This window comes from Platichthys flesus, chromosome 1 (assembly GCF_949316205.1).
Source record: "Platichthys flesus chromosome 1, fPlaFle2.1, whole genome shotgun sequence".
NCBI classification, from domain to species: domain Eukaryota; kingdom Metazoa; phylum Chordata; class Actinopteri; order Pleuronectiformes; family Pleuronectidae; genus Platichthys; species Platichthys flesus.
Window position 1 is genome coordinate 12,740,723 of NC_084945.1, and position 144,179 is coordinate 12,884,901.

Sequence of the window (144,179 nt, forward strand, 5' to 3'; positions counted from 1 at the left end):
TTACATTACACCCACTTCTCTTGCTAAAGAAATGTGTGAATAAATGTTAAACCATAACGGTAAGACATGATAACCTCCCTGTTCATTCGATTTTTTCTTAACACCCTCTTGCAGCTCTGTGACTTCCTGTTGTTGTTGTGGTGCGATGTGTTTTTTTATTTTTTTATTTGAACAGCAGCATTCCCTTCAAGCAGGGTGAAAGCAGCATTTTCAAACAAAAGGGTTCTAGGTGTTATATTAATGGTGATGGCAGCTTCTACAGTTACTGACAACATATTTCAGTATCGGCACGTTTATCTTATCCACTGTAAATAGATGATCCTGCAATCTTCACAACATTTCATCCCTTTGAGGATTCATGTGCACATGGAAGCTCCACCGGACCAGCTCTCCTCAGAAATGATTTTCTTGAAATTGTTTTTTTTTTAATTCTCATATGACAGCTAATTTTTATTTTGTTTGTGGAGTTACACTACTTTACCAATAGCTCCAGTTCAACACAACTTTAAACCGGTACTCAGTGGAGCGCATATGTCTGTCAAAGGTCATAGATTTAAGTCACCTAAATGTGTCTGATTAAAAAATAATCAAGATCCATGAAGTATTTCCTTGGAAAACAGTGAAATGTTGACGAAAGGGAAACAAATATCAAAATTCTTGATCCACACCAAAATATCGTTGGTTCTTCTCCGACCCAGGCTGCATCCTTCCACCGAGTTTTGTGGGAATCAGTCCAGTATGGGTGAAAACACACTGACTTTTTCACAGTTGCTAACATTACCTATTATTGTGCTAAAAACACCTAAATATAAAGGGTGCAGTTTTTGAGGAATTGAGTGTTGACAACACAGTGTGGCCTCGGTAATTAAACATGTGACTTGTGCTAATCGCTCACCTCCCTGTAACCTTTTATTTGAACTCATGTTTACTCTATCCTCTCCCATAAGACATTCATTAATTACTCACTCAATTAAACCATGAATATTCAGTGTAATGCAGATTCCAAACATAGATGAAAAAAAGGGCTTAATTTCTTTTCTCCTGGTGAAAGCATAATTATGAGAGAATCTACTGAGCTTCCAAAACATCGCTGGAAGCAAGTGAAAACACAACGTAAGCATTGTTTTGTCCTTGAGGGGAGATTTAGAGTTTAAATGAGCTCAAGGCTTTAAGCTCCAGTGGCAGCAATAAGTAAAACATTTTACAACGTAACCAACAGACCAACTGCACTGACAGGTTTGCAGCAACCTTGGCAAACCGAAGAAAAATCATTGCTCGTTCAAAACTTAGACCTTGGTGGTTTTTTTTTTTTGATTGAGGTACATTTTATTGTATTGCCCCTCCTCAGGTCTGATTTGAGATTTATGTGGCGTCAGGACAACAAATGCGACCTAATCTCAAACTGGTTCCGCACCTCCCACTCGTTCGGCTGTTGTGACTAAATCAGCCTCCTTTCGATTTGGAGCTCACTTGTCTGTTGTGCTTCATTACTTCTCTAATGACCCTCTCCAGTTTGAATGAACTATACAATATAATCACCAAGAACAGATGTTTATTTCGGATTAAAAAAATCTAATCATGTCATAAAATAATGATGAAGCCGTCCGAGGCGACATTTTTACTACTGCAGGGTGATCCCTTTCATTATCTATTGGTTAATTTGAACTTGAGTTAAACAAGAAGGTTATGATTGACGCTATCAGTGCGACACGATAATCAGCCTGAATTACTGGACGGGACAGTATTGAGAAAATGGAAATGGAAGAAAGTCACCAACCCTTCTTCCAAGACGAGAGGCTCGTATTATGTGTCATTTACTCTCTTGACCCTGAGTGGCTGCAAGCTGTAAGGTCAAATTAATCGACTGTGTGACTGTGCTGATTCCGTGTTAAGCAGAGACGGTTTCCAATCATCACAACACAAAGCTGCACCAGGTTTCAGTCTCTAACAGATAAGACATCCTGCACTCTATGTAATCCAGATATATCCAAAAACATAACAGTCTTTTAGTTTCACAAATTTAAATGTAATTATATTTTAGCGCTTCAAGGTTAAATAGGCAACATTCTTGATCGATCTCTCACCCAAAAAGATGACATGCATGTATTTCACCACAGCATCCTTGTCCCCTCAATTACATTTATTTATTTTCTCTCATGTCGCTGCTATTATGCATATTGCATTATGCTACGTGTTTTGCATAGAAGGAAGGAAGAAGAATAGAAGGAAGGAAGAAGAATAGAAGGAAGGGCCATATAGGTTGTTTTGCATTGCTGGAAATGTGAGCAGTTCCATTTTAATGGTGTGTGTGGTTGAGGTGGAGTAAATTTTCAGAGCTCAACGAACTGATCCAAAACTGTGAGAAATGAGTTTCCCAAAGTCCGGTGTGTTTGTTAAAAGGTGAATCTCACATTAAAGAAGCAGAAACTATAATTTCTCCGACATTTTGCTGAGAAAAAAGCCAATAAATTGTCTTTCGTGTGATTATTTGATTACTAATTCAGCAGCACTAACTTTATGTACTTATTTCATGTAGTTTAATCTATCACACAGCATCAAATTTGATAAGGTTTTATCCAGAGCGACTTACAATAAGTGCATTCAACCATGAGGGTACAAACCCAGAACAACAAGAATCAATCCAATCAGATCAAATCCTTGATATGAGGCTTTAAAAAGGTGAGTCTGGCCCTTTCCGATCCATTAATCCAGGTCAGGGCTGAGGTGAAGTGGAGAGAGCAGTAAGGTTTCGGCCCTTCTGGATGTTCTCGACCGAGTCTGCCCGTCCGTCTCCTTCACGATTGGAGCCATTTTTATTTGGAACTCCAAACACTTCAGCTGGTTTTATCTGTCGGAGCACTGGCCGGACGCCAAGGTCCCCTGAAATTGCAAATTCCTCATCCTGTCACTCAGAATATGACCAGCTCCCTTTCAGACGCATCTCATTTCAGGTGCTTGTATAGGTGATGGTCATAAAAAGGAGCGGTCAGTAAATCCAGAACTCTGATTTATGGTTTAGTTCTTTCTTTACAACCAAGGTCTGATAGCAGGGTGTGTGGTGCTTGAGTTGCAAAACAGTCATTCACCACGGCCATCAATCACAAAACCTTACCTTCGCCTCGTTCATGAACCGGGGTGACCCGATCAGCCGCCTTATTGGAAGTTGGAGAGTGGGGTTCAGCTGAAGTTTATTGTGCAGGACACATCTCTGCTCATTGGAGTCACTGTAGTCTCACAAGAACACAGCGCAACACAACTGTGACCATTACAATACACAAGACCGCACCTGTTTGTGAGTTTGCATATTGTTCGTTCGCTCGTGGGTGTTTGTTTCTTACCGACGGAGTCAATTTGCATTTCAAACAGTTTCAGCATCTAAAAACCTGTCACATCTCCTACTCCAGGAAAACAAGATCAGAGTTGCTCACCCCGGTGTCTCCTGCCGCTCAGGTCATTTGTTTTCATTGAGAATGGCAGCGTGTGAAGAATATTAAACAAGCGATTGTTAACAAACTGTGTCGGGCTCTCCCAAATGAATCCCTGGCCTTGTTTACAAATGGAGCAAGAGAGTCATCCAAAATTTCCAAATGGGTTTTCTGGGTACTGATCAATCCGTGCACACCCCTCCCTTTTAAAATCTCTTGTCTGCATTTTGTGTATCTCCTTCATATTGTGATTTCTTTACTTTGTGTGCAAATAAACAGGCTGTACCTGCACTGGTAAAGCTTTGTGCTGGTCAATCTAAGGAATACCTGTTACTTACCTCTGTGATACATTGATTTTGATGCTGCCATATTGTACTTAAACGCTATCACTGTACGACGAAGCTTGATATTTGATGTAATCAGCCCATTCAGGCAATTCTTACTTTTCATATTGTAATACATACATTTCGTTTTGATATAATCTTCATTGTTTATATCATATAATGACGAATGATGCTTGATCTAAGTTAACTTTAGATCACGCCTCTAATCAGATTGGTTGCATATAAATTAAGATAAGAAATTTATTGATTTTAAAATTCCTGATATTAAAATAGATTACAGTGAATAAACCTATGGAGAATTAAGTCTAAAAATATAAGTTAAAACAATAATGATACAAATAAATAGTAGTATAGGTGTACCGTAAATTAAATAAAAATCAAAATTTTACAACGAATAATGCAGAACCAATGACTAATAGTAAATATTAATAGGAATATCAATAGGAATTTGAATAATATGCATCTCTATATGACATCATTATCATCATGTCAGCGTAGCAGAATAATAATGCCAATATTGATTGTTTCAAATAAGCTTTTGGTTGTGTATATAATTCCATGAAGAACTATGCATGACTGAATTTGTAATAATTTAAAATGTTCTCATTAGAATAAAATGCAGTGTTCTGTGGTTCATAACTGATAAAAACATATAGCATGTATGTGAAGTTACAGCCAGCCGACTGCAAACAGGAGCTGATCCAGCTCTATAAGTAAAGCTTAACAAATCTGTCTGTAAGTAAATGTGCAGCCTGTGATTTACAGGGCAAAGGGTAATGTGTGAATAAGGTACAGCTGATTCCTTAATGTGGCCGTGGTAAGATGCATTTCGGAAGAAAATCTTTATTTTTGGAAAAGGGAGAGAACAGCCAGAATATCACCCACACAGCCCCCACACCTCATTCGTATCAATCCCAAGTTATTTATTATCCTACTTCTTCCTCCTTTTTCACTGCCTATTTTTATTCCCCACTTTCCCCACATTTGAGAACTTTTTAGATACTTAGACATTCTCAGTATCTTACAAGTACCTGATTCATAAAAACAAGATCCCAGTGTAGCCTGGAGGCTCACACCGAATCTCCAAAAATATGTTCTTCCCGGTTATGAATAATCTTACCGAAAATGGCAACACGAGAGCTATCTTATTTCTATCTCTTAAAATGAATGTGTAACCTCTGTTTTGTAAACCAGGAAATACATCTTTAAAAGTTTGTGTGAGACAGCTGTTCGGGGGTGTGGGGGTGGGGGGGATATCTCTTTCTGTGAGTTTCGGTGTGGAAAGCAATCTGTTTTCCAAGGCTCATCTAATTGAGTTCTGTAAGGACATTCAGGAATAGTCTACTGATGGATTTTGTCTTGCAATATACTGAGGATTAGAGCTTATTGTGTTACGTGTACGCATGATAACTTTAGAGCCAGGTGGTCATAGAAATGAGCTGCTCTCCTTCCAAAGCTCCAACTGCCGCCGCGCTTTGCTTGACAGATGCCGTTTGCCAATAAATGATTTATTTTGCATCGAGGTCAGCGTGTTTGCTCGGAGCTTCAAACGTCAAACAAACGATACTGTGGAAATAGCATGTACTGTACGTGTGACACAGATGGAATAAGCCTTTGAGGTGTGATTAAATTTTCATTGACCTGTGCAGTTCCACTCTCTACTTGTTCCTGTGTGACTTGACTAACAGGCTTTCACTGAGCCACATGTCTCCATGACTTCTGTCCTCAGACATACACAGGAAAAAATGATTTCACGTTAATGTTTTAAACAACATGTCAAGTGGATAAACAGATAATGAACAACAATATACAAAAAAAAAGCAGATGTTATATTTAGAAAACCCTTAACATAGGTACAGCTAAATCACTACGTTTACACTTTTAGAGAACCTTATGCTGCTGTACTTAAAAAATTCTGTATGTTTACTTCTGCAACAAACTGTCTCTTATACTGTTTGCACTTTATCACTTAAATCACTGCGTTTACACTTTTAGAGAACCTTATGCTACTGTACTTAAAAAATTCTGTATGTTTACTTAGTATTAGGAAATGTCTTGTGTTATCTGTTGTGCCTGTGCACTTTATATGTCTCACTGTGGGAGAGTGGGAAACGTTGTATCGATTCCTTGTATGTTCTGAACATGTAAGAAATTGACAATAAAGCTACTTTAACTTTTTTTAACTTTAACAGCTACATTATGAGTGTGAGATATTCTTATTTTAATTTTAGCATATAATGCTTAGACAGTTTAATACTAGTACTTGAAATAAAGTGGCAAATAAAGTTTTTACTCTTGAGTCTTAGATATTTTTCCGTTATCTTCAATGAGTCATATTTAAAAAAAAACAACCCTTTAATGACTATAACCAATATTTCATAACACTAGAGCATGACAATGACAATAAAAAAAGATATGGAATATGGAAGGAGTTGCCTGCTATATCATCATCACTCACATCTACAGCTCCCCTTAGCTTTAAAGGGCTTTATAACAAACCAGAACTTCAAAGTTTTGGTTCATTGTGTTGGTTTTGGCCACATTAACCAGCTGGTCGCAGTCAAAGTCTTCTGCTCAGCAACAGATAGGACAAGAGATGGTAGAGACCAAAGTCAGAGCTATCATACAATCAAATCAGATAATACTGGACTTATTTATTTATCTTTTATATATCAGTTAAAATCTCAATTAACCTGAGTTAGGGTTATCTTCATGTGGTTTTATTTAAAAGACCCCTTTTTAAGATAACCATACACCTCCAAACATGTTGTGATTATTTTGTAAAAAAACCCTGAACAAGATAATTATTTTAAAAACCCACCAGCTTTAATCAAATTACTGCAGTGATTGTGTTTTGGTGTAATATTAAGGCTCTGTGGCTCAATCTAGCAGTGATAGATTAATGAGGCCGCCATTCAGAATAACTGAATTAATTGTGCTTTAATTAAGGGAACACGTAAAGAGGAAAATCATGTCAGGAATTACAGTCTCACTCATTTCTTTACTCCAGGCTTGAGCAACACAGGTTGTTTTCATTGAGCCTGATGTATTCAAGAGACTCAGCTTTTCATCTGTGATTGTTTGATGATATTCTGTGTGTTTTTGTTACTTCCTTTGCTTCCTGTCCTCTGTTGGGTTAGTCTGCCTGAAACTATCTGTTGTGATTTTGCCTGAATCCAGGATCAGCCTGCCAGCCCTGCTACACTCAGCCAGCCACTGTCACATGTACTCACTCAGATATAAGTCAGCCTCTCAGTCTGCCTCTCTCCATTCTGGATGTGGATCTGCTGGACTGGTCAGAACAACAAACTCGCTGGAATCCGAGACACATTCCCAGTATCATACATTCTGTTCTCTTGTTGCTGATAAAAACATCTTGAACTCTCTCTCTGCTCCTGTGTTGAGCTGTGAGAAGCCGGCCCTCACCTGAGTGATTCAGTGGCAGAGGATGTTTGCTTCGAAACATGGAGAACACTAACAAAGACTTTCCACAGAGGAAGACAGATTTTACTCCAGTTAGAACGTCCTGAGAGCTAAAAGCAAATAGACTTCAGATAATACAGTCAATAGTCATTTTCACAGTTTAATCTGATTCAGAGGCTTCCTCGTGGATCCTCATCTATCACTGTCAGGAGCCAGTTAGATGGATGAAGTATCACACTATCTACATCCTCTCACTTGTTAGCACTTAGGGAATATAACAAGAGCAGTACAGTGGCATCCCAGCTGCTCAGGCAATGAGCCTTCTGAAAATCTCCTCTCAGTGTTGATGACTTCAGTGACTGGCAGAGCTGAGATATGTAACATTCAGGCTCGTTGGTGACTTAACAAAATGACTATTATGGACAGTAGGAAAAAAGGAATTTAGCATCTCTAACAAATTGAAATAAGTGAAGATTTTAAAGCTGCATTAATCAACATTTCATATGATCAATAAATTAAACCATTATGTGAAATGCTTGTGTATTTTCCACCACACTTGCTATTTTAAATGCATAAGGACATATACAATGACAAGTTTCAACATGCAGTGCAAGATACAAGTACCCAGCTGTTGCAAAGTGGTCAATAAGTTGATTGTAAAATAATAATTCATATTTCTTAAAATGATAAAATTATGAATTGTTAACTGCAATCCTTTTTCAAAATGTGGAAGTGAAGTTTGTTAACTTAGTGAAAAAGTAATTACTGATACTAATCATTATGTAAATCACATCTTGACAAGTGTAAATGTAATTTCTATGGGACCAAATAAAAGTCATTTCCACGACTGAGGATAAAATAAATCAGTGCGACTTATTAAATGTTAAAACAGCCTGAACAGATATTTCTCTCTGAAGTTGGTATGAGACGAAAACAGTGTCAGTTGTGTTTATAACTTCCTGTTTCCCAAAGAGATAATAAATGCAGCTTTAGAAGCTAAACTACAAACTAAATTTGTTATTCTTCTTATTGATGAATAAAGCTGCTTGAAGTATTCTGTAGGCAGAATAAAACTAAATGATTCCATTGTCGTCTGTAGTTTAGAATTTGTTTTCGCATTAAGATTATTATCATTTATACTATTATACATTATTTAATATACTTGAGTGGTGATTTTATTATTCACGTATATACAATATAATTTAAAAGACTACTACAGTTTATAGATACACTAATTAGAATCTGAAAGAAAGAAGAGCCGGGTTAATTTAAAGTGCTTATATTTAAACCATATAAACTGTAGAACGTTAACAATTTATGAATGTTTTAGCAATATGCAATCCATTACTAATTGATAAATATTAAATATTATCAACCTCCACTTCATTTTTCCTCTTGTCAAGAACTATATTTCTGCTGTATATCGCTCATTTGCACTTTGTCTTGACGTACGACACAGACAGATATAAAACATAACAAATAGTTTTGACACTTGCTTCATTTGCACAGCTCAAAACATTGGACTGCAGCCAAAAATGGCCAAAGATGAGAGTTAAATATAACCCTACAGGCAATTAAACCCTGTCAGGTTTTTCCAGCTGATACGCTCACCTGTGGTTTGACGCCTGAGGGAAATCTGAGAATATGCAGCGTTCGGCCTGTAGCCATGGCAACGAGGGCACAGCTGCGATTCGCTCTAACAGAAAAAAATTAACGGTGTCATTTATCCACACGTGGAACATTTGGTCCGTGCAGCCGGCACAGATTTCACGCCCACGTGCATTCTCCTGGCAAATCAGTTTTTTTTGGTGTATAAACATTTTGTTGCTGCTTTAGATTGTAAGTGAAGAGTCATTTCATCTTTGGCAGGGTCAATGTTTATTTTGATATTATAACACAACCTGTTTTGGTTTCTTTGTGTGTGTGTGTGTGTGTGTTGTCCCGTACGCCCTGCGGTAATGACAGCTTCCCCTCAGCTACCTGTGGCTCACCTGCAGGAGAGATAACAGAGACAGACGCCTCTCTGGATCCTGGGGAGCGTTCAGGCTTCCTCATTTCTGACATCCAGCTTCCTTTCACCGGGGTATCCAAAACCCAGCTGACTCCCCTGATCGCCCAAGGCTGCCAGCAACACCAAACCCTGTGTTTCATGTCTCTGCATCATGGGGCAGAAAATAATGACAAGACATGTTGCCTCTCAGAGCCTACTGCCACCAAAATATGAATCGTAGAGGTAGAGAAAAGAGGTTGATGGGGGGGGGGGGGGGGGGGGGGGAGAGAGAGAGAGAGAGAGAGAGATGGAAAGTGACTAAGATTTATTCTCAGAAATAGTTTGACATTTTAATGTTTATTTGTCCAGATTCATGGGAATATTAATGGTGTCTGACTCATAGATCCTATGTTTGCATGGAAAATACGGAGCTAGAGCTATAGTGAGCTTAGCTCAGCATAAAGACTGGAAACAGTATAAAGACAATAGGCTTATGAAACATTCCAGCCAATAACTATGTTGGAGTTTCAGCCAAAAACAGTAGGATGTGTAAACCGCTGTAAAGCCCCACATTTAAATTTGTACAGTTTGGTTTTGTACAAATAAAACTAAAGTATAATAAAATCAATAAATAATAAAACAAGTCAAAAGATTTTTAACGTTTGAACAGGATGTTAATATCTTAGATATTAACTGGATAATAAATATTAGGAAGGTCAATGGTCAATTTAAAAACACTATAATGTTCCTAATTAAACACTCATTTGTAACCTCATTATTTTCCTAATCGCTTGACTTGACTTAACTTACATTTGTCCTGATGTAGGTGAAGTAATTCACTGATAATCAAATGTCCCCAGTGATTACTCTGTATTTGACATTAAGTGAAGTGAACATTCACCTGACCTTCCGAAAGTAATTCCACTGTATAGCCTAATATTTCAAAAGCATGTTTAAGGTCTTCTCTTAGTTTAGCAAAAGGATTTAACAATGATGGGGAGCAGCACAACTGTATTCAAGGACATTTTCCAGAGAGGAATTTCTTCTCATGCACAGTAGACATCATGTTCCCAGAAATAGTGCATGGTGTCCTTTCGGTCCATGCAGTTATTGCTCATTTTGTGTTATATGAGGCCAAATCCTATTTCTAGCAATTTTCAAATGAAGAAGCGCATAAATTGAAAAGAAAAAAACGTTTGTATATCCTGTGACGATGTGCAGATGTGAACACAATTTTCACGCCAGTCCGTCCAGGAAGGAAGTGGATGTACCTGTTAAAGGTCAGAAGGGAATTTCTATAACAGGGACAATTATTAGAACTTGGCAAATGCTGGACGTGGAAGGCACAGCAGACATATTATCACAACGTCTTCATCGAAATCAGGACAGCACTTTTCTGAGATAGTGCATGTGACTCATGCTCAGACAGAAACAGCTCCACGTCTCAATCTCCATGGGATACAGTTAGATGTGTCTTTTACTCCAGATTTAGAGGGAATTGAAGTCTCGGCAGTGTACTTTGTGCCAAACCTAAAAAAACCTCCCCCCTTTTTCGAGTCATTTTATGGCACAAGAAGAAGTGCTAAATCAACAAGGGTGATAAATATATGTATGATAATAGAATATTGAGCAAATGAACACACACAGACTCTGTATCTACAGTTATTTTCAAGCTGAAAGGAAGGTTCGGGAAGTGCACCAGCAGGCAGTCAGGATGAGAGGTCGAACCAGTAGAAGCTGCTGGGATGTGCATGGGGATACTGCTTTGTTGAATTTCTTTCATTCAAAAGTTGGAGCAGGCAGAGGCGCACACATTGCATAGATCAAGCTGTGTTAGTGGCCCTTTTGATGAAAGTGGGTTTGCATGTATATTTGATGCCATGGTTTGCCGAGCGCTGATTGAATGTGGATGGTAATCAGGACTGGCATGTTGAAAACAGGCTGTGCCACTCGTCTCCTCCCCAGGTGCGCGCACAAGTCGCAGCCGTTTCTCGGCTTCAGCTGCAGTTGTGGATACAAACCGACGACATCACTTCCAGGACCCTGTGCTTTACAGATGTGTGCGCACATTAGTGAGAGTGTGTGTACATTATTCAACAACAGGTTCCACTTTGTAGACAAATCTATGGTGGCTCTGTGAGAGCAACAGACAAATAGAGAAATCACCACCAATTTGACGGAACAGTAAAAGAAAGCATGGTTTTATGTGAATTATTATGGATTATGTTACACTCTCTTAATGCCCAGTGTAAACAGAATTAATGATAAGGGTAAACAACTGGTATGTATGGTCACCCGACTATTCTTTTAAGACAGATGTAAAATTGTATATAAACCTCATCTTTAAGTTGCCCAGTTGTGCTCTAAAATAATTATTTAAGTGTGCTGAATACAAAATGTTCATCTTACAGGACAAATACATGAATTGTATGTGTTAAATGGCTGACATATGCTGTACCACATCTGTTATGAATTAGCATACACTTTTGATGAATACATGTTTTGTCCTGTTATTATGGTTTGACGCATATGAATTTATTCATAGATATGGTTTCCTTATGTTTTGTATATTTCCCAGCGTTATTATCTTTTACAGTGTATTAAACTCTCGGTGCACCTCAGTAAGTTTTGAGAGTCAATAATCAATTTCAAAGCGGCGACAGATTCCAGTCCTTTGAGATTCAATTCCAAGGTAACATCTTTTATCAATGTGTGAATAATAAATTGTGCCGTAAAAGAAAAAGAAAAGAGGCACTGGCACTAAGTAGTTTACATCAGTAATCATCAATTTACTGTTTTATATGACAAACATTTGAAATATTTACATTTAGAAAATTATTTAATGCTTTCAGATTTATTCCAACGTTTTCCCACAACTGTTCAGATGAATCTCATAATAAACCTACAAACCTGAGACACTAAAAGAAGAACATAATTACAGCAGGGACCGGTTCAGAGAACTTGCTACACAGTAGCAAATATGAACAAAGTACAAAAACATACTGAACCCATTACGTCTTTCAAGTCAACAAAAATCTGACTATACTGTTGTTACCACAAAATATACTCAATATACTACCTCGTCAAATCTGCAAAGTGTCCACCAACGAGGGCGGATCCTGTAGGCAAAATAAAATGTTTAACATTTGTGATGTGATATTGACTGCTCAAAAAGTGCTAAAAAAAAAACATGCTCAACCATGCACCAGTCACACACGCGGTCACGCACATACACATGTGCACAAATCCCCCCAAAAAACGATGTGCTATTTGGTCAGGAGTCCCTTTCAGCAGTCAATCATAATAAGCTGCTGAACAGAACGTTTGTGATGGACCACTTCTGTCCAGAGCATTTCTGCAGAGCCAGTTGGTAGCCGAACTCATTGTCGCTGCTCGCTACCAGCTCCAGGCATCTCTTCGATTTCCTGTTCTGAATGGATCCTCCCTGAAAAGACAAACAGGCTGGTTAAAATGGGGCCGAGCTCCAGTAGAACAATTAGAACAGCTATGTAAGTTGCCTCCTCTTAAACCCACTCTGTTGTGAATGGATACTGATGGGAGCTGCCGGAGCGGCTTGGGCTCTCGGCGCTTTTGGCTGATTCACACAACCGCCCTCATCGGGGCCCACCAAATATCATCAACATGGTTTCAAGGCAAACACAACAATGCGATTGCCAGTGTAGTCATTAGCCCTCTTCTGAGCAATGCCAAGACTGTGAGAGCATGCACACGATGAATAGACCAAATGAAGACAGCGAAAAAAGGGAAAAAAAATACACAATACCAAGTGATCGACAGAAAGAAAAAACATGTGGTGCTGAAGTGGTATTGGGACAGATACACATTTTTTGTTCTTCAGGCGCTGAGCTTCGGCACATTCAGTGTGACATCAAATAACAGACGCTGCATTAAAGTGCCAAGTCTCAGCTTTAATTTGAGTTGGTTTACATCAGTACAGAAAGAACTCTGTCGGCGATACAGCTCCTTTAACACACGGTGTCCACAGACGCAGGGGCTCAAAATACTTGAGGAAAAATAATTTGCAGTGAATGACCCACAGGTTTCAGTGGACACTTTGTAGATTCCCCGGTGATGCTCTCTCAGAGCTTCACTGCAGCCTCCTTCAGCTCCTGCATGTTGCAGGGTCGCTCTGTTTCATCTCCAGCAGGAGAAGCTCTGCTCAGGCAGACTGAGATCATGACACTGAGTAGAGCAGTTGAGTATATTCACTCTCCTGATCTTAAAAAGCTTCATTTTTTCTTCCATGGCTGTATGTTTAAAGCTCGGGTTGGTAATCTTGGAAAAGCAAGTGAGAGCCGGCTACACTGATACATCCCGCCTTCCTGTCAAGGCTACGGCTACATGAACTTTGACTTTCATACCAAATGTAGACGGCTACAAGGATTTCAACAAATAAGATAAAAAGTGTTTCAGAAACAAATTACCAACCCTACCTTCAAGACTCATATCCCACTGAATGATGACCTGCAATCTACTTGCTCACCTCATGTGTATCTGTTCAATTACTTTTTAACCCATAAACTTTAGCCACTTTGCATTCAAAGTACGTTAATATAGTATCTATTGTTTAATTTAAACTGAATATGCTGGGGCACGCGGCTCGAAGAACAGAACAATTTGGAACCAAGACCTAGGTCTGATATATATGGGGCCTGAAGGAAGAGGAAAAACCTTTAGAGCAAAAATAAAGTAAGGTCCAACTCTTTACAAACTTTAGTAAGACAGCTGTTGCCTGTCTGAGCTGAGGGAGCCTGATGAAATGAGCATTTTTCTATTACAGTGTCAGGGTTGAAAAAGGACGTGTGACTGAAGAGGAAGCCATCACCATTCAATACAGCGTAGAGAGAGCTCTGAGGAGGAAGCTCCTGCCAATCACTCAAGAGGAATGAAGAGGGACTGGGGAGGGAAAAACTAAAGATGGGACTGGTTGTACCGACTGTGAGCTAAATTATTTTTTTGTCACTGAGGCTCCAAGAGACATCTTTCTTTATACATAGCAGATTGGTATTAACTGCTGTAAGTAGGCATTTATGGGCCAATATGTAACGCTGCCCTGAGCCAGCTCACAAGTGCAATCAAGACATTAAACTAAAGTGTATCACTTGTAGGAAGCCAGATTCATTTAGATCCTCCGTGTATTGAATCTCTATTCTGGGAACAACAGCTTCCAGCCGAGCTGTGAACGAGCGAACTGCAAAGATGATAATATCGCCATGACAACAGAGCAACTCCATGTGATGGAAAGATTCACACACGATAAGATGCGCTGTTCAAAAACTACTGTTTGCAAAGTATAACAAAAAACAACTCACACCTCAATTATTATGATATTCAACTGAGAAATTAGAACAGGAAGAACACATATTCCCCTTTTTTGAATTGCCAATAAGGCAGATGTGGAGCCAGTAATAGGTCAGGGCAGCACCAGCCCCACACTTTACAGTGAACCAAGTTTTTTTTATCTTGCACAGAGCGATTACGTCAGTATTGTTCAATCTGCCTGCGGAGCTCTGATTGGCTCATTGTTTCTCAAACAGGAGGCAACTCATCACTAAGCCTGACACCAGATCGGTTTGAATCAAAGCTGTGGGCTGTTATTCAGATAAATGAAACCCAGAATCCATGAAAATGTGAAACGCTGATAGAAAGAGCTGCTCTGGGATTTTCTCAGCCAAGTCGTGCACACACACTATTTGGGTGTTCTTCTTATAACAGCCTGCAGGAGCTGGATAATGAATGTACTGTGTATATGATGTACAGCACAGAGCATCGTTATTTTAGTTAGGATGCTATGGGGTTTACATTAAATTCACTATGCTATATACAGATATTTGTAACAGGCATAACCCACACATATCCATGAGCCAACCAAACCGTACAGTCTTCCCACTGAACATGTGTTTGTTTTTCCTAATGAGGACTAACTCATGACTAATAAACATGCAACCATGCACATATTTAATTCCACATTCCAAATCCACAAACCGAGGCTGATCAAAACCACTTTGAGGTCTTTACAGTGGAGGCAGATTAAGAGTATCTTCAGTTAATCAGGTTCTGTGCAGAATGGAGCAACATTTGAATAAAAAATAAATAAAATAACCTTCATCCAGTAACTGACGCCTTATTTCAGAGACATGATTCGCTCTAGGCTTGCCGACTCCCTCTTACTAAATTATACAAACTAAATAATAAGTGAAGAGATGTGTTAAAGCGCATAAAACACTTTCGTGCCTACTGCCAATTATGCTACAAAACCATATGTACACACCTCTAGCAGCCGTCCATAAGAGACATGATCAAGAGAATACTATATTCATCATAACAAGCTTTTAATGTGACGCACATTTGGGATTTCATACACATTTGGCTGAAAGAGGAACATAAATCTATAATTAAAACTGCGCTGACAGCTTAGCAGACAACAATGTGAGGTCTTTTGAGCCCAAATCAAAGCGTGCTGTAAATCGAATTCACTCGCTGTCATATGGGGCATTCTGCGACGTGGCTGCTCGCTCTGTTTCAACACAGCGCAAAGTTTCATATGGCTCCTCGCGTGTGAATGAGCTGCAGGCTGGAGCCTCTTAAACCACTTGCACGAATAAGCGACCTACATCCACCCCTTGTTGCTTTGACAGATTAGAGTAACTGAGGCTGCTCAATGAATTAATTTGAACATTTGAACATTTGCACTACACTGTTACTTTTTTTACTACTGTATTATCCCGCCTATAGTATATTCATATTTATATATTTGTATATATAATATATATTTTTATCTTGCTCATAGTTCTTATATCATACAAAACCTGTTAATACTGTACTATTCCATATATTTTTCTTACTGTACATATCTTTTGTATTTACATTCCACTTTAAATACGCATTGTACTCTGCACTTTTACTGCCTTTTTTTGCACTTCTGGTTAGATGCTAAACTGCATTTCGTTGTATAAGTACTTGTACCGTGCAATGACAATAAAGTTGAATCTAATCTAACGACAGTGTGTGTGTGTGTGTATGTGTGTGTGAGTGTGTGTGTGTGTGTGGGGGGGGTGTTACCTGAGTGAAGAGCCAGTGGAGCTTCATGCGTTTGGCCGCGGCGTAGCTACACTCGATGAGGCGAGGTCGGCCGTTCACGTCCACCAGGCACTTGTTGTCGTCATCGTCCACAGTGGGACTGAGGAGCCCGACCTGCAGCTGCTGGGTACTGGTGTAGTAAACATTCTGCAACAAACACCAAATCCTGCCGTGAACAACCTGTGGGCTGCGATACACCGAATGCTCAGAAGTCTGAGGTGACATTTTGATAATGGCCTCTCCTCAGCCCTATGTGACCATACAGGTGATAAATTATGCAGTAAATGAGGCTCTCCGGTGGTCTTGACTATGAAAGAGACGTCTATGAGATGGATTTACATACACTAAAAATGCATATTTATACAGCTACCCTGACTGAAAGGAGGACAGGGGAAGACAAGGAGAGGCACACAAAAGCCGCTCATGATTAATTCAGGAATTTGGGGAGAAACCCAAATAACGGTGCCCTCTATGACGGAATCCTTCCTTTCCTGTAGGACAGTTTGCTCAAATGAAGCTCAAAAAAACCTAATAACCATTTGCAGGACGAGCATGTTGGGCATTAAAAAGACAAAAATAAAGACGTAAGCATGAAAGAGAGAGAGAGAGAGTGAAGAGAGAGAGTATGTGTTTATTGTATTTGCATCACGGTGCCCAGAGTTTAACGGCGTAACACTGGCTTTAATTTGGTGTATTGCGAACGGAATGATAAACAAGTAGTGAACAACAAGGATGTGCCCTGTGTGAATATATGAGATTGGTAATTGGAGCAAAACACGTACCGCATTTTAGGAGGTAGTATTGTACCTTTCCCTCCAGTTTTGAACAAGCTTATGCAAAGCAATGCAGTTTTAAAGGTCAAACAGTTTCTCCAGGCCCATTTGGCTTCTTCCTCCCTTTAGGAAAACACTGTCTTGTCAGGGGCACCTTCACATGTCTTTGATCTTGTGGCCGCTTCACCAAAGACACATTCAAAAGAGGCAAATTGTCCAACATTTCATAAAAAGACTGATTTTTGAGACGTAAATATTGTTGCATCTGTAAATTTATTTACGTCACATATGCTGTGAGTGCTTTTATTTTTCACACTTGCAAATTTTCATGCAAATGTTACCGCTAATACTCTAATACTAATACTCTTTTTTACAAAACTAACAGTTAAAGGGATTTTATAATGTTTTTCTGGAACATTTATCTAAACAAAAAAATCAAAGTACTTTGATCGCCACCAGCGAGTTCAGCAAACAAATTAACGAAAACTAAATTCAAGAGTGGGCAGATTAATTGGTTTGTAGACTCCGAACGATAAAGAGGCCCGAGACGGGGACGGGGGAGTCAGATTCATATCGAGCGAGCGATTTAGCAGAGTCTCTTTAAGTAGAAGTCATTGCATCAAGTGGGATCAGGATTTTTCTGACTGGAAACCTCTGACTCAGGACCCCCAAAATGTTCGAACCAGTGCCCCATTTGCTTATCCGTCTTTGACTCTTATCCTTTCACTCCATTCTTGTTTGTCTGATAACGCTTCAGCAGCCTCCTTCACAGACGCTTGAACAGTCTGACGGGAGCAAATTCTGTGTTGATGCGACGCAGGCTGCCGGGCCGTATGTGTCTGAGGTTTTTCTTATTGTCGCTGTGCTGAAGTCGGTATGTTTTTATTTCGGCTCGAGCTGAAGTGCCGCGCTGTCGCTTTGCTGACAGCATGATCTTGTAAAGTCAGCCAGGTGTTTGATTGTGAGCTTTGTAATTCTCATCCCTGCACGCATGCCTGTGCAGTTTTCGTTCAGCGCGTCGATGTTCTGCATTTACCGCAGCACCTTCTGACACAAAAACCCAGTTCTCCCACAGCACCTGCACTGAAAAGCAACTGGCACTGACAGTATCACGTTTTGACTGACTACGGCAAATATTTGCACCACTCTGTGAATCTGAACCATTACAGAGGCAAATTGGGCTAATTCCTCCTGATGATGTAACACTGAAATATAAAAATAGAACAGACTAGATTTGTCTTGCAAAAGAGATCCCTAATCTCATTAGGAATGCTGGTGCTCCTTCAATCCTTTGTTTGATATGCCTGGATGAATGAGAGATTTATAGCACATAACATATTTATAATGAACAACTTTTCAAGTTATCAAGGTCTCATAAAGGACAGCAGAAGTTGACTAATGAGCGTTTTCAAGAACTTGAGATTCCACAAGATTAACACAAACGTTGGACTAAAGATTTCCCCCTGAAAGAGTTTTAATTTGCACTGCGACGCAAACGTCAATTAGGCGACTGACCTGCCAATAGCTTCACTTGAGCTGAGAGGGATAATGTGAGATCAAGTCTGACTCTGGGAGACAAGTTTATAACTGTCACAGCAAGGTTGAATAATCTCTGAAAACAATCTGCTCAGACGTAATGGGACGGACGGATCGATAGGAGCTGGAGGAGGCTGGAGACTGTAAATGATCATCAGCAGAGCTAACATTTGAAAACACTTACAACTCCCTGTTGTTTGGGCAGAGATGTTTCCTTCAGAAGAAAACACCATGTAATTGGAGAAACTGCTGAAATAAACCGGTGAGGGATCAGTTTTTCTGAATAGCTTACATTAAACTGAAGAAAGCTAGAGAGAGGGGAAGAAGTTCTAACCTCTAAAGCAGGATTTCACCTGATGTGTTTTCCATAATGTGGTATTTTATTCTGAGCGTTCAGTATTCAGTTAGGACATGCCAGCCTTAAATGAAGGCGTATGAAAAATGGAGAAGAGTTTAATATGTATTCCAAAATAACAAGGACGGTTTCCGCAAAGGGCAAAAGAGAAAACTCAATCTCATTTTCATAAGGTAAGGCTACTGAGTTTGATTGAATCGAAAGAGCCGCGGGAAGACAAGTCATTTTTTTTCATGACGGAACAGGTTTTATTGAGGAAGAAAAGCCCAAGATGCAAGTAAAATATAGTGGTGATATATTAAAACTGGGAATATGCTGCTCGCTGTGTGAAACTGTGGTGCAGAGCGAGAGAGAGAGAGAGAGAGAGAGAGAGAGAGAGAGAGAGAGAGAGGAGGGGAATCAGGAGGGCTCTTACCTGAGGCGTCATCCCGTGACAGAGATACAGGATGGGAACATTGTCGTTGTCAGGTCCCTGGTCAAGACACAGATCGTTCTTCAGAGAGTTTTTCAGCTGAAAGAAAGACAGACACACACACACACACACACACACACACACACACACACACACAAACAGACAAAGATATTTCAGGGGGCAAAGTCAGTAATCAATTGATTAATGGTGAGATAACCAGCAGATTCATCCATAATGGAAATAATAATCAACAGCTACAGTTGGATGCAAAACTGTTCAAATATCTCAAGCAGCTATATCAGTAAAATCTTTCTTTTCAGCAGCTACACTGGGAAGTGGCAGCTCTGTGTAGTCTTTGTATTCACAGATAGATCTCAGAGTATTTGTAGATTCTTCTCAGATTTGTGTGGGTTCAAGTGGACAGAATAATGTGATTTACATCAGAATTTTATTTATATTTTCTGGTGCAATAAACATTGTTAGTAATGGGAGCAGGATCAAGAGAATCCAAGGTTACAACGCATTGAATTTACAAACTGAAAATATTGCATTCAGTGTTACGATGCTCCTTGTACACCACTTCTTTCATAAATAATAAAGATTCAGATTTTCACAATTTTGACAATTACATAAAGTCATAAAAGAGGGTTTTGTTTTCGGAACATTTAGGACCGTCTTTGAAGAAACTCTGGGGTTATACATGAACTATGAGAGATTGAAAAGCTTCACCTCACTTTGAATTAATGGAGCTCATTTTGAAATATTAGAGAGGCTGAAATAATTTTGAAACAATGAACGTCTGACTAATGGACATAATACTTAAAAAGGAGAACTATAAATGCCGTAGACACCATTCTGATGAAGGCAAGAAGTGGTTAGGTGAAGAAAGCATGGTGCCCTGGAGAGCAGTGCTACTCATAAGAATTTGACAAATAAAGGTGGGACATACACCTACCACATGCAACCCCTGCCCTCTGAAGTGCATTTGTTCTACTTGAGGAAATAAATTACTATCCAAGCTGCTTGCTGTGATGCTTACTGAGAAAAGAGCATCACAAACCAAAGATGCTGACATCAAACATTAGTAACCAGCATCTTCACTGTGATGTGAATATGAAAGGATTATTTACAGAACATTGAGATGAAGCTGGACCTGAGCAAACTAACATGTGAATCATAATCTGAATCCTCTTAAATTCATCATTTCTTCATGAAAATGTAAATCAGATGCATTCTGCCTGATGAACATGACTCAGACTTTGAGGCCCAGAGGGTTATTCATGCGTTTCATGACAAAGGTTTGCCTGATTGCGTGATGCACACTGCACCGCGGGGAGTTCCAGGGCCGGTGGTGTGTGTGTGTGTGTGTGTGGTGGATCAGGTAAAGATGTGAGATCAAAAGAACGGTTTGGGATGATTCATCTCCCCATTGGCTCGGGAAGCGTCTACATCTGACTGATAATCATTAAATCCACAGGCAGCACATGGTCCCGTGCAACAGCTCAGGTCTCGACATTTCTACTGTGTGGGCGAAACAAAATATGCAACACAATGAGAGACACCTGTGGAGGCACGATTAGCCTGAATCAACCCCAGTGAAGCAGCAGTTAGAGCATCTTTGCTTTCTGTAATGTGACATATTTCAGAGTAAAACATAGGAGGTGCATGGAGGGGAATTAAAAGAGCTTCAAAATAAATCCAGATTGGAATGCTCTGATGTTGGCATGGTTTGGTGAATATGGAGCGGCTGGGCCACACACCAGGAAGAGGATGGGTCTTATGCAAGCACATTTTCATATTCTTTTAGTAAATTTCTCCTACATTTGTTCTTATGGTGAGTATAAACATGCCATGTCAGATTCATCAACTTCCATCTTAAGAAAAATGTGCAAATGACATACATGATGTAGGCCAGCTGATCTTTTTGAGAAAGTGCAAGAGGATCGCAAATTAGCATAAGAAGAATAAAACTATACAAGGCTACATTTCCTGCCCAATGTCAGAATTGTTCAAACATGAAAATGACATTGAAGAGTAACAAGCAGAGCTTTATGAGTTCAGAGACTGAAGTCCCTAGTCCAGAGATGCAGAAAGTAAAAGTCTCATTATCACCTCCCCACAGCGAGGCCACTGAAGACTGCAACAGGAGGAGAGCCAGGTAAAGTCTCTGCCCCTGATATGGAGGAACACATATCAACAATAACAGGGGATGACGCACTGGAATGTTTTTTTGCTGGTGCTGCATCAGCACAGCTACGTCCACAGTAATATTATACAATACGCAGCAGGCTAACATAATCTGGCTTGAAGAGCAGCTTGCCACCAGCTGTGTCAAGGAAGATCCACCCAGGAGGTGTAATTTTTATATTCACTTAAAGTGCTATAAACCAATGAAATATACAATCCATGAGTGAAAAACTTGACCGATGACTAATTTAATTGGACTCCTGCAGGTCAGGAGCTCTCATAAATGATGTTTGTACTTAAGTAAAACTTGAAATAAGAAGTTTGAGAACAAGCAGGATATGTTAGAGTGTGAGTGCAGGGTTTTGAGTGTGACAGGATCTGAACGTGAAATCACCAAGTGCTGCTGTCAAACTGAAAGACCACACTCTACAATAAAGATGGTGAGACTGGCTCGAAGCATCACTCTGCCTGTGTTCCACCCCACGGAGCCGCTAAACATGGCTGCAGCCCTCTTAATCATCCTCCGGAGATACTGCACACTTCTTCCACGACACCGTTCTGACAGCTAATTAAATTTTACATAGATTAACGAGAGGGATTTCAATATAAATCCCCGAACATGCTTGTTGTCATATACAAAGCATATCAAGAGGTAACGGAACAATTAGGACTCGGAAAATGTATTTTTCTGTAACGTAATCTATTCCTAGGTCCTTTCTGTTTTTACTGCTCTGTTGTTGAACACGGACACTGATGTGCTCTCTGGCAGTAACTCCTCAAACCACCGGGGACTGGCTTACCCATCGGATGCATGTCACAACTAAAGGATAATGAGGTCAACAGTGTCAGAGACGTGATCGTAATGAGGTCGTTCTGTTCCCCGGTTATATCCATCCACCATTTGTCAGTGTGTATGGGAGGGGGGAGGGGGGACATCCCATATAGCAGTGAAATAACACTACGGTATGTGTGTCACCGTGTATTAGGGCGCGTCACTGTAATGCAAGGTGGGAGGACCGTGGAAATAAAGCTGTTTGAGAACAACCAGGGGGCAAATAGAAACACTGCCAGCGTGCCCTGTTGACAGTTCATCTGGCGTCACCGAGTAAAACAATCCTGCTGGAAAGACCCTGCATCTATATTTAAAGTCAGTTTAAAACTCATGTATATATGTGTCTATATCTGTTTCAAAAACACCAACGTAACAAAGTTAGTGCGATTTTAAGGAAGGAAAGAGTCAAAGTGACTTCTTCTTGGAACCGTTTGTGTTCCTGACTGCAGCCATCCCGATCCCACCAGGGATTAGAATGATTTACAGACATGGGGCAAAGCCATTTCTTTTTAAGCTTTTGCTGCCACTGAATTGAAGGATGAAGATGGAGGCGGCTTACTGCTCCATATGCGATGGTGTCGCTGTACATCCTCATCTCGGGGTAGATGTTCACCAGGTACCATCGGAAGGTTTTACACTGCAGCCTCTTCCTCAGGGCCTTCCTCTCCGAGATGTCTCCAATATCAATCCCCGAGTCCTGCATTCATCCAACAACAACCACACACCAACACGCACACACACACACGCAGACAAATAGTTCCACACAGGGCATAACAATGTTTTACCATGTTTGTGAAGAAGTGACAATGGTCCATTAAAAAGCATTTCAGCGCCATTTGCTGTGTATTTGGATCCTCTATAGGGTTTGGATATTCTTTCCTTTTCAGACTTGGGAACCCTTGACAGTATCATGGCAGCAGATCCTGCACACAGCCCCACTCAGCCCCCCTCTCATGTTAACACTGATGGAAAAGTACATTTCCATCACTGGTAAGTCTTGACTGTAATTGTGGTTTTAAAGCACTTACGTACGTTATTTCCACTTAAAAATGTTTTTGAGTTCTACCTGTTTCAGGCACGTTCTGTTTTAATCTTGCGACATTAGTGTAATGACTGGTTCTGAATGGACTGTGGAGTGCCCTTCAGGGTCTGTTCGGGGACCTGTGTTATTTTCTATCTGTATGTTTCCATGAAGCGTTCTAATTCTCTGTTTTGAATATATCTTCTAATTTATATGCAAATGGAACTCAGTTCTACTTGTGAGTGAAATGTGAGGATCTCAGTGATTTAAACAGACTAAATGAATTCATGAAAGCAATTGGAGGCTGGATCTGTTGACACTTTAGAAAACTGGGTGAGGATAAAACAGATCTTCTTACTTTTGGCCCTGATGGCAAACCTCCTTTTAGCATGAATATCAAACAACACATAGATTATGGCCAAACTTTAGATTTTTTTCCCATTCATGTTACAAAAAAGACTATATAGAGTACAAACATCTGTGAACAGGTGAATTTGATGCAGACCAATGATCCAGATAGATCTGACCTGGATACCGGTACAAAATACACTGATGAACCTATATAGAAAACTACAATGCAAAGCGAAATTTGTTTACCAACTCGAAATACAATGGCTTTAATTGGTGAAGTTTAAATTATAGTGGACAAGTGAAAATGAGACTAACTTTTTTGAATAAACTCACATTCGTGTGTCATATATTTTTCAAGTTGGTGTAAACTTCCGATATTAAAACATATTTTTTTAGCACTGCCATTCTCCAGACCAATTTATATCACCTTGCTTTTAATGATTTTTCCGCTTTGCACTCATTTAATTTGATTTGTTTGCATATGAATTTCCTGTGAGATATAAATAAATCTTAGGTTACTCTTGAGATTAAGATCGTACATAGACAAACTTAATAAGATCATAAAATACACCTTGCTAGGAATAAATCAGGGGCTCCCAGCATTGTTCTCTACTTAGATGGTTTCACTTACTGGCACACAGGAAAGTGTATCTAATAAAATAAACAAACAACACCATAATAACTAAAAAAAGATGATTAAATCTAGACAATACTTTTTTTGTGACCTGTTGGAGGGGCTAGACCCTGTATTAAAAAACCCTAATTGCATCTTAGAGGTTAGCATCTCCAACAAATACAGCAAGAAAATTCTAACAAATAATATTAAATGTTATAACTTAATATGAACGCTGGCACTGTGTTGATCTCAGAGGTAAATTTAACCAAACCAAATTTGCTGTATAGTTAAATCCAGGGGCTGAAGCTGGGGCTAAATTTCCATGCTTCTTAAGTAGGGACTGTGTTAAATGCCTCATTATTGACTGAGTGAATTGCCTGCAGATGTTCATCTATTCATAACACGGATTTACATATTCAAACAGATTATGCAGGAGATGTAAAATAAGCTTCAGTGAATAAACATTTGACTTTGCCTATGAGCCATCCTACATTTAACATTAGGCAACATGGTGCCATTATTTATTTTAATTCAGTCAATCCAGATGAAGATCAAATAAAAATATGTATCCTCTCCACAGCTGTGAAGAGCAGGAGACAGTGTGCAGCTTGTACATTTTGTCTCAGATTCATGTTGACTCTGCAGATAGCTTTATTCCAATATCTGAAATAATACAATAAAGCCTCAAATAAAAGGATTCAAAAGAATATATTTTATAAAATAAAACATAAACTGATATGCACATTTTCTATTATTTCTGTACATATCATTGTGCTCTTAATGCACATCTGTAGTGCAGTTAGTTTCTTCAATTGACCTTTTAAAATGTTATTTTTCCATTGAATCCTCTAACTGCTATTAAAATGTATTGAATCATATTAAGTATAGATTTGTTCTGGGGCATGTTTTTATTTCAGACCATGAAATGTTGTGATTTCTCATCAATTCGTGAAGTGATGTGAATCATAACATTTGAGCCTCCTGGAGGCGTCTGGTACATGAGTCCACCCATCTGTGGTGAGACAGGAGCAGGTGATACAGAGGCCGGCTTCTGTTTTCCTCCTTTTCTGAAAAAAAGATGCGTCAATGGTTCGAGCTGACATCTGAAATATGCTGGGCAATATGGCTGATTCAGCCTCACTGACAATAAAGCTTAGAAACTGAAATAACTTCATAGAAAAGTATAGCTCAAAATGGTTTAATGCTATTTTACATTTTGAAATTTTAAGGGTATTTTTCTCCTCAGTAATTTAACTCTCAGCTTATGGTGTTGCATTTTAAATGGTTATTAGCAAAAGGTTAATTCATTTTTCAAAGGAAAATATGTATTTACTATAATTAACATTTTATTAATTCAGATTTGATCCCAACACAGATATTGTTTAAAAAAATTCCCAGAAATATTTCCAGACAATGTGAGGTCAAAATATTTATGATACACTTTACCATTTAAACTCAGTTCATATGAAAATAGGATATGCAGTGAATCTCTTAACAGGCCGTGCGGTAAAACACAAAACACTTCCTTTCTTTTCTGCAGATCTTAAACTAGATCTAGGTCGAACTAAGTCAAGGTCAAATACCACAGAGATAATCTGAATGGAAGAAAGCAGTGATTCCAAAAGAGTTGCTGATTAAAAACCAGGGACCTTCAAAGTGACCAAACATCTAAGGATTAATTTCCTGAAACCCGATTTCCACAGTTTTTTGCATTTCTCTAAAATCGGATCACTTGGTTTTGTTAAGACAAGAATGCAAGAATCATGAAACCTTCCTTTTGTAGATGACTCACCACAGATAAGCAGAACAAGATTATACATCAAATTCAGACCTGCCTTGGAAGAGGAAACTAACAAATGTAACAGGATAGAAAAACAACGATGTGATGAAAAGGATCGCTCACCTCCACGGGAATATTCCAGGCCATGTACACGTGGCTTTTAAACTCATCCATCCAAACCTCGGCAACTCTGAGAGCGTTTCGCCGCACGTGAGAAGTTAGGTCCTCCGTGTAGGGTTTGTGAGCGCGCTCGATGTGGGCGATGCGCGCACAGGGCAGGACCTCCACGCTGCCGCCACACTGCCACACCTGGTTTTTTTAAACATCACAAACACAGAGAAAAGATTTGTCAAGGATCTACAACAACAGCCGAGAAACGAGTCCGCTCTACTTATGAGAATCCGGTTAAAAAACATTCAACTGAGGTCTCGCACATGGTTAAAAGTCACAACACAGACACACAAGCTTCGAGATGTGAAACCACAGCTGTGCCAGAGGTTGCACAGATGTTGTTGTGACACGTTGTGTAAACCTTGCACCTGATGTTCAAACAGCTACAAGTTAGATTTCAGTGAAGAAATGTCTGAAGTTCACTTTTTAAAGTAAAAAGTTTGAGTTGAACTCAATCCCTTGTGTTGCCGGGAAACACAACGTTGTGAATAACATATTTTTGGTATTTTCTTTTTTGTACTCTTTTTTAAGGGGGTGTTGTCAAAATATAAATATAAAATCTCTGTCTGACAACTTCAAACTTTGTGAGCGAGTTTCGGAGGATTCAAGTGAGTTTTTTGGAAAGTTCTTTGGACGAGCAGTTGTGGAGAAATTCGACAATTTCTATATTGTATCCAGTGTTTATATAATAGAGGAGACATTCACAATCAGCAAATAAATACTGATTTGAAATCTCCAACGTAGGAGATTGAAGCTCACTCCACTTAAAAGATGAAAAATACCTGAACCCAGTTCTTCCAAAATCAAGGACATTTTTTTATAACAATCTGTTTTGTACCTATGAATAAACATTTGTACGCAATTACAAATGTGCAAAAAAGGAAAATGAAAAGAAAAGATTGGGAGATTCATCAGTAGAGGGTTATGAGTGAATAACGTCAGATGACTGTTTCTTCTTGACTGTGAGGACGTCCAGCTAACCAAGTGGAACAGAGGACAGTGGTGAGTGTGAGATTTGTCCTTAGTGATAAAAGTAACACCCTGTGATACGCAGGGTTTAACTGCTGAGGTGTTGACGGGTCAGCGTGACAATACAGAATATCTCCATATCTCCAGGACATGACCGGGGACCACACAATAGTTTCACGGCTGACAGACGACAAACATCCTTCAATTCTGTACAAGAATTAAATTAGTTTTTTACCTATGGAGTCAAATGTTCTGTGCAGCGATGTACATCATGTACTGTACTGGCCGATAAGCAGAGGTGATTCATCACCTCTGCAACCTAATGTATTCTCCACTGTGAGAAATGAGTCCCCATGATGGGAAATGTTAATGTCCCACAATCCAGGAGGAGACGTCCGTGTCCTTGATGACTAAAGACCTGTAGCACTCACTCGCCTCATAATGAAGACCCCTGGGAGGGTCAGGACCTCGGGGTGAGAATCTAGACAAAGCCTTTCTAATTGTGATACCATCATTGAGCAAATGTTAATGATGACAAATCATTTCACCCTGCGGTGTTATACCTTCGCCAACCACAGATTCAGTCTACATGAATTTCTTCCAGACTCACACAATGAAAGGCAACATGACCTTTGACCACTGAAAACCTAATCGGTTGATCTTTGAGTCCACGGTTATAATTGGAAAAATATCATGTTGAAGAGGCGAGAAACCTGTATTGTTTTGGCCAACATGACATTTAGCCTCATTCACAAATATCTTTGATCTTAAGAAGTTTATTTTAGAAAACTCTACGTCAGTTTCATGACACCTTCTTGAATGCAGCAATGTTTACAAATGGTTCTTATTTTGACGAATGCCGTGTCCTCGCAAGTTGAAAGTGAGCTTTCCCAATAAGCAAATAGGTAACAACCCTGTCAATGGCCGTAAAAGGGCGTGAGCCTGCAGTGCTGTGTGCACACACAGAAAAACAGAAACTGAAAAGAACATTTAATAAGTCAGGAGTGATTCAACAAAATCTAATGACGAGGCTGCACCGGAATCAAACCCTAAAAAATTGTAATATTTTGTAGTGTCACAAAACAACCTGAATAAAACAATAAATCATTGTGTTAACTTAAATCTTATTATACAACTGTAAAATTAAAAGTAAAAACAACTGAATACACTGGTGAATGTCAGAACCTTTGTAAAAACTGCATAAGTGGGTATTAAGAAGATCTGTGAGTCAAAGTGATCAGTTGTGTCAAATCTTAAAGGATCCTCTCGGGGCGCTCTTCAGGTTACGTGTTCACGAGGCAGAAAAGGGAGTGTGAGGTCACAGTGCTTCGAAAATCGATTCAAGTGATCCTCGGGTGCAGGTGAAAGTTTGTGTCTGTTGTAATGGGATTCCCTTTGAGAGTTGCTGATATATCATGTTCACAAGAACATTGGGGCATGGTGACCTTGACCCTTTGACCACCAAAATGTAATCTGCTCCGCTTCGAGTCCAACTGAAAATGGAAAAGAAAACTGAATAGAAATCCCCTCAAGGAAATCTTCAGATACCGAGTTCACAAGAATGGTTCGGATAGACAACTAACAAGTAACATGCCTCGAGCTACTGACGTCGCCAGCATGTTAAATACATTTTGTGTACATACAGTTATACTTTCTTTATTTGTTTTACAGCATCATGTCTGTGAGTCAACGAAGGACAAACAAACCAATGCAGCTTTATACATTTTTTACATCACTACTTACTGTTCACACATAATGGAATAATTAGCCTAACCCATGCTTCCCTTCATGTATTTCTAATCATCATGAAATCAAGATTTAATATGGTTTGTTCTGTGGTTATGGTTATTTATGAGAACCCATTTGAGGGATTTTCTTATATACATTCTCGCCTGCATTTGTTGACAGCCGTAACAAGTAAGTTAAAAACGTTTATATTATTCCTTCTGTTCTCATTTTAAATGAAAACATCAAACAGGATATGGATGAAGAAAAAAAAAACTGAATTAAAGCTTGGAGCGGAATGAATCAGGAAATGAATCAGGAAATGAATCAGGCTGCTGATTAGTATCTGAAGAATATGAATGGTATCTCAAAGCAATTCCAACGCTCTGCAGAGGGAATGAAGATGTACTCCTCTATTTACAGGCTTACATTTTTCTTACAGTTATCGAAAGAGATGTCACGAGCAGCGCCAGTGGAGGAGGCTCAGAAATCACTTATATGTGCTGAGATGACCATTTGTCCAGGACAGTTTCTGAGAGACTGACCGCTGCGGCCGGCAGCTCCTCGGTTTGGTTTAATCAACAGCTTACGTCCCTTCTGCTGAGAGAAGACTGAACGTACAGCAGCCTTATAGAGCTGTACGCAGGGGTTTAAATGAGGTTTGACCTTTTTTGACTTAGTGCTCACAAGGTTACAGGTGACTAGAGTCTGCTCGATTACGGGTAGTGTGGTTTTGGAGTTTTCTATCTTTTGCTAGAGGAGAATTGGGAGATTACGGGTCAAGTATTGAGCAACTGAGCAGCTTATTTGGCCAAATGATCCTGACTTGTGACGGATTCATGGTATTAAAGTCACAGACTGAATCATAGTTGTTTTGAGGTGTAAGTATTAAAGATGTTTGATATTTACAAATCAAAAATCGGAGAATTCTGAGACGACCCTGTTTACTCTTGTGTAGTATGACAGGAACAATGATTCAGAAAGCTGCAACAGCCGATAAGAGTGAGCTGAACAGAAGGCCAAATGTTGCATTCTTGTGTTTCAATCTGAAATACTGCCTACAGCATAAATAAGACTATTTTCCTGTGCCAGTGATATGAGTGCTCGTTTAATGAGTAAAGCTCATTAAAGCTCATGCAAAATATTAGACAAACATGCATACAGCTAATGACGCAGGCGGTCCACTTCCATGTTTGTTTTTTATTCTGAAGTCACGTTTGATCACACAAGTTACTGCAAGTTTCCAAGTATGAAATCGGAAAGAAATGTTATGTTTCAACGTCAAGCGTGGGGTCCTGCTTCTCCACTGGATCTTCTACTGTGTGTAAAAACGATATGTATATGTATACAAATGATACATTTGTCGAAATTACTTTAGTTGTCCATGGTTTTAAAATCTGATTTGAAAATCCTCTAGTGTGCAGGAGGCATAGGTTAATATGTCCAGCCAGGGAAATCCTCAGAGTCCAGACTATCAGAGGGAAAGCTTCCCTGATGTATCACTCACAGCATGTGTGATTCAAAAAGTCTGAGCCTCATCCCTTTGACTGGTGAGAGTGAAGTCTTCCACAAATACCATAAAAATAATGTCCTTATTTTGGTGGGCTGCCACGCTGCAGCGTTGGACCATCTGCTGCCCTGAGACCTCTCTCCCTCTCCTGCCTCAATTCTGAGTGCTCTGGATCCGGATCTTCGTCCTCCAGCCTCCTCCTCTTCACCTACTCTCCCTCTGTGTGTTTGTGTTCTGTGCGAGTGTTTTGTTTTGCCTCTTGCGTCTGTCCTCTTTCCAGGTCTTAATGTGGGAGAGGAGGTCGTGTGGCTCAGGTTTTATCTCTTCCCAGCACCTGGATGATGCACAATGTTCTCACAGATCATATTCTTCCCTAATGTGTACAGTCTATAACGATGTCATCCTGGCTGTCCATACTATAAATCTATTTTGTTGCTCTATTCTGTGCACATGACACCTATTGCTTCTTTGTCCGTCCTGGAATGGATCCCTCCTCTGTTGCTTTTCCGTTTCCTCCTCCGATTCGAGGGTCTCGGAACAGAACATGAAGCTTAGCAGATGTCAAACTCCCTGATGCAAATTTATATTAGGCTATTTCAATAAAGTTTGACTAGACTTTTGACATCCCTGTGTGCACTGTGTCATTATGTGAAGAACAGAAAGCACAGCCGACATCCTTCTCTTTTTAAAGTAAATGTGCGTTTAATTACCATCTGTCAGAGAACATTATATCAAGCGCAGTGTCATCTGACGAATAACGTAGATCGGATGTGACTGTGAATGTTACTTGGGTGGCTTTCAAGTAAAGGGATCACAAAAGTCAATAGCATTAATACTCTGGACACTGTGTATTTCTGAAATTCATCCAACATTTCAGTCTGGACTATGGTGACTTGGCTTCTGTGTTGGAGGCTTCAACCCGAAAATGCTGCCAGTTCCATTTGAGTGGGAGCACGTTTTGCATTGCTGAACTGCGTTTTGCTGATAGCGGCAGGTTAGCTTTAAAGATGAATATGTTGAGTGTCCCAAGCATGAAACTGGGATTGTTGACGTTGATTAAAAACCAACAGATTAATTGATAAGGAAAATAATCTGTTGCAATCTTATTCCTTGATCAAACCCAACTAAACACACACCATATTCGTTCAAGGTAAAAAAGCAAAAACTTTGGAACATTAGTGGAATCCCTCTCTGGTCTCACTGTGTGCAACCTCAGCCCGGAAATAATCCAGTGTCATCTTTCCCCTGTGTGTTTGCCCATGTGACATCCCTGTAGTTAACCACTAATTATCTGCTGCCTTCTTCAAATTAATTACAAGAAAGGGGTCATTAGTGTCAAGATAGTGGGAGTCGACCATTCCTATGGAGGGCTCGGATGTTCTTCAAAACACTGTCATATTTTACAGTTATATTTTTCTGATGCATTCCCCACGAACGATCAAACCCATCATTTCATTTCTACTGTGACTCATTCAATCCGTTCTCCCAGGAAAGCAGGACGCCTGGCTCAACAGCACTTCAGCAAACAATCACACTACACTTTACTGCTTTAAGATGGTGCTGGGAAGAGCGACTGCCCTCCTCCACCAAAAGTCCAATAATAATCAGGTTTACCAAACTTCTGACACCTGCTCTGTGTATTTTAGCTGCCGCTTTCACAGTGGTTCAGCATTGAGGTACACACAAATCACCGCTCCACATTAGAGTCCACATTGTGTTATTAAAATTCAGGTCCTCATGGCACAGTAATGGAACAATCTAACTCAGCGCGGCACAACCACGCCTTTTCCCTGTAAACTCGGACCTCATCTCCCCAAGAAATAACCCCCCCTCCCCCCCCTATCAGGCCCCCTCTCCTCCATACCCTCCCAAAAATATGCCCCTGTCTAAATCCGATCTTCCTCGCTCTCGAGCCACTCTTCCTCTAATTTCTTTCCTGGCAGAGGAGCGGTCTCACGTTAGAGCAGTGTTTGCTTGGATCCATTATCAGGGCCGATACCATAAGCTAATTCTACTGCTGCCCTCATGATAATTTGCTTTAGATCAAACAAGAGCTAAATAGCTTTAATGTAGATGTGATGTGAGTGGAAGTACTTCATTCATTTATTCTGTCTAGAGTGGTGTCAGTTACAAGTTGAGCATCTCGTGAATGTAAGTGGAATTTGATGGGACTACTCACAAGGTTATTTCACAAACTCTGTGCAGATATGAGTCATAATGCTGATGCAGCCTTGTGGTGCAGCAGCAAATCAATTACAGGAAAAATTCAAGCTTGTACTTAATGTTTGTTTTGCCAATCATCTTAATAATTCCCTGAACTTTCCACAACCTCCGGTTTGTGTTGAGTTCACAGCCTGAAAGTACTCAACCTAAAATCTGCCACTCAGCCTTGCCGGCTCTGAAAAGTGCCTGTTTTCCTGATTTTGTTTTTCTTCTTCAATAAGAAAAGCAGCAGCAAGAAGCTTTGTCAGTAACAACGGATTTCAACATGTACAAAAAAAAAGTGGGTGAAGATAGAAGATAAATGTCTCAATCCTTTTTTTGCAGAAAAAAAGACATCTCTCTGTTGCTCATTCTTATCCTCAGTATTGTTCTGCTGAGACATGTACGTCTTTGCTTGTGCCGTTACCCTCCTCTAAGTTCTGCGTTTCCAACAAACTCCATGAGAAAAGCTTTTTTATAGATAATGAATCTAATTAAACCCTGATTTAAATTTACAATTGAACACATTCTACAACAACATTACCCAGTTACGAGTCAGAATAATATTATTACAGTATAATAATAGTTATACAAAATTTGAGGTTTACTAGGTAAGTAGATTTTTTCCTAAGTTATAATCGTTTAGAGAAACTGACAATGACCTCTTTGACCTACACTAATAAATAAAGAGCACTTTTCAGTTTGCAGCATCAAGTGCATTGTTAAAGGCAGTAAGCAGGGGGCAGAGTGTTTCAACCAATCACAGATATTGTGACATCGTTAAGTTTGACATGTAGCAACAGTAACTATAGCCTTTAGGTCAAGTCAGGGGCTCCATCCTGTGGAGGCTGCACTTGAAGCCCAATCAAATTGGCCGCCGTGAAAAGGGTGTATTGCATCTTGGCTTCACCACTAGGCTGTCCCATCTCAGAGGCTACTTCAAATGGCGGACGTATTCTTCCATTCCTGAGCAACGAAGGATCCAATGGGTGGATCTCTCTTGGGCCAACATACCCCAGGATTCACTGCATTCTAATGACAGAGCTAACGAGCTAGCTATGTGGGTGGCTGCAGCAAAATAGCTAATGTTGCGGGACAAGCTGGTGACGCAAATACAAAATCCTCCAGACTAACACGACTCCCAATTGGCCTTTGCAGTCCAAGTGTCTCACTAGGTCCCTGAAATGGGACACCGCTCTATCTTTATATTTATATTACCCCCTCATTAGCATATGATTTAATATCATTCACCATTTACTTGAAATATATTCCCACATAAATGCTTTATTACAAATCTTAGATTATTCCCTTCGTACATTATCTGGTGATGATATGATAATATATTCTTTGCGTTCCTCAAAAGTATTTCCACGGTCCCTGTGTACCATGAATTACACATCTAGTCAGAGATAGAGCTCTATGGGACGTGTTATCTCCCGGTAAGGGCGGTGAACACACACGAGACCCCGGAGGATTTAAAAAAGATGATATGGTCTCATTTCAAGCCGCAGTGGATGGAGATCAGCAGAACGACGAGTTCACGCATCAGTCATACCATGAGTCATCACTGCAAGTTGGAGGTGGGGTACGATGAGGAAGGGTGGATTTTCATTATAAACATCAGACGCCCTAATAAAAGCTGGCAGACATTTGAACACCGCAAGATCTAAGGATATGATGAGCAGCGCATAAATCTGTGAAAATACTTTTTTTATAGCAGCAAAGGAGAGATTCACAGAAGCTACAGCGTTTCTAACAGTTTTTTAAGTCGGTCAGTTTAGTGTCTAAGGTCTTGACATTGTTCTTTAGATTAGATTCAACTTTATTGCCATTGCACAAGTACAAGTAAAATGACATGCATTTTGACATAGAACCAGACAGTGCAAATAAAATATGGTGGACACAAAGGTGAAAGTTTGTGTCATGTGTTGCATACAAACATTTAAAAACAGATAATACAAGCAGCCAATCCAGTTATTTAAAGATATGGCAAATAGGAGTATAGACAGATGCAGTGAGAAGAGTATTGTTCATGAGACCAATTGTTTTGTAAGATTAATTGATTCTATTTACGCTCATGAAATCTAATGACAATGCTGCAAACTGGGATTTAAAAAGCCACATGGCCACAGCCTCCGTTATTCCTTTAGCATGAAATATGTGTAGCAATGATGTTACAAGCAATGGGATGTGAGAATGTGGTGACACCTTGTCAATGATAAGTGTCAAACTTGAAAAGCAATGCAGCAGCAGAGAAACATATGATCCTACAGACTCCTGACAAGATAACCACAACTATAGGATTTTTTCTTTGCTCCAGATATTCTTGTGATTTACTATTCTGCTTCAAGAAGTTTCATTTGATACCTTCTCTTCCTATCTGGAGCTATCTGCGTTCATCTCCTTGCATCACCTCTCCTGTCCACCCTAAAACTGGAAATGCCTGCAATATTTCCCACTGCATTCATTTCACATTTCCTCAGCATGTTGTGATCATAAAACCCTTCACATCTAAGCACAGACTCACTTTTGGGGTGAAGCTATCGTCTCCTCCCCTGCTGCCCAGAGCACGGAGCTGGAGCGGCGCAGACAATTGGCCTACAGAGTTTCCACTGTATGTGTAGCAGCTTGGTCCGTCTGCTGTCTGAAAATAAGGAGGAAATTCCCCAACCTCTTCACAGCAAACTAAAACATTTAGGGACAATCCGAACTCTGCCTGTAGCGCAAGAGAGTCGCATCAACTTCTATTCTCTGCTGCTGCTCGCGATCTTCAGTCTCCACAAACACAGTTTGGGCAGCCGAGTTAGAAAAGTGTTGTATTTCTTTCGTCAGCTTGCGTGTCTCAAACTGGACCACAACTGTGACAAAACCCAGACGTGCACTCATGTTGATCTGACCAACTCCAGATTTCTTGTCTGGCTGGGTGATATTACGTTAACAATTGTGTATATATTTGTTTGATTATAAGCAAAATTACAAATAACGATACTGGACAGATGATCACATAACTTGGAGGAGGGATGAGGTGTGGGTCAGGGTAGAAGCCGTTAAATTACGGTGTTGGTCCAGATCAGGGTGCAGATAGAGATGAGAGATGAGACAAGGCATTTTTTGACCTTTTCACTATTTTCCCAGCGAATACTCATGGATCTTGATTAAAAAAAGAAAAAAGTATTATTAGGGAACTGATCTCTATGTGTGTGCAATTTGGTGTCTCTTGATTTGATCTAAGGGGACTGTTGGGTGAGGGTGTTAGTATGTGTTCAAAACATTTTACAAATCAGAGGAAGATCAATTATCCTTGGGCTGCTTACATAATGTGTAAGTATTATACTGATGTGTATTGAACCTTTGTTATATTTCTCTTGCTGAAAATTTTATTGCAATGAATATTCATATTGTTTCATTTTCATTTTTTATTTTTATTTTTATATTTAAAATGTTGGTCTCAACAGAACACATATAGTATCTTTAAATGCCACATTCTTAAGAGACACACTATAAAAATGCAATTTCAGATTCCAAGCAACCTGACACAGATCACTTAAACGTGACAGACCTTTATCATGTCACCTCACACATATCTGCTTGATGCGAGCAGCCACGGCTGACAGGAGCGTTATCAGAGTTTGAAGCTCGGGAGGAAGGAAGAAGGAAACAGCTGAAGTTGTTTCGTCATTTCAGAGCAGAATTAATGTCATTTGAATAAAGTAAGAAACTTTGAACAACTTATATGACAGAAACTCACTGAAATGAGTGTCTCCGGCTGGTTATCAAAAATTCATACAGAAATGTAATATGAGAACAGGAAGTTGGACTTTTATAACTTCACAAATTTGGTAAATGGACAGTTTTTTAATTCCCTGTCATTATGCTTAACCATCACAAAAAGGAACCCTATTAAGTGATGGCATTGATGAGAAAATTATAGAGGGATCAACTGGCTTGTTTAGATGAGAGAGAGAGAACTGGGGGGACGTACCTCACACCCACTAAAGCCCATTAATTAAACCAGCAAGATAAAGAGTCATTCAAATGCAAAAAAAAATATGTAAAACCCACTCACCCACGTCTTCCATTCCATTATGCTCCAGTATGACCACCTGACTCCTATCATGTTTAAATATATAGAACCATCTTAGAAAACATATCATCACTGGGAAAGATAGGTGATTCCAGCAGTGCGACAGATTATATGTTGGAACTAACTAACAAAATGCTCAAATTTGCTTCAAACTCATGCTGCTTCGCTTCTATTTCGACAATAAAATAAATATATTAGTTTTTTCACTGTTTGCCAGTTTATTTTTTTGACAGTTCATGAGCCAAACAACAAATGTAAAAATGGGGATAATGATCTATTTAACGGATTATCTTAAAAAAATACTAGATTCAGCCCTATAATAAACATACTTTCAGAATTGACAGTCCATTATTTTGTAAATATAACCTTACTATTGGATATGTTTCATGCTACCGTGCCACTGCTTCTTCATTATGTGGAATCAGCATGAAAGCGACAGACAGTGAGGTCTGTGGATGATCCAGACCAGTAGAGGAGTGGTTATCTTGTGCACTGGCTGTTTCTTTGTTGGCCTGAGCTCCAGGTTCGTCCTCTCCTGCTTTCTAAGTGCGTCTGCTGAACCCTGGGCCTCATTGCCTCCATCTAAAGATCTGCTGAACTCTGTATTTGACCTGGATCTGCTGTCTGCCCCGTTCCACAGAAAGGAACTCACTTTACAGACATACCTGCAATATATTGCCTTCATTTGGATTTTTATTCTCCCTCTTAACTCTACTTTTAGAATCTAGAATATTGATAGTGAATTTAAAAACGTGACGGAAAAACACTGCATATATTGATATTGGTTAATATAAAATGCTCATCCTACATCCTTTGGATTTCACTGACCCTCACTTGGCTCCGAATGTTGCCATTGAACATAAATTGCTAATGAAGAATAAATGCATATAAATGTAATTTGTAGGGGAACCAGGATGCATACAGGCAGCCAAGTGAAGATTCCCAGCCTTGAATTATTAATGGCTCACTTGCCATCACATCCTATCTCACTGAAAACATGGATTTTTCTAGAAGGGCAGTGCTGTTCACGGCTTTCTTGACTGGTTGACGTGTCTAATCATCCAGGGGCTGTTTCTGTTGGACTAACACTAACTTTTTCTCTCTCTCTTTACATGTCTTTAGGCCCTCTGCCTTTACATTTGAAGGCACAGGCAACCACTGGCGTGTTCATTTGAGATGGTATTTGCAGAATATGTATTTGCTCATGTTCATGTAATTCAATGAGTGAACAGGACACAATAATCTGTTACATTTTACATTATATTCCTTAATCTGAAGCGAATCCTTTTTTTTTCTCTGCACACGCTGTCACTGCTGTAATGCTGCAGACGGATTCTACCTCCAGGATCAACACGATGAAGAAATTAACTCAGCAGTAAATGACAAGCATCTTTTGGCACATCTGTAATCCCGGCAGTTACAGCCACTTGAGAGGTGCTTATTATCAAATAAAAGCTGCAGTTGGAACAACAACCAGCACAGATCTGCTGCGTGGCTGTGAAATGAAATCCACTGAGAGCAAAGCGCTTTGTAATGAGGGACATGACTTATTTTTTGGTCCGTTTCATTTCCTCCTCAGAATTGGTATCATCAGCACAAAAGAAAGTGTGAATCCAAGACAAGTTCAACAATCGGGCAAGTGACATATTTTTTCTCACAACAAAGCTTTCCGAGGACCCACTTTCCACACAATAATCAAGAAGGTACTGAACCTACACAGTTGTCTTTAATAAGACTACTTAACCATAAGATGTTTCTCCTAACTTACTAGGTTCATCAAACAATCACTCGTATGGTACTTGATGGTTTTGTTTGAAGAAGAGGATAGGAGCAGCCATCAGCCACCTCCTCTACATGGATGACATCAAGCTGTACGCCAGGAATGAGCAAGATATCGACTCTGACTGACCCTCATCACCGGGATCTACAGCAATGACATCGGATTACCATTCAGGCTTGATATGTGTGGAAAGACGGCATCGAAGAGTGTCAAGTTGAATACCTCAGACAGCAGAGACCAAATGATGAGGAGGAGGAGGAGGAGGAGGAGGAGGAAGAAGAGCGATGTACGGCACGTACCATCGACAGATAGAATGATTGGCTAATATCAAGAAATCTACCAGTGGCCTGTAAAAGTTGGTCTGAAAGAAAGAGGCACTAATCATGGCAGCACAAGAACAGGCATTGAGATCAATGGAGGCCAATGTCTACCACACCAGACAGTGTCTCAGGTGCAGACTGTGCACAGATGTCTCTAAGACAGTCCAGCTCAGAACAGCAGGGTGTAAGATGCAGGCTGGTACAAGGCAGATGAAATGCCATTACCACGTGGCTGGCATAGTGTACAGGAACATCTGTGGGCTGCATAAGGAGGTTGAGAACCACCCGGCTAAGATCCTCTGGGACTTCCAGATCCAGACGGATGAAATGTTAATAGCTGAGCAGCCAGACATCGTGATGGTCAACAGCAGAAGAAGAAGGGAGTGGTGATAGCTGTAGAGATCCCAAGCGACAACAACACCTGTGTGTTTTTTTTGTTGTATAAGATCAAGTAAATCAAGGCAAATCCACTTTCATTCCACATACATGACTTTCAGCAGGGTGAAATTAAACCATGAATAATTAGTCATTGGAGGGAGGTGACTCCAGAAAGATTGCCCGCTGATAAATGGCCTCATGAATTCAGACATAAAGGACGAAAGCTCGGAGTAGACACCTTGAAATATTAAAGAGGAGTTCATTTTACCCGAAACCCACAACCGACACTGTAAAAAGCCTCCACTCTGTGCTCCTGAAACTCTGTCGCCACAACTCATCCACAGGGCTGCAGCCACAGTGTGTTCACCCTCCTACTGTAGATCACTCCCCCGCCTGCTCCCGGCAGCCAGACTCTAAAGGAAACACACGCCCTCGTCAAATCTTCCCTCCCTCGATGAGACTTGTCATTGCTCCAGTAAGATTTTATTTTTCACCACTGTGCACTTGTTTCTCGATGCCAGGTGAAACAGTTGAGCTGCCAACATCCGCTCGATTTTCTGTCTTCTCCATGAAACAACTCGGGATCTGACTAGAGTATAATTGTATGATATGGTTAAAGAAGCCAAAATAAACTTTGCTTATATTATTAAACATAACCTAATACTGAGAATGACTTGAAATAACCTGTAGTTGATCTATATAACAGAATATCGCTGCTTATACTCAATACATACTGTGATAGTGAAAGTTCTTTTTTATGATGATAATCATTAGGGAGCTGTGATACAGTTGTATTACTGTATTAATATTTCTGTAACACTCTCAGAAAACAGAGGTTGAGGAACAAGTATGAACGGTGTTAAAACAAAATCAAAGCCTGTGTGGTTTAAAACAGTTCTATCAGTACTATCTACTTAAAATTCAATTTTTTTCTTCTTTTCTAAACGCGTAATTAAAGTGAGTCAGAGTTATGATTCAGAATCATGTTTCACTTTGCTATATAAAATGGTCATAAAAATATTAAACATTGTGTATATGTATATAGAGTCCAACCGCATATTCCAAATACAGGTAAATTCTACTGTGTAAATCATTACCGTGACAGTAATGATGCTTTATTGCAACTTTCATAAACACTGTGCACAGAGCTGCATGATAATTGGTTTCCAACACGGCAATGATCCTCCTTCCCCAACACAACCTTTCTGGAGAGAGCGGTGATGTGTGCTTTGGTGTTTCTATTGCCACATTGTTGCAGCCGGGCGTCACTGGCAAATTACCCACCATTCACAGGCGTTTCAGGGAATCATTAGTATTATAATTCACTTTCAGGAACCTGTCCACTTTTCTTTGTGTTTCCCTGCACACTCTGATTTGAAGAAACCTGGATTTCTTAGGTTTGGCACCCCACATAATCAAATGACAAAACACATGGTGATTTGAAGCTCAAGCTCATGAATCGTGATGTGCTCTAACTATGTATTTCTAACAATCAAAAAACAGAAGAAAGAAAAAAATCGGTATATTATTTGATATATGTCATTTCCGACAGGACACAGTGTACCCAGCTAACAAGAGATGAGTGGAACCTCGGAGACAGATGACTCAGTCTCTCATGATCTTTGACTGGACTTTTGTTGGTGTGTCACTGGACTGCAAATCTGAGGACTCAATGTATTGAAGGGAAATGATTTAATGTAGCAGAGCCTTGTGGTTGGTGTCGGCACAGCATCATCAAAGTGGATGTTGCCGAGGGTTTTTCTTCCAGGTGTGTAGCTGGAAACTGGATAAAATTCACATTTGACACATTATTACCATCATTTCAATGGAAATTATTTGTTACTTGATGATTTGTTTGTTTGCTAACAGGATTACACAACAAATACTGGATGGATTACCAGGCAACTTGGTAAAAGGATGTGATATGGGTCATGGAGACATTTTGGTACAGATCCAGGACTTTTTCCACTTCCATTAACGTTGCGAGATTGGAAGTTTTTTCCACATTTTCCCCGTTTTGCCAGGATTCATGGGTCTCGATGAAACAAATCAGGCAATTTTAAGGACCTGATTTCTATGAGAGTGTGCAAGTTGGTGCAGCTTGATTGAACTTAAGGGGACTGCTGGTACTTGGCAGAGGTATGCACTTTAGTGAGTGCCATTCTAGCTTGACCCTATTTTCAACATGCCAATGGTTTTATGAGATCTTAATGTCATAGATTGTGGCAGGAGCAGTAAAAAGTTAATTTTCTCCACTACGTGGTGTGTGGGTCTAGCTGCGCTCTGCAGTAATGGCAGCTGTTTACCTCGGCCCTCTCTCCAGTTCTGTCAATAGGAATGTGAACAGATTCTACATTTTTACATCTACTTACATTATCATAAATAGATAGAAAATCAGAAAGACCTGGGTCTGCTTAGCATTTTTATACATATGTGAGCTGAGAGCAGCAGCTAGTTTCACCCTCACACTACCCAGGACAGCCCTTTCAAGCCTCAGCCAAAGCCTGAAGCTGTTGGCCTAGTTTGAGTGTCTCTGAGGATCTGTCAGCAGCCAGTCAGCTTGCTGGCAGGTGGTCTAGAGGCATGACCGACGCGCAGACAGACAGGCAGACAAACAGACAGGCAGGCAGACAGAGCCTACCCACCCACCAACCCTGATGGGTCTCTGTGGGGCTGCTAATCAAAGGCCAACCCAGGGTTCCACCAATCTTTCATCCCCAGCTCACTGTTTCACCCTCTTTTTCAGAATGACTGATCTCTAAATGACTTGAACCTGCAAGCGAGGGGCCACTTCCTCCAGTCCAACACAACCAAGCCAGGAAACAACATGGACAGCAACACCACCTCTGAACTGAGAAACCAAGCAATGACCCAAAACTATTCATCCAACTGTTTGATAAGGGAGCTAGGACCCAGGTCTGCACTGCCATGGATGTGAATGTGAAAGTGGTTTCAGACTTATTGAGCCCACAGTTTGTGATAAAATCATCCGAGTGTCAGGCTATAAAGCAGCCAGCGAGGCTATTATCAGTGCCAGGAATTCGAAAAGCATGTAATTTCTGGAGCAAAAATGACTGAGGGGACTAATCTGCTTTTCTTTACTGATGATTGCATCTCTGTCATTAGCGAGGACGGATATTTCCACGTTGGGCATCCGGTTGCAAGCCTGTCTCCATTTCCTCCTCGCGGTGGATATCGAATAATGGTGGCGCCGAGGAGGAGTCGTCCCTCACTCCTCGCTTCCACTGAACAGGCTGATAGCTTCATTAATGTTCTTTGTACAGTAGATGTGAGCCATCATTAGCGTTCCCTGAGGAGGATTGTTCCTTCCGTGGTCGAGCCGCCTGTGGTACTGCTGGACTGAGTGCACACAAAGCGACTTCCATGGTTTACGAATGAAATACAACACTGTGAGAACAACACGACTACACACGCTGTGCGTCTGTTTGCTCAGAACAATGTTTTCACACATCACTGCTGACAGCAACAATGACAACAAGTCCGACAACTCTCAGAGGCGCCTCTTCAGAATCACCAGGGGATGAAGGTGATCGTTCAGACTTCACAATGAATTAGTAGTGACTATTTATTTTAAAACTACACGAGAGAGAGAGAGCACGTCTCAGTGGGTTTAGGGGACACTTGCTGAGGGATAATTCTTTCCCCTGTTTGTTCCTGTTCCTTTCAGAGGATGTTTGTCCCAGCATTACATTAATAACCCTGTGTTCAAGTATCTGGTCAGCAATATTCTATAATTATCTAATGATCGATATGACACCAAAAGGACTAACACCAACATTTTATTGATCAAACTGTTTTTACTTTGGTGGTAAAAGTCTGATAATTCCTGTATGTCATAGATCTACATTCTTTTCCATAATTATAAATAATACACATAAATGAACAGTATTCATTAAACTTCACAGTTTCTATTGTCTGATTCACGTCATTATGCAAAAATGATCGAAAACAAACTATTATCATTTCATTGTTGGCGAAGTCTATTTAAAGAAATGACATAAAATATAATTCAACTGTGACCTAAGATATTACAGATATCATTAAATAATCATTTTAAAATGAGAATGAAACCAGGCCACAGTCTCTGTACATTACTGTGCAGATAATCCATCCTTCTGCTACACATACATCATAACTAACAAAATGTGTATTTATCCTTTTACATTCGTTTGAGTTACTTTTGCTATAAATATAGCATCAGCCCACCGTTGAGTGTCATTATCACAGTTAATCTTCCAGACATTACGGGGATGAACAATGGCCCGTGGGCCACAGCAAGACACATTATTACTCACCCTGATGCCAAGCTCCACATTTTCTCCCCCGTACACCTCCATGCCCTCATCCAGCAGACCAATCTCCTCAAAGTACAGCCTATCCACCACGAAGCAGCCAATCAGGGCCGGGCTCCTGGGGGAATTAAGGTGACGTAGATGTCAGGGTATTGGTTTTACCTTCCCCCTTTCCCTCTGTCTTCCTGGTGTTTTTACTGTTTCCAGTCATGCACATTTCTAAATGTTATATTGTAGAGTTAGGGCATGCACTATGAGTATTATCCCAAAGAGAGAAGTACAAGGTTGTGTGTGTGTGTGTATGTGTGTGTGTGTGTGTTTTTGAGTGTTTGTGTGTGTGTGTGTGTATGTTTGTGTGTGTATGTGTGAACCAGGTATTACTCATGTTGTATTAAATATTATGGGGGCTTGTCTTCCTAATGGGGACCAAAAGCAAGTCCCTGTGTTTTCTGATTAGGTTAAGGTTAGAGTTAGATTTAGGGTTAGGATTTAGGTTCATGTTTAGGTGAGGCATGTAGTAACTTTGGTTAAAGCTAGAGTAATTCTGTGTGTGTGTGGCTTCCTGCTTCTCTTGCCAGTTCTACCTGTGCATCAGCAGTTAGTCCTCTAATCCAAACAAGCCGCTGCAGTGAAGCCTTCGGCTCGTGGACAGACATCAAGGCCAAGTTCTTTGCTCTCTCCGAGGATGTTTTGTGTTCACCAGCTCTTTTCTAATCCTGTGCTCTGTCTGTGCTTCAGTATCATTACTGCTGCCCGCCTCTACTCCTACCACATCCAGCAGTGTCCTCTTTTGCAAGCAGCCTGTTTGGCTCTGAGTTTCCCGTTCCGCCCTGCCCACTCTTCAGTCCTGCAGGATGCTACGACCCACTGCTCTGCAAACCACCAAATTTGCTGCAATTCTTTTACAGTAAACTGTCTTTGCATCCCCTTTTCAATTCCTGGTTTGTTGTTGTAATTAAGATTCAAGTGGTTATTATGGGATAAGAGCGGATCTGTTGTTGTTTGTTCTCTTTGGAAGTTATGTTTGTGCTTAGCCCAGTTGCTATAGTGACAGCAGCAATAAGTTCAGAAGTGTGACACTGCACAAAAATTACCCTTTGATCTTTTTGAGATATTTGTTTTAAGTTTTAAAAACCATAATAATCACATTTTGCTTGATTCAGGCTGTGAAGACTTAGTTCACTTACTGTATCGGTGCACTCTTGTTGTCCTTGTGCCACCAGGACTTGGGTGGGTTGAGGTAGCGACACCACAGCTCCCAGTCAAAGCCCTGGGCAGACAGCGGATACTCCTCTATCTCAAAGGTGTCGTACTTGATGTTGTCAAATGATGGCGAGATGATTCGGGTTCTGTCTTCTTGAATTCTCTGCAATATGGGTTCGGCCCTTCAAATGCACAGATAGAGGATGTCATTTACAGGATTTGTTTGGACAGGCTTGTTACACTACTATGGTGATCAGCTCTGCAACACATGGTATTATTATAGTCAATATAATTAATCAATTGTCTTTATTCTATGTATACATATTACAAACTGAGTAACAAATCAGTAATTAGAATAAATAAGAAATAAAATAAAAGACAATAGTTATAAAAATTGAAATAGTAACAACTATAGAATGTTTCAATTCAAGTAATATCAGGAAAGGCTATGTGATGTATACCTCTTTATATACTTAATGTCTGCAATAGGTTCATGTTTGGATAATAGAAATCTAAAACAACATAAGCTAAAGGTTTGCATCTTCAGATTTTGTCAAAGACACAGAAAACAGTCTGCACTGTTTGATTTTCAATTATTTCCCCCAAACCCACACAGTGTTAGGACTCTAGACCCGCTGCTTGTGTTAACATCACGCTGCTCACGATGCGAGAGTGACTCACCAGCCGACGTTGAACTCGACGTGGGCATCGAACAGGGCGACGACCGGGGCGGTGGCGGCCCTCCACCCGCTCACTCTGGACCGGATCAGACCCTCCTGCTTGGCATGCCGCACCATCTTAATGAATCCTGGATGCTGGCTGTTGGTTTCAGAAACAAAATCCTGCAGCTTCTCTTTCAGCTCATCTGCAAAGCACACACACACACACACAGACAAACACACACCCAGAGACACACACTTAGACGCTGCTGCTTGTGAGCACACTTCCACCCGAGAGACTCTGACATGTAATCCTTCACCAGGCAGTATATTATAGGGTCAAAAGTACTCATGCTTCATTGTTTTGAAAACTGGACCAGCATCTCGAGCAGCACAGCTCACCTCCATGGGGCTTAGCCGTCATAACTGGATATTGCAATATTGAGGACTCAGCCTGTAATGCTTTTCAAAGCACGGGGGAGAAGGCGGAGGAAGTCCATCCAGTTTAATGTTTGGCTTCCGAGTTTACCTCCATTATTACCTAAGCAATATATTGCGTGATGGCATACCATGCCCCCCAGGATAAAACAATCATTGTTCCCCCTACAAGTCCTATGAGGTAGCAATATTTTTGGCATTTAGAAAATGTGATAACTTACTGCAGTGCATTAGAGGTTCAAAAATACCTTTTCAGGTGTGAAATGTCAGCAGGATGCCGCAAGGAATCAGCATCACCATTAGATCACAACTGCATACTTTACTACAACTAGAACAAAGTTTGAGAACTTAAATCAGCACAGAGTTTCATAATTTCTTGTATAAATTACCTGAGGCGTGTTCTCACTATTTCACCAGTAACCGGTGGTGAGCCTTGCCAGTTCAAAGGGAACGTGGAGCAGTTGCGGGCAGCTTGAGAGGGAGGGTGAGGGCCTTGTTATGGAGTGGAGAAAAACTTTGGCTATCCAGTACAACTATAGTGGAAAATGTTTTTGTGGAGAAGTAGTCAATCTAAGAAACTGAATGTTTCTGTTTCGTTCTTTCATCCGGGTCACAGTAAATACCTAAAGCATGTGTTCCTTGAAAAGAAAAAAGATTCTGCACTGTCCCACATTACCTATGTTCGTTTAAAAAAAAAAAGAACTTCTTCTTACTCTCACAATACGTATTAGGGTAAAGCATGTGTTGTTTTTTAGGGAATATGAGAAATCACAGTACATCACAGTGCCTGTAAATAAGTCAATAATCAATAGTTTATTGAGTGACTGGGATTCTGACTTTCATGTCAAGGACAATGTGAAGGACCTGAGTTCAGTGGAGTTCTCTTCTTATATCTTTACTTTCACTGCTCCTCCACACGGTGTAGTGAACAAATGCTGAATGTTTTTCCATCCCGACAAAACCTTCACAGCTGTGCTTTGTTCACAACCGTGTTTTGTTGTGTGCAGCTTCACTGCCTGTGTTGTGCTTCCACTTCTTTACGCGTAACAGCAATGTGGGTCAAAGTCCTGTACGGCTCCAGTTATGTGTTTTTGTTGTTTTCATTTCTCTTTCCCTTTTTATTCATTTTCTTATACTTCACTCGGTACCTCTGCCTGTAACTGTGACTTAATATAATTGTTTTAAACCCTTTACAGACGTTAGCGTACTTTTAAGTTACAATATACTGTTATATATGTTACAATAATATGTCTTAACTCTCCCTTGGACAAAAAAACTTGTCTCTTGAGTCATCTAAATGAAAATATAAATAATTACATTATTTCATAGAAAGATATGAGTCAGAGATGCTATTCATACAAGAAGATGTTGATTTTAATGCTGCTATCTGGAGCAGAATAACAGTCTCTCTTCATACACTACGTGCAACATGGGACAGTGGTGGTTTACACGTAGGTGGAGTATGACAGTATCACACTGGGAGGAGCGAGCAAAGAGCTGTTTTCTAGCCTTCCTGTAGAAATGCAATCAGCTAACATCAGCAAGTTGAAATCTGCCCTTGATTAGATATGATGGACTTCAATCCGAAGGACGAGAGCTGACAGGGTTTTTTGGGGGGTAAAATTATGATGATAACAATTTTGGACTCTTCTGCTAAAAGAAAAGCTGCTGCAGCTGCACGCCTGCTGCTGACGACCTTCCATCAGTCTACTGTATCCATAATAACTCTTAATCCATTAATAATTGAGACATTCTGCTGTGAGAGTGAATTAAGAAAAAGAAATATGGAGTGTTATGCCGCGCAGTAAATCAAAATAAAGCACAGTTCATTACACCAGGAACGGCTGATGGCCAACAGTCATCAATCTCTCGGGACTGATATCCTGCTGGAGCTCAGCAGGAAAGCAATAGGCTTTGTGATCGAGTTGGACCGGAACAACATGCAAACAAGTTTCTAAAATCAGCGTGCAGCCAATCCAGCTACATTATCCACAGTAGAAGGAAAACATTCAGGAAATTTGTCTCAGAAGATAAAGAGCAAAGGTACTGGTGAGGGGCAAAATGATGAACACACCACTTAATTACCTCTATCCCCCTAAGTGGGATATACAAAATGTAAATGTATAACTACCTGAGTATGAATAGTGTTTGTCTTAATTCATGAAGTAAAACATGTACATTCAAAGTGAAGTGTCTTCCAAACCTGATCTTAAAATCTTTTTGTTCAGCTTTTCTCTAAACGCGAAGAGAATGAAATTGTGATAGTGTCATATATATTGTAGTTATACATATAAACACACATATATATATATATATGTGTATATATATATATATATATGTGTGTTTATATGTATAATTACAATATATATGACACAGAAATGCATATGCAGTGTACAGTATATATATATATATATATATATATATTATACATATAAACACACATATATATATATATATGTGTATATATATATATATATATGTGTGTTTATATGTATAATATATATATATATATATATATATATATATACTGTACACTGCATATGCATTTCTGTGTTTATCCATACATAGGATGTTTAATTGATAAAAACGATTTTAGAAACCTGGCTTTTTGCTCGCTGCTTCACTGCTGTTTGTTACTGTAGGTCTGAACTGGTCTGTCTAGGTGCTGGATACTCAGTGTTCCCTTCACGCCTGTTCAAACTAAAATCGTTCATCACCATGCAGGCGTTACTGCTAGCACAGCAGATGGTAAATCGACATGAATGCAAGTCTCACGGTTGCTGTGTCGTTTGAACAACGCAACTTGCCAATTTCTCACTTCTCAATTCTGCAGTTGTGAAAATATCCTTCTAAAATAACCGACTGATTCTCACCCTTCCTCCACAATTCCAGTCTTGTATCAATCCCTGGCAGTTTGTTCAAAAACTCATGTTGCTCAAGTTCCAGCACCTCTTGTAATTCATAGTTGGCAGCAAGTGCAGTACACACAGCTTAGTTGTTTTTTGCTGACCCCCCTCCAGCTTTTGCGTGACCTTCAGGTTTCATTGGCTGCAGCTACTGCTTGCTGGAAATCCGTCTGGTTTCAAACAGCTGCTGGAACTTCTCTGAACACCTGAGGTGATGATCAAATCATCTCTATGAGATTATGAGATCACATGCTTGAAAAGCTTAACCTAAGTATACAGGTCACTCTTGACAAAAATACTTAGCTGAAAGATTAGCTGAAATTGACAGAAAAATAATCAGCAAAAATATAAAAAATTGCTTTCTTTCTCGTGCTTTCGTAAACTAGTAAATATTTTTCCATTTAAATGGAAATCGAGTTCCAGGGTCAATTTTACAATTTTCGGCCATTTTTCATGGACAAAACATATTTTGATAAAATTTAGATGCTCATCACAAAAACATTCATTCTCACCTCAATCCAAAAGTCCTTGGTATTATTATCACATAATAAAAATTTGTTACCATGGTGATGCAGATGCAGCAGCCGAAAGCTTCCTCAAATTTTGCAATTCATTTTCTTTGCAGATTTCTCCTCTTTATTTTTGAATTTCACTTTTTACTTTACTTTTTATATCTTTTATATCTTTTTATTTTATATATAGTTTTTCTTGTGTTTTTATGTTCATTGTATGCACCAATAACCAGAGCAAATTCCAGGTAGGTGCAAACCTTCAACAAAAGTCTGTTCTCTGTGATTTTGTTGTGCAATCTTCTTAGGCACAACAATAATTAAAATGTATTTTGATCTTGAATGTTTTAAGGTTTCATTGAAAGTAACAAATCTAAGTCCTCTGATAGCTGCTCCCTTCTCAGGACCCTGCTTGTACACAGAAGAGCCTTTCTCGGGCCACAGCTTGGGACATTATCCAATTACGGCGGAATCAGCTAGGTCAATTTGCCCTTCTCTCCCTTGACGGCGACACATTCCCCTGCATGCTAATGTGTCTCTGAGGTGAGGACTAATATAAAGCTGAGGATGCCCCGGAGGGTGGCTGTGGACGTTGACCCCCTTCAACAATCTCAGCAGCATCACCGGTCAACAGGCTAACGACATTTAGCACAGATAAGATTAACAGTCATGGTAATAATGATAACACTGGGCCCATCAGTCGCACTGTGACAGAGTGCTCAGGCAAACAGGGTGAAATGCCATGAGCAAAATGTCAGTGCAGGATTTGGATGTTTGAAGAAGCTGAAGGCAACAGCTCTCAATTATCTGGTGAAATATGAATTATTATGAGACGTGATGTTATATGTCGCCTGAGTTAGAAGGAGTGAAAGTAAACATTAGGGTTCGCAAATTTAGAGGTGTGGTTAACTTCAGATATATTTAACTTTCTGGTTGAAAATATCCTGACGGAAAAAGGATCATTCATATTCCAGTGCTTTGAGATAAGTTACAGAGACAACCAATGTGTATATTGTGTTCCAGAAAGCTACAGGCCGCACTATATCCTTTATTTTATTGACTATGATAAACATCTTCTCCTCAGGTCTAGTATTTCCGATGCTGATTGCCCCTAATGGTTGTCTCAGTCCTTTTTACAAGCTATTTCCTATACTTGGCACAGTATCATTAGCCTTTATAGCTGCTTTCTGCCTTTGTAATGCAGTTTAAGTCTAACACTGTTCACAAGTATAAGTGGAGTTTAGTTCTTGTGATCTGCATGGGAGAGGACTCACCTATCAGTATTTTCACCCATCAGTCATCTAGTTAACGGAGCTCAGCATTTATACATTTTCAGCATATTCTGGAAATCATTTAATCCCGATACTGTTTACTCTACATCCGACACATGCAAATGTGTTAATTAGGGTTGCAAATGTTGACAGGATATGTGCAAACACTCCATCACCTTGCTGGATTGTTATCTGCCTCGGGGAAAATATCCTGGCTTTGCAGCTAATTAATGTTTTTCATCTATCGGTTAAATCCAGTGAACACAGCCCCTAATTAAAAACATCTAAGGAGTCTATAGGCCGTGAGAGACACATACCACAGATACAGATTTTACCTCACAAGAGGCGACGATATGCAAACTATAGATTCCTGTGGCATAACGCTGCTGAATATCTCTTTCTGGGATTCCAACGGTTTGAGTCACACACTGCACATTTAATGCAGAGTTTCTAAGGATAACTCAGACAGATTTAAAAATACAAATCTTGGTAAATTTTTCCTAAACCTGAATTCTTATTTTCCAAAGGATGTTGACCAGGGGTGGGGAATCTTTTACCTGCCAAGGGCCATTTCAATTTTTATAACGTCATTCAAGGACTACACTAATTTAAATGAAAACCTAAATCACAGTAAGTTCTGCTTCTCTTTGTTAAACTGGCTGATGTCAGATGGTAGGAATCATGATGCTACTCACAGCTTTTTGCCTTACAACAACTTTGTCCAACAAAGGATCACCCCTGGTTGTGCAGAACCACACATGTCTTGCAAAGATCACATCATATCCATCATGTCCCTCCCTCAGCAATATATGAAAGGCACAATAATGGCTAGCTGGGTGAAATCTTTATTTTTTTCTAATTTCTTTTCTTATATTTTCTTCAAATTCCCTTGAAAACTGAACCATTTTTTTTCCTTGTTTTTCTGACAGTTGCCATGATGCTTGGGGTGCAGCTATAAAACAGTGGGGCTGTCATGTGAGTTTCATTCACCCTGAATGTGTCCTGCAAGCTTACAACCAGATGGGACTACCATCTAGGACATGCTCGTCTACTATTCTATTGTCTATTATTAAAGAAAAAAATATCGCTGTCACAGGAATTAGTTTTGTGTATCTGTGTTTCTCGTCTTATATTCATGAAATGTGCTATGGGCCACATATGACCCAGTAGCTGGACGCTCACCACCCCTCACGCAAACAAAAGCAGACTTTCTATTTTCAACATGTCAGTTTTATGGCTGAGATTAAACACTGAAGGTAGCTCCACGAGTTGGAAACTCTGACAAGCGGAGGCAAGGGGGAGCCATCCAGTGAGGCTACAGAGGTTGCATATGGTTGCCACATAATACTGACAGTTTTTAAAGGGACTATTTTTGCCGAAGAAAGTGGTTCCAGTGAAATGTTGTGCTGGGGGGATCTGGAGTGTCCAGAGTAACAATGGCAGTGTTTCTGAATTGAGACATTAAGACAATACTATGTTCTCAAATTTTATCTAACCATCTAAATGGCGAGATAGGTAAAGGGAAAAGCAATATTTTCATATTTTTGTGTTTCTATATTTAGATATTGGTTGATTTTGTGGCCCATTCAATGAATTTAAGGGACATACGTTTGTACACCTGTCTTGAAAAGGATAATCACTGTTTATTCCCTTTTACACTTTCACCACCTTGCAAACACTTTAAATACAGAGTACATTTCTCATTACAATGCCACATAAACTGTGCATTTACACAAAACAAAATTACTGATGCGCTTTGTGCCATAAATGAACACAGGAATTTCACTGCTGTATTATAAAATGGTGCCGCTTACCGTTACTGCTGTTGTCGTCCACCAGGATGATCTCTTTGAGAAGATGGGTAGGCGTCCTGTTGATGGCAGAGTGAATGGACCGCAGGAGGACAGACAAGGCTTCGTTCACAAAAATGAACACTATGCTCACTTGAGGAAGGTTTAAAGGATAAGTGAGGTTTCTGCACCTGTGAACGACAGACAACACATTTGTGGTGAGGCGACGTTTAGAGCTGCATCTCGTCTAAAAGTATTCACGGATAAAATTGACGTTGATCCAGAGAAAGTAGGGTAATGTAGGCTTTTCATGCCAGCGCAGGTACTGGGCAGATGAGTACAGGAGCCCTTTTTCATAGATTGGCATAAATCGAGAAATCAAGAAATTAAATAATTGTGCTACTGCAATAGTTGTGGGGGAGTGGATGAATGATTGTGTGGTCAGGTCTGCCAACACTCAAGCTCCTCTCTTTCCCTTTCAAGATATTGTTTCTTGCTACATGCTGACATTTTCATTTTTAATCAGCAGTCCAACCACCTTTCGAGGCAGCTGATGCCTGTTGTTGTTTTTAAATGCAGAAAGAGAATGCTGTAATAATATGACCTTAAAGCTTGAGGTAATGCCTGGATGAAAGTTTTTGATTCAGATATCATGTTTTTTGATTGTAATGGCAAGAATGCGTTTTGAAAATCTCCTCTATTAAAGTATGTGGATTGATTTATCATAATCTTATTGATATGACCATGTGATTCATTGTAAAGAGTTCATTTTCTGGGATTCTGACATCTTACCTGCCAAGGCCATTACCACATCTTGCTCTGAAAACGGCATGTTCTAAATACAGAAAAACATGGTGCTACATTGGGTACAAGGTGTGTGATTGATAATAATCCCAGGAACAGTTTGGAAAACAGAGCCAGTATTAGTGTGGATGGATGGGGTGAGGGGAGGGATGTGCAGAGGAGAGAGCGTCCTGCAGATCTTTGACGTTTGCGCCAAGATGTCGCAGTGTGTGCTGCCGTAACCTCGGTGATGTGTACATGAAAGCTGGGTTAAAAATCTGTGTCGCAGTCAACCAGCATGATGGTGTGGAAAATCCCCTGTGAAGGACTTAGCTGATCAAAGTGCCCGCAGTGCATAAATAACAACACGAGAACATGTGCATTAATTCATAAGCTGCAGATGTGATGCACACGTGTTTGTCCTGCCGACTTCAGGCAGAAATGAGGATCTGAAAAGAAGAAGGACCCCTAATCAAGTCTATCAAGAGTTTTCATCTGTCCACATATAAGTAACTCAACTGCAGGTAGCTCTACTGAATGCTGTAGGCGAAAGAAAATCTTTTGTTGGTTTTAAATTAGATTCACTCAGTGATTTAAAGGGAACAAATGTTTTTTCTCTTTCTTTCTGTGAAGTAACTGCCTCATGAGTTCTAAGGTCCTGAGAACTCAATAACAACAGAGCAGTCGAATGGTAGATCGAGTATATCCACTGATGCTAGAGCCAAAAATCATTAGTAACTTACTTGTTTGACATATAACTAATAAGCTATTTTGATACTCTCCACTGCAGTTGTCGTTTTCACCATTTGTTTGCTGTCTGTCTGTCTGACATCAGGATTACTCCACAACTAATGAACCAATTTCCAGGACATTAGATGGGGTAGACCCGAGGAAGAAACCGTTAAACTCTAAGGTTGATCCCAGCTTCACAAATGTTAGAATTTCTCCATCTGTGCAGCAGTTAATCCATTCACTGTTTGACTGTTGGTGAGTCAATACAAGCAATTTGAAGATGACACAGTGGGCTCTGGGAAATGACAGTGTAATGGGTATGAATTCACAATTGTGTGACGTTTTATAGACACAATCCTTGGTTATATCGAGCAAGCTATGACTTGAACAGCTCTAGGTATGTTGGACCACCGGGGTCAATGTTGAATAATGAGAAGCAGTGACATTTTTCAATATCTGAACATTACAACATTTTTGGTATTAACTGAACATTTTTTGTCTGTTGGTCGGCTAGTTGGTCCAGACTTAAACATCTCATCACCTTTTGAATGAGTCACCAAAATCTTCTGACATTCAGTGTCTCAGAGGATGAATCATCATGACTTTGGTGACTATTAGATCACTGTATTTCAACTGCTGACTGCAATCTACTTGAAGAACTGGCAAAAAATCTGCTAGTGGCACATGATCTCCTGTTCTTGAATCCTATTAAATTTGATTCTCTGGTGTTGCCACCACCACCTGCAAAACTGATTAGATTCCCATAAGCCTTTGCTGCACATTGTGTTTAATTAACAAATGTCACACTATGTGAAACTAAGAGGATTTTAATTGGGTAGTATAAACATAATGTCTATGTAACATCAGCATTTTGGTATTGTGATGCTAGCATTTAGCTCAAAGCACAGATTCATAGTGATGTCATGAATGATGATGTACCATTAGTGTTCGAGCCATACTTTCCTGGATCATTAAAATCATTATTATAGCAAAACATAAAATCATGGAAATCATGAATTTCCATGTAAACAACTCCTATGGACACAACATATTTTTTAACTGATCTCACAATAGAGTACTCAATGTATTTCAATAACAGTTCAACCACTAAGTGAGGAAAAAAATCTGCCTTTAATAATTTTTAATCCGTAATTCAGATTTTGTCAGAAAACCACAGTGATATAAATGTATCTACTCAAACACAGGTTACTGTTAGTATCTAGTGTAAAAGAAGTGTGTGCTGCTATATAAAAAGGACACAGTGTTTGAGCACCACTCCACCTTCCCTCTTACCCTTCAGGCCTCAGGTCTGATGTCGGCCTGTCTAAAGGGAGACGATCACTGAGGTAGCCGTTGTAGCCGTAGTACTGGAACATCTTCAGCGCCACTCGCCGGTTCTCCGGACTCAGATCCTGACCCCAGTGAGCGAACAGCGACGAATCAGAGAAGGACTTGTCCGACTGACTTTCCTCTCCCCTCCCTGGAGTCTCTAGGAGGCAGAGGAAGACAAATGGCATCAGTATTTGTCTGGTCCACGGCTTCTCAACCTGCCGGTGAGCTTGAGCGTTAGGTGACATTTCAGGAATGGGGAAAAATGTTGGAGGCAATAAAATCACTTTGATAAATGCTGTTTTCCTTGCGCTGTAATGTAAGTACGCAGGTCGCAGGTGAGGGGTTTTCTCTACAGGGACTAACTGGCTGTCCTTCTACAGAAGCATGACGAGAAGCTGTTGGGCCCTTGAACAAAAGATTCAATCCCCAGCAGCAGCGGCGTGAACTGTTCTGTAGCATTACATTACATTTCATTTAGCAGACTTCTCTATTTGACCTACACAAAGAGCAGAAAGTGAACTGAATTTCCCTCAACTCTATCTCCAGAGTGAGACACACCAGCTTCCTTTAATCAAGTTTAAAGTTGGATCATAGTCGCCTTCTCTATGTTTTTCTCGCAGCCTATTAGAACCCCTTTAATATTGAGAGCTCTGAAAATGAGAGCAGTCCTCCTGACTCATTTTACGGCCGAGCAGCAGTGACGGCGCAGCGAGCAGAGGCATTTAACAAACACTAGCTCAGTGTGACAACATTACTGCCCGTTGTCCTTATTGATGGACTCAGTTCATGTCCAGACTCCATAAAAAGCACTGGTAGCATCTGTTAAAAATTCTGTCCTGCTTCCAAGATGTTTTAATGCGCTTTATGGAAGCAAACATTGTAACAGCCAACAGGGAGTCGGGGAGCTTTACCCACAGGCTGGTGCTGTAAATGCCAAGGACGCAGAAGAGAAAGCAGATAAAGACAAAGTGGTTTCATCATGAAGAGTACAGGCACAGGTTAAGACAATTGCACCTGCATAAATACAGTGTCTATTTGCGAAATCTATGTGCACTCTTATTTCTTTGTTCCATAAATGAAAAACAGCAAAACAAGCTTTTCACAGGTTTTTTTTAATGAATGCAGTCGTTTCACTGTAATCTATAATTTATACTAGTGAAAACAGAAGGAGATATCAGCAGGGGTGGATCTGGGGGTGGGGCAAGGGGGGGCATTTAACCCAGCTCAATTTGTTAGAGTTGTTTATTTTTTCTAAGCTTTTTTGAAGAACACAAAGTCCATGAACAAGGAACAATTATCAAAATACATTCAATGATGTGAGGCTTTGCACAAAGCTGCATAGCAAACAGAAAACAGTGAGTGACTTAAATGTGCACCTTACTGAATCAGGAACTGTGCACAGACGTTTGAAATATAATCAACCAACATTCTAGATCTGCCAGTGAATCAGTGAAATCAGTGAACCTTTTTTAATACTAATATATCTGATTGAAAAAACCTTAGGAAAGGAGACTTCGATATCATGGATAATAATGGCAGACTGTTATTTAAAAACATTCTAATCAGTAGAAAATTGTATCTAATGAAACCTCATTGAAACTGTATAAGGTAATAAAAAAAATACCAGGTTCATTATGAAGCTGTCATTTTTCATGTTCTTGCTAACAGACGGAAATTATCAACAATAATTCACAAACCGCCAAATATAAAAAAAACATCGGTTTCTTGTGAGTTAAATAAAATTCGATAAGAACGACGGTGATAAAAATGTGATGAAAAAGGGTGAGATCAGATTACAGAGGAATAGACACGCATGACTGCAACTAAATTCTTCCTATCTCTGGCGTAACAAATGAACATGAAATTATAATCTTCAAATACCCACAACATAACTGTGAAGAGTGGAGGAACAGAACTTCCAGCCCATATGCAGAGAATAAGGTTAAGTTGTGTGTGTGTGTGTATCTGTGTGTGTGCGTGTGTGTGTTTTTAGCAGATTGGGAAAGGTTAATATTCATGAGCAGATTGTCTTAAAATGCGAGTGACAAACTGCGTGAGCTAAATAAGAACTAAGACAGCAATATGGAGGCCGGTGTGAGGAGGTTACATTATGAACCAAAACAAAAAGAACTGCCAATGTTTATGTGAAGATATCCTGATGGCATCCTGAATCTGAGAAGTAGGTAACTATTTTAGGATGTATCAGTTCAGTTCCACGTACAATGTGTGATGTAATGTAAGTTCTTACTGGAATACTGGAAGTAAGTTCTAACAGGGTAGTTCGAAGGTGGAAAAGACATGTTGAGGTTCTACAGGCTTCATCACTTTACTAGAAGACAAAAACTCTGAGGCAGAGAACTCAGGAGGCAAGGCTGAGTTCAAAAAGTCCTCACTGACAGTCCTAAAGGTCATGAACAGGTAAGCAGTCAAAAAATGCAAACAAAGAAAGGAAGAGTGTGGCAGAAAAAAAGAGCAGGGAAACTATTGAAGTCAAAAACACACAGAAGCAAACACAAGGATAAACATTATAAAGCAGGGAATGCACAAGGAAACAAAGAGCATCTAGCATCGAGGCATGAGAAACATGGAAGTATCACAGATAATAAGAGGCAGGTGAGTGATGGGGGGGGCATCCTTCAGAGACTGCATTTGATGACCAATTGCTTCATAGTAGCAAGCCTGAGCTTACAAAAGCTCCTTCAAATGGTTCCTTTCATCACTGACAAATAAAGGCTCCAACGGATGGATCCCTTCCCAACCAATCTCTTCTAATGGCACAAGTAATGACACGTCCAATGCTAGTATCATGCTTCAATCCAACCCAACAGCTGATGGAACGAATGTAAAAAGAAAAGGGGGAAAAATTACTTTCTTGTTGTGTTCAACTTCTGCCCTGTTGCTAGGCTGAGGGCGGCATAAGTTTGTGAGGACGATCACGGAAAGCCTCAGTAGACCAGGCCGTCTCTTCTCAGTTTGGCCTTTGCAGTCTGTGCGGCCAGCAAAGACCACGTCCTGTGAAGGAGATGGCCTCTAAACTGACATAATGTTAGATTGAAGAAATAGTCTCCATATAAGATTAACCTCTAAATTGTGTGCAGCCTGAGTGAAAAGCTAACAGTAATATAATCAGAGCGTATGGTGCAATACTAACTGTGACATTTTGTAAAACCAAACTGACTCATATGATTATTTATGCTCCTTAGTCCAAAGGCGTACAGCTACAATAAAGAAAAAACCCAAGCAACCAAATCTGTATTTACAACAACTAAAGGTGGACCAGTGTTGTGCACAAACAGTTATTCATCTTTTACAATGAATTTTACATTAACGTAGCTGAAAAAAAAATAATCTGTGAAACACTATCAAATCAAAAAGTCAACCAACAACCAAGTTGAGAGAAAAGTGCAGCATGAACGTTTCAAGCCCGAGGCGGAAAGACTTCAGCTGCTCACATTCAACACAGCTGTCAAAGTTTTACTGCCGTGGAGCAGAGGAAAAGTGCCTCAGCTCTTTAGAAGGCAACGCTGTGATTAGACTGAGGACAAGATAAAAAGTTCTGAGTCTCTCAGTCCTGGCAAGTTCGCCTGAAGGCCCATTCATGTGATGGGGATTAATTAAGCCTCAGAGACAGTTCGCTCAGCAGTGAATCCCTGAAGCAGCGGTTACACCAGGTTAGTGTTGTTTGGACAACAAGGTAAGGTAACCTTGGCAACTCTGTCTGTTTAGCGTGTCGTGTCCGTGTCAGAACATACAATGGATGTCCGGCAAGCATGTTAGAGCTATCCTTGTCATGGCTCACATCAAAGAAAACACTGTTTCATGACTTGTTTTCTCATCAAGCCAGTCATGTGACTTACGTAACCTCGCTGTCTGGAGAAGCGTTTCCTCTTGAGTACACATTCAGCAAACTAACCTTGGTGCTAACTCAAGCAAAGCGCAGCCAAATACCTGAGGCAGAAACTGGTGTGTGCGTGTGTGAGTGTGTGTGGGTGCAGACAGAGAAAGTAGTCCCTAAGCTTCCCAGCAGCACTCCAGGCGTATGTGGATAGCAGCACTAAGTGTGCTTCCATTGCGTGCACAGCACAGCAAGGCGACTGTCTGCCACAGAGGAGAGAGAGAGAGAGGCGCAGGAGAATATGCACATTCAACGTGCACACACTCATTGTCATTAACACAGGCAAAGACAAAAACTGCTGGGGAACAAACTGAGGAGGAACAACAAACCTCCGGGCCCTGCGTTAGCTTTGTTTTTAAATGCACGGCAGCCCATGGTAAATTATTAAATTGGATCTCATAAAAGTTAAGTCCAGGATAATGAAACTGCCCATGACGCACAAAGACCCCTTCAAATTACATTTATTCATCCCCTCCCGGCAGTCCAGAGGAAAATATTTTGAATTATCAATCTCAACACATCATTAGATAACTCTGTCTCGTGCTATGCAAACTCACGGCGGTTCAGATGCAGTCCTTTTACAAAGATGCTGAAAGCCTGAATTCTTTACTTGTTGGTTACTCTGAAGCCGACGCTCTATCCTCGGAGGGCAGAGGGAAACATTTGGCCGATGTAACAGTTTCAGTGAAAATCAATGAAAAGGTAAAATCTCAGTCAGAGGGTCTTTACTGACAAACAAAGGCCGGAGGATCGTCACAATGCACACCTCAGGACTTAAGAGATACAAGGTGGGTATTTACTCAACTAGGGCTAAATCTCTTCTATTTTCTTGTGTCAAAATATCCAAATTGTGTGTGTTGTCCATATATATATATATATATTTGTGTCTATGTTGCTTTTCTACAGAATGTAGGTACAAGGTGAAAACAGGTAATGTTGTGTGTCTTTATGCTATAGCCTGAAGGCACAGTAACATAATGGATCATTGCCAGTGCGTCCGGTACATTGCAGACCAGCATGTGTTGTGTTTTGATGTCGTCTGAAAATGAAAGCACATCTAAAGCAGCTGATGAAGACTTTTCATGTCTATTGATCAAACAGATACTTTTGATGAAGGCATACAGGCAATGCTGGCTCAGAATACATATACCTGAGAGTAAAAATAAGAGATGGCACTGAGAGACTGAGATGCCTACGAGATTTGGAATTAGATTTTCCTTGCTCGTGAATTTAGTTATTGTCATTTATTGACTAAACTTGGTTTCCCAGAAGCCTCTGAATGCTTAACTCGTTGTTAATTCCATCTTATGAAGCTTCTTGACCTTAGTTAAAGCTAACTAAGTGTATACTTAAGCATAACTGAAGGCACAATGATCAAAGATTAACATTTCAAGAAGCTTTTCACCAGATTTCTAATTAAAGATTTTACTGCTATGCCATGAGAATTGTGTAAGTCTATATTTTGTCCTGAACCCAAATGTTCTTCTTGATAAGCTTTAATTAAAATATCATGAGTGATAATGTTGAAATTAGAAAAATAAATTGTTCTAGCACAATTTGAATACATTTTTTCACAATTTTGTGTTTCACATTAAGGCTAAATGCAGGTTTAAGAGGAATCTCTACTGTAAGCGGCAGGTAAATTAACCAAAGTTTTCTTTTTGAGCTAACTTTCAGCCAGAAACATGAACTTTTGAGGTGAGCACTGCAGTTATCCCTTTGTGTCCTCAGAAATAACGTCAGCTTATATTTATTTGAATGGTTTCCATGATCAAAAAGAAGAAAAACAAGAACTTTGTGGAAACATCAGCAATGCTCTTGCTCTGTGTGTGTAGGTGTCGGAAGTTTGATTGACAGCTGCTGCCAGTCTGCAATGTTCACCGCAGAGAAGAAAAGAAAGAAACTTGATCTGTAGCTGAAGCACAAGTCATGAAAAGGCATCCTGTTGTTAGTGGAACTGAAGAGTGAAGAAAACATCAACATCAAACCAGACCTAAGCCACATTTGCAGATATACATTAACATGTTCCTTAATGTGCTGAATCTAAGAAGCTAATTAGCGATGCATGTCCCCTGGTGAAGTGTTTACTCTGAGCCATATACCAGGAAGATGGGTTTAAACTTCAGCCTCTACTGAATTATTGTCAGGACCAGAGGGGACAAAATGTATCCCACTCATATAGATCAATGCTAATTCAACAAAATATCTTCGAAACATGTTCAAGATGCTGTTCAAGATGCTGTGAATTGAGAACAGTATCCAGCATGAATGAAAAGAATTGAAAATTAGATATGGACTTTCACTGTCGGCTTTTCAAAAGCCCTAGTATTGAGTATGTAACTTATAATGAAATAGTAGATACTTTTTTATTAAATATTGAAGTTAAGTAAAAACTATATTTTGACATGCCTGAGTGGTGCTATCCGTGGTATTGAAAGGGGGGATTAAGTTCTGCCATGTTAAAGTACCATCTTTCAGTTCAAGTTTTAAAACCATTTTTATCAAAGTTCATATTAACTCTATGAATACAAATGTACGAGCTGTACGAAATATATTTTCATCACACACAAACAGAATTCATAGTCTTTATAGAACAGCTGTGGCTTCAGATTTATTTTTATAGATAAAAATGTTTGAGAGAGGAAACTGATAATTATGATATAGCTGACAATCAATTTATTTCAGTCCGACAAAAGCTCTTTATGTCACATTTTATAAAATACTCCTCTAGAAAACATGTGTAGATATTTAAGTGCACCCCTAACTTTTAATGATTGTTGGGAAACTGAGATCAAGTTATACTTGCCTGTTATACGATAATATTTACATACATTAAACAAAATTGGTTGCTGTAAAAGGTTTTACACTTAAACACTTATTGGCATCTACTACAGAAATTATAAATAAACAATCTCATCAAACCAGTACAACATGATTTCCAGGGTCGATGTAAACAGCCAAACAATTTCTGACCATCCCCACGATATATAAAATGCATGTTGTTACAGAAACCAAACTACAGTTAACTTTTGTTTTACCATATTAATATCGGCAGATTCTCTCGGTCTTATTCAACCGCAAACTAAAGGTAAAAGTCAGATGAGGATCTTTGTTGGACCAGATACATTTTTTTAAATGACTCCTCTCAGTGCTTCAGTGCTTCTCCTGATCCCTTTGTCGTTAAACGCCCTTCAATTAAAGCAGACAGTTTGCAATTCATCCTCATTGGTTTTGTCATTTTACATCCAACTTAATGAGAGGGGAGCATGATGCCAAAACATCAAACGCTGTGGCGCAGTTAGAGTATTCATCGTACATTCACACTGACAGGGAAGGAGGAGAAGACCTAATATATATCTGAGCGACAAAACAAATCTGCCACATGAAACTTTCAGGACACAGGTGGTTCTACAACTTGTTATCAAAGCCTTATCATTTATTTAACACCACTATTCAGGTTCAAGACAGTTTTAACAATAGTGAAGAAATCCCCAAACATTCTGCCACAGACACGTTTGACCATTTTTCCAGATGCATTACCACCATTCTAGCTGTTTCCTGCATAGTTCTAATATTAATAATCACGATACTGAAGAACTGTGGGAAGTAATCAGGGCTCCAGTCTCTTTTCCAATATAATCAGTGTTCATTTTACAAAATAATTTAACCTGAGCTTGCATGTACCTGTATGCAGTAGGAGATTTGTAGGTGGATGAGGCGTGGGGGGGGAGCCAACCCCTTTGATAACCTGCCAATTCTGCCAGCCCCTCTCAGCCGTCCCCATCCCCAAAAGGAGCGAGAGTGGAGTGCTGTGTGTGCAGATAGCAAATTTGGGTGTGCAGGTGAGCATCCTATAGTTATAGGCTGCTCACTAATTCATGGGATCAGCAGTTTACTTTAAAAAGTTGAAAGCCGCCTGCTCCTGCGAGATTTGCGCGGATGGGACCCAAAGCAAAACAGGAGGAGGTCAGAGCAGGGACGCCGTCAGAGGCACAAAATAAAAACCGGCCAGAAAGGAACCGAACGGACTCGAGGCGAACAGCGTTTGCCTCTCTGTCTCTCTCTCTTAGTCTCTGTCTCTCTCTCTCTGTCACAGTTAGATTGACCATCAGCAGCGCTAAGATGAGTCCTATACGTCAGTGGACGTTAAAACATCCATAAAGCTGTTACAGTCTTGGATAGGCTGGCAGGATTCAGCATAAACTCAAGGATAAGGCTTACACGGTTAACAATCATGCAACAAGCATATATACGCCCACGCCCTCAACCAATCAGCTCAAGAATTGGATCATGTAACTCCTAAGTAGTATACACAAAATTTGGTGTGTATGCACATGCACACACACAAACACACACACACAACCACACACACACAAATTCACTGGGGTTGAAGCCCAAATGAGAACCACTAAAATGTTGTATTGTTCTCCCAGTTTCAAATTGGCAAACAAATCGGCTGCTGCCTGTGTGCAACTAACCAGTGCAGAGTTTTGTATTGTGTGCGACTGCTGGGGGCCCAGCACAGTTCAAGTTCAATTTTTTTGCAGGATCCTGTGCCGGCACCTCCAGTACTTTCAAACGAACAGCGATGAAGACAGATTCTTTAAATAAATGATACCATTGTGGTGAATGTCTCACCTTCTTACTTCTTTTCTATTTTCAACAGGAACAACTCAAAGTTACATTGTTCCACTTCACAACGTTGTGTCACTTTAATCTACTGACATAAAGGAGGTTAATGGAAAAACACTGTGATTTGTATTTAGTAACAGTTTGACACAGTCGGCCCCTTTAACACAGACTTCTTTAAATGTGAAGCCGTGTTCAAAGACGGTCTTTTTTAGTTCAACTTGACAGGTGAGCTGATGAAGAGTGTTCCGGCTCTGTGTTAGTTCAGAAATACTGTTGAGATAAAACTGCTCTTATCTTACAGACGCTAGTGCTCTCACCTCTTTATGACTGAACTTTTGTTTTACTCTTGCCATCACCATTACAGCTGCAGGTGCAAGGAAATGTAGCGCGTTGGCTCCTAACGGAAGCTAAATGACACAATTACAATAAATTACTCCTATTTTATCGTCTTTGCACTGTGTGCCTCTGAGGTTTAGAATCAATTTAAAGATTTAATAGATCACCGCATCGTCTGGTTCCAAATCAAATCTGCAGTCCCCCAAGAACGAGACAGCGAAGGACTTAGATCTTCGAGAAATAACTTCCTGAGTAGTCCACAGAAGACCGAGGGGAACTAGTTCCTCGGTTCAAGGTCTTTTTTTATATGCAGACATTTATATAACTGCTTTTTTATCTATTCAGCAACTGTTCATATTTGCACTGAATAGAAGAACAGAGTGACGCAAGCCAGATTTCAGTCAGACAATTCCACATCACTGTAAGCAAGGGGTGTTCAAACTTTTTATCCCGAGGGCCACATATAGAAAAAAATACGAAGGTCTGGGCCACTCACGCCGCCACGCCCCCCTGCCCTGGAGCGGACTGTTGACAGTGGGGGGGCATGGCGGTGTTCTGAGGGACAGCTGCAATACAGTGGGCCATAGTCCATCACATTACATTTCATTTAGCTGAGGCTTTTATCCAATAAGTGCATTCGAGGGTACAAACCTAGAACAATGGAATCAAGAAAGTACAATTTCTTCAAAAATAGAGCAAAACTACAAAGTGCTATAATTAAGTGCCATTTAAGTGCTAATAAATAGTTGGTTGCCCGCATGTGGTAGTTTGGACACCCCTGCTGTAAGGTTTTAATTTGTGCCTCAAATGGCCGATTACAGATCTGTATAAACTGATCAAACGGGTCAAACGGTTTGTTGTAAATCACAGAACTAGTTTGGGAGGATTATTACGAGATGAATGTTGCGGTCGCACCGTCAGCTCATGCAATGTTGGTATATTTTTACACATAATACATTATTCACAGTAAATCTTTATTTAATTGACAGTTTATTTTCACACAATTTGCCTTAACAAAAATCCTTTGTTGGTACCGAGCTCCCCTGGCAAAGGGCAGAAGGAAAGAGGAAGTTACATTTTGGTGCAAATGTGTATCGGGGGGCGGATCCAATAATAGTTTTTCCACTTTCTTTATGTTTGAGCTTCTAAAGAAATAATAAAGATATTGATGAAAATAATAGGCATAAATAGAGAACTGATATTTATTTAATATTTATAATAATACAGGATAACAATCTTGACATCCCAAGCCCGACCAACAAATGCATGCAGAGTTAGAACATACATGTTGGTCTACGAGCTGCTCTGACAAACTGCCTGACATCACTGCACATACTTTCACTTTATATGATGTTGTTATTCTTTGCTCACTTGACGAACCCTCTTCACTGACAGTAAATACAGCTAATAACCAATTAGTCTGTTGCTGGGGGGGGGGGGGGGGGGAGGCTGCGCCCACTGCCGTATAGACGCTGTATAGGAATGTGAGAGTTGCTCCGAGGGAGGGGGGGAAGTTCTCTCATTAGGACGCATCAGTAGTTGGCACGTCACACTGACACTTTCCTCTCGAAAGAACAGAGGGGTGCATGGCTTTGTCTTTCTCTCTGTTTATTCCCAAGAGGGGATATGCTGTGGCAGAATTTAGGGAGAGGGTCATGTTTACTTGCAGCGGCCTTTGTCATCTCGACCCTTTTGTTCATCTCTCCTCATTAAAGCGCTGAAATCACTCGTACTCGTCAGAAGGGTACAAAAGCTTTCTTTGTGCTTTTTTCATCCTGGAAGAGCCCGATCCTCCTCCAGCAAACCCAACATCATTAAATCCATCAGTTTCTGAGCAACAAGCTGCAATATTTTCCTTCTTTTGAAGAACATATGATATTATGAGACGTCATGTGATATCACGCTCCGGACGTTTTACTCCTGCGCCACATTTCTCATTTCCACTGTTCAACTTGAAAAGATGGATTTGTCATTCCATTGAATCCAGTTAGCTGAGAGGCCTTTTCTATAACCTCATATCTGATCTGATACTTCCTCTGCACTCAGCCTCCGTGTAGCTTCACTTTTTATTTGACAAGTTTCATCTGCGCCCTGCGTTTAACACCAGCTGTCCTTCACAGGGGTTGTTTCCTTTATAAAGGGTGTTGCCTCTCCTCAGGAAAGCACTCATCAGTGTAGGATATAAAGCAAAGATATTTCAGAGCGTTAACCCGCAAAAAGAAGAGAACAAAGTTGAAGGTATATGAAAAAGCCCAGGGTGAAGAAAGTCATAATCTGGAATGCAGGGAATTCTTATTTCTGACCCAACTACGGTTATGCGCTGGTGAGGATGTTTTAATGGTGACCTCTCAAATATTCAAACCAAGAAGACTTTTTTCTTTTAACTTTTCCATGAAAAAAATATGCTTTAGTTCACTGTACTAACAGAACTGGATGATAAGAGAGGCACATTCTTATCTTTTTCCCATTTTTTGGAATTACCCACAGGAATGGCGGTTAAATATAAACCCAGGAGGAAACTGTTGACATTTACATTAAGTTACATTAAACTGCATGATTTAAACTTTAGAAAAACTTGGCTATGGAGCAGCATCAAAATGAAAGCAGGCGTGCTAGTCCATCAATATGATGATAACATATATGAACAAGGATATGAACTGCAAGTCAATAAGTCATGGCCTGTCAATAATATACGATAACATTTCTCAATAGTTTATTATGCCTTTCTAGCAATAAATATAATTTCTGCTAAACAGTTAAAAAAAAGCATTCACCTACAGCTGCATATAGATATGTTTTAATGAAAGGGAAAAGATCTTAAGCTGTGAGAAGGTTTCTGACATTCTGTGTTTAATATTTCACTGACAACTAGCAACAGAATTTTTAAAACACTGCCAAGTTTGTCTTTTTCTTTTCTCCCTGCATGTAGAAACAGAAGTCTTTGCTCTATATTAATGAAGCCTACATGGATTTGAATGACAGACGTAGACATCCAGTATTTTATTTTATGTTTTGTTTTTGATCATGGCCTCTGTTCGTGCTGGTATGGGGCATACATCAATTATTCAGGTGCAGAGATCCTTGACTTATCATTTGGGGAGTTTGGAGGGAAACAAGCCACAGGTCACTTAACAGACGAAGCAATTGTGAGTCTCTTTTCAAGTTGTTAGTCGGTGCAGGTTCTGGTTGTAATGCTCTGCCCCCGATGGAAAAGGTGATAATGTCAGAAAAATGTACCTTTCACGCTGTTTGCACCGAGATGAAGAGGAAACGAACAAAACATTTGAATGAGTCCTCTGACGTTCCATGTTTGGTACATTCTTCTGTTGCAGCTACTGAGCTGCTCACTCTGAACTCTGTATTTTCTCAGTTAACAGATTTTTACATCATATCTACACAGAAAGGGGTTTCCCTCATCAGGTTTTAGAATCAAAGAAATCAAATTTCCTCTAGTCACAATATATGCAACTTGGTTTCATGGTTTAAATGTACATGTGCATTACGAAACGCTGCCGGCTCCATTTCAGTAGGACAGCTCAAAGGCTGCGTTTTAGTCTGAACGAACAGAAAAATGCAAAAGAGATGTTTGGAAACGATCACAGCTGCTGGTCTCTGATCACATGACACCCTGCCAGAATAGAATAACCAGCATCAGCCTCTGCTACCAGTGTAGAACGCAACATGGATATAAATTACTAGCGTCGCTGATCCTGTTGTCCTTGTTAACAGCAGAGTGATAACACAGGATATAAAGAACATACGGCAGAAAGAAAGTGCAAACAGAGATACGTATCAGAACACCAAACACAAGGAAAACAACAAAGTAAAAGAGTCCAACAAAAGATCCAGACAGAATCACGACAAGCTGATCTCCACCTGGTGGGCCCTAGCACCCCCACCAGCCTCCTGACACACACAAACTCTCTGTCCAATCAATTAGAGTGATTTTTGTGATTGAAAAACACACCTGCACTTTGTGAATGGAGTTTCAAAGAGACAGTGTTGCACACCCACTCGGCTCCGCAGGCAGCTAATTGTATCATGATTAGACGTAAACCGTGCATCCACAATTAGAAAGGAGGTTAGGGAAATATCTGATTATTGAACTGCTGCCTGTTAACACACATGTACAGTAGCAGGTGTATGTCAATCAATGTTAAATTCCCTGCAACAGTCTTTCTTGTGTGCATGCATGGATTCAGTGTTTTGGTTAAAGACAACGTTATTGTGAAACAACTAAACAACCTTCAGATAGATTCACTGCTGACATGTGTGTGTTATTCTGTGGTGTTTAAGGATTTAATGATAGCAAAGTGGATGTGGAAGAATAATTAGCAGAACTGCTACGAATTTCCAATCTAAGGCGAGATGACAGTTTATTGATCCCGCTGTGGAAATTGGCTGCACTTTCCTGCTTGTTGGCTCCTTTGACTCAGGTTGGACTGCACGTCGGCTTTAAAGAAAACACCTCTGTTAAACAAAGAAAGAGCTTTCTGTCTCAGCTGCAGGGAAATTTGGATTCTGACACAAACCATCACGACACAAGGAACCTTTTTTTTGTTTTTGATGAACAATAAAAAGCAAAGAGGACCAAGAGCATTTCCGGGGGGTGTAAAAGCTGCAGAGGGAAAAGGTCTGCATCTAAAACAAGTGCGATATGAGTGTGTCAGTGCTCTGGGTTTAAATCAGTGGCGGTGATCTAGAACCATTATTGTGGCTGGAGCGGCTGACAAGGAAGGGAAGTGAGAGAAAGTGAGAGTAGAAATGGTCTCGTGGGGTAGATACACGCTCCGATGAGAAATGGTCCAGCTCTTAAGGTTTGATAACTGATGATCCATTCTCACCATCTGCGAGTTAGCAGAAGGGCGGGGCCATGATATCAATCAAGTTATTGTCATTTCTGTTCAGAGGACGAGAAATTACCTGCAGGTCGACCTGTGATGGATGGATGGAGAGAGGGATAGATAGATAGATAGATAGATAGATAGATAGATAGATAGATAGATAGATAGATAGATAGATAGATAGATAGATAGATAGATAGATAGATAGATAGATAGATAGATAGATAGATAGATAGATAGATAGATAGATAGATAGATAGATAGATAGATGTGCTTTTTTGTTAGTAATTTGATTCTCTAACGTTAGTGTTTTCTTAGTTTGAGATGAAAATCTGCAGTTGCACAGGCCTGAATGAAACATGATGCTCCTTGATATTTGTAAAATGAACACAGATTTCTATCTTACCTTGTTGAACCGTCTCCGACAGCGCTAACCTGAGGTAAGTTGCTCCACACTTGCTTTTCAGATCAGTCAGTGACTCTTTTTGTTGCTGTTGCCCTTGCCCTTCTTGGAGGGATTTTTTTTAATGAGCCCTTTGAGGTTCCGTTTTTTTTTAATCTCATCTGTGTTTGTTTGCCTCCTTCCTTCTGTTTAATTGCTTTCATGTGCACGTGAACATGGCATCCTGTAAATTAAGAGCACTGGAAATCAAGGACGGAGTCATTGACTGAAGGTTCAGAGACAGAATCCAATACTTTGATGGATGTCAAACGTTTGATGTCAAGTAATCGATAGAGGATGTTAAAAGTTGTTAAAAAACACACAAGAGAGAACTTTTGACAGCTTAGCATCTTCTAAGTGTTAAATGCTTAATTTTCAAAAATAAATTAAATAATGTAACCTTAACCCTACCAAAAAAAAAACTTAACGTTTTTCTTTCTTTTCCTCTTGTGGACCACTACATCATCACATGAGATAATTTACAATTCACACACTTGGTCTGTAAGATGTCCAGGCCACTAAATATCATCAAGGCTAGAAAGGATTTGCCAGTTAAAATTAGAAACGCTTAACATTTAATAATTCTCATTGATGTATTGGTCGACTTCTGGGCGATGGAACAAGAAGTTCCAAAAATGACTTCTCACTTATATCTAGGTTATTCAAAAGTTCAGTAGTCATTATTTTAATGACAGTAATAAACATATCACCTTTATGCCAAATTTAGCGATGCAGGTTTTTTTAACGTGGGCAGCTTTTCCCATTGCAGAAAAAAGCCAGATGTTAGTGGTGTTAATGGTTTTTGTGACCAGAGGCGAAAGTAAAACCTATTACAAGATGTGTTTGTAGTCCAAAATCGACTTGCAGAATATAATCCATACAACATGGTAAAACCCAAATAATTACATTTCACAAACTTGGAAAGTAAAAGCAACTTTGAAACAGTATAAATGCATTTCATAATCACACGTGTCATTAACCTCAGTCATATAAAACCCCTCACCACAGATGCAAGTATGAACTGGCGTGCTCTATCATGTGGAAATGGAGAAAAATAACCTCAGGCTGTTTCCACTTGCAAGACCAGCTGGCTAAATGTGTGGTACCTTTAATATCCCCCGTTCAGGGTGAAGAAACGAGCTAAAGGCCATTAATGACGCTCATCATGCCTCTAGTGACAGACGGCTGCCACTGGTAAACATAAAGTGGAGCATAGGAACAGTTGTGAATCTGGAAAACAGTTTCATAATCAGGGGAGGAACCAGATAAACGTTGAAATATGAAATTCACCTCAATATTTTTAAGAAAATAGAAACTATGATACTGCAGCTATCGTGCAAGTCAAACCTTATTCTGAAAAAAGGATTAAACGGTTTTTGAGACATTGAAATCAAATGTTTTGTCCGTTTTCACCAAGCCCCTGTAGCACTGGTCATAGGCTGTACAGTATTTGTCAAAAGTTTAAGAGCAACAACTTTTTTTTCATGATATAACTTTCTACAGAGATTAAGAATCTAATCAATTTGCAACTTTCCTGCAGCGGTGGAAAGAATCTCGACAAATTAATCGATTTTTTTTTGTGATGATTTTCAAATCCTCTGTCTCTCAACAAACTGTTACTACACCCTCTGATGCATTATGTGGAAAAAACACAGTGCTGCAGGAAGTGGTCCTGTGTATTGCTACAGTGTCAGAATGTTAGAGAAAAGGAAAGAGCAACAAAGGAAGACAGGCTGGATTCATCGCACAGCAACATAATGACTCATAACATGAAAAAGGAAGAGGCAGACATGGACTTCAGATGATGGAAGAGCAGCTCAGTCTCCAGACTTAACTCGCACACAGCCGTTATATACAAAGCGGACAAAATACAAAGAAAACTACAAGTGCTACTTCTGCAACATTGTTGGGAGGAACCCTCTGAACAATAGGGATTTTTCCTCCATGACCGGTTTTGCTGCTTGATGAGTCCAACATTAATGTTAGATCTATTAACATAGAGGTCTTTTCCACACCTGAAAGTATGGACCAAGGTTCATGTCTTTCTTCCCTTGTACAAATTTGATCCGTTTAGTTTAGGTGTCACATTGCAATTTAGGGAACACAGTGTATGACATATGTACATCATGTCCTGATCACCTATAAGAGTCTGCCGTGACATTGATTGGTTTTTAGATGGGTCTCAGCCTGTTCAACAAACTACCTTAACTACTTGGACAGTGGTCGATAGCTAAGCCTTATTTTAGTAAAGTTCGAGTAGAGATTATTGTTTGTTGACATGATTTTATACGTGTGCATGGATATTTGTAGCTGTAACAGACTTATTATCACAAAGCAGAGGTTAAGCGCAAACTCTTCACTCTTGGATGGTTTAACTAATTACGAGCACAAGTCAGAATGAACACCATGGATATACGTTATATAATGTGACAACTTTCTTTGTTACTATTTGAAAAAGTAACTACACATATGAGGTGTTTGCACCTTAAGGCGAGGTACGAACGTTTTTTTTCCCCAGCAGGGACCAAAGCAGTGCTTCAGCCTGTGGAGTCACAGCGACCGCTGACGAGTCCATGTGTTAATCCCCAGGCTGCGGATTCAGAGGCGCTGGCGAAGGAGCCTCTCAGCACCAAAATGTGACGGTTTAACTGCCATTTCCAATGTCACCAAAAAATGCTTGTTTTACATTCTGCTCTGTACTGGTTACAACAGAACCGTTAAGAGACCATTTTATCTAACATAAATTCCAACAATACTACAATGAGATACATAATTAGCTTCAAAACCCTGCACTGTGAAGCAAAAATGTGAAAGAGCCTGGTCCTTATCGGTGCACAGCAGATGCTCACAAACGCTCATGACGGGGGAGATTTTTTGCAGAGTGCTGGTTTGCACCTCTGGCCGGGCCGGCTGAACGACTGCTGGCTGGTTGCTGATGGCAGCCACTGGCCACTGTACCAGGCTGACAAAGCGCTGCATGACGGCCATAAAGCCCTAATATGTTCTGTTAGAAGATCCAAAAGCTTTCCGAAAGCTTTTAGAGTGTAATCTTATAAAAGGGATGACAGGGTGAAGCAACGTTTTACTGTCAAAATCGCATTAAATATACATTAAAGCAAGGGCTGTCGACATGGGGGGAACGTTGGGTCAGCTATCTGGGGCCCTCGGTTGAGGAACCTCTTAAATAAGCTAAAGGAATCATTTGTCAGAAACAGTATTTGTGAGCCACATGAAAGTCTGTTGTTTTTTCTTCCTATTTGGTTGAGGACAATTTCACTTATGATGCAAAAAAGGCTTTGTTCTGTCAAGCTAGTCTAAGGTAAAATATTTTATGGGGCACTCAAACAACAAAGTTTCATGAAGGCAAACTAGGCAATTACCTGATGATCAAAGCCAAATGTGGGCTAAGATATACGATCTGGTGAGGGATGAATCAGTCAGGCTGCACGATAGACAGAGACCTTCTTTGAGAAAATTGTATTTCACTATTGAGAACAATGAGTTATTGGTTTGGGCCATGTTCCATCTGCTAACATGGAGGAAGGTTTACGACCTGTTCCGCTGCCAGCTACCAGATGGTAATCAAGGCGTGTTTGCTTTAGTTTCGGGGAGCACTCGTGTTGTCCATCTTTATATGAAGCCTGTGCACTGCACCTGCAACCTTAGCACTTGTTCACCTCTGGAGATGGAGTTGAGCTTTATATCTGCTCCCATGTTTTTTAAGTTTCTAGTCCAGTGACGATTTAATCTGCTTGTGCATTTAATGTGCTAGTATTTTACAGAAACTGGTGTACGGGGGAGGTTTGCACTGGTATTATTTAGACTGAGGAGCTGAAATTCAATTACTTGGAGAAGCTATAGCGTCATGACTCTGCTGTAAACCAGGTTATTGCAGTTATCCTGCAGACCTGTGTGCTGCATTATTTGTAAATGGATCCACGTGGGATGTGTCTGTGGAGATCCGCTTGTCCAGGCATAAGCGTAAATTAAAGCCTGAGTATAGAAATATTAAAACACTGTGATATTAAAATCCAAGTTTAATTTTCTCAATGATTTTCATGGATTTGTGAATCAGAAAATAAAAAACCTGGATCACTTCTCTCTCATTTCTCGTAAGAGTAATTGAGACACAAGAGACACATTGAAGTGTGACTGCATGCTGCACTGAACACTACACTATACACACCTTAAGCCAACATTTCCAATAACAACTAATGCACCTACTTCAGAGGACTACAGATGGTAACTGACAGCAGAGTAAAGAGATAATTCTGGAGCTGTGATGCAGCAAATGTTGTTTTCCTCAGTGTATAATTCAGCTGAGACTTCACCATGCAAATAAAAACCAACTTCTGAGTATTATCTTTTGGGAGAATGTGTAATGACTTCATTTCTGCACCAAATCGCCTCCTTAAAATGGATTGGATCTATTTTTGTTCAATGCATTTGCATTCTAGAGGGATTTGTGAATATTTGATGGCTTGCACTTGCACCAGAAGAGGCACAGACAGGCAGGGGATGCTGGTGCAGACCTGGAGACCTGTTCCATAATACCACCAAAACCAGATATGACTTCATTGTTTGGTAAATCTGAAGAAGATGGGGATCCAGAAAGAGAATAAATACATGTTGTTACTAGTTCTTTTTCTTCTTCTTCTTCTTCTTTATCTTTTTCCCTTAGTTTTTTGTACTTCTAGTCTCTCCAAGATGCTTTATAGTGAATATGATTCCTTTTATTGTTTCTTTACATTTTAGGAGCAGTATCTAAATAAGAGCTTTGAGCTTCTCTCCTCTTCTAATCTAAACTCTGTTTAGCTTTATATTGTTTGAGCAAATGTGAATAGCTTACAACGTATGACATTTCTTTTATAACAATTGCTTGTTATAATGTAGGACATTTTGGATAAGAGGACTGAAATCATGCTGTGATAAAAAGCATAACTATATGCAGTACAAGTTGTGTTTTGTAGTAGCAGCAAAAAGAGACTTAAACTTGTTAAAAGTTGCCACAGCATAAAGAGACTAATTCAATTGTCTGGTTGCAACAGTTATACTAAGGCTGCAACTTACTATTACTTGATCAAACATAATTTTCAGTTCTGAACAATGTCATTAAAGAGTTTTTCATTAACGATTTGGTTTTGTGTGGAATAGGGTTCACAATCCAAAAATGTTCAGTTCACAATCGTAAGACAAAGCACAAGTTAGACATATTTGCATTTAAGAAAGAGACATTTCTGGGTGTTTTACATAATAAATCAACTGTTTCTAAACTAGTTTTAACTTTATCTGAGTCCGTCGCAGTTAAAGCGACGGATTTGTCCTCAAATCATCACATCTAGTTTGTACTGAGCGTGAGGCGTAATGAGTCAGAAATGACAGAGGGCAACTGAGTCATGTAGAAAATACAGATTTCCAGATACTCAGATGATTTTTAATTGCCAGCAGTGTCGTAAAGTGTATCCAGAGTAGTGGGCTGAAAATGTTGAGTGGTTTGAGAACTTAATGGAGTAAAACACTTTTACAACCTCCCAATTTCAGATGAAAATATGTTAATTATTTTTAGTGGTTTAAACCATGACGGAGCCATAAAAACTTCAGGAGAACAGGAGGAGGATCTCACTTTTGAGAACTAAACTTTAATAATTGATTTAACTCTATAAATGTTCTGCCTAAAACTCAGGTAAAAAAGGGATAAAATGAGCTATAGGAGTCTTGTGTGATTTAAGATGTTTTGTTCTGAAGTGCACTCTGTCTGCGTCTGTCTTTATCTGGAATCTGCAGCTGGAGATATGATATGTTGAATTTACAGCGTTTCTAAGTCATTTCTGTGGGTGAAATTTTGCAGGGGGAAATAAGTGCAGTTGTATAAAAAGGGGGGGGGGGGGGTAATGAAGCATGTGGTGGGGATCTGTAAAGCCTCTCCATCTGTTTTTAAGCACGCTTAAATTGAAAACCAAAAATGAGGTTAATTGAATAAACTGTTGAAATATCAAAATAAAATGCAGTTTATCTTGCTTATTTTCTGGAAAATGCAAAACAAATTATAAAAAACTAAAGTTCACTCTGAAGTAATTGCCCAATTTCCACAATAATTATTGTTGTGCAAGTGCAATAAATGCAATCGGCACTCTGGATGAGTAAGAACCAGCGCTCAGTACATGTCATATTAAAATGCCTGTGTGGAGTAAACGTTGTGAAAATAGAGCTTCTTGTTTTCTTTTGCAGATCACAAACCTGTCAGATTCTACAGGACCAAGAAAACAAAACAATTCCAGCAATTATTCCAAATCACAGGAGGACCCTAAGTCCTCATTCTGGTCCTGAGTAAACAGAGCTGAGCTGTAATACACTGCAGTGATAAGAAAAATAAATAAATATATTGGGTACATTCAGACACATGTTTTGTTGTTTGAGTGACCAGTAGGTTTTAAAAAGGAAGAAAACACGTTGTTATTTCTGATACAGGATCTGTGGCTCGGCAGTGCAACGCTTTGTGACGGATAACGAAAGTTTCGGTTAAGACACTATAAGCAATGGATTAATGATGAGTGAAGGTTGGTAAAATGTGTTTTGATAGAAGATCTCAATTATAGTTAGCTTTGATGGAGCTTGTTTCCAGGCCGCAGTAATTTATTTCTGTCTTGTTGCGTCTCATCCTGTGATCCGCCTCCACCCTCCTCCATCATAACCCCACATCACTAACAGCTGACTCGATAAAGATGAATCAAATACGGACTGTTTAACTCCGCCGCCTGGTACGTATCCACATGGATCTGCTGAGTGGGAGGAAAACGCAGTATCGATCTAATGCATGAAAGATGTTCCTGTTAATGTGGTCGGGTTTGGAGGTTAGTTAATATGAGTTTATTGAATTTACTGAAGAACTGAAGAGATTGACTTTGATGGCAAACGTGAGCTGCACGTTATAAATCTGACATTAATGGATGGGATGCTGAATTCATCAGGCAGAGGCCGTCTTCTTTAATACCTGTCATGGTTTTGTTGGATTGTGTGCAGAGATTAAAGTGAAAATGGAATGTCAACTATTTTGGTAATCGATTAATTGTTCAAATGATCAACAATACCAATAACTACCATTAAGAGTTAGCTGAAGCCCTATTTGTCCATTAAAGTGATCCTGCATGTGAAATGATCGTTGTATTACCACATATGTAAATTAAATTGGGATATGTTTGGCAGTAAAGAGGCATTTAATTGCAAAAATTTGATATTGTTGAAAATCTATTTTCTAAATGTTACATTGAGAAATGTTTTTCTGTTTTTACTTCAAATAAGATGTGAACTCCTTGCATGGGCTGTCAAGCAAAATAAAAATGACCAACAAACCAGTGAAGTTCATTGTTCTGGACGACAACCTCTGTCAGGAATTAAAAATGTGGGATTTTGTTGCTAAATGGAACGTTTACGGTGAAACCTGAGCCAGGCCATAAATAATGATGGTATTCATAACTTCCACTCGAGGAAAACATTTTGTCTCACACACTCATAATGGCATGAGTGTGTTTGAACCAGAGAACGCCTCCTCTGTTAGTGCCATTAATTATGAAAAACGAAAGTGCAGAGGAGCGAGACAAAGAAACTGCTGACGAAACTTAAAAGCACGAAGCAACAAAACACTTCATTTTGTCCTGCTGTTGCCTTCACTGACGACTCTGCAGCATCAAGACGAGGTTTCAAAAAGGTGTAAAATATATCAAAGTGGACCATGAAGATACTGATTGTCAGGGAAAATATAGGTGACTTTTCTTTTTTGTTTTTACAAATATCGATATTTATATCCTTAGGCTACAAAAGCTGGACTCATGAATCAGCAAGAGTATGTTGTTATTACAAGACAATCTATGAGGAAAAAAACAAACAAAAGATTAACTGTTTAAATTACATAACAAATTCACATAAGGACCGTTATTATATGATACAATACCTGTTAATACAGTACTACTTCAGATATATTACTTCTTGCTCATAGTTCTTATATCATACAAAAGCTGTTAATACTGTACTATTTTCTTTCTTTACTGCTCAAAGTTCTTATATCATACAATACCTGTCAATACTGTATTATTCCATGTATATTTGCTACTGTACATATCTTACTTATTTACACTTCATATACGCACATTACTCTGCACTTTAACTCCTTTTTTTGCCCTTCTGGTTAGACGCTAAACTCGATTTCGTTGTATAAGTACTTGTACTGTGCAATGACAATAAAGTTTAATCTAATCTAATCTTATTTAGCAGGATTACACAAAAACTATTCATCTGTTTTCCTTGAGATTGAGTATGACCCAAGGAATAAGAACTTCTTAATTTCTTTTCACTTTCTTTAAGATTGAGAGACTGAGCGCATTGTTCAACATATTCACTGATTTCTCAGGAAAATATTTCTGAATCTTGATGAAACAAATCAGGCACTTTTAGTCAAGTGTGTGGGTTTGGTGCAGATCAAACTACAGATCTTGATCTAGCGGATTTAAATGAGAATGACATTAGAGTGAATACCTTTACCGAGTCCTGACTGTCCCCTTAATTTCAATCAACCAAATTGAGCACATTCATAGATAACAGTCTCATAGATAACAGTTTATTTACAAATATTTTTTTATTATTTCATGAGGAATTGACAAAATTGTTGATTTTAAATAATGGAAAAAAATATATATTTTGATCTGATCCAAAAGTTGAATGTTTCTTCTTTGAACCCTAGCCCTCCTCCCACCAAGTTCCAATTGAATAAACCTAAACCTGCTAATTATTACCTCCATCAAGGAGGTTGAACCCAACAGACAATGTAGATCCAAAACTGCAGCTTCTTGTCAGTCTTACATAAAGTAACTACAGTACATTAAAACAATGGGTGCATATCATTGGAGCTTGTGTCTCCAGAAAACATAGTATTTGTATGCGTCAATTCAAGTGAGTCTACTGAGGTTGCTGCAGTTTGCCTCTAAAGTCAGACAGTACATGTATTGCTGAACATACAAACACACTGTATCAGCTCTTCTACATCGGAAGGCAGCGTTGTGTTGTGAGGCTGCGTTGCCTCGTGGAGGCATTTGGAGAGAAGCATCACGGGATCAGCAGAGATGGCGGATGCTGTTTTGGCACTTTTGTAGGAAATGCCCACTCGTTGACTTTGTAAAGACGGAGACGGAACAGATGGGCTTTTTAGATTTTTCTTTCAGCTCATTTATTGAATCGGAAGTTTCCCATCCTGTGCTTCTAAACACCGTTGATATAAAAACCTTGATCTTTCCCTCATGTCAACTTAGTGGTTTGAATTGCCTTAACATAACCACAAAACTGAAATTGACTTGCCTGGAGCAGGTTATTGTGGAACAAAAACACATTATATCGACTGTGAATGTTTTGCATTGCAGATTTTGGATTGGCAGAGAGCACTTTGGAAGATATATTCAATGTGAATGTTTCTTTGTTATGCTGATAATAACAGCATCATATTTCCTACCAAATATATTGTACCAAATATATTGAATTAGTTGTATTTGAATTAATTTATTGGGAGACAAGGTTAGAAAGTTGAGAATTTAGATGCCAATGATTCATGTATTATACTTTCTTTTAAAAAGTGGAAGAAAAAGCCGACCCTCATCCTTCATGCTGTCAGCAGTATCTGATAAGCTGATATTGCATGAGTAATGTGTTTCTGTGTTTTGGAGAAATTCTGTTACTGGTCAAAATAATTGAATGCAGCGGTAAGTCTACTGGGAATATTTACAGTGTTTCTTAAACCAACTCCAAGCAATGCTTATCAAAACATCCTTGTATATCAGTGTATTGAGATAAATGGCTACCTAAAATAAATCTCATTCAGCCTCGGCTAAACCAGTTTTACATCTGACTTACAATGGTTGTTTTCATACTTTTGTTGTGGTAGCAGAAAAGCGTTTGGGGGGGAAAAACAACATTTGCAATAGTGAACTGATCTATTTAGCGGAAATTGTCAAGGGATGACCTCTGATTCGACACTCTTGTAAGAGGCTTTTACGTGTCTAATTTATTCTCTTCATGAGGATTTTGCCCTCTGGAGTCAGAATAATTAATTGTGTTCATTACCAAACATTCTCCAGTGCATTTATTTCCCTGAATTTCAATAGGTGCTCAATTTATTGGAATCACCACCAAGAATATCCCTGGGTTTTATATCAGCGCCCCTCACCCCAGCCTCCCTCTCTCTCTCTCTCTCTCTCTCGCGCGCAAACAGCAAGTGCTGGGAGGTAAATCAGCCTGGTGATAAATCTACAGCAGAATGACTATAGAAAACACTAGTTCCATTAATTTTATACGTATGAAGTATGAAGAGCGGTCAAGCCTTTTCTCCCCACTCTTTTTCCCACAGAAGCCAATTTATGTTGGTTGTATAAAACCAACCAAAGAAGCACAGTCACTGCAGAGTGATGAATTCTTTAACTTCTATAAAGGGTTGAGCTATTATAAGCACTTAAATATAAAATCTGCCATTTGCCTGTGTCAGTGTCCCCAGTGTCCAGCCTGGCTGCTCATTGAAAATGCAAGTGAAGAATTTCAACCTTCATAGCCGAGAAAAATAATATTCTCTCAACAACCATTTTATTTTTCACATCATCTTTGTAAAGTGATGTCGGACGAAAGGCTCAGCCCGTCAATATTAAATATTTGTCTCTTAGTCTCATACCTAATGCATGGAGATGTATAAATCAATCAATATGTCACGTGGAACTGCATATCAAAGGAATAAATCACAGTCATTTAGAAACAGTGGTGACTGTAAGTTATTTTACAAACATGTGTTACATCATCCAGTGGGCTCGTCATAATTCTTTAATAAACACATCCTAAAATTTGTTATCATGTTATGTGTTCAATTTTTACATATTGCTTGGCTCCAAAGGGGCAACGTCAAAGTGGTTCAATGTTCAAGTTCCTCTTAAGATAAATGACACTAAAAAAACACACAGTAACATTAAATGTTGGGCCTGTTCAACATTGTTTGTGCTAAACTTCACCTTGGTTGCATTTGGCCATTCTCTGTCTGGAGGTTTTTCATTTGGAAGACAAGGGCACATTAGGAGGCCTTTATCGAAGCACTAAATATGTTCGACAAGACATAGGGTGGAGTAAAGCACTGCATAGGGAGAGTTTTCTTTTGGAAGAGAGGTTCTTAAGGACACAGAGCGACACCCCTGCTCTGTTAGCATTTATTAGCTCGTCCCACAATCAAGGGACCACGCTCGAGACAAGTGTGGAGAAGGATCGCCTCGCAGGGCAATCGCTCTCCAGCCGACCATCATTGGCAGCCAGGGACGAGCACTGGAGTGACACGTGCCCTTTAAGGCTGATCGAACACAAGACGTGGTGCCACATGCTGAACCGAGTCATTAGCATTTCTTGAGAACAGGTAGGAAATTAATTAGGAGGCAGAAAGTTGCCAGGTAGTTATATTCTCCCCAAAGGAGAGTTGGCCCATTGCCTGAAGCGATGGGATCTTTTCTGATAAGACAGAACTATATTTAGTGATATTGAAAGTATTCATTTAATGACCACTCTGGTAGATAGAGCTATATAATCTAATGAGTCTAGTAAAGATGCTGTGCTACATGTATTTTTTAAACTTGAGAGATTGTAATTCCTCTTTTAATCAGGTTGAAAGTGGTGTTGTTGTATCAGACTATATTATATTGAATTGCGTTTCTAATGTTGAATATCTTATGTAGTGTTTCTAATTATGCCCTGCTCATGTGCATGGAGTCAGAAAAATATCACAAACTCTCATATATTAAATCTAGTCCAGTTCTACAACCTCAATAATAAACATTTCTTCTAATCTCTGATATCCATGATTGGCTGGGATTCAAACCGGAAGATGACAGTGCCAACCACTACGCCACCATGCCGCCCTGAGCTCTGACAGTTATGAATTGTTCAATTGGATTGTGTTAGATTTCACATGTGTACAAAATGAAATGTACAAATGTGTCTGCTATATCCAGATTACTTCTTCAACTAGCTGCTTGAATCTTCACCTCATCATTCTGCCTGTCACTATCAGATCCAGTGATTTCAGATGCAGCCTTCTCCTCCCCAGTAGCAGACCCCATCTGTGTGTGCCTTCATCGCCTGCCAGAACACGTGTCTCCCATTCACCTTCATTAGACACTCAGGTTCTGCCTTCTTTTCGCCTGCCTGGTTCCATTGAGCCACTGTGACCCTAGTTTAAATTGGTAAAACAAATCCCAAAAATATTCATCATCACCTGATATAAATAAATCTACCATCATGCTGCTTCCGTAAAAAATAGCTAAAAAAAAGCAGCATCTCCACCTTCACCATAGCAGCATGAGAGAAGTTTGTTGCACCCGTCTCTTGCCTGCTGAGGTGACAGGATCTCAGAGTGGCCAAATGATTTTCTATTTCTTCGAAAGAAAACACACGACTGAAACAACCCATTCAAAAAACTTAGATGGTCTCTGAAAATGAAGCCAAGGTGAGGTTTTTCAAGGATTTCAGCCGCACTGGAGATATTTCAGTCAATAAACTGCCTTGATAACTTGGGCTGCCTTTAATCCTCTTTTCTCACGCCTCTAAGACGCCCACTCAGGCATCTTACATCTCACATTATCATTCAAAACTTTAGAGAACAGAAAAGAGATGATGGGGATAAGGGTATTTATTCTGTGAGAAGCAAGGCTGCCTTCCTTAAAAAACTATATGGAAACTGTGTTTTTTAAGTTTTTTCTCCCAAAGGACTTAAGACTGAAAAAACTGGAAGTATGTATGAGGCTAACTTGTACTTTCCTGAACTGCATACCATAGCCTGCATGCATAAACATGCATACACACACACACACACACGCATACACACACACACTCACACAGACACACCAAGTGTATGTATGTGCTTCCTCCTCTCTTATTTCTCCCTATCGCTCATTTATTCTCCTGTTGTATACATTGTCACTGTGGAAAATCACATCAGATAAATAGCCAAATATAATTGTCCTCTGAGCATCGGCGGATGTGCTGATTTACTGAGCTTCTCCATTGACGTGATGGGTAGATTTGCTTGAAGCCATCACGGGAACTGTCACCATCATTTACAGCCAAATAAGCAGTGTGTTAATGACCAGTTCTCGCAGGCCTCGTGGTAATAATCATCTTCAGAGGTCAGAGCCAGACAAGTGGCCTTTTCCTGAACTCATCTGAATAAAATCTCTATAGAAACAGCAGCCAGTCATTGACAAACATCTGACTTCAGACTGTTTTCTAATTATGCAAACACTGTATTGAAAGTATCGTTATCAGATTTTCACATGCAGTTTTGAACGTTTCGATTTGTCAGTATAAGCAACTGCTATGAATGATTCTCATTATTCAACGGAGCCAGTTCAACAAATATAATGACTAGTGGAACAACTGATGAATCAATCACAACAAGAAAGTGAATCAACTGTTTTCATGATTGATTGTTTCAGTCATTTAAAAAATCTTTTTGTTAACTAAACTGTGCTGATTTTCCGTTTATTATTTGCCATCCTTGACAGTAAATACAAAAATGTCTGTTTTTGCGATAAACACAAAACACTGTGATCATTGAGAAATAATTAATAATGAATTAAAAAGGAATTTAATAATTTTTTTGTTTTCTTTCTTTCTCTTTTCTTTATTATTTTTTCCAGTCCAGAAACTAAAGAAAGAAAATAAGCGATGATTGTAGAGTCATTAAAATTACTTTTGGCTGGAGCTCACTTTAATTAAACACTTCTCAGACTTATATCGATGGGAGTGTAATTGTATGCAGCAGCTCATGTCAACAAATACCAACACAATTAACAGAAAAAGCTGAAAAAAATCACAGTGGATTAAAAAATCGAAAGTAATCAAAAGTAAAAGTGGAATTCCGATAATAAACTGAACACCTGGATAATATATCAAAACATGCATAGTGACTTAGCTGCACTTAAAGCATACAAATTCCATATTGGGTTACTTCATTTACTGAATATGCCAAAACTATGAAGAATAAGCGCTTTAATCATAATTTTTCATTCACATCATAATACCATAACCTGACAAGGCTCCCTGCAGACTCTCTCCAGTGTAATAGAGTGAGGCTGCAAACCATCTTCACTCATTTTTTTTTTTGTAGCATGAAGCTGAGAGTGTAGCAACAGCCCTCATTGTGGGCGTGTGGGAACCTGCTCTGTGCACCTACCCAATAAATTCTCCTCGGCTGACTGTACTTAATACAAAAAGAGGTTCAGTCAGGTTTATGCCGTTGCCAGGTTGCTTTGTCGTGGTAACCGGCCGGGGGGGGGGGGGGGGGGGAGATGACACCAGAGATTTCTCAGCTCCCTCGGCTGTCCACCGTGAGTCAACGTGAAGTGTTGCTCTGCGGTGATTTTGGCCTCCACAGCACTTAAACTGAGTGAATCATGTGACTGTGTGGTCGGGCCGTGCGATATGAGAAAAACCTCATGTCCCAACAGATATTATTTCATAACAATAGAGATAACTACTCGTCCTCCTCTTTGCAGATTTAAGTTTTACCGACCACCATCTCTTCCATCTTGATGATTCATACTTGCCATTTAGCCTCTTGCAACGTCAGAGAGTGGAGTTAGTTTTGAGCACTCGACTGTACTGCTGTGACTCTCCCTGTACTGTTTGACGTGATCATTGTGTAGGTGGTAAAGGAGGTTAGTTTCAGTCTCTTGTGGGGACGCGTCAGCAGCATAGTTTGCAAAGCAGAGCTTTCTGGCCTGTGTTAAACCAGGTCTATGTGGGAAAAGTAGATCCTCCTGCAGGTATATGAGCTCTGCATTTGGTATTTGAGAGTCCTCAGTTTCCCGCCTGCATCAATATTGTGTGGAAGAACACAAAGTACCTTCTAGGTGATCACAAATATTGCAGTAAAAGGTGATTTGTGGAATAACAGAAAATAAAGGAATAATATGAAATGTTATGTTATCAAAACTATCGTTCTATCTTGAACATTATCTTTATGCAGACCTCGATATTGGCCGTTTGTTTATTGTATAGCAACCAGTGTTCGATCACGTCACCGCCAACCTATCAGAGAGTTCATTCATTCATGTTTTCAGTTCTCCAATCTGTCAATAATCCAATCACAACCCCAGACCCAGCGTATTGTGAACCACTACACGGAGGTGACCTGTAGGCAGCAGAGCAGTGACAGAAGAGGTTGGAGGAGAGGATCGTCTGTTTTACCTTTGCAAAAGTGTGTTATTAAGTTTGTGTGTTAGGATCAGAAGACTCGTCTCTAAAGACGGAATTGTGAGGAAATCACCCGGGGGATTGTTCATTCCCTGTAGAGTTTTCCCTAGCTACCGGTTGAAGGCCAATGCCATATTCCCACCTGACTAACCGACTTCACCTATACTATGGTACCGTGAGAGCCCTGTACATATTGTATATAGAGGACATATGACATGGATACTGGAGAGGTGTTGCTTTGAGAAGATCCGTGGTAACCCGCACCGAACAATTGTTGTCGTATTTGTTTTAGCCCTGATTTGACTGGATGGAACTGAATTGTGTTTTCCTTGTGGTTGAGACTGAAACAAACTTTCTACAGACACAAACTGAACTCTGGACGCTAAAGGTCTTAAAATAACAATATTATCTTTCATCGCCATTATTTCTAGGACAATATATGGAGCTAAACTAGTTATGGTGACAGGCCAGGTGATTTTGTGAGTCATGGCACTGAATGAGATTATAATCAATTCCTGCACTTGTCCCTGAACACTATTTAGGAAGGAAATATTTTTAGAGACGTCAAACGTGCCCTAATGACTGTGTGACTCTGCCCAGAGCTCACTGGCTGCTGATGCCATCAGCCCTTTACAGACTCAGATTATGGGTGCTTTTCTGCAGTGGTTTCATTCGTATCAATTATCAGGGAAATCCAGAAAACCTGATTCATGCTTGAAGTGACAGGTCATTCTGTTGGCAGTCATTTTTTTGGTGTCGCAAATATGACATCCACAGTGTCTTCCTGCATTAGCCCCGTGGAACAAACTCAACAACGGTGCTGCACTTCACATCTCAAAAAAATAAATAAAAAAAATGACAAGCACAGAGACACACTGTTGATATTAATGTGATTTCTGTCATGTCCGTGAATGAATACAAATACCACAGAGCAGCTGTTAATGATGCTGGCTATCTGTGTTTGAGCTCATGAGAGATTTTTTAACCCCAAACTAATTACAGAACGGCTGTCCTAGTTTTAAAAGTGACATAACAAAACAATGTGCCTCAGCTCGTTTTTTAATGGGAAGTGTTCGACATTTGGGGGAAACACTCTTCTTCTCTTTCTGGTGGAGAGTTCGACACAACGAGTGGAAAAAGAGAGGATGGAGAGAGCGTGTGATTGTCTCTGTCAAAATGTTCCTTAAAAACTCCCAGAGATCCAACAGCAGAGTGCGTCAAAATATATATTACTTACTTTGATTTACATGATTCTATGATGAAGCGTGACGCGTGCCAAAGCGGTGGAATTCGTTGTCGAAACATTTCTCCAACAATGCAAATGTTTTTTAAAGCACAGAAATAGGTGAAACACGTACTCCGGATTCACCTGGGACCTCTGAACAAAGCTCCACCCCGCAGAGGCCTGTGGGCGCCAAGGTGAAATGGAGACCTGCCTCCAGGTGGAATGTTTACTCAAGCTTAGCATCAGGCCATGGCGCTCTAAGGGAGCAGGTGAGGATTCCTGTCTGCATTTAGTTTTTCTGCACCACCACTGTGCCATTGGAAATCAGGACCTGCCCAAAAAGGACCCCCTCCTCTCTCTCTCTCTCTCTCTCTCTCTCTCTCTCGCTCTCTCTCTGTGATGACAAGAATAGCTCCTTTAAAGACACGGACAGAAATTAACAGTGTGCGATCGAGCGTGTGCTAACTGTACATGGCGAGTGGAGGCAAAAGGCAAGAAGGAATTCGAGAAAAAAAAAAGGGATTCCAGACATTCCTAAAAGAACAAGTTCAAGTCAAATTACATACGAGGTGCAGAGAATTAGCTCTGACAGCATGATACATAAACCCAGTTCAGTCAGATATATACGAAATTGGACCGAAACACTTGCTGCTGCATGAAACTATATCACATCACTGGCTTGTGGCTCTTAATAACTACAGAGGAGGCGAGTAAGAGATGCAAGGGGCACAGAACATGGTTTCAACAAAACCTCTGTAATTAACCTTGAAAATGTAATTAACAGACTGAACAGCAAAGTCGTTCACAGTCTGTAAATCAGAAGATGGATGATATCCACTTTGCAGAGTGCTCAACCATAGGCTATACGTTAAGAGCAGAGATAGTACTTGTTAAATTGCAGTAAATCTATTCAGCTCTGGCATAAGCAGCATCTTTTTCAAACATGTTGGGTTGCAGCCTCTGTGTGATCCTCGTGGGGACATTCAGCTTTGTCCTCTATCTATCACATCTTCCACATATAGGTTTAGATCAAGTTCCTGCTCTGTCAATCACACTAGACCTTATCAATCCACACTTGAAGTGTTACTGAAACTTGAACCTTGAGCTGCCCAGTTCTCCTCCAAGCAGTGAGTTAAACTGGTTAATGGGTGCTTTACCTTGTATGTGCTGGTTGACCACATTCTCCAGCCGATCGAGCCTCTCCATGATCCGGAAAGTGTCCCCTCTTTTGTCCCCCTCCAACTTTCTCTCCGGCAGTGGCATGGGCACTTTGATGTAAATGTTGGCGATATAATTAGTTACCCATCCCACATAGAGCAGGCACACGATGTTGGTCATGCCGCTCAGGATCACGCATGTGGACACCAAAGTTTTGGTTCTCCTGGTGCAAGCCATGCCGACATCCCTCCATGCAGCCTGCGCTATCCCGTGACACCGGAGCACAGGGCGACAGCCGCCAGCACAAAAACAAAACGAACTTGGGGGGTTGAAGTCAATTCCAGCCGCTGCAAGATCCGAAAGCGCCGAGCCTTTGCCTCAGATGCGACTTTGTGGGTGAATTTTTACGCAGGGAATGTCAAGCATCTACAGGTGAAGCTTCGCGCTCCTGCTCCAATGCGAACCTGCGGCGGATCCAGCTGCATCTGAGGCTCGAGGAGGAGGGAGAGACACCGAGCATCCTGCTGCAGCCAATGGGAGGGAGGGTGAGGACTGACAGCCTCCCCGCTGCACGCGTCCCCGCTGCGCACTGGCTCACAGCGAGAGTGGATCAGACCGGACCAGCTCCGCGGAGCAGGGCGCACGGGCTCCCAACGCCTTTCTGTGGCCACGAGACACACCAACTGAGCAAAGACTTAAAATCTGATCTTTCCTGCACATTCTCTGAGAGTTGATTAGTTTTTGTTTTTTCACTTTCTTGGAGAGATCTTCTGAAAACGAAGCTGCAATACTGGATCAAACCACGAGGTAGAGGCAGCGGGGCTCGGTGGGAAATCCCGGTGGGTTCGAGGGGTCATGTTCTGGGTCTGGCTCCGGTCCAGCTCTCTGTGAGACGCACAGGATGCAGAGAGGAGGCTGCTGTCATCTCCTATGCGTCTGTAATTAGACCAGCGCAGGGAAAGATAGCAGGCGAACTAATTACAGCAGAAGAGCTCCGAGGGAAAACACTGCAGACAAAGTGAACTCGAGGAGCAGCAGTTTAACCTGGTGACGCAAACCTGTTGCCTTTTCTTTACCGAACTGTGAATAACCATCCCAGAGTAGGGTGGGAAATGTTTTTATTATGGTTCTGATGCGGGTTCTTATTATTCCTATGGCCCAGGAGAAGAATAGAGGCTCATTAAATGGCACAGCTACAAGTAAAAAGCTTAACATGCAGCCATTGTGAAGAGGATTGTGCCCATGTTTACTCGCGAAGTACCACGCACTAATTCTCATATCTGCAGGAGTGTGCTTGGTGCAGCAGAGTGTCTGGATTCTTTGTATTTGCCAGCTGGTTATTTTTCCCAGCCTGTGTCTCGGAGGCAGTCTGACTTGTCATTTATTGCAAGTCATCCTCCTACTCTTTAACATCAACTCTTTTTTATTATTTATATTTTTCTCCCAACTGGCAACTACTGACGACCCACTAAATGCACATGAGAGCTGCAGCATCTGAAGGAATGTCAGGCCTTTCATATTTTCCACTGAAGTTCTCGATTGTGTCTTCAGAGTATTTATCATCTTTGCCAATGAATATTAGCTAATAACAGTTTTTAATTGTCATCCAATCTGCAGCTACAACAATGCATGATTTGTATTTTTTCATTTAAATTAGTGGCATTATTTACCACAATTCTTCTGTATGACTGCAACATGTTTACAAAGTATATTACCGGAAGAAAACAAGGATAAATGTCTTTGTTTGCCACATTGTCCACAGGCACTGACTCTTCAGAGCAAATTGCAGTTGAATCGTCCTCTTTGTATAGTCGGCTGTTATCATCCACCTCCATTACTGAGCACGGTAGGCAGGAAGAAATCAGTAAATTGAATTGACAGCTGGAAATATGCCGCCTTAAAAAAAAAGAAGAGGCTTTAAACCCAGATTACTTTCAACTCCAATGCGAAGCAGTGCACATTAAAAACAATTAGTGGGTAAAAATAATTTGTTCCAATTCACCTTGTCCGACAATGAGCATCAGCAACACCCCTTATTACCTTTCCCTGTGTAATATAGCTGTAACGACAGAACGCCTCCCTGGTCCTGTGTCCTCAGCAGCAGCCATTTATGACTGTGAGATGATCAATGCAGGAGCATGCTGCCCATTCGTCTCAGCTAACAGACCTGCCAGAGTGAAAAAATGTACTTCTTGTGGTTTGCAATATGAGAGGGGCTTTTTCTGTATTTCAGCTACATCGACATGATGAAAAGTGTTTTCTCGCTGTTTCTGCTCGTTTAATAACTCAAGAGAATCTACAGGAAGTCGATAAACTATTTGTGGGATGTTCAGCCACCAAATTGGTGTGAATTGGACCAGTCTCTACCAAAAGTCCTTCTATCGATGCCGTTGATGCACAGAAAATGTGTGTCCTTCAGTTTATGTTTGAAAAGATAAAAAATGATGGTTCTCAGCCAAAATGATCCCTGTCAAGTGAAAATCTCCTGCCTTCTTAAAAAATCTTTAGTAAATTTAAAGATGATTATACCGATAATTTTGTGTTGTTGTTTAGTCTCCAAAAAGGTTAAAACGAAAAAAGAATGAATCTCCACTACTTTGTCAAATGCCAAGACAATGTCAGTTTCTCTCAGTCTTAAACCAAAAGTCCATAACACAATACTTAGAACATAAAGTAAGGCAACAAACCCTTATTTTTATGATGTTAAAACCGGAAAAACACATTTTTCTTGGTAATGAAATTGACAATGATTCAGCAATTATCAAAGTAATCTGCAATTTATTTTCTGTCAATTGACTAATTGATTGATTGATTGAAAAGTTGATACTTAAATATTCAAGCTCAGGTCTCTCGGCACAATATTACAACTACAAACTACCTCAAATTTCTCTTTGATCAGAGAAACACTTGAATTAAATCTCTGGAACTGAAAAATGTGCACAGTGTTGCGTTGAATACAATAAAATTGGATTGAAACTTTAATGAGAAAAATTGATATACCACCAGTCACCATGAAGGGCAGATTCAAAGATGAACTTGTTTTATGACAGTGTGGCACTGCTTGATGTTCGCCTGACATTGGTGAGTATAGTTTCGTCTCTGGTTTCACTTTATATTTTTGACTGCTGCTCTGTAAAGGGCACAAGGACATCAGCACAAAATGTTGTCAGGGAGGCAACTTCAAGCTGTTTACGCCTTTAATTGACCAGCCGTATACACCTGCAGCTGTTAGACCTGCACTATCGATTTCTGTTGAATCGGAGCCAGCCTCAGGGACACTTTGAGGTTGGTAGTAGGTCCCTATGATCCTCCCATCGAATGATCCACCCAGCCAAGCAGCTGTCACATTTAGTCTGAATGAATGGGCTTCTTCTGGGCTGATTAATTACCGTGCTAGAGGTTATCCTATAATCATCACTGTGAGGGCCAGAGGGATGAGAGGCAAAGACACTACCACTGTAAGTTCCTCAGGTCTGGAGACAGCAGCCATTAATCAGCAAACCACACACTCGACATGTAAGTATTAGACCATGGCAGCACAGAAAAGATAAGTAAATAATTACAGTAAATTTGACATCAAATTTAAACCCTCCTTTGAAATCATGCCTTTGAATTATTGATAATATTTTGCCCACATTGAGGCTGATATGAAGACTGGAAAAGTCTCAGAGCAGTACCTTCAAGAGGTGCTGCTCTGAGACTGACCCCTGGTAGTCTCACAATCCCTCCATTAAATGGTTGAAATGGCGGACACAAATTCTCCCTTCATATGGAGTGGGGGAGATGACCCTTTACTCTGAACTCTGTGTGTGCGTGTGTGTGTGTGTGTGGGGGGGGGGGGGGGGGGGGGGGCTTACATGAAAGAGGAAATTTCCCCTGAGACACAGGATCTCTTTCAGTTAACCTGTGTTTAACGGCTCCACACTGCTGGAGGTTGGACAGGAGCCTGAAAAAGTCAATTCATTTTATTTGAAAAAAAAGAATATATCAGACCTTCCTGTGTGACCAACATCTGATTTCTATGACTGTACTTTGTTAAAAAAAAAAGGAAAGATGGATTTGAATGATATTATGAGACTTCACTGCAAACAACTGAAGGGCAAAAATTTGGATAAATTGGTTTTACTCCAAGCTGGTGTGTTTTGAATATTTGTACATTTTTGATGAGCCCACATCTTACAATAAGTGGCTGCGATGTGGACACAGGAATTGTGAGATGAAAATCACATTAAGTTCAAGCTAATTTATTTATAGAGCCCTTCATCAGAAGTACTATCCCGATGGACGTCACAGAGAGAAGGCGCCAACCTATCTAGATCTCTCTAATCATAATCATTCACATGGCAAAATGAAGTGCGGTAATACATGATGAAACACGTGAAATACAAGGTAGCTAACAAGGCTCAGAATAGCCTTACATGTCTATTTAATCAAGAGGAGGTAGACACACAGATATCACAGGTAGTTGGACAATCTAACGCAATTATATTTAACAGTCCTTAAATTAATAATTAATTTTAGAAGCTCATGTTATAATGTTATTTTGTTAAGTTAGACTCCGTAAACCATGAACTGTAAATTATGCTTTGTATTATTTATATCAGATTCAAATCATACATGTTGAGAGGTGAGCTGGTAGCGACAACATAGTGAACACCTTAATAATTTCAATTTATAAAGTATTCATTTTTGCGGCAGAGTTGGACCAGTCAAAGCTGCGTCTGCCTGGTGCAATCTCATTCGAAGTATAACACTTTTTCAAACTGGAATAATTTTAAAAATCTCATCTCTCTGTGCATTTGAGCAATAACATGGTGTATTTGTGGGCTGCCTGAAGTGCAGAAACTCATCTTTTAAAATAATACCACCACAAAATGAAAAGCCTGGGGTTTCAGGTGTAGGCACACACAGCTGTAATGGACCAAGAAAGTAAGAAATCTGTGTCTTAATTTTGGAAAGTGAATGAGGCCAGAAACTTGATGGAAATGAGAAAGTACGCCCAGACGGTTATCAATGAGGGGACTTATTTTAACTTTCTCTCCTCGGTTAGGGTGAAACAATGAACGCAAGATGGAGGCACTCAAGCGTTTTTTGATGTAGAAAAATTGACTGATGTGTCAGGAAGTGATGGCGGAGGGTTTTGAAGAGAAGCAGAAGTCAACTTTGGGAGAATGTTGAAGGATAAAGGTGGGTGTACTCACAAGGGCTTTCAAAGGAAGCAGAGTTTACAAGCTCAGTTTGTTGCCCTGGAAATTACGTCTTGTGTTTTTTTCTCTCCACATGAGCAAGACAGGGTTATATAGGATAGGAGCTGATTTAGAAAAGTGACACAATAAGATACATACTGGAATTCAACTAATAAAATAAGGAAGCTGAAATAAAAAGGGCAAAATATGGGTAATTAAAGCACGAATGTGACGACAGGATTAGCCTCCAAACACGATGCTGCTGCCGCTCCACAGCTCTAGCTTTGTATCCTAAGTATCCTATTTTTCTGTGGGTAAAATGAAAAGATTTTGTTATGAAGTTGTGCTGTGATGTCTGAACCTCATCATAAACTTCAAAAACATAATAATACACCCAGTGACAGGTTGGACAGAACAAAAGCCTCAGAATAGTGCTTTGAAATAAAAGTCTGATACATCGTACAGCAGGAAATGAGTTGCTTAAAGAAATTAAAAGATAAAATCTAATAATTTCTTGAATGTCCTCCAAACCCAGCTGATCTTAGTAACTGTTGCTATGCCTGTGTCTTTTTTCACCCCACAGCTACAGTTCACAATGATGATAATGGCAGATTTAACCCAACAATGGTAGAAAATCCAGTGGCTTTATTTACAATATTCTGCAATGCTCAAAGCAACATGTCCATACAAATGCACATTAGACACATTATAGAGCATTGCAGTGAAAAGCTGGTTTATCCTTGTGCTTATTAATGTGTTTTGGAAAGAAATAAAAACTAATCATTGTTTTATTAAAACGTTACCTTTGTGTCTTTGGTCTTCTTTTTTGGGGTTTGTAGAATTGATAACAATTGTTAAAACCCTAAAATTATCTTTAAACTGAGCATACATGAAGCGAAATTTTACTGAGGACAGCCTTTGCCGAATTGTAATGAGGGGAACAGTGGAAGAAAAAGACAGAGCCCTCACAAAGCTCAATCTGCTACTTTGAAAAGTGATTAGGAATGTAAGTAACATATAATCTAGGCTTAATGAATCATTTGACATGGATAAATCCACTATGCGGCGAAAACAATTAATGAGCCCGCTAATATTTCTGAGGCAGTCATAGAAACTGAGCTCATAAAGCGGCCACTAAAAGTCACTTCAAGGAGTCGTTTCCTGCAGTGGAACATCCCTAATATGAAGTTGTATGTAGGTTTTTAAGAATTGTAATGTTTAACATGAGGCAGTGATTCCCATCAAATTTAGAGTTCGATCATTTCTGTCTGATAAAGACTAGTTCTGCTGTTGTGTCTGTGAGTGAAGATGAGTATACAGTTGTATTGTCATGTCAAGAGTGTGGAAGTCTGGGTGAATACATGTCAATAGGACTTTTTATTTTCCTGAGTTTTCTCAGAAGGGTGGCTGGCGTCTCCCTTAGGGATAGGGTGAGAAGCTCAGCCATCCGTGAGGAACTCGGATTAGAGCCGCTGCTCCTTTACTTAGGAAGGAGTCAGCTGAGGTGGTTCGGGCATCTGGTAAGGATGCCCACTGGGCGCCTTCCTTGGGAGGTGTTTCAGGCACGTCCAGTGGGGAGGAGACCTCGGGGATGACCCAGGACTAGGTGGAGAGATTATATCTCAACACTGGCCTGGGAACGCCTCGGGATCCCCCCGTCAGAGTTGGTCAAAATGGCCCGGGAAAGGGAAGTCTGGGGCCCCCTGCTTGAGCTGCTCCCCCCGCGACCCGACCCCGGATAAGCGGACGAAAATGAGATGAGATGAGACGTATATGTTTGCTTTTAACATTGTCACATACAGAGTGGTTTACTCTTTCTTATTATCACAACAAATGAGCAATAGAACTCTTTTTCTCCCTGTGCACTTACTCTTGCTCTATAGCGTATTCACCTTCAGGGGCTCTAAGTTTAATCCTAATAATACAAGCTTTGTAGAAAAAATAAATCCCTCTTAAATCCCTTTGTTTATAAGCCTTTAAGCCAGGAATGATTCACTATTACAAGCAAATCTAAGCATTTCATGCTAAACCTAAATTTATCTGAAAAATTATATAAATGTAGGAAATGTAGAAGGCAGGGAATCAGGTTTCCAATTAAATCATTTTGACTGATAGTAAAGATGGCAACTCTTTGTTTTGGGTGACTGACTTAAGAATTAATTAAACACTATTGACTCTGTCATGGAGTATTTTTCAGGCACTTCAGACTAAATAACTGTTTATGAGGATACTTTGTCCCACTGGAGACAAATGTCATGTCCCCTGGTGGAAAAAACTAATTTGGTCAGTTGTTAAGGTGAAATTATGGTCAGGGTCGGACTTCAGGAAATTAAGTCCCAGAATTGACCTGTGTGTGCGTGTGTGTGTGTGTGTGTGTGTGTGTGTGTGTGTGTGTGTGTGTTCTGGTAATCATCACGCGATGGGGACCGTTGACTGTTTACACAGTCACGTCATGGGGACCGGTTGCGCTTTGGGGACCAAAATCCCGGTCCCCATGAGGATAACCCTTTTAAATGACTACTAGAGCTACTCTGAAGGTGCCCGTGAAGTTTTAAGCATTGGCCCATACGACATGTTTTTTGGTGAGTGTGAGTGTGTGAGCATTGCTCATTGGTGGCCCTACTGTTTCTAGTTAGTACTGCACCCACTGCTTCACACACACACATCTTCCAAATATGGTTGGGTGCCACCCACTTCCTTGTCCCCATTAGGAATGATTCAAGCAGCGAGGACATTTTCAGCATCAAGAGGTAGCTATCAACAGTAAAAGAAGATTATTTGATGGAGAAACTAGCTAAGAAGATAAGAACATGTGCAGAGGAGCAAAAGTAAAGCATAAGGTAAGCACAGTTGTATCTTAAATAATTATAAGCAGTGTTGAATCCTCAAATTGCATGTATTACTTGTACCTAGCTAGCATGATTAATAGCTCTGATTAGCTACAAAGGCTAAGTGTGAGACCTCAAATGTTTTACTGCATTTCTATTACTACTTGCATGCATGATGCATATGTGTAGGAGTTTATGTAAACTGAAGGAGACAATCAAGTTAAGCATTTCTGAGTTTTGAGTCTCATTTTGTTATGATGAACTTAAGATCAATATAAGCCCTGTTATGCTATATTTAGTATGTTTAAGTTAATTAATAGAGAACATTATAGAGCACAGGTTTTGACTATAGTCAGACAATTCAAATTACAGCTGTTCGCATTTTACACAGTACCATTATACAGAATAATTTAAGTCTGACTGTAGCTTCCGCTGAGGGGCTTTAAATTTTAAACAACAGAGGAAGTGTAACCTGGCTGCTCTGGATAACCTCTATTTGGAAGCTGGTTATGAACCGGCCCTTTTAACTTATTTTCTTATTTAACATGGGCAGGTTCATGTGGAAGAGGCAGAGCAGGTTATTAAAGAAACATGGTCAGAGGCATAAATCTGGAATTAAATGATAGAAGATTAAATCTAAAACCTGCAGTTAAGTTAAATTAGCTACAATCACAAATGACAAGTCACTAATATGATAAAATGTCTAGAATAGAAAAGTAGAGCAGTAGGTTATTAACGTCAGGCAAATAAACAGGTAAAAGCTGAGAAATTTTACTGTGAATATTACTTTTTTTGCAGATAGAAAGTTAAAGTGTTTGTACAGCTAAAGCAAGGGAGAGAGAAGTTCTTGTGTGATGAGGTCAATGTAATTGAAAGGTGTATTTGTATTCATAAGGCGGTGGTCTAGTGGCAAAAACTTGGACTGTGGGCAGAGAAGGTCTCTGGTTCGTCGCTGGTTCGACTCCACAGAGAGACAACCAAAGACGAACCTGGATTGATCTGTCCAAAAATCCAAGAGTCTCCCTGCCCTGTCTAGTGCCCCTGAGCAAGGCACCTTACTCCCCCAACATCTGCTCCCCGAGCGCCGTACATGGTCGCTCACTGCTCTGTGTGTCCTGCACCAGATGGGTCAAAAGCAGAGATTAAATTTCCCTTCCTTCATGAGTGTGCCTTTGCATGTCTGTGCATGTGTTTGAGACAAATAAATGCATCTTAATCTTAATCTTAATAATATTGAATAGTCTATGGATAATTCTTTCATGGTTTTCATTTAACCCACTTCTGTTCTGTGTTGCCCTGGTAGATAAGAGAAAAGGTGTCAACACTACCAGTTATTATGTGGGAATAACACCACATTTGTTGAATTTAAATGAAGTTAAAATAGTGAATCATCTATTTCCCGTATAAAATCACAACAGAAAATAGCTGCTGCTTTGTTTTCCTTCTTACTTTACTCTCTTTAAGTTGCTTTTAAACATGCACTGCAATCTGGATGATACCAAGAGACTATCCAGATAGGGGCAGTTTGTAAAAACGCAAACGCTCCGGATAATCCAGAGTTTCTTCTGTCACCCCCCCAGTAAAAACTCTGCAGATTGTCCGAATAAGCCATTGAGAAAAGACAGTAGGAGATTATCCGGAGGATTCAGAGCCGGCGAGTAGGCAAATTCATAGTGTTTTTAACAGCTCACACACGTGAGACTGGGATAATAAAAATATCTCAGCATGAAAAATCTCCCTGTTGACTCTTTGTTGATAATGAGGACATATTCAAATGCTTGTAACATTGGTGTAAATGCAAAACTAAATACAATTACATTCTTTTGCCATCATCTTTGATGTGCTGTAAAAAAAAATACTATGCTCTCTGATACTGAATTTGTCATCATGTCATGCCTCTTGCTTGCTCTACCCAGGAGCCTCCTCCTGTCTGAATTCTCCTGCTGTGTTCTTTATATGTGAAAGCCAAACTCCTTCATAATTATTCAGACATAATCATCTCTCATTTAAGGTGTTTTCAGGCATGACCTGCAGGTAAAATCTAAAGAATTGGCTTTAGATTTGACCCGGTTTAGCTTTCACACATGCACAAGACAGATATACGGTGCATATATGTTGTAGATGTGTATAGTTTATGCAACAACGCACAGGAGTATGCATCATCCTGTAGGCAGGAAGGTTACTCATGACAGAGAGTGAAGGAGAATGTTACTGTAGTTGAATTTTGCAAGAAAAACAATCCTCATGAGGTTTTAGGCAACAACAACAATTTGTAGTACCACAAAATCTTACTAAGCAAACAAATCAAACAATTATTTTAAAGTAAACTCATTTGTTTTAATCTTTTCCTTCAGAAATGCCACCACGGATCAGCAATTCAACATGATACACATCTGCAAATTAGAGGTCCAGTATATTTATGCAGCAAAAGGTAAGGTGGTATCTGCAGTAAATAATCAATAAATAATTATCATTTAAAATCAAAAGAAAAGCTCCAGAGTACATTTAATAGGGACTAGAATGCTGCAGTGGTCAGTTTTGGTTTGTTTTGTAGTATATATTAGCATAAACTCATTGTCAAGGAATAGAATTAATGGATCCTCCTGTTTTATTGAAAATGTTTTTATTGTTTGCAGGATGTGGTATATTTGCAAAGGGTACAATTTGCAAAGGAGACTTTGTTATATATAGGGGGGAGGTCTAGAGGCGGTGGTCTATCGGCAGAAACTTGGACTATGGGCAGAGAAGGTCTCTGGTTCGTTTCTGGTTCGTCTCTGGTTCGACTCCGTCGAGAAACAACAAAAGATGAACCTGGATTGATCTGTCCAAAAATCCAAGAGTTTCCCTACCCTGTCTAGTGCCCCTGAGCAAGGCACCTTACTCCCCCAACATCTGCTCCCCGAGCGCCGTACATGGTCGCTCACTGCCCTGTGTATCCTGCACCAGATGGGTCAAAAGCAGAGATTAAATTTCCCTACCTGCATGAGTGTGCCTTTGCATGTCTGTGCATGTGTTTGGGACTAATAAATGCATCTTAATCTGCATCTGAATTTTAAGGATATAATAAGTGATGCAGAATCCCAGAGAAGGAGAAAACTTAACCACCCCTGATGTGCTGCATTCATGTTTGCCTTCAAGTGGACTTAAGAATTCCTAAACTACACTCCATATACTATTTTAAGTTATACTAAGTGGGGCTCTGGTTTTATTTTGATATATTGTGACATTTGTATTTTTTCTTTTTCAATTTTTCCAATTTCTCAAGTATTGATGCTTTCAGAGAAGATGGCTCAATTGGGTGACAAGTTAATGATGAACACAGAAGTCCTTACTCCAAAATGAAAAAAATTGGTGTTAATGGAGAACCCCACCTTTGTTTATTTGCCCTGGATGACATCAAAGAAGGAGAAGAAATCGCCTATAACTATGGAGGTGAAGACTGCCCATGGCAAACACAGGTATGTAGCACAGAACACAGCAAATACAATGAGTCAAGTATCACAACAAATAGTAGAATGAGAAATATGTGGACCTAATTTGGCTGTATTAATATTGTTTTAACCATGTACACGTTACATATACAAAAAATACCAGGATTGCCTATCACAACCTGCTTTAAGCTGCTATGTATGAGCGACCACTTAGTGTAGTGAAAATAACAGGAACATGAAATAACAAACAGGAATCTAATTTACAAAAGTTTTAAGAAGCTATTGAAGGTCAGTTTAGATCATTATAGATATTATGTTACTGAACTGAATGATCCTCTATCCTCTAACACTGCATCCTAGCAGGGTTGTCTACAAACCTCTGCAAGCAGCCTGAAGCTCTGATTTTGATTTATATGTGAAATAGTGCAGAGTGTCCAAACTTTTCAACTTCCATTGGATGAATGGAAAAGTCATTGATTCACCTGCATTAGCATAGATGATATTAGGATATTATAGGTTTGTCACTTTAGTGAATGCAAACAATAGCATTGGTTCATTAGAGATCTCAATAATGTTTTTACAATGACATGCCCAGCAAAACCTTTTGTCGCTTGTGTTTACATCAAAGACTACTGATGTCGTTGCAGGTTTTTGCGATGACCACTGGTAATGTAACAGCTCTTGGAGGGCTGTCCCAATTAGATGGGGAAGATTTCAACCTCTGTTTCAAGGGGCAAGAATACCCTCGAAAACAAGGGGTAGGGTTAGGGTAATGGGTTTGGGCATAATTAAAAAGCATTGAAATGCTATCACTTTATATGTTAAAGAATCAGGGTCATTTGCCAAATGTATCCAGTCCTGCTTATGACATGGATGTAATCTCAAAACTTTATCTGAATAGAAATATTAGAATATAATATAAGTAAATATTGGGAACGTTTTACTTTTGTTTACAGACGACCAGCATCACTGTTAACAACATGGAGGAGGATGATTCAGATCCTGTCCACTCAGAGAGTCTGATGGCTTGTGCCTTTGGGCCAAAGACCACACCTGAAGAGGTAAATTCATGTCCATCACTGTTTTATCATTATATGATCACTCTTTGTTCCGAGTTTATGTAGAAACTGTGTGTGAACAATTAGGTAAAACACACAAGGAAATGCAATGTTTTGTGTAAAATGTCCCCACAAAGCATGTGTTAAGTTGTGTGAACGAGAAAGAGCTTCGCTGGTCAGAAGAAGAAACTGTTTCAGAAAAATTTGATAAAACTGGTCCCCACAATTAACTATAATGTAGTGTGCAAAATGTCCCCACAAAGCATGTGTTAAGTTGTGTGAATGAGAAATAACTTTACCGTACAGAAGTTATGTAAATTGGTAAACAATGACATTTCAAGTATGGCATCTTGAAGGTTAGTGGTAGAGGTATATTCATGGTCGATTTCAAACTTCACAGTATTTTCTTTCTTGATAAATTCTCACTCTACATTTTGGAGTCACGTGGTCCCCACAACACACCTTCTGACAGTGTGCAAGTAGTAACTGTTTTAGAAAAGTTAGATAAAACTGGTCCCCACAATGAACTATAATGTTGTGTGTAAAATGTCCCCACAAAGCATGTGTTAAGTTGTGTGAACGAGAAAGAGCTTCGCTGGTCAGAAGAAGAAACTGTTTCAGAAAAATTTGATAAAACTGGTCCCCACAATGAACTATAATGTAGTGTGCAAAATGTCCCCACAAAGCATGTGTTAAGTTGTGTGAATGAGAAATAGCTTTAATGGTCAGAAGTTATGTAAATTGGTAAACAATGACATTTCAAGTATGGCATCTTGAAGGTTAGTGGTAGAGGTATATTCATGGTCGATTTCAAACTTCACAGTATTTTCTTTCTTGATAAATTATCACTCTACATTTTGGAGTCACGTGGTCCCCACAACACACCTTCTGACAGTGTGCAAGTAGTAACTGGTTTTGAAAAGTTAGATAAAACTGGTCCCCACAATGAACTATAATGTTGTGTGTAAAATGTCCCCACAAAGCATGTGTTAAGTTGTGTGAACGAGAAAGAGCTTCGCTGGTCAGAAGAAGAAACTGTTTCAGAAAAGTTAGATAAAACTGGTCCCCACAATGAACTATAATGTTGTGTGTAAAATGTCCCCACAAAGCCTGTTTTAAGTTGTGTGAATGAGAAATAGCTTTACTGGTCAGAAGTTATGTAAATTGGTAAACAATGACATTTCAAGTATGGCCTCTTGAAGGTTAGTGGTAGAGGTATATTCAAGGTCGATTTCAAACTTCACAGTATTTTCTTTCTTGATAAATTATCACTCTACATTTTGGAGTCACGTGGTCCCCACAACACACCTTCTGACAGTGTGCAAGTAGTAACTGTTTTTGAAAAGTTAGATAAAACTGGTCCCCACAATGAACTATAATGTTGTGTGTAAAATGTCCCCACAAAGCATGTGTTAAGTTGTGTGAATGAGAAATAGCTTTACTGATCAGAAGTTATGTAAATTGGTATACAATGACATTTCAAGTATGGCATCTTGAAGGATAGTGGTAGAGGTATATTCATGGTCGATTTCAAACTTCACAGTATTTTATTTCTTGATAAATTATCACACTACATTTTGGAGTCACGTGGTCCCCACAACACACCTTCTGACAGTGTGCAAGTAGTAACTGTTTTTGAAAAGTTAGATAAAACTGGTCCCCACAATGAACTATAATGTTGTGTGTAAAATGTCCCCACAAAGCATGTGTTAAGTTGTGTGAACGAGAAAGAGCTTCGCTGGTCAGAAGAAGAAACTGTTTCAGAAAAGTTAGATAAAACTGGTCCCCACAATGAACTATAATGTTGTGTGTAAAATGTCCCCACAAAGCATGTGTTAAGTTGTGTGAATGAGAAATAACTTAACCGTACAGAAGTTATGTAAATTGGTAAACAATGACATTTCAAGTATGGCATCTTGAAGGTTAGTAGTAGAGGTATATTCATGGTCCTTTTCAAACTTCACAGTATTTTCTTTCTTGATAAATTATCACTCTACATTTTGGAGTCACGTGGTCCCCACAACACACCTTCTGACAGTGTGCAAGTAGTAACTGTTTTTGAAAAGTTAGATAAAACTGGTCCCCACAATGAACTATAATGTTGTGTGTAAAATGTCCCCACAAAGCATGTGTTAAGTTGTGTGAACGAGAAAGAGCTTCGCTGGTCAGAAGAAGAAACTGTTTCAGAAAAGTTAGATAAAACTGGTCCCCACAATGAACTATAATGCTGTGTGTAAAATGTCCCCACAAAGCCTGTTTTAAGTTGTGTGAATGAGAAATAGCTTTACTGGTCAGAAGTTATGTAAATTGGTAAACAATGACATTTCAAGTATGGCCTCTTGAAGGTTAGTGGTAGAGGTATATTCAAGGTCGATTTCAAACTTCACAGTATTTTCTTTCTTGATAAATTATCACTCTACATTTTGGAGTCACGTGGTCCCCACAACACACCTTCTGACAGTGTGCAAGTAGTAACTGTTTTTGAAAAGTTAGATAAAACTGGTCCCCACAATGAACTATAATGTTGTGTGTAAAATGTCCCCACAAAGCATGTGTTAAGTTGTGTGAATGAGAAATAACTTAACCGTACAGAAGTTATGTAAATTGGTAAACAATGACATTTCAAGTATGGCATCTTGAAGGTTAGTAGTAGAGGTATATTCATGGTCCTTTTCAAACTTCACAGTATTTTCTTTCTTGATAAATTATCACTCTACATTTTGGAGTCACGTGGTCCCCACAACACACCTTCTGACAGTGTGCAAGTAGTAACTGTTTTTGAAAAGTTAGATAAAACAGGTCCCCACGATGACCTCTAATGTTGTGTGTAAAATGTCCCCACAAAGCATGTGTTAAGTTGTGTGAATGAGAAAGAGCTTCGCTGGTTAGAAGAAGAAACTGTTTTTGAAAAGTTAGATAAAACTGGTCCCCACAATGAACTATAATGTTGTGTGTAAAATGTCCCCACAAAGCATGTGTTAAGTTGTGTGAATGAGAAATAGCTTTACTGATCAGAAGTTATGTAAATTGGTTATACAATGACATTTCAACTATGGCATCTTGAAGGTTAGTGGTAGAGGTGTATTCATGGTCGATTTCAAACTTCACAGTATTTTCTTTCTTGATAAATTATCACACTACATTTTGTATTCACGTGGTCCCCACAACACACCTTCTGACAGTGTGCAAGTAGTAACTGTTTTTGAAAAGTTAGATAAAACTGGTCCCCACAATGAACTATAATGTTGTGTGTAAAATGTCCCCACAAAGCATGTGTTAAGTTGTGTGAATGAGAAAGAGCTTCGCTGGTTAGAAGAAGAAACTGTTTTTGAAAAGTTAGATAAAACTGGTCCCCACAATGAACTATAATGTTGTGTGTAAAATGTCCCCACAAAGCATGTGTTAAGTTGTGTGAATGAGAAATAGCTTTACTGGTCAGAAGTTATGTAAATTGGTTATACAATGACATTTCAAGTATGGCATCTTGAAGGTTAGTGGTAGAGGTATATTCATGGTCGATTTCAAACTTCACAGTATTTTCTTTCTTGATAAATTATCACTCTACATTTTGTATTCACGTGGTCCCCACAACACACCTTCTGACAGTGTGCAAGTAGTAACTGTTTTTGAAAAGTTAGATAAAACTGGTCCCCACGATGAACTCTAATGTTGTGTCTAAAATGTGTGAAACATGTTTTTTCTAGATTGTGAATTCAGAATTAGTTTAGCAGAGCAGACACAACTTTGATTTCGAAAATTCTTATATGCACTTTTACTAAATTATTTATTGCATATGTGCCTTTATTTTCAGATTACAGACTTCAAAAAATGAAACTGAGACTTTTGTACCAAAATTAAGACGGCCTACAATAACTTTCAGTTGCACTTCAATTTTTCAAGTTGCTGCAATTCGATATAGTCTTTTTTTTTTCAGAACAGTCAAAATATTCTGCTTATTATAATATAAACTGCTAAAATAATCAAATTATGACACAAAACTTGCAAAACAGCACAAAGAATAATTTCTCATCTACCTGTTACAGCTCTTCATATTTATAATCTTTTCATTAATTTTTTTAGATGAAAGACACAGATCTGGAAGATTCTGAACTATTTGATTCATCATCAGAGAGTGCAGATGATCACGTACCAGATACCATCTCCGAAAGTGACTGTGACAGTGATGCTTCAGTTCAACTAAACTTTAAGAACACTTTTCTGCCTCTTAATGATCCTGATATCTCAATGGGCCCCACTGTCTGCGATTATACAACACCAGACAACATGATTTTGGATGGTCAAAACATTACACCTGAAGCCCCCAGAGCAGTAGAAGAACCCCGGTCAAGTCAGACTATAAAGGACATCGTTAGATAGCAGTCATAAAAAAAAGGCCAGATCAGAGACTGTTGTCTGTGTTGCCAACTTAAGATGTTGCCACCAATACTTTGTCATTTCAGACCTTTGCCGCATAACTGTTGCTGCCCCCATTTAATGTAGTTTTATCTGTATATTCAAGCCTGCAATAATCAGATAAAGGGTTGTTTGGCTGATTCTAGAGTATATTAGGTGCTTAAAGTAGGACTCATAACAGTTACAGTTTTAATAGTATAAACATACAAACAACAACTAGTCCCTATACCAAACACCTGTCCTACGTCCTCACAATTCCATAGTTAGTTAGATTAATGAGTGAATCAGTACATTGTATTTATTTATCCAACAGATCCAACATTTTATAAATACAGTTTTTTCTTCATGACAATTTTGAGAAATTTATGTCAGTGAATGTGAGTCCATGTCATTGATCAGAATGAACAGTTTATTTGTTAATATAACACAGCATGTTCAGCTTATAAGAAAATGGCATCAAAATCCTCTTTCCCACTGACAATTTCAGTCAGAATGCACATATCAGTGTTTTCTTGGCAGAGTAATTGTATATTTTAGTTTTCTTATACTGTAGAAGTTAGTTTATACTTTATAGAACTTGTAACTTTGGATTATAACTCTTACACACTTTGGAGTCCTTGTATTTACAAATGTGTTTTTCCGACCACTTAAAGGTACAACTGCCCAAAAGAAGAAAACACCCTGGAAGGAGACAGACGTGAAGGCAGTGGAAAGGCACATGAATCGATTCATCACATCTTGTATTGCTCCAGCAAAGTTTGACTGTGAGACGTGTTTAAGGGCTGATCCAGAAGCTCTTAAGGACCGGAGCTGTCAGAATGTGAAATTCTACATATATAACCGCATTACAGCCAACAAGAGGAAATTAAGTAAATAATGGGAAGATTACCACCAGTAAGCGGTTGCTATGTGGTTGTCTGAAATTAAAAATATCTTACAAATTTGACTGAATAAGAATTATTCTTTGTAGGGATATAGATAGCCCGTCACTGTTTGATAAGTTTATATTCACTTCAACCACATTACACTAATAGTCCTATAAAATTCTGCTTCATTGTAAGGCGGAGTTCACGAACAGCAAGATTTTCTGTACAAAGTAATGCTTTGCATCCCTATCACCATTTACAGGTATCATGTTATATCTCTACATTTTCTATCAACAACTTTTGTTCTTTTTGGCTAGACTTTATTAGTTTTAAACAAACAGCTCTAACAAATGTAATAATGGAAGGACTTACGGTATCAGTAATAATGTATATAAAAATGCTTTTTGAAGCATGGTCCCCATTAGTCTTATAACAAGTTGTGTGAGTCATGCAAATGATATGTAAATGAGGTCCCCATCAGCCATACCTACCCGTTTTTTCTAAGGTCCCCATTTTGCACAGTCAAAACACTACTTCATGAATTTAGATATTTTAAGGTGTGTATGTACTAACTGATTTTTTCTTAGTGTCCCTGATTTTTTTCATACTTCCACAACCTCTAGAAAGGGTGGTCCCCACAGGTTATGATAAAAAGTGCACGCCCCGCAAACCATGGAAACCAGTATGTGTGTGTGTGTGTGTGTGTGTGTGTGTGTGTGTGTGTGTGTGTGTCAGTGTGTGTGTGTGTGTGTGTGTATGTATGTGTTTGTGACTCCAGTCTCTTTACACAGTCACAGTTTGGGTACATATTGTCCTCATTGGGACAAAAAGCAAGTCTCCATAATGAAAAGCATTTTAAGGTGAACACATTTGTTTTGGTTCGGTTAGGGTTCGATATATGAAGTGAAACAGCCTCTTTGTTTTCTGAACCAATCAAACTTCTCCAGGAAATAACGTTTTGTTGAATATTGCCTCAGTTGCTTTTGTTGAAGTGTACACAAAAGCTGAATGTGTAAAATGACAATGACGGTGAGTCTTTGAAAACACAATCAGATGCAGGCCTTGCCATGTATTGACACATAATGCTGACAGCACTGTTTTCAACATGAATCAAATTCTTTTAATCCTACATATAAATAATATAGTTGGTAACTTCTGATGGAGCAACACCCACCATGGGAGATATAAAACTCAATGAATATGTTATTATTATTGGTCAGTCATCTACTCTGAGAGCAGACACCAACAGGTGTAACACGTAATAATTTGTAATGTGCCCATTTGCAAAAAGCTATGAGAATCAGAATCAGAATTCTTTTTATTGCCATGTATATTTGCACATACAGGAAATTGCCTTGGTGTGGTACTGTACAAACAACAATATAAAAACAACAATATAAAAACAACAACAACATATACAGTAAGAGATTTATGTGCGGTTCTAAGGTGCAGAGATTGGTGATAGTGGCAATAATATAGAGTTATAAATTGTGTGCGGGGGGGGGGGGGTCAGCAGAGTCAGTGTGATGCAGAGTCAGTGTGATGCAGGGGGCTTGTTTGTGAGCCCCACTGCCATGGGGGGAAAAAAAATATATATATAACATCAACAATACTCCTCCTTTACAAAATTAAAGTTTATTTAATTAAAATATAAACTTTTAACAAATCTAAATTAGGTGGTTTATTTAAAGAATAAATTCAACAAAATAGCACATGGAGCTGATGGTAAATGTTCGTAACATACTTTTCTCTTATTTTCCTTGCTACCCTACAACAAAGACCCTCCATAACTATGGATGCAGTTATTGTAGGAGGGGTTTCATCTTAACGAGGAAGATTCAATACAGAAGATGATTCTCAGCTGAGGTGCTTTAATACAGCGCTGGGCCAATGCTCATTCTCTGCATGTATTAGAGGAGAAATCAAAACAGACAAAGAAATGAGCTGCTCTATAGAGCTCTACAGGGTGATATCTGTTACACATGAGACATAGCTCAGCGGGATCTAGAGACTTGATTCTTTCTCACATGCACATAGAGCACATGCTCCTGCAGGAAGAGCATCCTGAGTATAGGATGAACATGTCTCGTGGCCACGACCTTTCTCGAAATGAACCATTAAATCATCCTCCACAGGAACGTAGCATATCAATAAATGTAACCTTAGAGCATGGAATTGCTTTACATGACCCTTTTCCATATCATAGGATGTGGGAATGGATAGAGGTTGTCTGTTGAGGGTGAACCGGTATTTTCATTTAAATGGCAAGAGAAATATTTTCAATACGTTGTTGTTTTACAAGTGTGAAGGAATCCTTATTTCCCATCGTCCACTGAACACATATCTCAACCACGATGTTCCAGGCACCTGATTCAGAAAATGAAATTATTATCCCTAACCCTAACCCAATGTTAAATAATTGGAAGTCAACAAAGGACAAGATTTCCACTCTGTGTTAAGTTACTCTTTAAGGAAACTCAGTGTTATGTAGTAATTAATATCTGAAAGCAGACTGTAGCACTCAGCAGAGTAGGAAATGACAGAAACCATCTTTAAGAAAGAATTGATTGACGTGTACTTTGACTTTTTAGTTTGGTCCAGATCAAGACACATTGGCTTCACTTTTAGAGAGCTGTCATGTTAATCTTTATAACCGGTCTAATATTCAGATAAGAACCAATGGCAGACATGGTTCACTGAGTGTTAGAGACAGGAAATTACCACATATGATTGGACGGTGAGTAACATTTGACGAGTATATGAAATTACTGCTGCCCGAGTGACTAAAAAATGTATATTAAAACTTGCTTTTGTTATGAAATACACTGATGAGGTCCATCCAGGTTAGAGCGATTATTTTAAATATTTATAAAAATCTCGGTGAAGCCCAGGGAGTTAATGAATTGAAGTGAAGCTAAAGGTTGTGTGGAGGACGTATAAAAAGGACTGAAGTCGAAGATGTTCCTAATATTTAGTAGATCAGAGCTGTCTCATGACAGAATCTGCTGCTTCCCACTCAAATGCAGGCAAAGAGCTTTTGTAATTATAAAAACCCTCAAAGGAGAAACAACATCGACTGAACTGTGGCAAAACTCAAGCTAAAAGTGAAATGAAAGAAATGTATTTAGAAGGAATAGAGGCTGACACAAAATACCTAAAACTTTATATTTTTGTGTTTGTGCACCCACCACAGTTGCTGCAGAGATGAAGCACAAGTCGCAGGTGAAGCCATAAAGAGTGTTACTCTCACATCTGTGAAGCATCATGAATTTTAACAGGCAAGTCGTTCGGAAAGTGACTTTACACACACTCACACACGCTTATATAAGGACTTATTGACCTTGGTGAAAGAGATACACTTACATCTGGTTACACCGTGCATGGCCTCAGAACTGTAAAATGGTCTCTGGTGTACAGTCTGCACTTCACTCTCATACATCAGTGGAATCTGATTTGCACTTCAAAGAAACACAGCAAGAGACAGGGGGGAGACGAAAAGACAGAGAGCCAGGGAAAGAAGGAAAGAAAGGAAGAGAGCACGAATGAGAGAAAGAAAGAAAGAAAGAAAGAAAGATTCGCCCCTGGTTTAGTTTTGATTTGATGTTCATTAGACAAGAGAACATAAAAGTAAAATCATTTAAAATGTGAATCTTTGTTCCGGCTTGTCACTGCAGGTTAGTGTGAATGTGCCGTTGAGGCGAGCAGGGAGGAGCCGTCCACACCCAGCTGCTCCTGTTACAGATCTGAGAGCAGCTTTGATTAGTGCCTCCATCTCCAGCTCCCTCTGTCTCTTTGGTTGCTCAGTGGTGGGGTTAGGAGCGACTTACCTTTGTTTCTGACGAGAGACGCAAGCCGAGAGCACGCGGTTTCCTTTTATCAGACGTTGTTATGAAGTCAGGACTGTGAACTGCTTTGTCGATATACAACACAACTAAGACTCAGCTCTGAGATGTGAAGGTGCTGCTTAGCTCCAACCTAAAATAGCTCTGACCTTATTCTGATATATAAAAATAGCAGGCGTCATTTATTTTAAGTGAAGCGCGTGGTTATGTTGTGGCTCATTTTGAAGGTTGGGTAAACGCTGTTTCTGCGGTGACAAGTTCACATACATTGGTAAACAACAACTGACTACACAATCATGTTGAGTATATTACGCAGCTGTCAGCCGCACATCTAGCTAAGTAGTATTAGACAATATCTGGGAGGTAATAGGTGATAAGTGTGGTATTTGACGAATAAATCAATCAATCAGCATTTAAATTAGCTTTGATATACTTTTATATAGATACAGTTCATAATCACAAAATATAAAATTAATTTATTATTATCTGTTATATTATTCATAATCATCAATATATCAATGTCTGGCCCATGTAAAGAGCTGATGTTGATATCTATGCTGTCATGTTCCAAAATGTGTATGTTCTACAACAGGGGGATTCATGGGTTAATGGCTTTAAGTTTTCTCTCTTTTCGCTGGAAAGCTCTTTGCGCAGAAGCTTTGAAAGTGCCGTCTAAATAGAATCCATTATATTATATTATTCATGTTTTTGAAGGATTCCATTTATTTGTGCGGTATTGAGCAAATGAAGCTGCATTCAAAACATCCACTCGGAGGAAACGTTGTAGAGCAGGCAGAGGTCAGGCTCATCTACTAAGCTACAGGCTATGAAAACATAAAGCAGCTTTCATCTGTGGAGGCAGCACAAGCTGTTTAACGGGTCGGCTTTGTACAAACCATCAGATGAGTGAAGGATGAACGGGAGGATGTCTTTCATCTTCTTCATATTCAAGCTTGGGAGAAGAATAATTTTATTTCAAGTTGGAACGTTTTTCTTGTGTGTTAAAATGTACACGATTTAATGTTGTGAATGCATCAACACATCTTAATGTAGGAGATCTTGGACAATTAAATTTGGCTTTATTGGCTCTTTCATGGCATAAGATTTTGTGACAATTGCATCTTCAAGTGCTTAAAGTTAAGACAGTTCACTGGATTTCCTCACTATGGAGGAAAACATGTGATGCTCCTACAGCACTACACATATGCTGCCCTATAAACCCAAAGTAAAGCAACTATACACATTTGTTTACAACTGAGCAGGACTTGTGATATCTGTTCAGATCACTGGTCGTTTGCTGTATCTATATGAAAGTCTTCTTAAGAGGACACTTCATGAATGCATTACCACTAATCTACCTGCCTAAACACATTTGGCAAGACTTTGTAAAAAAATCCAATGCATTCTCTCTACTAAAAAATACATCGTAATCGTTTATTTTTTAAGTATTGAACTTCTTATGTATTTGACCAAGGTTCCCTTCAAAACAACAGAGCCAGAAGGAAACAGCATTACTCCATAAATTACAGCCGACGCACACAGATTCTTGGAGGAGTTTTATAGCTGCTCACAGGCTTTGTTGTTATATTCGCTAATTCATCATCTAATATACAGTAAACCATTCATGCCTAATAAACAATTTAGCACCATATGCTGCTTGACTCTTGAACGTATACAGTCATGCACAGATGTGCAGAAATTAGATGGATAAGACAAAAGAGGTCATTAAGATGAAATGTAATTTGGAAGGAAACTTTACTTAATAAAGTAATTCTTTGGAAACATGGAGACATCAATGAGCTTTTTGTAGCTATTTATAGGAGAAAGAAAGAAACAGGATCTTCTTTACTCATTTGTAAGACTCCACTAATTGCAATTAGCCCTCAGTTTTGAATTTATGATCACAGAGGTAGTAACAGTAACCTAATAAGAGCATTAATCAACAAGCCTTGCTTTTCATTCGTCTTAATTATGAGGTGTTATAAATTGAAAAGGACGAAACTTCAAACAAGGTATGTCTGCCCTCAGGCAAATATTGGTTTAATTTAATCTTGGCATTAAAGACTTGTTTCTTGTTTCATTCCCACTGGATCTCACCGTCATCCCAACTTAGTTTTCACATCTTTGCACTCCAGGGAAATCCCATCCAAAGAAGTGAGGCCATTTTATTCATAACTCTGTATTCAATAAATTACCTCTACAGCGACACAATTACTATTTCCTTAATCACATATGCATAAAGTTATTTCCTACATCATAAATGTTTAAGGTAGGCCTGTAATTTATAATGACAAGTCCTTCTAAGAGCCGACTGACCTTTCATTGTTGAGTCAAATGCCTCGATAAGACCTACTGTATATGTACATTTAAGTGAGAAAACTCTCATGCATATCGCTGCCATATAAACACGTCAGGCTCATATTTATAACCCTCCATATTTCTTACATGGATTTAACAACAGTAATATTTGCCTCAGAGGAAGTGCCACACACAGATTATTCTGAAAGCATTTTCCCATGATGTTCCCATAAGGGACGGCTGTGTGACCACCGTTATTTACCACAGGGTCATCATTGTGCGCATGATGAAGAAGGTCACTCTCATACACATTTTAACCTGATAAAGTGCTTATTGTAACCAAACCCGCAATTGACCAGGTTGTTTTTGTGTCACCAAACATGAACCAATGAGAGAATTATATTTCAACAGTGAATTGCTGGTTTTGACTGTAACTAGTATTGTCTCGTTCTACAGGGCTTGATCATTACATTGCAATGCATTACTTTTCATTTAGCTGACACTTTTATCCTACAATCAGTGCATTCAACCATGAGGGTACAGACCCAGAACAAGTAAGAACAACACGAATCAAGGGATCAAAATAGGCATTGTGTTTGCAGCTTTTATTGCGACGCACAAAACATTCTCTCTACTAGCTGGGAAATACTGAAGTTGTCTCCAGTTGCGCAAAAATTTCATGGAAACACTACTGTCTTCACACCGTGCAGACCATCAAGTCATTATTTGGACCAATGCCAGTTAAACCATACACCAATGCACTTCCTCCTGAAGAAAAATGCTATGGGGAAAAATCTTGGAAAGAAAAACCCATAAGTTTGTCGCTGTTATCTGATTTACAGACTGGAATGGAACCTGTGAAACAAGGTTAAATGACAAGAAGTCAGCAAAGACTGCTGTGAAGTTCCTAGGGACCTTTCAGTCACTGCCTGAACCTGAGAGGTCTCACGACTCTCACCTTTCCAGTTTAGCAAGTACAACAACAGCAGTGTCTAAACAGCCTTCTTTTCTATCTCAAAACAAGGAAACAAACATCCTGCAGCAAACACTGTGCTGCACCATCAACAGTGTGTTATCTTCTTTTAATATGTGCATAGATCTGCACTCTGCAAACATCTGTTCACCTGTAAAAGCTGTGTGGTCCCAAACTCAGCCGGACGTCCGGTCCAAATAAGCCATGTCAAATTATAGACCCCCCTGTCTCCTAGAAATGATGATGTTGGATAATTACTGGTTATGCTTTTTTGACAGTTCTTTTTATTTCTGTGGATGTCCAGTAGGATAGTATCTTGGAAATTTAGTGGTTTTGAATGAATGTAGTAACACAAACACGTTTTGTCTTTTCCTCTATGTCACATCTAAGTTCTTCATTATTTAACTAAACTGGCAATCAATTCTGAAACTTTCTGTGCTGTGAGTGTCCAAAAATCACGCCGCGAAAAATATGTAGAACCAAACAGTCATGATATTAAAACATTTAAGAATTATATGATCAAAACAGGGCAGCTGGGATTGGCTCCAGCTCTCCCTCAAATGATAAGTGGTATAGATAATGAATATACGCAGAAGTACAACATGTGAGTCAGGTGCCTGTTCCATACTAGCAAATGAGAGAGGGTTTTGATACAATATAGTGTTTATGATATAGTTTTTATGTGAAAAATAAGCCTTGGTCCAATCCTCTGTTGTGTCTTCAGAGAAAGGTGGGAGCTCCACAAGCAATTTCATGCACACACACACACTAACGGGGTTTGTCCTTGAGCCATATTGAGCAGTTAAATTAAATTGGCTCACTCAAACAACAGCATTAAATCCAAATACCTATGTTTGCAAATGGGATGTAATGGTGTCTGCTTATACAATGAGCTGGCTAAATAGTTCTTTCCCTGAGCTCCCCGCTGGGTCACCACTGGTGTTTCACACAGCTTGAGCACGTTCAATAGCATCATCAATGGAACCTGCAACCAACAGACAGACGCTATTTAACAGCCTCGGCTTTGATAAAACCTGCCCAACTTTACGGCCTCTGATCAGTTAATGGCCTCTCGGGAAGGAGTCTGAGGTGTTTTGCTGAGCAAAGTGGAAGCGCTTCTTTTCCTTTGACCAATCAATGAAATCTCTTCAGTCGCAGGTCCCTCTGTTAGATGGAAGAAATGGGTCGTGACTGCAGGTGACAGATTCATTTTGTGACTTAATTAAATTCAGTCTCCTGGTGCACAAATTAGAAAAAAGTAAGAAGGGATAGTTGGTCTGCCAATAGAATCCACCGACTGGAGGGAAACTTCTGAGAACTGGGGGTGAGAAGGAGAATGCTTGTGTATCGTGGAGAAAACCTTCATACTCCCTGCATTCCAGGTCTGAGAGATCTAACTCTGGTAAGTCTTAAGTGTGTATCCCTAATAGACGTGCAGAAAACAGCTAGTTCCCTCAAAACAGCTAAATGTTGTGTTTTTTCCAGCTCACAACTTTACTGTTCTGGTTTATCCGCTCAGTTTTGTTTGCACAGCAAGCAAACAGATGTGTTCAGCAAAACCCCTCTGAAGACCCACTGTTTACCGCCTGTTCAGAACCAAGCAGCCCGACAGACACTTTCATAGATGATCTATTAAATGTTGCCCGAAAGAGTTGGTGGAGACCAAATATGGAGCAAAAAAGGAGTGAATGTTTGTTTGATCATGTGGCCAGAAACGATACAAAATGTAGCTCTCTGTAATAGACAAACTGTCAATTCCAATTTCCATTACCCTAAAATTGCATATTACTCCATGTTGTGTTTACAAATTGTTTATACTGCCCCCAGAGGCCAAAGTAACAGTTACTGTGGTTTTACGTTAAAGGGTATTATATGATTGCGCTAGAATAGATTGATAGTTGTATATTGTTCCAGAAAATCTTATTCTATTGCATTCTATTGCCCTTTTACATGCATTCAAATCCTGTGTTGTGAAATCCATTTGTTAAATAATGTTTAACTAACTAGCAACTTGGCTATTGGCTATTTAAAAGACTAAATAAAGCTAAATCAATTGCAAAGTTGACACATGATGAAGACAATGGCAGTTGATGTTCTCTATCTGATAATTTGCTGTGTAATGATTCTCGTACTGCATATATTAATCTGACACTCAGCCACTGAAGAGATGTAATTGAATAACTGGACAGTGACCTTGAGCAGCACATCCTATGAACCTAATTGATCCGTTGCTGCTCCTCCAAGTCCCATAAATCAACTTGTCACTGTTCAACTGGCAACAGATGTAGAGGACAGTGGACAGTCTATTATGTTCATGTACAACTGCTGATACAAAGCACTATTATGTTGTTGAGGTCACAGATCCTTAATAAGCAGGAGGGTTGCTGGTTACTTTCAGTCATATAATTTGCTGAGACTTGAATGTACACTGACATATGCTGTTGTCTAACACCTATTGTAAAATGCATTAAGAGGTAAAAACTCATCCTTAAGTCATTTGCTGCAACAATTTTCCACCTTGTTATAAAAGAGAACAATGTGGCCTCCACTTTTCAAATACATAAATGGAAAGAAGGAAAAAATGTTATATTGTGCAGCAAAAGAATTCTGTAACAGACAATGACATTCTGCAGATATGTAATAGAGCAATTTGAGGGAAAACATTTTTTTCTCCTTGATAATTTTCTCCCTGGTTGTCTCCGGTGGTCTAGTGGCAGAAACTTGGACTATGTGCAGAGAAGGTCTCTGTTTGTCTCTGGGTCGACTCCACGGAGAGACAACAAAAGACGAACCTGGATTGATCTGTCCAAAAATCCAAGAGTCTCCCTACCCTGTCTAGTGCCCCTGAGCAAGGCACCTTACTCCCCCAAAATCTGCTCCCCGAGTGCCATACATGGTCGCTCACTGCTCTGTGTGTCCTGCACCAGATGGGTCAAAAGCGGAGATTAAATTTCCCTACCTGCATGAGAGTGCCTTTGCATGTCTGTGCATGTGTTTGGGACTAATAAATGCATCTTAATCTCTTAATCATCTAATTTGTTGTTGCAGGTCATAGAGTGGCAGCAATATCAAAATAAGACGGTTTCATAACCAGTTAAAATCTCCTTGTTGGGGCTTTTATCAAGATTGGACAGACGGTTGTATCTTTATTGTACTGACAGCCAGTTCAAAAATGAACATGTCTTTGTTCAGAGACCAAAGCGAACAGGATAGCAGCAACGTGAAACAACACTTCACCGATGAAATTGGTAGAAATTGTTTTTTAAACACTACGAGGTTCCAAAAAGTTTCACAATCTGGACCTCACTGAATGTTGCATGAATACCCCATAATTTGCTATGGCTCTGAGCCCTGTCTCATCATCTTAACATTCATAAAATAACAATATATATTTTACAGTCTTAACAATTAAAAATGAAAAAGTATTATCTCAAATCGAATAGTTATTAAATATATTGTAATAACACCCTACTAATAGTATCTGGTTAATAGTTTGGTTTAGGGTTTTATAACAGACTGACTATATGTCAAAAATACGATATGAATACACAGTGCTTAGTATGCATGTACTGAATACCAAGTTTATTCTCAGATCATCTCTTATCATATTGACATGTAGCAACATTTCATCATGCCAATTATCCCAAATTCACTACACTATAATTACATTAATGAAAGCAAATCCTTGATACTTGGACCAAACAGTTTGCTTTAGCTGCATCTTGGGCTGACTTGTGTATCAAACAGCATCTTAGTGGATCTTCTGTTACTGGTGCTTCACTGAGCACTGATACTCCTCCAGGGCTCTTAATACATTGGATTTCCTCCCACCACGTCGTGTCTGACCGAGCAGTGCTTTGTTCAGGTGCAGACCTGCCTGAACCCCGCAGTCTTACTTACCTGCCTGCACCCACACACCCCCTTTAAGCCTCTGTAAGTGCAGGGTATTGAAAAAAGCTCAGCAACCTTAACAAAGGATGTCCTTTAGACTTTGTGCTGAACAGTTGGGTTCAGATAGGGGTTTTCAAATGCAAAATAGAAAATGCATTGCAGTCCAACAACTTAATGTGTATATGTACATGCAAAAAGCTATGGGATGGCATTTGGCTACTGAAAATGTGTTTGTGTGGCTCACAAATCTAGAGGTATATTCTCTAAATATTTAAAGTCATCATTTCCACATGTTGAAAACCTGGATTCTGTCATTTCTATTTGACTGCATGGCCACTAATAAATAGTCTTCTACTTTTTTTATCTAAGTAAATTAGAGTTTCAAATAGTTATGGACCTTTTGATAAAGAAACGAGAGCACAGAGAAGAATAGTGGATCGGCTGGTAGAACAAGCACAGTGGTTGTTTGTCTTCACTGGGTAATGAATGCAGTGTCGGCTGGCCACCCTCTTTATAATGACCCTAATCAACCATTAAATGCAACAAATACAAATTTGGAAACTCTCTCATTAATTTATTGACCGTTGTCACGACGTGCAGAGGATAAGCAATAATTCATTTTACAAGTAATCTTTAAATCTTCTCAGTGACTTGATGTAGCAACAATAACAAGATGACACCTTGATCTAAGATGTATAACCTGGTACTACTACTACTATACTACTACTATAGATACTGCTAGTACTACTGGTACTCTTTACTGGTAGTAGTAGCAGTAGTAGTATATATAACAGTACTACTACTGCTATAGATTTATTTATTTTTAACTTTTAAAGCAAATAAGAGCAAATAACAAAATATATCATGATCGAGTATTAATAATACAGATTAAAAGCAGTTCTGAGTCCAAGAGGCAGTGGCCAGCTGTGGGAGAGGCTCTGTCGCCCCAGGTTCGCTGCTTGGTCCTGAGTGGAAGTGATGGGAGGTTGGCCTTAGAGGAGCAGAGGGTAAGGAAGGTGGAGCATGTCAGTGAGTTATAGGGGGTCTGGTCATGGAGGGATTTGTAGGTGAGGAGAAGAACTTTGAATTAGATTCACTGTGGGACAGTGAGTCAGTAAAGTTTTCAGGTGACCTGTCCTGGGTGAACCTCTCCTCTCGCTCAATGTCAGCCGGGATTAGCGCCAGCTCCCCCACGGCCCTCAAGGGATAAGCGGTATAGATAATGGATATACGCATGAGTTTGTGGTTTTCCTCGACAAGTTAAAACAAAGAACTTTTTCTGCTGCACTAGATTAAAATGAGGGAAAGCAAAGTCATAAAGATTTTTCAGAATCAGAGCTGTCAGGGCTGCTAATAACCTTTCATAAGTACTGCATGCTATGCTAAACTAAACCGGCTGCTGTTGAAGTAAACAAAGCCATAAAATAAACAGTGTATGATATGATGCATAAATTATTATACTTCAAGTCTCTTACAATGCAGATGGCAAATGCTACATAGTTATTGTGGGTTGGTTCATTGTGTGAGGGAAGGATGATAAAAAAGAAATCTGGAAGTTTTTGATTGGATTGTCTCACATTTTGTAGACGAAAAAACTCTGAGCTATTGAAAAGAAAATTGTTAAGGTTGGCAAGTTGTTGATGTCATCCCTGATAAACCTATTAACATAATTTTACAATCAACTGTAAATAGTGTTTTCTAATGTAAACATGTCAAATGTTAAACCTTCTTCAATTTCAATCTATGTGTCCATCTCTCACAAGCTCCTAGTACAATATAACACATATATGAACATCGGTTTTATATATGCCTGTCGCACCTGATCCATTTACGTTCATTATGCAAACATCGCAAAGGTGTCAAGTCGTTTTAAACGCTTTGAACACAAGACAACCCCCCCTGTGCTGACCGCGTGTGATCGCCAAACAGGAGAGAAAGCAAGAAGAAATCATTTAGAAGTCAAGTCATCCTCCGTTTCCTGACAACATCTGTCCTCCATCGACTGACTAACTGTGCAAAACTGTGTGATAACGTTCCCCACATGGCACGCTTCTCTCCTACAAATCACATCAATCAGCTTGTACATCTGCTTCTCTGCTTGAAGCGTGTCATCCGCTAACTAGGAGAGAGATGAATTAATGGTGATGTGTAACAATCAAAGATGAAAATCGGGCTTGGAATTGTGCGCCTTAAATTTCAGTTCTAAACATGTTGGTTTGAAATGGGCTGTTTACTTGGCCTGTGGTAAAACTGGTTGCAGCTTAATTTCTGAAACTCTAAAAATGAGACGTATACTGTAATTGAGCTGTGGCAGCTGAAGACCGTCTCAGTCCACAGAACCCTGAGGCTGCTGCCGCACAAAGAGTTGTTAATAAGTTCAGTGACTTTGTTTGCAAAAACTCAAACTGCAGAACCGATTGTCGTTGATGAGTTGAACGCACCTGTTGCCATGAACGTGCTGTTGTTATGATCGACCATGTCACTTATATTGATGACCAGCCGCCACAACTACAAAGTGCTGGTCGCCGGTTTATTCAAATATTATTATGGAATGTATCGCGTTTCCAAATTCAACAAATTTAGTCCAGCACTTCCTTTGGCTATTGGCAATCAAAAGAATAGTTTGTAATATATGTGAGCCACATACAGACGAGAGGTTTCTGGAAATAGTAAATTAGATGAATAAAACACAGAGAATTTGTGGTAAACCCTGATCAAGATCCTTCAACCAAACAAATACTTAATTTGTGTCTTGTACAATCAAACCAACAGAGTGAATGCCTTGTTAAAGCCTTAATGCTAATCTGTATATGATTTATAGTCTTTATATTTGTCTTTATCTTTAGACAAATCACCAGGTTTACTTACATTATAAACAGAAATCCATATCTGTGTGAGACTTCTTTCATTTCCAGGAATCTTCTCTTGCAGACGCAGCTCATACAGTCCAAAGCGATCCTCACACACACAAACACACACAAACACACACACACACAGTGTGGGTGAGCAGTGCTGCAAAGCCTACCTCTCCTGCGTCATTGTTTTTCTTTTGTTATTTAATCCAAAGACTATTTCTCATTTTCCATTTGCTCAGTTCACCTGGGACCTTGAAGTTATCCTCGATGTGAGTGTAGACCATGTTAGACTTTGAAGTAAAACACAGTCTGATTCAAAATAAAAAACAGTTTTTTGTTTTCCTCTGCTGCGGTTACATTCAGTCAATGAATCCCATAATGTGGGAGTAAGATGTGTCAGACTGAGTCTCCTCACATTTTGATGATCGTGACCATAGATGATTCAACCTTCTAGCATGGTAGATCATTTCCTTTTTTCTTTCTGTCCCGAATGCAGCTGTGATAAATCTGATTTTGTGTGGTAATTTGTGGTAAATACACAGCATTTATTTCTCATGATGCACGTCAAAGACAGGCTTTGTGATAATGATGCTCTCTGGACAGCCTCATTACAATGGAGGTGTATTTACATGTCACATCAGATCTCAACCTCATCACTACTGAGTGAAAGTCCAATATGACAGCCATTTCATGTGTAAATCATTCTCTTCCCCAATGGATTACATTTGCCAAGAATGGCTTAATGAATATGCAAGTGATTTAATCTTGGATCTAGAAAATTGCCCCCAATTAAACCGAGCACCTGTGGAGGGTGGTGGACCAAAACTGAGGAAATTTGCGAAAAAATCTGAAAAGTAAAGGGATGTATATTTGACAGCAATTTATAGGGCTTTGCATAATGTTTTTTTTCAAAGTGCACCTGTTGTTTTCAAGGGAGAATATAGAACTGCCAAGTTAATGAAGCGTTCTTAATATTTTGCATGCTGAGCTTCGGTATGACAATGCAGGATGAAATTCTCCTCTGTTCTTGGACACCGGGAGTTTCCCAGCACACAGGAATGAAAGGCTTTACTTTATCACTACACCAAAGTTCCCTTTCTCTGCGCGAGTGAGAGGATCTACTGAGGCAGGACATTTCTTATTCACCGCAGAGACTTTTAATTCTTTGGCTTAATTGCATTCAGGGATTTCTATTGTTCCCTTTTTATCTGCCAGCTTTTTTGCTTCCAAACCATTTCCTATTCATCCACGGCTCCCTAACAGACACCACACAGTGTCTGAGGCAGGGCAATTAACCTCAATACAGTTAATTAATTTGAGGAAACAAATGACTGGGTATAAAGGGAGAAGTGTGAAAATGTGCAGTATTTGCAGTCATCTGAAAAAACCCATAGACTTTAACACGAGCCTGTGTTAAATAAAGTTTAATGCAGCTCTATAGTAACAGAAGGAGCAAATTGGTGTGCATACAGCAGCATTGCTTAAAAAGCTCCACACTGAACCATTTTTAGTTGGCTTCATGTAGAGCAACACAAAGACCATACAAGGACAATACAACACGTGGGATGATGAAGGATTTTGTAGGATAATGTAGTTTTCACAGGAACTATCTTCTTTTTCAGATATATTAAATATAGTTTTTAAACCTGCCTCGAGTTTGGTGTGACAGGAAAGCCATATAGCATCAAGTAAAATCACATAATATTCCTTATTTGGTTTATTCCCAGTGAAAGCATGAAGGAATGCAACAAAGCTGTTTTTGTTTGTTTGATTGTTTGTTAAGATTTGTTTGATCTGGTAAAACAACAAATCGCAAGTTCGAGGCAATTGATCATTTAGGCTTTAATATTTTTTGTGAACATGTTGACGTTCTAACCTGACAGGAGTAGCTTAACAGGAATTGGAACCATGACTTTCCAGAACAACAGTTATGGAAATCCAGACAACATGTCAACGGAATAATGGATCATGTGTTAGATCAACAGTGTAGGTAAATGTAGAGTGAATGTAGAGTTCTTTTTTTTAGGTCCATTACATGAGATTAAAATGAAAAACAAAGCTTCCTCACAAGCAGGAAGCAGAAACTACCTCACCACCTCCAGAATGAGCCGTCTGAAGACTTAAAGATAAGCTAAGAACCAGGGCAACGGAACAGGCCATCGAAAACCAAACAGATTCATCAGATGCCCTGTCAGAGCTGAATCCCGAGAGGCTGCATGACTCACAGGTCGGAAACCCAGCGATATCAGTAGTCCAGCCCTTGTTCTGCACTGTAAGCACAGCCAGGCCAGTCACTGAGTCTGAAACTCATCCTGTTCAATCTCTTAAACCAGTCGCTGACCTGCACTTCTGGGCAATGGGACATGTTTCACGTTTCAGGAGGAGGAGAGTGCAACACGTCACATAATGGCTTTATTTCTGAGTTAGATGGAGAAAAAAATGGTAATAGATGTATTTATACATGCTTGACCTGAAAAAGGAAGGAATATTCACACAGCTAAAGTGGCTTGCTTACAGTAAACTGGAGCAGTGTTAGTTTCCATTTTTCGCAGTATGATGATCTCCAAGTAATTTTATCGTAAATGTGACTTAATCTGCATGTAATCTGGTCGATGTCATGTCAGAACAGAATGACAGGTTCTGTCTCCTCCAAATAATCAGTTTACTTTAAGACTGAATAATTTCACATATTTCCCACAGTACTTGGGCTTATGAGATATGGCAATAAGCCTCTGATACTGTTAAAGTTTGCATGTGGCACATAAAGGATATATTTTAATATCTATTTACGTACCTACCTGTATCTCAAAAGCAGGTTATTGCCAGCTTTATTTGCCTCATAGCTTAACGTGTTAATCTCCTGCCAGTGTGAACATGTCCCGGGGAGAACTGATTCCTAGATGCCAGCGGCCACGGCAGAGGACATCCACGCTGTGCAAACACTGCACCTAAGCTGGACTGCTGTGACAATGCAGGATGATGGAGGACTGGGTCTTAGGATCTGTCCTCTGCACTGCAATATGTGTTGCTGAAATATGGACATGGATCAAGGGGGAAAAAAAATCTTCAATTTCTCTGCAGGCCATCTGAGTCATAAGCCTGGCAAGCACCGAGCTGTCAGAGCAGTCAAGGCTGTCCATGCTCATATCCGCCACGACGCCATGCACCAATATGTTACGACAAACTTAAGCTTAAGAGACACAATTAGGAAAAGGCAAGAGCAGCCAGTTATCGGTTGGAGGGAGAGCAGATTGACAGCTACGGAGAGGCAAGGCGGCATTTGAGATCAGCTCAGTCAGGAAGAGCGAGACACGGCTCCGTCTTCTCTCCGGAGCCCTGTCTCCTGTCTCCCTGCTTTTCATTACCAGGTCAGCATAGGATAAAGAGGCTAGGAGTCAAACTGCCTAAAGAGGGCAAAGTTAAAGACAGCGAGTCCTGTCCTGTTTGATCCTGGGCTCAGGAGGGAGTTAAGAGCAGAGGGGCGCTCAGCACGAGGCCTCCACAGATGCACCACTTGAACGGGCAATTCCACCCCTCAGACATGAAGAAGAAATCTATCATCTTGCTTTTAAGTGTCAGTGTAAAATTAAAACATAAATATGAAGTTTATATCCATCTACGCTGCTTCCTTTGGTCCAATATGTCTCACATCTTTGCCTTAAAGGCCTCTAAGTAGTATTTTTATTTCCTCTGCAAGATGTGTTGAATTAAATCTCGGCCACAGTGAGTGTTCAAGTGAACACGTTTTGAGTTGTGATGGGCTGATCAGTGACCTCCCCAATAACATCAGCGTGATGTGTTGTGAATAGGAAACAAGTGGAAGCAGTGTTCCAATCACACAGTAGCTTTCTGGGGAGCCCTATTTTTGGGTGGCACTAATGACATGTCACAAACACCCACACGTGGAAATTGCCGGCTATTATGGAGAACACTATTTTTGTGTGTCTTCATGGCTGACCCAAAGTTGTTTTCTAAATGAATGAGTCACCATACAAACACCGTGGTAAACCATATGTGATTGACAGGAGCGCCGCCACACACGGATGGCCACAGCAGGAGGAGACATGGCTGTTTGTTATTGGCACGTTGTTGACATGAACGAAAGTGGTGTTCTGATGTGCAAAAAATACTTTGACATATTCATTTTCATCACTATTTATTCACTATTTATTTCAGGAGCCTCATCAAGATATGTCACCTATAAAAAAGAAAGGAGGACGGGTTATGGCTGCTCCTCCATAATTCAAATCCCCATTGAAGGCTGGACGCAGGTACAGTGGGGAGCCTGTTGACACGCTGATGTTTAAAAGTTCATCTTAACCATGTTCTCACTGAGTTAACCCATAGTTTAGTGAGTTACCATGATAACATTAGCTCATCTGCACAAAACATTGAGTAAGGCTGAAGTCGGTGGAAATAGTTTCCCAAGTATCAGTACATAAAACAAAAGGCCAAACTATTTATTTCCACTTATTTGTAAGAGACTGAGTGTGACATTGAACTGTAAACCAATCAGCTTAGAGCTAAATTTATATTTTAATCTTGCTGGTGGTACTAGGATAAAAGGATCTTCAAAAATGATTAGGAATCATTTCCTGAGACTTTGGATTATCGTCAAAAAGAGAACAATGCACATTCACAACATCCATTAAACATTATATTTGGATGAGAGCTGGATCAACAAAACATCACAAAAAATTTAAAATAGAGAAATTCTACACACTTCATTCCCCTGAGGCAGAGCCTTGTGCTTGAAATGTCACTGGCAATAAAAACTTTTATCGGCGCTGTAGGTGTGTCGACTTCCTGTGACCTCCCCAATAACATCAGTTTGTCTTTACAAACTATAAGTATCGGCACCAAATTTCGATCTGTTCAACTGTGGCTGAGCCATTTCCTTCCAAACCAGAAGTAAACCCCACAATGGCACTAGAGGAAAAGTCCTGTGATCAAGTGGTGAAGACAGTTCATCCTCCTGGGACCATGAATGGTTATATAAAAAAAAAAAAGGAAGCTGGAAGAATATTTCAGTGTGGATAAAAAGTGTGGACAAAGAGCACCACTAAATATATGAAAAGCTATTAAGGGCCTATATAAAGTAGTAATTAAGTAAAGAAGTAATTCAAGTTAGAGAGTAAATTTATCCACATTATGTTCCCTAAATGACTCCACAATGGAATGAATAGCCTATGGTGCCTATTGTCTATATGCTGCACTGTGTTCTGTTTACAACAGTGCTGAAAATCATCACTGTGATTGTGTGTCAGCGATGACACATAATCACCTTGATTTGTACGTGACCAGTTTCCCTCTGAGCTGAGCTTCATACGGACTGCAGAGAGGAGTGATCCACTATCCAGTGTATTCTTTGATATTTAATTATGTGCTATTATTGTATTGTGTATTTGTGTATATGTAGCTCCATGGGCGCCATTCAGAAAATAATTGTCCATCTAAATTCGTCACCTCCATGATTGATGAGTGCTCTGAATGGCACAGCCGCGTGAGACAGGAGCACACAGATACAGACTGGAGACTAATCTGATCTGCATCATGTTACAACACCTGCACTGAGGGACATTAGAGGAGAAAGCTGGTGTGTATCACATGTCTCAAGCATTTTGGTATGGTAATGAGGCCCGAGTATGAGTGTGTGTGTGTGTGTGAGCTGATAAGGAAACAGAGGAGACTTTGTGTGCAGACGAAGTTGAGGGGGAGGTCAGAGGGGTGGTTCCACTGAGAGCTATTGTTTATTGTAACTATTGTGACATCTGGAGACGTGGTTTCTCCATTACTGGAGGGAAATGTAACCGAATCTGACACGGACCCGCCAATCCTCAAAAAACACAATGTGACATTGTTGAAAGGAAATCGATCAAATAACTTCTTTCTCGTCTTTTTCGGGATCAAATCTGTCCTCATCTCCTGAACCCAGACTGTAAATTTATGCACAAAAAGGTTGTTTTACTGTAGAAGAATTGTGATATGTTCTGTTCTGTTTCAAGGGGGTACAGCGGTGAACTGTCGCCTCTGCAGTGAGGAGGTTTCTTGGTTTGATTTCTGCATGTGCTGGGGACTTGCTATGTGGATCTTAAATGTTCTACCTGGGTCTCTAGTCCAACTTCCTCCCCCTGGTCCAAACACATGCAGAACGGGGTTAGGCTAATTGAAGAGTCTAGATTAACCGCAGGTGAGAATGGTTGTTTGACTCTGTGTAACCGTCTTTCCTTTCACACATGAAGAACACAGCAGGAGAGTGTCCGGTTAGGCTGAAACTTTGCTGCAGAAATCACGTGTTGTTGTTTACAGCACATCGAAGTCCCTGAACACCAAAAGCTCTTGAATTCCATCACTTTATTCTGCTGTAGTCTCACATGGGCTCACTCGCACATTTCTAGGGGGCTGGCAGGAAAGGTTCCCGAATATGTTCAGATTTCAGTGCATATCTGAAAGCAGCTTATCTTGGCCCTGTGATAGGTTGATGACCTTTGCATGTGTGCTACCACGACTCTTGTTAGCAGGGACTGGCTCCACCATCCGCAACCTGTAAAGGATAAGCAGTATAGTGAATATAGTGAATGGATGCATGGATGGATTCAATTCCATTTCAATTCGAAGAGACCAGGAACAGTTGTGTACCATATCATGATGAACGGGTGGATCATCTGGTTTTCAAATGCAGCTGTCTAGCATGTTGTTTCATAGCTGATTGCTCCTATTGTGGTATTTCACTCTGTTCTGTCTTTCATTTGTTAGGTCTTAGCTGCACACTGTAAAACAGAAGCTGTTAAATGTTGCAACCAGTGATTGTAAATGTTCACATTAGGTATAGAAATATAAAGGTGAAGACTATTAAAGTCTAAAAAGAAGCTCATTTCCACTCACAAGTCCATCCTTGCAGTGCAAGTGGGTACATGCAGAGCTTTCTTAGTTGAAAGGAACTTTGGGGACCCATGGTTCCAGGATTAGATCTGACATTCAGATTTTGTTTTCAAGGGCCTTTTCTCATGAGGCAGGATTAGCGAGTTACCAAACTAAAGTCGGGCTTACACGTGGCTTTTCTGTCTCGCTGCCGATGACTCAGTATGAAGCTAAGCTAACCTGCAGCGCAGGATCAGAACATAAAGCGCAGTGAACTCGGTGAAAAATAAGACCCGGGTCCTGCTGATGAAGGTGAAAAGGTCTCAGCCTTAAAGTACAGAGAAATGTCGCATGTTGTGACAAATATAAAAAGAGAGTCATGCCAGTTCAAGGTGCTGAAATTCCTCCACTAGAGTCTCAAGGATGAAAACAATTGCCTGCACTCATATTCTCCTCGGCACGGCCTTCAAGGGGACGCAGAGCAAAGCAAACTTTGTGCTTCGAAATCCCTTCCACCACCTCAGCGTGAAGACATTGTAGTGTATTAATGAAAAAATCCCAACAGCGCTTTAATGACCTGGCAGTGATGAGCCTGTTTACTCACACATGCAGTTTTCCTCCAGACTTCCTCTCAGAGCGTGGCAGCAGCCGCCGTTACGTTTTACTGTTGCACTTTGGTGTTGCTCATATTTATTCATTATGATCATTATTTGTTCGTCTTTACAGACAAACACAGGGCTACTGATCCACTTCTTCCCCATGTGTCCCACTTTATCTGCCTCACTAAACAGTTTTCAGTTGCAGACTTTCACAGAAATCCAAACTTTGTTGAACTTGTTTCATGAGGTGGTGCCGGATGTTTAAGCGCCTTTGAGTCATTCCAGCAGATGTTCTAGAGTTATAGATTTGGCTCAATCTTGCCTTACAAATTTCTAAGGACAAGGAAAAGATAAAGATAAGGACAATATACCGAATCCATTTCAGTGGGAATCTTCTCATATGTCATTTCTATTCATCCTCTGCTGCCTACATCCACTTGCTGCTTTCAGCAAAGCCCATATATTCATCTCTTGTCAAATATTTCCTGCTAGTTTCCATTTTCCTCTTTTTACCCTCAGAGATTTTATTTCCACTGACAGACTGCTTATACATATCAGTGCTGTTTCTTTGAGGATTAACACAGTCTTTGTTCTCATTTTTGTGTTCATTTTTTTCGTGTGGTTGGGATGTCTCACTGTTTTTCCCGTGACTTTTGTCCTCCTATTATTAATAACCTTCGCCCAGAAGGTTTTGTTTTTCGCTCGTGTCTGTTTGTTTATTTCCTATTACGACCAAACTGGCTGAGCTTGTGCAGTTTGTAACTGTCTTTAGGATGTGTCTGATCATCACATCCACAAAACCTGTTAGAGGGATGAGGGAAACTGTTTAATTAGAAATAAATAATTAAGATCGCCGGACGACTTAATTCTTTCTTTTATATTTCTACTATAAGAACTTGAAGATGATTGTTCAACCTTTTTGGAGGTACTGTACATCTCCAACTGTGTGCCACTTCTAGTTCCTGGAGCTTTTATTAGACATGATGTTCTGGCAACTTAAGAGATGTTTACCTCCTTTTGTAAATTGTGTTTGTTTGTATAAAGTGTGATGTATTGGACACAATAAATCATTTCCACTGCAAAAGATTGGGTTTAACTGCTCGTCACATTACATTTAAATTACCATCCATTACAGTAAACTTTCCTCATTCATCTCTCACTGCAAAAGTACGCAGGACATAAAAGGATCATGTAGTTTGAACAAACAGCGTATTATGGCCCATGATATTATATTTTAGTGGCCTCTTGCACATTATCTCTGACTCTGCTGAATTGGTTTGGTTTTTCAAACTGTCCATCATGATGAAAAAGTAACAGTGAGAATCAGCCACTTTCCTGAGGAGCCCTCAGACAGCAGGAATTCACCACTTCTGCCTCCTCCACTGTTTCCCCTGTAAATATGACAGCAAGGAAGCAAGAGGAAGGGCTGCCGCTGCTGACACTCCTGTGAATGTGCATGCAGGTATTTTCTGCTCATGATAATTTGACTTTATCAAAATGCCACCCACACCTCGGCGAGAGCAAAACTATATAGGGGGTTTATCATATTATTATCTGCTTTCCCTGAATCATACTCCTCAGCAGCAGCGGAAAAAATATCAAGTTAGAGAAACGTCTTGAAAGATAATCAGATGCAAGGTTTTATTATGGAAAAGAACCTTTAGTCTGTCTCCGCTTTAAATTATTCTTTTAACTTCTTGTATAAAACCAGACTTATTCAAACACACAGCAGCAGCATTCAAACAGCGCTGTCAGGTTAATTGCTCAGAGAGATCGTCTGCGCGGAGGAGCTGGGAACAACAGCTCCTGTTTCAGTCACTGAACAATGAACCAAGTGTTGACAGTTTAACTTGAAGATGCGTTCATTTGTAAAATGAATAATGAAATTCATTATGGTAGATTTACTTTAAACTGAGTTTACAACACTATGTTTTTTCTGACCTCTCTTCACTTGTCTTCACTGCTATGGAGTCATTAGCCACTTAAACTGTTTTCAAATAGAGGATACTATTTATATTGTGCCTCAGTTATTATTTTAACGAGAGATGTGGATCCACATGACCCACTATGCACAGCTCATCAACATTTTAATAACGGTATTTAAGTAATAGAGCCTAAGAGTGACAGCCCACCTTTACAAAAGCTCCAGATCTGGAAGTAAATTTACCATTGATTTCAGTTATTGATGTTTCAGAAAATCTTTATAAAAAAGAGTTGTATGTCTGGAACCTACATAACTAGCAACAAGGTGAATGGTGAGCATGAAACTATTTAATTTGAAGCAAAAGTAATTATTAGAAAAAAAAAGGTAAAAGTATCAACTTTGTACAGAATTATTTTAAGAGTGAAGGAGCTACACGTTCTATAAACCATTGCAAATGATCTCTTTCCAATGACTTACAGAATTCTTCTTCTCTAATTTAACCAGAAGGTTAGAGAAGGAAGTCAAGCTTGCTCTGTGGTAAATGTAAAAACAATGCTGAACCATCTGATTGTAGCCAGCATGTTTTAGAATTTCCATGGTATCAGCACGTTCCCACAATCGTTATTACACATGAGGATTGTGGGTAGTGTAGTATTTTCATGCATGGCTGTTAAATGCAGCTGCAATTTATATACACGTTTGCCCATTGGCATTCATCAAATGTAATAATCTGCTGAATTTCATACTGACTTTGTCACAAAGGGGGGGTTGGATTTTTTGGGCTGGCCTCACTGTTAAAGCACCCAGAAAATAAGCACACACCAGACTATTTCCCCACTGAGCTCCATGACAGGAGCCAACTACCTCAAAGTAATTCTTCAAAACTGAACATCTTCAAAGCGATTTTAAGTGTGAGGTTTATTGTCTCTGTCAAATGCAAACACTTTCCTTGTGTCTAGTTCAGGACAGACAGTTTCTTCCCTCACCTCCTTCTACACACAGCATTAATATGCCCACCCACCATTTGGAGCTCAGTCTGTGGCTACATCATTACAGTCAGTGGCTGCCGGCTGCCTGTGTGACAGCATGTGTTGCTTGCACAAGCCTTCACCGAGTGAAGGTGTGTGCTGAGCTTTCTCCTCCCTTTTAAACACCTTCTGCATTTCAGTGATTTAATGTGTCAGTGATATTCCACTCAAGTGTCGCCTTCCACCTCATCATGTTTTTCCTTTTCACATTAAATCTTTTGTGTGCCGCTGCTTGTATCCAGTTTTTGATTTTGTTGTTGTTGTTGAACCTGTTAAATACTCAGCTGGGTCAAGATAATTAAGCTTAAGCATCTAAACCACTTGACTATAGCAACAAAAAGGTTATTGTCACAGTTGAATGATAAACAAGATCAGAAAGAATTTGAGTATGAGACTGTTTGTATCCAAAACTGACGCATTTAAAAGTGGTCGAATAATAGACAAAGACTCTATGTAATTAAAAAAACATATCAGCTCCCCCATAGTGAAGCTAAAACGTTTCAGCTATTTGTTCTGGAATTCATTATTTAGGTTCTGTTTGTTCGTTGATTTGGTCCTCATAGTGTGATGCTATAAAGACCCAGTGAAACGCTACGAATGAGAACGATTATAGTGGGTCAAGCACATTTAACGTCTGGACCTCGTATCCTGGATTATTGCTTACAGCAGGAGATCAGACCAGGTATCATTTAAAAAATATATTTTTTTCATAATTAGTTGTCAAAAATTTCCAGAATATCAGTTTCTTCACGGTTACACACAAGCTACTCCACTTTCTTCTTTCAGCAGTTTTCTATTCCCCTGCCTGTGTTGAAGGAAGTCAACCCCTGTGACACCAGAGTCAGGGCTTAGAGCGCTGAGCCAACATGCACAGAATGTTAGACTAGATTTTGGGGTTCAGAACGGTTGTCTGCCATCTGTATTATCTGCAGCTACAGCCCGAAGCACAGTGACATGGGACTGCTGCTGATGAACATGATTGTCCACCAGGATAGCCATAAATCCTTATCATAAGTTAGGAAGTTGTGCTTAATAATGTAATTGCTGTTTATTTATATTATCAAATGAGAGAAATCCTATTTGTTATCGTGACATTCACACCAAAGTGAGGTTTCATGGTGTGGCATGAGAGGTGCATAACTTGGTCCAAATACGTGGTGCGTTCACTGCCCCTTAGTCACCATCTCCAACCCGAGCATGAGGTGCTCTGCGTTGCAGGTTAGCGCACAAATACCATGAGGGAGTCTGGAAATAGAATCACAATATGAATGAGCAATTTGATGGGCATTATATATGAGTGTGTGGTGTACCTGCCCACACAGCACTTTCAGTCCAGCAATGGCAGTCACATTCCTTCAGCAGGATAAATGATTAAGGTGATATACTCTTGGGATGATGTAAACAGGAATGATCTGACCCGGGACTAAACATTTTGTGATGAGACCGCTTGAACCTGCACAGGGCACATTCACATAAGTTATATGAAATTATTAATGTGAGAATCAGTGGCATTTACAAAGCAGTGTGGTTGTGCCCTGCAGACTCAGCGCTGACACACAGGTTGTGTTAGGTAAAGCTTTTCATTTTGCCATTACAACAATTATATACAATTTATGAAATCGCTCTATTTTGCTATAAGCTCTGGGAAAAGCCTTCTGCAGCAATTAATTCCCCATAAGTGATGCATTAACTAATGTTTTGGTCACTTTTTGGGAACACTGATCACAACTTCAACACATCAATCAACTACAGCATTAAAACTCATAATTGGTTATAATAAAATGTTTGATATTGCATATTAGATCTATGTTTGACAAAGGGGTATTTGTCTGCAGCTTGGTTGAAGAGCACAGTGCTGAACACAGGGAGGTTAAAGACTCTACAAAGATCTGCAGAAGTGCAGGGGAACTGCAGTGATAGATTATTACCCTCAGCAAGGAGGTTGGGTTTTCATTGCTGTTTGTCCGTCTGTCTGTAGGCAAGATCACACTGAAACTACTGAATCTATTATTATGAAATTTGTGAAGAGGTGGATCATGACCCAAGAAAGAAACTATTACATTTTGAAGCAGTTCCGGATAAATATGCACTTTCGTTACCTTGGTGAGATGGGGTGGGGGGCGCTAGTCTCACTCTGAGTGCCCTCATAGTTCTCTGTGAGTTTGTCACTACAAGTGACTGCTTCCACATACAAATAGTCATGATATAAAACATTAGTATTGATGATTAGAGCTGCTTGAACATTTTTTTTTAAACCTTTAGAGAAAGTGCTCCTCACTGCCTCCTTTTAGAGATTTAGTTACTCAATTAAACTCAGATGTAATTAAAAGCGTGTAAATTGAGCTAGATGAATCATTTTATTATTTTATCTTGAAATAAAATAATGAGTTTTAAAATCATTTCAATAAAAAAACTGCATGAAACTGATAAAATGTGATAATAAAGGAGTGAAAGGACAATGTCCTCTTACTTCTTTGGACTGGCTCTCTGTCACCCACTCTGACCCCTGACTACAATGACACCCTTGAATAATTCCAATTAATGCCACTGCTCTTGGGGGATGTTCTAATTACTTTTCCACTGCCACAGATCTGATGATGTGTCTGCTGCGTTCCCCTGGGCTTTACCTCCAGTAAATAAGAACATAAGCCATTTTCTTAACTTCCTCCTTCAGTCGTCTCGATAATTCTGCCCAGCTTATTCTGTAGCGTTCATCTCCCCAGTGAGTACCACTTGTTTGTAGGCAGAAACTCCAGCCCGAGGCATTACTTATCTGATTCCTGTACGAGAGCTCTGGCATCTTCCACCCGGCACAACAACACTTTTAATCTGCAGTTGTGCTTATCATCTCTTTTCTTTATTCAGCCCAGTGTTTTGATGATCTCTGCTGCAACCTTGTAATATCCACAACTTTAGGAGCGCTGTTCAACACAAGGGCCTGAATCTGATCCAACCAGGCATCCGCTGAGAGACTTTACTTACCTTAAAGGATTTATACGTCATTTATTTACTGTATCAAAATGTAAAATGACCATGAAAAATCATCAAAGATGAATGAATCATGATACATTGAAACACTGAATTCTCTGTTAACAGTTTGTAGCCTGAATATTCCTTTATAAATTCTGCGTTCCATCCCAGGATGTTTGTTTTTGTTTTGCCCAATGAGATTAAGATACCTTTATCTGTCCCAAACACATGCACAGACATGCACAGGCACACTCATGCAGTAGGGAAATTTAACCTCTGCTTTTAACCCATCTGGTGCAGGACACACAGAGCAGTGAGCAGCCATGTACGGCGCACAGGGAGCAGATGCTGGGAGAGTAAGGTGCCTTGCTCAGGGGCACTAGACAGGCTAGGGAGAATCCTCTTGGATTTTTGGAGAGATCAATTCAGGTTCGTCTTTTTGTTGTTTCTCCGTGGAGTCGAACCAGAGACGAACCAGAGACCTTTTCTGCCCATAGTCCAAGTTTCTGCCTCTAGTCAACCGCATCAAACATGACTGTTTACATAGATTGTAACAGGCAGTAGTCCCGCCCACTGCCTGACCACTTCCAAACACGGGTTGCCAGACCGACCAAACAGACCCAGCTTTAGCTGCCGTGGAAGCACCAAGGCGGACTGGATTAAAGAGATGGACTCTACTCAACAGCAAGTCTCAGATCAAATAGTGGCAGCGACAGCTAGTAATGGCGGTTTTTTGTGGTGACACTGACTTGCCAGGGCAGGGCAGTTTCTAGTGTTAATAAGGGATGCCACGGCGGTTGCCGCTGTTACAGAAGTTTCCACTGATTTGCTAGGATATTTTGACCCACCCCCCCCCCCCCAGTTCCTGACTTATGCATGCGCCACCAGCACGACATACGTAGAGAACCAAACTCTTCGAAGGGTGCCAGCATTATTTATAAATATAAACATTCTTAACTTAAAAAAAGCCATATGCCGATACATAATAAGATTATATATAAAATAGCACAATAATAATAACACAATATATGTATTTAATTAAAAAATGTCAGCTTTTATGATGTTAAAACAGTTACTAGATTTAGTTAAAAACCTACAAAGCAGCAGTCGTATAAATATTATTTGTTGATTCTTTAACGTTTACCGAATTCCAGAGTCTGTAGTCTGGACAAAAATAAAGAGCTCAACAAAAAGTTGCATGATAAATCTAAGGAAGGGATTGTTGTGGCTGAAGCTTTGGGCTTAAGCTGTCACCTGGGTACCAGGCCGCGGCATTTTGGGTAAAGTGGAGGTCCTGGACTGGAGGGGCTGCCTGACCTCTTGCCCGCTCTTGATCGACTGAGTGACAGAGAGCAAAAAGAGATGAGTTGAACAGAGTGTTGGAATCCCAGCAAAGGTCATGAATCTAAACAAACATTACTAATTAACATTTGCTCTATGATTTTCTCTAGTTTCAAGCCAACTAAACCAAATATTCCAGGATCCAGCCGAACTCCAGGACAAAATCATTAGCTCTTACATCATGTTCTGATTTTGTGCTATGCATAAAATGTAACTGAATTGAAAATTGAATTATTAAATAAGTACAAAATGTGGTATTGACAGCTGAAGGTGAGCTTACAGGTGACAGTTAACTTACCCAGACTTCGATTTCTTGAGGCCGGAGATGGTGCTGGCTGGCCCTTCACAGTCTGAGGCATCTATCACCACCACATCATCAATCTTGACAGAGTTCCTCAGAGCTTCTGACAGTGCTGGGGCGACCACGGGGGCCTGATAGTCCAAAGTTGTCCGTGTTGGAAGGTCCAGTTTCAGTGTCGGGATGTGTACAGCCTGGGGGAAGAGAAGCACAAACAATTTTATACTCGAATTGGAGTGGATGCACAAGGATGCACATTTTAAATAAACACTGGTTTATCCACCATACGCCGTTACAAGATTCAAATGTTTTATAAAACTAACATTAAAGTTTTTTAATTACAATTAATTACAATTTTTTACATGTGCAAACAGCACCATAAACAGTAGAACATGAGGATTCATGTCATCACACCGCTGCAGCTGCTGTGAACAGTACCAATTGGTCGACAAGTTTCTGGTTACCTAGACAATCCTATTTCCTTGTTTCTTTTATATTTTAAACATTTCTCATAATAAATTGAAAGATCTCAAACTTAATGTCTTGTGACATTGCTTCATAGTTTAGCTGCGTGCTGCTCTCTTCGCCTCTGATTATAAACATATCATATATATTAAATAAGAGGTTTTGTACCGATTGTCTGCCTGTGAAACACGGGATGAGGATGACGTATGTACAGTCAATGCACAGAGTGAGGTTGAATATGCTCCTCAGTGAAACAGGTGAGGAGGAAGTGCAGCTTACTTTGTATCTCGAGCCAAGTTTCGTCATCGGATAGCAAGTGTGATAGAAGGGAGGCCTCCCGTAGTCAGGTGGCCTGGTCATCATCCCATGGCGAAAGCAGACACACACAGTGAGTGAAGCATCATGGGAAAACTTGGCATTTTACCATAGGGCTTTGCAATATAATATAATTCTATTATAGAAAAGTACCAATCATTTCATTTTGCGCTATGATGTTTACTTCACTGCGCCACAAATCACTTAAGATAAAAACGTGCCAGGAATATTGTGTCACTCACTTCAGTGCAGGCGTGATGGGCTTCAGTTTCCAGTGCTCATCCTCTTCATCAAAGTAAACTCTGCTGTCTAATTCGCTCTTCTTCTCTGGGGGGATGAAGTTCTCAATGATCAGATGTCTAAAAGAACAACAGACAAGCAATCAGCCAGAGGCAGCGAGAGACAGAAAAGGGCAAGCAGAGAATGACAGCCAAACACAAACACTCCGATGTGACTGATCACAATCATTCTTGTGACCCTTGACCTGCTGTGTCATTTTTGACACCAGGAGCTCTGCGTATTCTAGGATGTGGTTTAGAAATAATCACAGAATTTAACCTCATATTTAATAATAATTAAAGATATATTTAAAAGAAGTCTGGTTGAACAGAACTAGTTCCCAGATATGAAAGCGTACAACTTTGTCAGAATTTGACACTATATTGCTACTATATTTGCTCTCTCCTGTAGCACTACAGATTGTGTTCGTCAAAGATATAATACTGACGGCCAACAGTATAATATGCAAGCTCCATACTTGAGTTTGAGCTTCTTGATGAGGTCATACTGGTTCTGTTCCAGCTCCTGGCGTTTTTTGATGTGTGCATCCTGGATGTTGTGGATTTCTGCCTTCATTGCCATCAGTTTGGTAAACACCTGAAGCACGGAGTTGGAGGGGGGAAACCAAAATAATGAAAAGGACTTTTATATTATTTAGTCTTAGATTTTGGTTTAAACACTATCATCACTGTAATGAAGAATAATCGAATAAATGGATCCAAGCCAATCATGTGATTTAATCCCAATTTAAAATAGTACCTGACTTATTTATCTGCATGGATTTTTATCACCAGACACATAAATCCTCAAAAGCAGACCAAAGTTAACTGTAATGTATCAAAAAACCTATCGACATCACGATAACAACATCCTTAATATACGTTTCACAATAGATTTTCATTGAACTCACTATGAGTGATGGATGATAGGGGTTCATGTCAGCAGTGACCTCAGCTTTAATAAATAAAGAATATTTATGCTGGCAACGAATTTGTATGTACTCAGAATAAATTCACTGATTGCAGTGGCCAAGACCGGAGATGCATCCTGAAAACAAGTGAGTGGAGGACAGGAAGGAGAGTAGGTTGGAGCTAATACCTTTTTCAGCTTCTTGGTTTTGCTGTTGACAATCTGCTGCAAGGAAGTAAAGGTCTCTTTCAGCTCCAGAGTCTCCTCGTCACGACACTCCATCTGCAGCTGCATCTCTCGCTCTCGGTCATCCTGCAAACACACATTTTAAACTTTAGACCACAGTGCTCTGTGTGTATGATCAGGCAACACAGAAGTTGAGTTATTATGAACCAAAGGGTCTCAGAATGTTGCACCATTTCACTACTTACACTATTTTTCAAATGTTTCATATACCTTTTCAGCAATTTCATGCTTCCTCTGCTGCAGCATTCTCTGTTGCTCGTTGGTGTGATCCACTATGTTCTCCCCCCCAACCAAAAGTTTACTCTCCATTGCCTGAATTAAGAAGAAGAGATTCACGATGGCACTTCAAATCACACAGGATATAAAGACAGTTCACACTAGCAGAATAACATAATCTGCTGACCTAAACGAATATCCACTGGCCTGTTTGTACATTATAGACAAATTAGTTAGTTGTTGCATCTAATGAAAATGTAATTTTTCATGTTAAGGCAACAGTTCCATTCTAGCTTTACAAAAACACAACCTGTTTTGAGAGATCTGCCTACCTTAACTTTAGCCTCAATCAACTCTCCAGCCTCCCTCTCCGTCCTCAAGTCTTCCATTTTCTTCTCTATTTCATTGAGCAGTTGAACTTCCTCCTCAGCCACTAGACTGTGATCCTCCATGATGGCATTCCTCTCTCTCTCTAGCTTAAGCTGTTGCTCCCGCCAGTAATCTCCGTTGTCATCTCCATCATCATCCTCTGTCTCTCCTTCCAGATCCTCACCATTGCACCCCTTCGCAGCCCTCCTCTGAATCTTCTTCTTCTTTATATCTCCTGAGCGCTTCTTCAACTGCTCCTTCAGCCTGGCAACCTCCTCCTGAATCTCCCTCAGTTGGGCATCCTTGGGGTCGTCATTGATGCGTGGTTTATTCTTGATGTTCTTTGCCCTGTTGGAGTATCGCAATGTTGTTAAGGTCTCCTCCATGTTGTAGGATGCCGGCCCAATGTTGGCAACCATGACAGTGCAGGCATTGCCCCCCAGGGAGTCCTGCAGCAGACGGGTGAGTTTTGAATCGCGGTAGGGGATGTGGCTGGTCCTGTCATCCACCAGAGCTGACATGACATTCCCCAGAGCAAAAAGCGACTGGTTGATTTTTGTGGCTTCTTTAAGCCTCTCCCCCTTAGCACCAGTTTTGGCCTGCCTTTCACTGCCGGCTAAATCTACCAGGTTCAGTTTGCCAACTTTGATATGGTTTACTCCGTCCACACCCAGCTCACTGAACTCAACAGTGATGACGAAAATGGCGTGAGATCGGGAACTGTGTACATTCATGTTTGTAGCACCCACAGAACGATTCTGGTTGCCCACTTTCATGACATGCTCGATCTCTTGCACACTCTTGGTGACACGTGATGACAGGTCTTTGACAAAAACTCCTGTGTCAGGCCTCTCACTCAGCTCAAGACGATGGGATTGGTCCTTGGAGAGCAAGTCCCTGATCTCATCTTGGTAAATTTCAAGATATGATGCTCTCACCAGGTACTGCTGATTCTGGGACCGTGAGATGTGTTTGAAGATGTGATCGAAGGCGTTAGGGATCACCCCTCTGCTCTCTGGATCATTTCTTAACCCTTCCATTGTGTATGTCTTCCCTGTACCTGTCTGCCCATAGGCAAAGATAGTCCCATTGATGCCAAGAAGAACTGAATTTACCAGGGGCCTGCAGGTTTTATTATACAGATCTATTTGTTTGGAGTTCCAGCTATAGACTGAATCAAAAGTGAATATTGTGGGAGGACTGCTAGCTGAAGTTTCCTTGGGCTTCTTGACAATAATTTGGCCCAGTTTCACTTTCACAGTGACCACCCTTTCAAAATATTTTGCCTGTTCTTTTTCATTCATTGGGCGGCAACGAACAACCACCTTTACTGACTCAGAACTCATGGTGAGGATCTTAGGCAAAGCTGACGTGTCTTCCAATCCGGAACAATTGGACTGTTAAAATCCAAATCTGCTGGAGAAGACACATGGAAAGATAAGTACCAACCTTCAATGACAACCTTGATAATGCATCAGACACACTTAGTGAAACTAATCTATGAAAAGACTTTAGCCTTGACATATCTATCCTGATGCTAACACCTGTGTTGCAGATCAACATGTCCCTGTCCGTGGCTTTAAACACATTTCCAGAATCGCATCTCAATAATCAGCTCAACATTGGAACTGATGAGGTTGAACTTGATCATTAAAATTCTCTCATTAAAATTACAAGCCATTAATTGATGTCTTCCGCATTAATGCTCCTTGACCTCAGTTCCGCATTTTACAACATTGATTATAACATTCTCATCAATAACTCATAAAGTGTGTCAGCGTATCTGGAATTGCCCATAGACTGTTCAAGTCCTACTGTATCTCTCAGACAGAGAAATTCCATAACCCCGGCTCCACTGATGTGCAGGGTGCCACAAGGTTCTATTCCTGATCCCATTTTATTTTAGCTGTAAAAGCTCCCATTGGGGAAACATCATTAGCCACTTAAATGGGATATCTTATCATTCCTATGCCTATTAACACCAAAGCTACCGGTCTTTTAAGCCCAACCACATCAGCCGTGTCCAATCAGAGTACTCCATTAAGGAATGAATGTCACTTAACTTCCTTCAGTTAAAATCAAACAAAACAGAAATAATAATCTTTGGTCCCGATCAGCAAACAGGCAAACTCCTAGGATCTCTCCGTCCCCTGGCAACCCTAACAATTTAGGGTTGCCAGTCACATTTGATTCCTAACAAAATTTGTGCCAATGGGGTGGGTGGATGAAGTATTTGCCCACCCATGAGTAGATAATGAGTGCTTTTTTGGATGAACTATACTAACTTACTTATATCTACAAACTATATCCAAAATTAAAAGAGTTCTATCTCTCCCTGACTTAGAAAAACTACTTTGTCTTTTCCAGTCTGGATTATTGCATAGCACTTTACATATTCCTTAGTCAAACCTTAGCAACTCATTTGTAGCTTGTTCAAAATGCTGCTGTTGTATTATAACTAAAATAAACTGTAGGTTTTTTTTTGTTTTTTTTATAAAAATCCCTCTAATCCTTTTATCTTACTTTTATTGCATAGGTCAGCCTGTGACTCTGCTTTCTATACAATGCTGTGTTGTTTCACTCCTTTGATCCTTTTATCAAATTTTTATTGCAACTATTTCATGTAGTTTCTGAAAGGGGATATAATGAGAGGGGGTTCCCTCTTATCCTCTGGGGTGGGTGAAGTGTTTGACTCCACAAAACCCTTTTAGAGTTTCAGGGGCAAACAGCGCTGCAGCCAAATCCACAACTTTTTAAGCCTTAATGTCCCTTGTTATCCTTCTCTCCAGCCACGTTCGCGAGTGGATCACCTTTCTGTCAAATTTAGCTTAAAAAAGGTTTTACCAAAGCAGTTTTATAATCAGTGGGGAAGAATCCAAACTCTAGGGAGTGATTTGCTATCACTGTATTGTAAGACATGGTAGAGATACAGCCGTCAGCTTTCAGCCTTTTTTTTTTTTGCCCTCTCATTTTCCATCTATGATCCAGAAGACAAAACAATTAAGCAAACCGATTGTCACTTTAATTGCAAAACATATGTAGACAAACTTAATGTCTTATGAAAATAAACCAATACAGACTCTCTCCTTTGAATGCCTGCTCACCTTGGGTCACAGTCAACTGGTTTATGTTGTGCCTCAAGTTAATTCTTGACCTCTTACGTCTCTATCTATACAACTAAACAGCAACAACAAATACAATTTGTAGGAAATATAATCGCTGGCTGGAACACTAAGGGGGAACTAGGACAGTCCATGAAATGTCCAATCTAAGTTCTTTTTGTTTTCACAAATTTAAATTGTTAAAATTTCCTTTCAGTCTGGCATCGTGCACACGTCTTGCTCAATAGGAAGTCTCACACACAACCATGCAGAAGATTAAGCCATCATAGTTTCTCTCAGTAAAATTCAAACCCCTCTCTTCAACTCTCGCTCACATTTAATTTTTTTAAGTATCCTTAATTTGCACATCCACATTTACGAACATAGGGCCCAGGTTGAGGTATAATGAAAAATCAATTTTTCAAATTTGATTAAACCATTAAAATTGTTTTATAGTAATATGTTACATCAGTGGCAGTGACTGCTTTGACTGGCCTACAATACACAACATTGACAAAATAACTCAAAACAGTGTAATAATAAGAGTAGTGAACTTACTGTTTTTGAGCTTTGCATCAAACTCAAGATCAGTCAAAATGTCAAAGATTCCGTTGGTAACTGATGGATCTGCTGTCTTCAAAAAATAGATAACAATTGTCATCCTGAATCTGGCAGCAATGTATATTTCAATATTTAAGCTATCAGATTCCCTGGGAAATCTTTCTGGATGTGCAGCCTGACCTCTGGTCCAACTTAGTCTTTTTGATCCAGACATCCAGCTCTTGCGTTTTAGCTGGAGCAGAAGACCTGGGGGAAGATGAAAACCTGTAACCCCCACCCCCTGTTTGGACCATAGTTGTCATGTCTGCGAGGCGCACCGAAAGATGATGCTTCTGTGTGTCTCACTTCAGTGTGTTTGTGCCTGTGCCTCAGAGCTTCACACCGAGCAGCGTGAGGTCCAAGCAGAAAACTGAAAGGTTGTTATTGTTATAGTGAGAGTTGTTATGAAAACATAAAAATCAGCTGTGATTATTTTGCCATTTACTGTACTGTAAAGCTGTAATATTTTCCTCAGGTGCATTACACCAGGGAGGGAACATGCTACACTGGTATAAAAAGTCAATCCAACACCACACAGCTACAACATCAGACATTAATTAAAAGCTCTGACAGCTTCTACTAAATGGCTTCATGAAGGTGGTGCTTACTGTATCCCAGAGCTATTGAACTGTCATGTGTGGTGCACATGTTCCTGTCATGGTGTTGTTCAATCTCTATATGTCACATCAGATGAACAGTTATTACTAAAACTTGAAATGTGTGGCTGCCAACAGAAGTACCTGCGATATGGCTGACCTTATAAGGAAGTCAGTTCAGTAAGGAAAATCAATCTCACACGTTTCTGCTCTTGCCCACGTCTGCCACGTAGTCAGAGGCTCATTACAACCTGTGGTGAGCGGCTCTGCATGTATAAGCCTGGATATATAAGAAAGTGGCTTTTTAAATAGATAGGATTAAATGATCTTTATCGTAATTATATCTTTCCATTTCTGTATGAAGTCAAATCTTTCCATAGGTTCAGTGTCAGCATCGATGGACACTGTGATTTTCTATCTAAAGGACACATTTTATATAAACGTTAGATCTCCTGCAGTATAGTTTAATTTGTAGGAGGTCAACTCAAAGGCAAAAAAGGGTTTAAGAAAGTGCCCACCATTTTCCTCTCATTTTTGCTGTCGGCTTTTAATTTGAGTGATTTCTCTTGCAGGGATAGCCGTGGGCCTGAAATAACCCAGACCACGAATGACAGTGAAATGTGAATTACTATATCTCTTAAAATGTTCTGGGGGAGTTTTAGCACCCTTTGGGAAATTAAGCTTTTTCATTGAGCCTGCTGAAACAAAAACTAAATTATTCAATAAGGGATATTTTTAATTTAGTAAAATAACAGAATCAAGTAAACACTTGTTTTGATTAATTTTATATGTGCAAGGGTCTGTTAAACATGAACTATTTATTGAGAACAATGACTGTCTCATGAAAATGATACAAAATAAATAAGACAACAGTAAGCTGGCTGTGCACAATGTGGTTGCACCGTTGACTTTCTTTTTTTTTATTACTGGACCTCAGTAATAACACTGAGCTTGAATTAAGAAAGTCTATAAGGACAACAAACAACCATGTTTGTTTTTTTCAGAAGTGTAAACACTATTGCTGCAGCCGAATGTCACGACAAACATTATTCATGAGAAATTCTGCTTTTAGGTATTGATATCAGTGCAGTTGTTTTTTCACTTTCCAAAATGAAATATACACTCCTGATCAAAATCTTAAGACCAGTTAAAAAATTGCATGAATTTGCATTTTGCACTGTTGAATCTTAGCAAGGTTCTAAGAAGAGTTTCAAAATGCAAAAGCAAGAAATGGGAACAAGAGCCCAAAAGTTTTGAGCAGGCAATTTATTGAAAACAACAATTTAACTGAAGTAGGCAGTTCATCAGCTGATCAAAAGTTTAAGACCACAGCTAAAAAAAAAAAAAAAAAACTCCTAAAACAGAAAAAATAAGTGTCAAAAACTGACTCAGTAATGAGTAGCTCCACCATTATTGTTGATCACTTCAAAAATTTGTTTTGGCATGCTTGATGCAAGTGTTTCCAAAAGGCTAGTGCGAATGTTGCGCCAAGTGGTGAAGATGGCTTCACGAAGGGCATCCACTGTCTGGAACTGAAGTCCATTTTTGTAAACTTCCCTTGCCATCCATCCCCAAATGTTCTCAATTGGATTAAGATCAGGGGAACATGCAGGATGGTCCAAAAGAGTGATGTTATTCTCCTGGAAAAAAGTCTTGGTCAGACAGGCATTGTGAATTGGAGCGTTGTCCTGCTGAAAAACCCAGTCGTTACCACACAGACGAGGACCCTCAGTCATGAGGGATGCCCGCTGCAACATCTCCACATAGCCAGCTGCTGTTTGACGCCCCTGCACAACCTGGAGCTCCATTGTTCCATTGAAGGAAAAAGCACCCCAGATCATGATGGTGCCCCCTCCACTGTGCCGCGTAGAAAACATCTCAGGTGGTATCTCCTTGTCATGCCAGTAACGTTGGAAGCCGTCTGGACCATCAAGGTTACATTTTTTCTTGTCAGAGAATAAAACTTTCTTCCACCTTTGAATGTCCCATGTTTGGTGCTCCCTGGCAAAGTCTAAACGGGCAATTTTGTGGCGTTGAAGGAGACGTGGGCTTTGAAGCCCTTCCTTCGCAGATGCCGTCTGATGGTTATTGGGCAGCAGTCAGCACCAGTAATGGCCTTAATTTGGGACGAGGATTGTCCTGTGTCTTGATGGACAGCCACTTGGATCCTCTTATTTCAACTGCGCCTATAAAACAGACCAAACATTCGGATCCTCCGGCTCAGCGCCGGTGAGATTTTTTGGGTCTACCACTTGATTTTTTTGTTCCATAACCCTGAGGATCTTTTAAGAAATGAAAATTGACTGTCTTACTGCGTCCAACCTCAGCAGCGATGGCACGTTGTGAGAGGCCTTGTTTATGCAGTTCAACAATCCTACCACGTTCAAAGACGATGAGCTTGTTTTCCTTTGCCATCAAGAGATCTTCACAGTGTGATAACTTGACAGGAAATGACATGGAATCCAAATTTTTGCACAGATTTCTGCTTTAAGAGGCTGTGGTCTTAAACTTGTGATCAGCTGATGAACAGCCTATTTGAGTTAAATTGTTGTTTTCAATATATTGCCTGCTCACAACTTTTGGTCTCTTGTTCCCATTTCTTCTTTTTGCATTTTTAAGCTCTACTTAGAACCTTCCTAAGATCCAACAGTGCAAAATGCAAATTCATGCAATTTTTTAACTGGTCTTAAGATTTTGAGTGTATATTGCGACTCAAAGCTTCATGTGTTTAAATTAGAACGAAAATGAGCAGAACTCATCTCTTGTTCATACTCTATGCTACGAGGAGATACATATCACAGAGTGTTCAGGACGCATCCAGCTGCTCAGTGTGTGCTATAGTGTGTGTGTGTGTGTGTGTGTGTGTGTGTGTGTGTGTGTGTGTTTGTGTGTGGGTGTGTGTGTGTGTGTGTGTTACATCACACTGGGTTTGGCATTTATACATTTCAGCATTATTCTAGACAGTCTGTCTAGTAAAAATGCAGAAGCCAGGTTAACATAAAGTGTAATTTAATTAAACAAAGGGTCTGGCAGAAAAAAAGGTTTATATACAAAGTCCAAAAAAGCCACCCCAGAACGTATTCATCCCCACAAATAGATGTGAAAGCAAATCATTGTCTGTATCTTTGTGTTAATGTTGAAATCAATGCAACGTTTCTTTGAAGAGATATTGAATGAGGAACTCTTGTCACACCTCATGTTTGTGTTATCAAAAATGTTTGATTGAAAACATCATGCAGAATGACAGTACTGCAAAGATACACCGCTAATACACCTCATTTTGCAGTACAACAGTGTTCCACAATTACAGATCGATAAATAATGATTTTCATGAAGAGGGACTGTGAGGAACAGCATTCCCAACATGCAGGGGTGGAGATTTAAGAAATGGTCTGACTTTAAATGAT

General features: G+C 39.7%; 2 protein-coding genes across 3 annotated transcripts; both read right to left on the reverse strand.

Annotated features, from left to right (window-relative positions):
• Positions 1-11,452: 11,452 nt before the first annotated feature.
• Positions 11,453-108,738, reverse strand: galnt18b (UDP-N-acetyl-alpha-D-galactosamine:polypeptide N-acetylgalactosaminyltransferase 18b). Of its 2 annotated transcripts, none has more exons than XM_062385107.1 (11): positions 87,014-87,614; positions 55,183-55,378; positions 52,399-52,565; positions 45,483-45,666; positions 44,786-44,983; positions 43,602-43,716; positions 26,270-26,455; positions 22,938-23,075; positions 19,363-19,458; positions 16,266-16,430; positions 11,453-12,627 (listed from the first exon to the last, which is right to left on the reverse strand). In XM_062385107.1, exons 1-11 carry the CDS (start codon positions 87,249-87,251, stop codon positions 12,481-12,483), a joined length of 1,830 nt encoding a protein of 609 aa, XP_062241091.1. In that variant the 5' UTR covers positions 87,252-87,614; the 3' UTR covers positions 11,453-12,480. The 2 variants fall into 2 exon arrangements, with proteins under 2 accessions (XP_062241091.1, XP_062241092.1); XM_062385108.1 differs by lacking the exon at positions 87,014-87,614 and adding an exon at positions 108,624-108,738 and having other exon boundaries at positions 11,455-12,627.
• A 24,417-nt stretch (positions 108,739-133,155) lies between these two features.
• LOC133958544 (kinesin-like protein KIF3B) lies at positions 133,156-138,803 on the reverse strand. Its single transcript, XM_062393421.1, has 8 exons — positions 136,439-138,803; positions 136,101-136,202; positions 135,834-135,956; positions 135,214-135,332; positions 134,699-134,815; positions 134,421-134,493; positions 133,677-133,870; positions 133,156-133,375 (listed from the first exon to the last, which is right to left on the reverse strand). The coding sequence occupies exons 1-8, from the start codon at positions 137,819-137,821 to the stop codon at positions 133,288-133,290; spliced, it is 2,199 nt and encodes a 732-aa protein (XP_062249405.1). The 5' UTR covers positions 137,822-138,803; the 3' UTR covers positions 133,156-133,287.
• Between the last annotated feature and the right edge of the window lie 5,376 nt (positions 138,804-144,179).

Excerpts from the sequence above, each read along its gene's own strand:
- galnt18b (XM_062385107.1), bottom strand. The coding sequence starts at position 87,251 with ATGGCTTGCACCAGGAGAACCAAAACTTTGGTGTCCACATGCGTGATC. Across the intron at positions 44,984-45,482 it reads GTCGAGTTCAACGTCGGCTG|GGCCGAACCCATATTGCAGA; the intron begins GTGAGTCACTCT and ends GTGCATTTGAAG. Across the intron at positions 23,076-26,269 it reads CCTGGAATATTCCCGTGGAG|GACTCGGGGATTGATATTGG; the intron begins GTGAGCGATCCT and ends GGATGAATGCAG.
- LOC133958544 (XM_062393421.1), bottom strand. The coding sequence starts at position 137,821 with ATGAGTTCTGAGTCAGTAAAGGTGGTTGTTCGTTGCCGCCCAATGAAT. Across the intron at positions 134,816-135,213 it reads ATCAAGAAGCTCAAACTCAA|ACATCTGATCATTGAGAACT; the intron begins GTATGGAGCTTG and ends TTGTTCTTTTAG. Across the intron at positions 133,871-134,420 it reads AACTTGGCTCGAGATACAAA|GCTGTACACATCCCGACACT; the intron begins GTAAGCTGCACT and ends CTCTTCCCCCAG.